The 144,179-nt window shown below is 40.9% G+C and overlaps 3 protein-coding genes across 4 annotated transcripts in view; 1 reads left to right on the forward strand and 2 right to left on the reverse strand.

The window, feature by feature from the left end:
* Window positions 1-6,930: 6,930 nt before the first annotated feature.
* Window positions 6,931-47,635, reverse strand: TRAPPC11 (trafficking protein particle complex subunit 11). The gene is made up of 30 exons (XM_060136424.1): window positions 47,470-47,635; window positions 44,831-45,055; window positions 42,827-42,996; window positions 42,101-42,171; window positions 41,187-41,301; window positions 40,105-40,204; window positions 39,661-39,734; window positions 37,747-37,843; window positions 35,935-36,068; window positions 35,133-35,280; window positions 33,157-33,250; window positions 31,902-31,981; window positions 31,725-31,803; window positions 31,588-31,642; window positions 31,094-31,239; window positions 30,375-30,436; window positions 30,153-30,285; window positions 29,441-29,571; window positions 25,890-26,045; window positions 23,961-24,148; window positions 23,709-23,857; window positions 23,405-23,526; window positions 22,769-22,888; window positions 19,587-19,652; window positions 19,321-19,477; window positions 18,398-18,509; window positions 14,716-14,807; window positions 14,427-14,560; window positions 12,383-12,550; window positions 6,931-7,884 (listed from the first exon to the last, which is right to left on the reverse strand). Exons 2-30 carry the CDS (start codon window positions 45,032-45,034, stop codon window positions 7,840-7,842), a joined length of 3,402 nt encoding a protein of 1,133 aa, XP_059992407.1. The 5' UTR covers window positions 45,035-45,055; window positions 47,470-47,635; the 3' UTR covers window positions 6,931-7,839.
* Window positions 47,636-47,852: 217 nt separating this feature from the next.
* Window positions 47,853-63,829, forward strand: RWDD4 (RWD domain containing 4). 2 transcript variants are annotated; one of them, XR_009538281.1, is made up of 8 exons: window positions 47,853-48,117; window positions 50,658-50,738; window positions 54,794-54,903; window positions 55,009-55,156; window positions 56,473-56,590; window positions 58,716-58,904; window positions 62,029-62,104; window positions 62,400-63,829. XR_009538281.1 is itself a non-coding variant. In XM_060136544.1 (7 exons), the coding sequence occupies exons 1-7, from the start codon at window positions 48,094-48,096 to the stop codon at window positions 62,046-62,048; spliced, it is 690 nt and encodes a 229-aa protein (XP_059992527.1). In that variant the 5' UTR covers window positions 47,853-48,093; the 3' UTR covers window positions 62,049-63,829. The 2 variants fall into 2 exon arrangements, 1 of the variants encoding a protein (XP_059992527.1); XM_060136544.1 differs by having other exon boundaries at window positions 62,029-63,829.
* A 74,873-nt stretch (window positions 63,830-138,702) lies between these two features.
* Window positions 138,703-144,179, reverse strand: part of ING2 (inhibitor of growth family member 2) — a 6,049-nt gene continuing 572 nt past the window's right edge. Inside the window, exons 1-2 of the mRNA XM_060136555.1 lie at window positions 144,101-144,179; window positions 138,703-139,524 (exon numbers count right to left, since the gene is read on the reverse strand). The exon at window positions 144,101-144,179 is cut by the window's right edge and continues 572 nt beyond it. Of these exons, the coding sequence (XP_059992538.1) occupies window positions 138,854-139,524; window positions 144,101-144,179 (750 nt within the window). The 3' untranslated portion in view covers window positions 138,703-138,853. The remainder of the gene's footprint in view (window positions 139,525-144,100) is intronic.

Genomic DNA, 144,179 nt, shown 5'->3' on the forward strand with positions numbered 1-144,179 from the left:
GGAGGAAGGGACTGTTCTACATTAAATGAAACTCAAAACAGACTTGAGACATAATTAAATATAATGATGGACCTTGTTTGATGCTGATTCAAACAAACCAGCTGTAAAAAGACTGCTGAGCCAATCGGGACAATTGAACATAGATCGTGTATCAGGCAACCTTGAAGGAATTACTGGTAATAATGAGATGTAATAAGGTATTGTGGTTATGTTTATAAAAAGTCCTTTTATTTATGGGTGAAATTACGTAAGGGGGGAATAGATGTGGGTGCAATATCATGTAGATGGTAGATGGCAAAGTATGAATGGCTACAGAGCTGAGTACAAGCATGAATGTGTGCTATCGTCTCTACTTTTGTGTATGTTTGAAAATTTTCACTATAAAAGTGAAATAAAATGAAGGGTAGCGATTAGAAGTAGAGAAAATATTGCAAACGTACTGTGAGCAACTGGTAAGCACTCACACCTCTGATAAACGCATGAACTATCACAGAGCTCCTCCCACGCTGTGTTTAAATGATTCAATATTCAAACACATCTTGAATGTAGGGCTTCTTTTTGTTTCCTGTTAAATCTGGCATTTGGGAGTCAGTCCTTTGCTGAGACAGTGGTTTTTGATTATCACCCAGGGTCAAAGATTTCTCAAGCTACAATTCTTCAATACTCTAATTAGCATTAGACAACTAACAAGAAGACGCGCTTCCTTCAAAAATCCTCGAATTCCACAGAAAAAGCCCTGCCCTCCAGAAGCGGCGGTGCTGACAGCAGCGAGCACTCTTTCAGTTGTAAGTGAGCTTCAGGCCTCCCCTAATTCTCTTATCACTGAATAGGAACCTCTCGGGTAGGAAAAGCAGAGCCAGCTTTACTCAGCGCTGGACGGGTCTGTCTACACTATGAACGCTTGGTGAGCCTGGGGGCCGTCTGGTGTGGACGCCAGCCAGCACCCCTTCATCACCTGCAAAGCTCTTCCCTGATATGTTTACTTTACAAATTTTATGTGCCCTCCAAACCCAGCTCGCATAACAGGATCTGTTCAAGGATGATGGGAACACATTCCCATACAAGAAAAACACAGAGTAATTTCATGACGATCATGAAAACAACTCCAGGGTCACTTCTGGAGGAAGCCATGCCTCTCTGCTGCTTCATCACTCAAACCCCATAATCACCTCCACTGGGGTTCCTTTCTACCTTGTATCTTTTATTTATTTATTTTTATCATGGAAAGTTACAGACATATCCAAAAGTAGAACCCCCAGGCACCCTTTACCCACTTTTAACAATGATTAACATTTAATAAGTCTTGTTTCATCCACTTCTCCCCAACCTGGTTTGTTTTTTGTTTTTGTCTTCTGGAGCATTTTAAAGCAATTCCCACACATCCCATCAGTTCACCAGTCCTGTGCCCACTTCTACTGCAGCAATCTCATGGCAGTGGAATGTGTTTGCATGCCACCGTCTCCTGCTGGACCACTGATCTTCAGGAAGAGGATTCCTTTATGTTTTAGCAAAACCAGCACAGAAACTGGCCCATGGCAGCCGCTCGATAAACACTTGGAATTCAATGTGTAATTTAATTGTCAACAGCTTTATTGCCATAGACTTAAGAACAGGTCTCTTTTCCCCTCTTTTTTTTTTCTGCTGCGCCGTGCAGCTTGTGGGATCTTAGTTCCCTGACCAGGGATCGAACCCACGTCCCCTGCACTGGAAGCATGAAGTCTTAACCACTGGACCACCAGGGAAGTCCCAAGAACAGGTCTTAATTCAGTCATCAAATCCATATTTAGCCCAAACTCATTTATTTAGGAGCAAACACTGGCAGCATTAGAGTGGTGGCTGTGTAGCATAGTGGTTAAGCACGTGGGCTCTGCAGGCAGTGCGTTGATTTGAATCCCAGCTCTTCCACCAGTTGCCGTGTCATTGGGTAGGACAGATTGTATTTTCCAAAGATGGCTGCAATGATCTCTCCTGTCCCCCCTGTTCTTCTAGGATGTGGCCATTTCCCCATCAGGAGGTAGGGTTTATATTCCCTCCTCTTAAATGTGAATGCGCCTGTGACCATAGTTGAAGTGATGTTATGGGATATACAAGGCCAGGTCATAGACGGCAGTGCATCTTCCACCTTGCTGGCTAGACCACCCACACTGGAGCTCTGTGCTGCCACGTAAGCATCCAACTGCCCTGAGACCGCCATGCTGTGAGGAAGCCCAAAGACCACATGGGAAGGTCCTGAGACTAAATGGAGGGATGCCTGGCTAGCCCCATGCTGCTTCAGCTCCCTCGTTCTCACAATCCCCACTATCCTAACTCCAGCTACTGTCAGATGAGCAACTGCCTGAGTGACCGCAAACCAGAACTACCCGGCCAAGCCCTTCCTGAATTCCTGACCCACTGAAACCATAAAAAATAATTGTTGCGTTAAGCTATCAAGTACTGGGATGATTTGTTTTGCAGTGATAACCAGAACATTGGGCAAGTTACTTACCTCTCTGTGCCTCAGTCTCCACATCTTTAAAATGGGGATAATAACAGTACCCACACCACGGTGGGCTTTTATGAGTATTAAATGAGGTAAGAACAAAGTTGCCCGGCACACTGTAGCCCTCAATAATATCAGTAATTATCATTTGGGAAATATACATGGTTTATAAATCCTGACCAACCTAATAAACATATTATTTGCCAGTTCTCATATGCCAAGCAGGCTGATACGTTCTGGGTAAGAGCGTATTCTATAAATGAAAAACTACTTCAAGGTGGCTGTGAGTTTTGCATCCTCTCAACGACTGGGGAGAAAACAGAATTTAAAACATGGCTCGACCTGTCACTTGCATGGTATATGTCACCTGAAATGCAGGGGTGCCTGGCAGGGTTGACTTTGGTTACATGTTCCCCTCTGGTAAAACACTCTTCAGAAAGCAGACACAAAAGGCCCAGTGATCACTTTCTCTTTTGTTCTCAGGCACAAGTAAATTGAGTGGAAGGGAAAGTTTCTCATAAATTTGACCTTCGAAGAGAACCTGAATATACTTAAACTACAAATTTCTTTTCTCATGCATGAAAACATGGGATCTCATACTCATTCGGTGAATTGTATGCAGTTCTTTAGTAGCTGTGTCTGAGAATGGCATCGTTGGCTAAAATAAAAGGAAGATGGCGATGGGGCTCACCACAGGATGGCTTGAGGAGCCCTTGGTAGAAATGTTTCAGAACAAATCCACAAGCAAGAGAAAGTGCACATTTCTGTTCGGTATCGTGTTCATTCAGCAATCTCTAATCACTACTGCTGCACCTAACTGCTTCTTGACAATTATAGTCATTACTATTTATTCACTCAACCGTTAAATAACACAACCCATCTCAAGTAGTTTTTTACACTAGGAGTTGGGACACTTTTAGTGCCTTTTCTGGGGTTTTAGGTCAAGAGGTAAGGTGTGTGCTGGGACTACACAGACCCTCCCCATTACAAGAGTAACCTTAACTTTTCCACTTGTTTTGTCCTTGAAAGCACCCCCTCTTTCACTGCAATGCCAATGTGGAAATCACAGCTCAGAATTTTTTTTTTTTTTGGCTGCGTTGGGTCTTTGTTGCTACGCATGGGCTTTCTCTAGTTGTGGTGAATGGGGGCTACTCTTCGTTGCGGTGTGTAGGCTTCTCATTGCAGTGGCTTCTCTTGTTGCAGAGCATGGGCTCTAGGCACACGGGCTTCAGTAGTTGTGATAGGTGGGCTTCAGTAGTTGTGGCTCGCGGGCTCTAGAGCGCAGGGTCAGTAGTTGTGGCGCACGGGTAAGTTCCTCTGTGGCATGTGGGATCTTCCGGGACCAGGGCTCGAACCCGTGTCCCCTGCATTGGCAGGCGGATTCTTTTTTTCTTTCTTTTTTTAGTGATGGATGTTAACTAGATTTATTGTGGTGGTCATTTTGCAATATATACAAATCTTGTATCATTATGTTGTACACCTGAAAACTAATATAATGTTGTATGTCAATTATACCTCCTCAATAAAAAAAATAAAACAGTGGCAATTATACTACCTTACATACTTTTTAAATATTTAAACCTCATAATTATAAAAAAAACAATAATTTGTAAAATCCAGTTTAAGAAGTGAAGATGACAGCCAGCATTTGTGTAGTGCAGAGAAAGCTGCCTATGAATTCACTGCTTTTCAAACTCCAAACCTTGCATATTTCCCACTCGCCATGCAATCTCCAACTAAGAAAATGAAATTAAATGAGAGTGGTTATTGGAATTATTTCATTTATTAACTATTGCAGTTGTTTGTTTAAATTGAATCCCGTCATCCCAGATTCCCTAAAGACCGTTCAAAGACTTTCCAAGAGCAAGTACAAGTTAGAGGCATCTTCTTCTGATGGTTGTAACACCAGCACCTCCACCACAACCAACTCACTGCGCTTCCTGAGAAAGGGTCCTCTTCTAAGAGCCTGATGTGTATCAACTCACTGCCTCCTCACGAGAACCCTATGAGGCACTGTGGTGGACACACTCTAAAGGTGACCCCAGGATCCCCATCTTCTGTGTTCATGCCTTTGTGTCATGACCCCACCCATACCTTTGAGTGAGTGGTGGGTGGGACTTGGGACTTGCGTTTACTCACTACAATACAGCAGAGGGGACATGATAACATGTGTGTGATTACAGTGCCTGGCTTGCTGGAGCCTCTCCCCCACCCCCCGGCTGGCTTTGAGAAAGCAAGTGGCCTTTGGTCACCAGCCAAGAAGAAAATGAGTCCCTTGGTCCTACGACCACAAGGTCACACATTTCGCTAACACCTTCGGTGAGCTTGAGAGTGGATCCTCCCCCAGTCAAGTCTCAGATGAGACCTCAGCCCTGCCAGACCCATTGACTTCAGTCTTGCTGACGACCTGGCTGAGCTGTGCCTGGAATCCTGACCCACGGAAACTGCAGACAATAAATACGTGTTGTTTCAAGCCGCTGTGTGTGTAGTAGCATCGCTCTTCAGCAACAGATAACTAATACAGTGGTGTGGATATCTGCATCCTTGCTTTACAGGGGGAAGGTTAAATAAACAGTTCGCGTTCACGGAGCGAGCAGGAGGCAAGAGGAAAAACCAGAAAGTCTGGGGCCTGGGAGATCAGCGTTAACCACCACGCGTTACTGCCTCTGCTGACATCTTATAGCCCACCTGTCTCACTCCCTCTTCTGAGGGTGGGGACCCCTGTCCTGAAGCCATGGGCCCCGTTAGGGCACCAAATCCAATCCCTTGCAGCCCCGGTGCCAAGGCCGTGGCATGGCATTTGTGCCGGCACAAAGGAGAGAGCAGGGGTAAGGGGCCATGACGTCCCTCCCACGGCCCTGGCAACTGGAAAGGAGCAAAGCTTGGTCGCACACCAAAGGCTCCGACTGCCAGGTGGATTCTTAACCACTGTGCCACCAGGGAAGCCCTACAGCTCAGATTCCTTAACACGTATTGTTAAGAACGGTATCAAGAAAGAGGCTTTTAATATTCTGGGTGGAGTTATTAATGGGCCATGAAAAGAAATGACTGAATGAAAATGAACGTAAAGAATCTTTTTTTTTCAAGTAATGTGAAGACATTTTAAAAAAATTCAATGTAAGAGCCGTGCTTGGAAAGCCTCTTAATAAAAAGAAGTCAAGGATAAAGAATCTAAGACTTTCTGAGGAAAACTGAGTTGAAGTTGCACTTTTAGGATCACAGATATATAAAATTAAGCAAATTGGAAAATTAATTTTATGCCAAAATCAATACCATCCTCATCCTCTTGGTAACACGCAACATTGATTATCCACCGGCTCTTACCTTCAAGAATCAGGGGTCAAACTTTAATACACAGCTCCCCCAAATTCCAAATTTTAAATGCTTTATTTACAAATTTATACCCCTGAGTGGTGCATAATACTGGTAAGGAGTAATACTGAGAATCAAATGGCAACACGGTACTAAGACAGAAGACAGGGTCCTCTCATGAGGGACAGATGACTGTGGCTGGTGCACAGAGGCAGGAAGGGAAAGACTCCGAGTTCCTTCTGGACACTTGTAACCTCAGTGAGTCAACAACTCCTGCAATACTGTGACAGTTTTGTTTTGGGGACCCAGGAAGATCATGATTTCATGTATTTCTGAATTAAGACTTGCAATTTAAAAACAAGTGAATAGAATACATTCACAGTAAAATGAACGACAAGGGAGAATTCCTGGCTGAGAAAGGATTAGGCTATTGAGGGAAAGCGCAGACCTGTTATATGGTGTATTTACACTCACACAAATCACACTGACATCAAGGCTAACAATTTTAAAGTGGACGCCAATGATCCATCCATTCTAACACGCACTGAGTACTCTGTGTTTGACGATGGCCGTGTTAACACATGAGGCCTTTATTACATAAGCACGGCATGAGATGGACCTTTGAATTTTTCAAACATCAGGTTACATCCCCTTAGTGAGTCATGAAATCAATTCAGCAGGTTAAACCAGGAATATTTTTGTAGGATATAAAATATAAGAGCATATAGAAAGTATTATTTCATGAAATTTTTGTTTACAGTTCCTCTTGTGTATTTAATTTTTATCATTCTCATACCAAGTCTATGGGATAGTATTATCATCATCCACATCTTACAGGTAAGAACAGAGACAAACAAAGGGCAACATGAACAGTCACCGGGGCTGGGATTTGGCCCTAGACAATCCGACAAACTCCTGTGGCCTCCACCTGTAAAGCTGTGATAACAGGGAATTCACGTCCTCCCAGCCCGTCACCGCCCCAGTCTCCCCGCAGATGCGCCGCGCCGGCTCTAGAAGGCGGCTCTATTTCCAGTCCTACGCGCCCCACCATCCCTCTGCAACCGTGTTCTTAGTAAAAGCTGCTCCACGAAGCTGAAATCAAACAAGCGCAAAATGAATAAAAGATACAGACAAGCATGTCTGGAAGAGAACATATTTATTCGCATTATTCTTTTCCTTTTTGAAACTCCTACACTTTTAAACAATAAAAATCTCTGGGAAATGGGGTAGTTTTAAATTAAGATATTTTAACAAAGAGGATTTTCACAATATGATTTTTATTTACATGAATTTTCAGAAGTTTTAAATAGTTCTTTTCAAATCGCACAACATCACTAAAATCTCTTATTTAGACCTTGCACCTTTCTCAAAAACTTATAGTTTAGGGAATTATGCTTAGAATCTTGTTAACATACTCATAAATACAAACCTGCTTCATAAATGATCCGCCTTTTGGCTGCAAGCTGAACCTATCTGACACGTTTTGATGGTAAGCAAAGACATTTTTTAGACATCTTAAATTGCTCTGATTAAAACTTTCTGGAAGTTTTAATCAGTCACGTGGCTGCTTTCCGGTTCCTGTGGATGTATCCTGAGCACAGACCAGATTCACGAGGATGGATTTACCGCTGGTTTAGCCAACTCTGAGAGAGATACTCAGGGATTCAGAACTTTCCTGGGGCAGACACTGGCGCGTGTTCCCCTTGTCCAGTCATATTTCAGATGCTTATCTTTCCTCGGCCACTGCATGTGCAAATCCCTTACCTTGAAAAGACGTTACTACCCATAAAATGACTTTCAACAGTAACAAAGGACTGACATCCTTTCACGTCACACTGACAGAGTTCAAATATTTATTAGTGAAAACTGTAAGAGAGGATAGATTTTCCTAATATTTTAAGCATGAGTTCCTCTGAAGAGTTGCTATAACATCCATTAACAAACAGCAAAGATTAACTTGCACCACGATCAAGCTACAGTTCACCATGGAAAACACATACGTTTCTGTCCGGCATCTCCGTAAGAACAGCCGAGGCCCGTCCTGAACATCACGCGGCAGCAATGGAGGCGTCGTCCATGAGTCTGCCCTGGGGCTGCCGAGTGGAAAACAAAACGGGTTTACAAAATGATAATGGCAACAGTAGCGCTATTAATTGAAGAGATTTTGAAGTTCTTGCAACTGTTTCACGAAAACAGAATAGACGTGTGCAAGTACCCAAACAAAATGTGTTGCTTTCCTCCTTTCCCCCCACCCTCTTTCTTCACGTGAGCCGGGGATGGTGACGGCACAGCCTCCGTGCTGCCACACTCCCTCTGTGCCCAGTGGCAGACATCACCAGCCGATCACACCCACCCGCGGAATCTACCTCGTCACTACTTTTCTCTTAACCCGGTGTTCTGGCAGCTACCACCAATCTATCAATGCACCGCGCGTGAAAGGGAACCTGGCCACCATTCCTGCTCAAGCGGTAACGCTCTATCCTCTCTCTCCCTTGCTCGGCCTGTGTCCCGAGCTTTAAGCCGGCCACAAACCTGAGCTGACAGCAAGCTCTTTGGGATTCAAGGTTTCCCAGTCTCCTGTTTGAGAAAAAGTGATTCACAATGAACTCTAGGGTATTAACAACGAAGATTGCAAGGACTGAAGCAGCAGATAAAAACAAAATTTCCCTTTCTCGAAGTTCAGTGATTGAAAAAATTTAAAACATCACATCAGAAGAAGAAAAACTGAGAGTGATTAAAAGGTATCATGACTGTTTTTAGGGTAAAATTTCTGACAGGTCAGCAACACCCCAGAGAGTCATCGAGTAGCTAAAAGAATGAAATTCTTGCAAATGACTACTTTACTGCTGTACGTTAGCAGACCTCTGTGGGAAAAGCATGAGACGGTGTCTGGGACATGAACTAGATTAGCATTGCAACCTCAGCACCACAGCCCACTGCTGTGTTTCAAGCAGCTGATTCCTGTGGGTTCCCTGGAGCAGCGAAGGGGGCGCCCCGCTCTGATCTGTTGCTGGGCAGCTTTATGTACGTATGTACGTATGTACGCATGTGTGCGTGTGTGTGTGAGTCAACAGGCATCTGAATGGGATGAACGAAAGAACAGGTCGCTGGTCTTTCATACTTCATGTAATTTGTAGGACTCATGGAGGACGTTTAGCTTTAGAAACAGAATAAATGGCTCCACCAGGTCAAATCCTTAACGAACACAGCTTTACAAACAGGGACAGAGAACAATGAATCTGTTTTCTTATCATGCAATAAGAAAACAAATCTATTTTGCGAAGGAAGAAAAATATGGATCCAAGCTTGCTCTAGGCGGCACTGTCCAACAAGACTCTCTGTGAAGAGGAAATGCTCCACATCAGTGCTGTTAGCTGCACGCCTACTGAGCGCTTGAGATACGGCTAGTGCAACTGGTAACTAAGCTTTAAATTAAGTTTTAATTAATTTGAATCTCAATAGGCACATGTGCTCATGGCTACCATACTGGAATAGCACAGGTCTAAAGTTTAATAAAGGTATGACGGGATGTAAAATTTTAGTCAGTGATTGTTCATGAAGTGGAAAAAGGGTAATCCTCATTCACTGCCCTTTGTGTGACAGGTAAAACAATTTTAATTATTGAGTTTTCCCAGATGATAAAGGAGCTGGCTCTGAATAATGCAGTCAATGATTTCAGCAGCAGTCAAGTTACTAGAAGATGGTTCTTAAATTTAGAGAAAAGGTCATGGCAGTTAGAAAAGGGTGTGCTGATTAGGTTAGAACTTATGAATGTTTACTTTTCTGGAACCTTTCCTTATGGACTTAAAACACCACCACCCAGAAGAGGTTTACTGTGAAAGAAAATAGAAGACGGAACTAGATTTATCTGGGATTAGTTTGGGTGTTCTGAGCACTTCAGGGAAAGGAATGAAAGAGATTAATTGATGGGAACAAAATGCTGGTTCCTCAACATGACCAACTCTCACATCTCAAACAAGCTCTGTTTGTTCGGCTAGAATACGATCAGGTCTGTACATCGATAAATACTTTCAGGCTGATGAAAGCCATACTTCTGAGTTTAGGAAGAGCAAACTTTGGAGGGTCAAACAGCTAAAAGGACATCAGAGACCACCCATCCCACCGCCACTCCCCAACCCAGTCATGACTTCTCCCCTGCAGGGTAACCTCAGACATGACAGTGAGGAACAGCAAGGGAAATGGCTTTAGAGTATGATGAGGTGGAAATGTTAAAAAAAGCCACTGCTGTGTGCAGGCGGGCGGTATATGGGAAATCTCTGTACCTCCCTCTCAATTTTGCTGTGAACCTGAAACTGCTCTAAAAAAAATAAAGTCTTAAAAAAACAAAAAGGCCACTGTTTAAACACAGGAGATCCAAAATTATGAGATTTAAAAAATGATAATTTAAAAGTATGGTATAAAAGGGAACCCTTTTGCACTCTTGGTGGGAATGTAAATTGATACAGCCACTATGGAGAACAGTATGGAGGTTCCTTAAAAAACTAAAAATAGAGCTACCATACGACCCAGCAATCCCACTACTCGGCATATACCCTGAGAAAACCATCATTCAAAAAGAGTTATGTGCCACGATGTTCATTGCAGCTCTGTTTACAATAGCCAGGACATGGAAACAACCTAAGTGTCCATCGACAGACGAATGGATAAAGATGTGGCACATATATACAATGGAATATTACTCAGCCATAAAAAGAAACGAAATTGAGTTATTTGTAGTGAGGTGGATGGACCTAGAGACTGTCATACAGAGTGAAGTAAGTCAGAAAGAGAAAAACAAATACCGTATGCTAACACATATATATGGAATCTAAAAAAAAAAAGGTTCTGAAGAAACTAGGGGCAGGACAGGAATAAAGACGCAGACGTAGAGAATGGACTTGAGGACATGGGGAGGGGGAAGGGTAAGCTGGGACGAAGTGAGAGAGTGGCATGGACTTATATACACTACCAAATGTAAAACAGATAGCTAGTGGGAAGCAGCCGCATAGCACAGGGAGATCAGCTCGGTGCTCTGTGTCCACCTAGAGGGGTGGGATAGGGAGGGTGGGAGGGAGACACAAGAGAGAGGGGATATGTGGATATACGTATATGTATAGCTGATTCACTTTGTTGTAAAGCAGAAACTAACACACCATTGTAAAATAATTATACTCCAATAAAGATGTTAAAAAAATAAAAAAATAAAAGTTTGGTATAGAATAGAAGCTTAGAGGGTTAATAAAAATGATTTGTTTTGCAGATGCAAAAGAAAAACACAACAAAACTGTGTAAGTCTAGAAAGGTAACAGGTGGGATGATTATGACACATACATGAACACAGGCTAACTTACAATTTACCAAATCCTAGATTATATAAACAAGGCTTCCCCAAAGCCTGACAGATATAAAAACGGAAATTGTAACTTGTCATCCAAAAAGGGGGTATAAACTTAAAAAGAGAACATACAAGGGACTTCCCTGGTGGCACAGTGGTTAAGAACCCACCTGCCAATGCAGGGGACACGGGTGCAAGCCCTGGTCTGGGAAGATCCCACGTGCACGGAGCAACTAAGCCCATGCGCCACAACTACTGAGTCTGCGCTCTAGAGCCAGCGAGCCACAACTACTGAGAACGCATGCCACACTACTGAAGCCCACACGCCTAGAGCCCGTGCTCCACAACAAGAGAAGCCACCACAATGAGAAGCCCACGCACTGCAACGAAGAGTAGCCCCCGCTGGCCACAACTAGAGAAAGCCCGCACACAGCGGCGAAGACCCAGTGCAGCCAAAAATAAAAAAACAAAACAAAACAAAAAATAGTGTGATCCTCTATCAATTATTTAAAAAAAAACACAACAACAACAACAATAAAAAAAGAGAACACACAGGATTCATATATATTCATGTATCTCTGGTTACCAAGGGAAACCAGAACTATCTGGAGAAACAGCCTTAATTTAGGCATCAAGAGTGGCTTAACCCGAGGCAAAGCGATGACAATCCTACAGGGTCCTTTACTGAAGGAACCTGGAAATCGTATCACTGTTAAAAAATCAAAATATTAAACCAGAGTATAGTTTCTGACTGGTGATCGTTTTCAGAAAAGACCCAAATCCAGTAGTATTACATAGTTAGAATCAGAAAAGTTCAGGGACTGTATTCAGAAAGTTAATCCATTTTGATTAAAAAATAGTTACAAATTAACTACAATTTTAAAACATACTTTTAAAAAGTAAACAAAAAATTAAAATAAAGAAATTAAAAAAAGAAAAACAAAAACAGAAATACACTTTACTAAACGCCAAAGAAAAACCATGTTTAAGGATGCCAGAAAGATAAACCTTTACCCAAGGGAATAAAAATCTTTGAAATTACATCTAGAAATATCTATAAAATAGAAATCTAAAAAAAATCTATAAAATAATAACTTTACAGAAATGAATAGCAATATTGCCAAATTTATACAGTAACAGTCAAAGTCCTATCCTGCTAGTCTCCAAATACTTAGTGAAGTTTACATGAAAAGACATCTTCTTTTGTTTGTTTTCAAGACAGTGAATTTAAAAAGCAGAAAATGTCTAAGCCTCACCTTTACAAAAATCCTGGTGGGTATAAAACGCCTGAGCAGTTGATTTGTGAAGTTGGGGAACCTGAGCAAGTTGATGTTGAGAGACGGTAGCTGCTGATACCCGGCCATCAGAGGGTAGAAATTATATAACATTTCCTGTTCGGTGCCAGGGAGGATACGTAATCGAATCTAAATCACAAAAGTTATAGAGAAAGATGATCAAATATAGATATCAAATACACTTGTGACATCTATACAACGTTACCCATACATTACTAGCAAATGATAGGACACCTAAATCTTTCTGGTGAAATATTCACACGCTCTCCTATCCCTTCTTCCAGACAGATACCAAAATATACAGCGAATTAATGAGGTCAGGATCATGCAGTTAACAAACATAACAAAAACATGTGCATGATTTCTCAGTTTCTACCAACATCTAAAAGGCAACCTGTACCTGCTTAACAATGGGACCACAGGGTGGATCAGCATTTCCTGTGCCTTAGACCAGGCAGGCTTTATAGGCACAGGGCGCTATGGGATAACGTGCGGAAAAGCATCTTTGTAAACATTATGTCAACATGAGACAAACAGATTGTTTTCTGTGTTTTGTGTTAGGGACTCTACCTTTGAGGTAACGTAAGTAACTTCAGGGGAAGAAAAGATGTTTGTACTTTAGGAAAGAACACCAACAGGTAAGGTTTTTGGTATCTTACATTATCTAATTATTTTTAAGTCAATATGTGAAAGAGATCAAAACAATCAAGAAAAGCTTACTCATTTGCAAATGAGTACATATAGGTGCGTGTTGCGTCAGAGATAATACATGTGTGTGTGTAACCAACATATTACAGCTAATATTATATTTGGTATACACTATAAATTTAAATTACTGTACAGATTTACAGTATACTTCATGTGTAATTCTACTTTCATTTAACTGCAAACACAGCACTCAGGACATGCCCAGCCATGGCATGGCTGGTGAGTCAGGGTGGATGCTACTAGGTGTTAAGACAAGCTTGTGCTCTAATTACATCCTTATCTTACTGACCACTGAGGTGTGTCCCTGTTGCCACTCTTTTTTGTTTTGTTTTTGTTTTTGTTTTTGTTTTGGCCACACTGCACAGCTTGCAGGACTTCAGTTCCCTGACCAGGGATTGAGCCCAGGCCCTGGCAGAAAGCCCAGAATCCTAACCACTAGGCCACCAGGGAGCTCCCCTTTGTGGCCACTTTGAAGAGGAGGACAGTATTCTCACTGCAACATGGTTTTGCCTGAGAGTGTACGTCCCACTCAAAAATCTGATGAACTTTTCTACCCCTGATTTGAATAGATGAATCAAAACATCTTAATCACTTATTTTTGTTTTTTTTTTTTTTGCTGTACGCGGGCCTCTCACCGTCGTGGCCTCTCCCGTTGCGGAGCACAGGCTCCGGACGCGCAGGCTCAGCGGCCATGGCTCACGGGCCCAGCCGCTCCGCGGCATGTGGGATCCTCCCGGACCGGGGCACGAACCCGTGTCCCCTGCATCAGCAGGCAGACTCCCAACCACTGCGCCACCAGGGAAGCCCTTAATCACTTATTTTTATGTATAGATACAAAATTGTGCCTACACGAAACAAAGATAAGTAAATTCTATGCAAGATCAAAATCTCTTAAAAACTGTACTGATAGTTCAGAAGGGAATTAAGCTTTGATCTGTGTGGTCATGCCTCAAGGCCTCAAATTAAAAGACACACACACACACAAACTCATTAGTAATAAAAGGGATATTTTTAAAATTTCAGGAATTCTATTGTAGTCCAAGAATTTGTGAACTCCTGTTTTATACGGAGAAAGAACCTATATGTGTGATCTCAAAGCAAAAAGGGTTGCCCATTTAACTCAGTTCTATAGCAAGTTGTAATTAACCTTCAAAAGTGACTGAAGATTCCCCACTATCAAAACAACAGGGACCACAGTCAGCCTTATCAATTCATTTGTACACAAAATGTACAGCTTTCCACTTCCTGGCCATACTTTTGTGTCTTCATAAACAACCCAAAGAGATATGACCTGTACCTGTTTAAGACCTGAGAACATGAAGGCGTCACTGGGCTCCACAGAAATCTCCACATCTTGAACTAAGTCAGTCTTATTCTGGAGGTGATACTTGACTGGTAACGACTCTCTAACACGCCCGAATGATGGCAGATCTGCAGAGAAAGATGACACATTACTCTTGGTTTAAAAAAAAAAAAAAGCTCACCATTTATGGGTTCTTTTTTTTTTTTTGCGGTACGTGGGCCTCTCAATAAAATAAATATTCTTACTGGATTTTTTTGATCAAATAAAATGTGAGTGCCGTTACCTGCGTTCACATGGAGAGGGATATTTTCTACAATCACGTGTGGCAGAGTGATGACAGTGCTGATGACAGGGATGTCGTCCATGGCTGAAGTCCTACAGCAGAAAAAGGTACCTTTTAAATCCACATTTCATGTGAGAAGTTAATAAATCAAAACCAGGGAACACGTATATTCACCAACTAATTACGAAGGAAATATAAATTATCCCTTTTCTAAAAGTTCATTAATGGAAGGAGTTTTGTGAAGAGCTTTTACCATCCCATTTTTGTTTTGAGGATTTCCGATTAACAAATGCTGTAACTCAAGGCTGCTGTTTGGTCCCAGTGATGAAGTAAGGAGTTGCGTCGGAATGTAAGTCAACTGCACCACGAGCACGCCACGTAACGTAGTGTTCTGGCAGCAAAGTGTTCTCAATGTCAGCAGCAGTGCGGTGTTTTACATTACGACACAAACACCTTCTCACACCAAGGACCATCTCCAGACGAGCACCAGACCACTGGACATGCCCTGCTGAAACTGCACTGTGGGCACACAGGAGAAACTGAAGACTAAAAACATTTTACTATCAGTAGACACAGTGGCATTCCAATATTCCTGAGATAAAGTGAGTTACATTATGAGACTGTCAGATATTTTCCCCTGTAGTACAGTCAGGGTGGGAACTCCAGGGGCAGCTGGCAACTATCTGACTGCTGAGCATGTACGTAGAGGTGGAACAGCTGTGACACTATTACAGTAGTGCCAACCACTGACGGGCAAAAGCACCCAACCTCTCACCATTAAGAAATACATGTCTTTTTTTTTTTTGCGGTACGCGGGCCTCTCACTGTTGTGGCCTCTCCCGTTGCGGAGCACAGGCTCTGGATGCGCAGGCTCAGCGGCCATGGCTCACGGACCCAGCCGCTCCGCGGCATGTGGGATCCTCCCGGATCGGGGCACAAACCCGTGTCCTCTGCATCGGCAGGCGGACTCTCAACCACTGCACCACCAGGGAAGCCCCAATGTCTTTATAATAACACAGCAGAGTAATTAAGCAGCACCTTCAAAATGCTGTTTTAATTCCTATAAACATGTGAATTAAACTAAACATCAATATGGTAAATTCAAGGGGGGGGGAAGAAAGACAAGTCAATTTTTTAAAAATAAAATTACCTATTTTTCCTTTCTCATTTTTATTATCTTAATTACTGTTTCAAAACTTATAAAATAATTGAGCCATGCCAAGAAAATAACACATGAAATACCATGCATCTACCTCCTGGCCTAAGAGAACATAAGAACATAGCTGAATCTTCCTGTGTACCCCTTCCCACTTGCATCCCCCCAACCTCCACTCTAGAAGTAACTACTAGCCTGAATTTGGCTTCTATCATTCCTATGTGTTTCTTTATGCTTTTCCAAATTATACGTATAGCCCTAAGAAACATGTTTTACATGTTTTCTAATACTATATATATGCAATTTGTTCATATTCTGCAGTTGCTTTGTTTCATTTAGTATTAATAGGCTGATAGGTGTAGCTCTGGTTCCCTCATTTTCACTGCTATATAATATTCCACTGTACGAATGTGCCACAATTTATCCAATTTCCTGTTGGTGGACATTTATTTCTAACTTTTAACTATCATAAGTAGTGCCGCTATGAACATTCTCAGACATGTCCCCTTTGTGTATGTTTTTGAATCTTTTCTAGGACTGCAGGGTATAGCCATCAGCTTTATCTGGTACTGCCAAATATATTTCCAGAGCAATTGTTCTAATTTATACTCCTCCTCTTGACAAATTTTGCACTGTTTAACCTTTTTATTTTTTCAAAGTAGTGGGAGTACAGCTGAATCTCAGATAAACTTATAAGGCTGACCTTCTCTCCCCCTATGTTTACTGGCCATCCAGCTTCTTCTGATCACTGTACTGCCTACTCAAGTATTTTTCTCAACTCTCAGTTAAGAGACTTGTGTTTTTCTTATGATCTGAAGAAGTTCTTGATCTGAATTCGAATCCTTTGTCAGTTTTAGATGTTGCAAATAGCTTCCCCCAGTTTGTATTTTCACTTTCTTCATGCTGTTTTCTAATGAACTGAGAAACAATTTTGAGAAATCAAATTTATCCATTTTAGTGGCTTGTACTTTTAGGGTCTTATTTAAAGAAATTCTTTCCTATGCCAAAGTCATAAAATGATTCTCTTATTTTTCTACTAAAAGTAATAAAGTTTTGCTTTTTACTATTAAACTTTAATAAACCTGGAATTTTTATATACAGTATACAGTGGTACAGCAGATATCCCATTTTTTTCCCAAGTCAATATCCAACTCTTTACCACCAATTATAAAGCAGTTGCTCCTTCCCCTACTGATCTATAATGCTACCTCTGTGAAATGTAATTTCCATGTGTGGATCTGTGGAACTATGTCTAGACTCTCTCTTCTGTTCCATTGGTTTATTTACATCTCCCAGAGCCAATACCATAGTGATGACTACCTACAATAAGTCTTAGAATCTGGAAGAGCAAGTACCCTTGCCTAGTTGTACTTCTTCTGGAATATTTTGACTATTACTGCCTCTTTGCCTTTCCATACAAATTTTAGAATCAAGAGTGTCAAGTTCCACAAAAACAAAAACAAAACAAAACAAGCTGTTGAGATCCTGAAGGACACTGCATTGAATCTACAGAACAATTTACAATATTAAATCTTATCCAAACCCTATCAGAGATTATTTTGTATCTCTCCCATTTATTTAGGTCTTCCTTTAATGCTTTAAATTTTTATAATTTTCTCCATAAAGGTAATGCACATCTTCTACTAGATGTATTCCTGTGTATCTTACCATTTTGTTGTTATGTAAATGACACCTATTTAAAAAATATTTTCCCTAGACGTTTATTACTGATATATAGAAATTCAGCTGATTTTTGTATGTTGATGTTATATCCAGCAACCTTGCTGAGACTCTTTATAATTCCAATAACTTGTTGATCCCCTTGGGTTTTCTATGCGAACAATCCTATTCACTGTAAATAAGGGCAGTTTCTCCTAATGTTTTTAATGGTTGGTTCTATCATCAGAATTAATTTGGCTAAAATTGCATCTGTAATAGTTCACAAATTGTAACAAACACAAACGAAAGTTTATCCTTTTAAATCTTTGTGTTTTTGACAGAAGGTCAATGACAGCATGTGACTTCTAGTTTGTTCTCCAGGCTGACAGAAGCTCTCAACTATTAAATGACAATGAGAAGGACTTCCCTGGTGGCGCAGTGGTTAAGAATCCACCTGCCAATGCAGGGGACACGGGTTCGAGCCCTGATCCGGGAATGTCCCACATGCCTCAGAGCAACTAAGCCCGTGTGCCACAACTACTGAGCCTGTGCTCTAGAGTCCGCGAGCCACAACTACTGACCGCACGTGCCGCAACTACTGAAGCCAGCGTGCCTAGAGCCCGCGCTCCACAACAAGAGAAGCCACCGCGATGAGAAACCCGTGCACCACAACGAAGAGTAGCCCCTGCTTGCCACAACTAGAGAAAGCCCATGTGCAGCAACGAAGACCCAACGCAGCCAAAACTAAATATAAATAAATTTATTAAAAATAAATAAATGAATAAATAAATAAATGACAATGACACATAATAAAGTCATTAGAATAACACAAATAATGAAGAAAAGGTAGGGCTGATACAATTTTACCTCTTCCAGGAGATAATATAATGCCCAGTTGCTACTCCACCTTCAACATTTCCAACAGATGGGCAACGAAGACAAAAGCATTCACTGGCACTCTCTGCAGTCCGTAAGACAACTACAAGAAAGAGACTCATAATCCTCATGTAGTGATTTTATCTATAAAAAGAGAGCTTTACATCCAAGTAATACAACAAAAAAGAATACTTTATCAATTATACATTATTTGTAGAGACTTGGAAACTAAGGCTTAGAGATGTTAAATGACTTTTTCAAGGAGACAGGTAAACAGAGCAAGTGAAATGACTCACTTAAACAGAGCAAATAAAATGACTCACTTATATTTGGTCTTAAGAATACATCATGATTTTTTCCCCTCACAATATCTGCCCTTATAACCGAGTTGAGCACAAGTTTGCTTGGGTTAACATTCAAACTAATTTTTATTCTAACAGCTCGAGAAATATACAAAAGCCCAAAGTACCCTGAACCAGAAAGGTAATATCGCCTCTATAAACTGTTTTTAGTTGGATAATTTAGAAAACTTATCGTCTGCTTTTCTGTATTTTCCAAAGTTTCTTTGGTTAACATCTTTTCCCATTTCAAATTATAAACAACAGTAAACATCAATTAAAAATTATAAAAAACAATCTATAAAAAATCCAAATATGAAAAAACACTTTATCTTCAATTACATTTTTCAGTCACTTTCTTACAGTATCAAGAATCTGATTTTTTAAAAAATAAGGTATACTCAAGCAAATTGTAAATGATGCTAATTCTAACTTAATTCTAAATGCACCTGCTTTTTGTGAGTGTAAGTCTCAAATTCCCTTCCTTAGCAAAAAGCTAACTCTTACACCACCAGCCTACACACGCACACACACTACTGTCTTCTGCTAGTTAAGGGGGATGATCCACATTCTCACCGTTGTCCACCTGGGACTCCAGCTGGTCCACGGGTGTCATGGAAGGAGCAAGCTGCAGCTCACTGGAGACGATGGTGAGGGCCCAGGGCGAGGCACTCAACAGGTCCGTCATCAGCAGGAAGGGGATGTCGGCATAAACCCTTTCCAGGTGCTCAAACTGTCACGGATGGAGACAAAGGTCTGTCAGGAAGTAAGTTAATCCATTTTCTCTTTTCTGTTAATTTCTACAACCTCAATGATTTCCAGTATGCTTCACAGGAACGTACCTTTGTAGAAACAAATTTAACTGCAACGTCAAATGGAAAGACGGTTTCTATTGTTACAGTTTCATCCTGCAAGGAAATGTAAAGGGCACAATCAATGGCTTTTCTAAATCTTAACAACAAATGAAGTTTTAAAAACAGAAGGCATACAAAACACAATCGATTACTGATCAATAAATAATTCCAATTTAAAAATTAAGGGGCTTCCCTGGTGGCGCAGTGGTTGAGAGTCCGCCTGCCGATGCAGAGGACACAGGTTCGTGCCCCGGTCCGGGAGGATCCCACATGCCGCGGAGCGGCTGGGCCCGTGAGCCATGGCCGCTGAGCCTGCGCATCCGGAGCCTGTGCTCCGCAACGGGAGAGGCCACAACAGTGAGCGGCCCGCATACCACAAAAAAAAAAATAAATAAATAAAAATTAAGAAGCTAGGATCTTTCCCTTAGGTAGTATTTGTAAGAATCTATGTAGAGAGCAGACTAATAGTTCTAATTCTCTGTGGTTCTGTAACAGTTCACACTGCAAAGTGCTTTCTCATACATTATCTATCTCAGGATCTAGCAACAGTGGGCAGGGCAGGCACTGTCACCATTTTACAGAAGAAGAACCAGAAGTTAAGGAAGGTTAAGTGATTGGCCTTAAGCCACAAAACTAGTGGTGCAAAGCCTAGAATCTGGGTCTTCTTTTTGTCTAAGTCCTTCACCTCACCTTGACTCAAGACAACTAAAACAATGATAATGATAATAATAATAATGTAATATGACATAGCATTATAATCACTGCACACATATTAGGAAATGCTCACAGTAACTCAAGGAAACAGACACCAGTATCACTGCCATTTTAAGATGAAGTGGTCACACAGCTAGTAGGTGACAAAGGCAGAAACTGAACCAAATCTGACCCTGGAGCCTGGACTCAACCATCCTGCTCCCTCTCCTCTGCACAGGGCTGTTCAAAAACCAGTGGGCTTATAAAGCAGAAACTAACACACCATTGTAAGCAACTACACTCCAATAAAGATGTTAAAGAAAACCCAACAGAGAACGAACAGTGGGCTTACTACATCTTTTTAAAAAACAACCCACACTGTTGGTGAGAAACCTTTAAAAAAGACCACGTTGGGTTAAGACTCCGGCTGTAAGGCCAAATAGATCTGGACTTTATTCCTGGCTGGATACGTACTTACTAGCCAGGTAGACCTTGGACACAGTGATGTGACCTTGGGAAGGGTATATGGTCTCTTTAAGTCTCAGTCCTCCCAAGGTTGTTGTGATAATTAAATGAGATAATGCACACAAAACACTCAGTGAAATGCCAACATCATCATTATTATTATTATATGCTTCAAATTATTTCCTCTCTCAATTATTATCAAGCTATCCCACCCCTCTAGGTGGTCACCAAGCACCGAGCTGATCTCCCTGTGCTATGCGGCTGCTTCCCACTAGCCATCTATTTTACATTTGGTAGTGTATATACGTCCTTGCCACTCTCTCACTTTGTCCCAGCTCACCCTTCCCCCTCCCGGGTAAAATAATTTTGAAAAATAATCATTACAGCCTTTTGCGAAGCTTCACAATACACACTAGCAAATTTAAATGCTGTGCTAAGTCCTGAAGTAAAAATATCAGTTTAACACCCTTTAACCCAGTATTTTCCAAACATATTTGACCAATTAATTCTTTTCTTGTGTAATATTTATTTCTATTCCTCAGAATTAGCGTCCCTTACAAGCACATCTTGGTAATGTACTGGCTGATAGAAGAATAAATACATTCTTCTCTAAAAAAAGTGGGAAGCAGCCGCATAGCACAGGGAGATCAGCTCGGTGCTTTGTGACCGCCTGGAGGGGTGGGATAGGGAGGGTGGGAGGGAGGGAGACGCAAGCGGGAAGAGATATGGGAATATATGTATATATATAACTGATTCATTTTGTTGTGAAGCTGAAACTAACATACCATTGTAAAGCAATTATACTCCAATAAAGATGTTAAAAAAAAAAAAAAGTGGCATGTACCTCGATGATCTCATGTCTTGAGAACATTGCTTAAAGATGTAGCAGCACACTGGTTTAGCTCGAGTTCAGGATAGTTACGAGGTAGCAAACGGTTATTTCAAAGTACATTCCAAGTCTACCATCAGCTTCATTATCAGAAGTAGAAACAACATCCAAGGCTTAGGACTTTAAATGTGCACAGAACTTTAACGTTCTTATTTTCTAGATGAGGAGATGGAGGTCGAAAGGAGTTACCTGGCTGACCTGGGTTCAGGATTTAGGAGGCAGTGCTGAGACTGGCACCCTTATCTCCTAGTTCACCAGCAGGGTCTTTTAATTACATCAGGCTGGTGAAATTTTTGACAGTGTATTATATGCCTTCCTCCCTGCCACTTGGGGAATCCTCCTGAACTCTCTTAGGATGGTTTTGTTTCCCAGTGACTTATAAAACAGCCTGCGACCCAGCCCTGTGCAGTGACCAAACTACAAACCCCCAAATTCCTAGGGCTTCTCCTCTGCTGGACTGAGGACCCCGTTCCTAAGAAAAGGCTGCCAGGACTAAGAAGATACCAAATATCATCATTTTCCATTAATAAAAGGGGATACAAACATTATATACAATGTGGTTAAGTCTATATAAAAACACGTCCCCCTGCAATCTCTTGAAACAAAAAAGACCGATAAGAAATTCATCAAGGAGTTAATAGCAGCTGCCCCGGAGTTGCTGGACCCGATAGCCTTCTTATTTCTTCCTCATCAATGTGCACTCACCAAAAAGTGATGTTCAAAAGAAGCTTTTTTACTAACAGAAGAAATATTCCACAAAGGGAGACCTCCCTCCCACAAGATCTTCTTCATATTAGCCAACTTACAGATTTTATCTAATGTGTGATTTTATAAAGAAGCAGATAGATTTAGAGTCTCAAGACTTTTTTGCATGAGATCTTAAAGCTTTTGGTTCTCTGTACAAAAAAACCATATAGGCCAATTTTCTAATGTTTGAGCAATGAATACCATATCACATCATTTACAATAAACATAAATGATAAAAAAAATCAACAGATGTTTCATTAAAACTTGTAATGGACTGTAAGCACCTATGCTGTTTATTTTACAGGTTAACTAAGATAATACAAAATAGGAAACACTCCAAATATGGTATTTCTCGAAGTAGCTATGAAATAAATACCTTGTGACACTTGCAAACAATTTCTTTTTCTTCAATAGTTGTATTGATCAGGTAAGAAACATACACAAGAAACATTCTTGAGCCCACTGTTCCACAGCGAACATATAACATTTTTTCCAGCTGCAACAAAATAAAAGTATTTTAGTTTAATTACTATTACAGAGATTGCCTCCTGATATATATTCTAGGATAATGCTCCCACCTTTCAGAGTTTACTGTACCAACTGGCTAAATTCTTGAACACTTTAGCTGTTCCTGTCACAGCATGAGTGGGATCATTACTACTCCATCTTTTTTTTATTACCATTCTCAATTTCCCAAGAATTCTTTGTGTTTGGCTTGGAAATAAAAGTTGACCGAAAGGTTATTTAACTAAGCTACAAATTTCGTGTTATTTAGTTATTTTATCAGGCAATGAATTCTCCATATTAGCATCGTTTGTTCTAAAATTCCTTGTATAAAAACTGAATACATTTTACACATTAAATATGTGAAATGTGAATAAAACGTGCATTAGTTGAATCACTTTTTTAGTCTCGGGATATGCTGTTAAAATGCTCTAAAACTAAAACTCACTACATATTTAACACTACAGCCTAACCGATTTCCTCTCCAATCACAGTTGGCCAAGTTCACCTGCTCCCCGGGATGTAGGTCTCCAACAGGAATGTCAGTGAGTAGAGCTGGGTAGGACTCATCACACGGTTCTGTTCCATGAAGAGTCACATGAGTTTTCTGAGTTAAATTGGCATCCTGTCCTAAAAGTATGAATGTTGGCGTTTTAAAAATACAGGAAATTCAATCGTTATCTTGACAATTAATACTGCATAGAGAGCACTAGATCATAACCATTTTTTAAACAAACTTCCTGCAGTTGATATCACTGATGTTTATTTTATGTTGGATCAACACAGCTCAAATTTTAAAAAGGCAAGTTTACCGGGTTTTAAACCAGCAGTGAGCTTCACGTCTCTGATGCAGGTCTTCTCGTGGGATTGCACAGTCACAACCAAACGGTACATTTCGTTAGTCAGGGCAGGAGGGTCATGTCGCAGATGGACAGAAATGTTTGGAACTCTGGAAATGATCCTTCGGGAAAAAATGTTACCTAAGTCACTGAGTTTTTAAAAGAAACAAAGTATTCAAAAGAAGTGAGGTGACCTTCTCCCATCTGCCCACCAGGCCGACTCACATGGTGCTCGCCTGGATCACTATGCTGTCCCAGTGAAGCTCGCTGTCGGGGAGCCTGGGCCTTCTTTTGAAAGAACGGGCGGCCTGTAAGGCTTCCTGGGTGGAAGCGGCATCTCCTCCTCCCCCCTGCCAATTCAAGACCACGCATCTTCCTGCCTCGCTGCCCAGAACCAGATCCAAGGATGTGATCTAGAAGGAGGAGGTCCGTCAGAAACGCCATCTCATACCAGTTCATCACCATCCCCTCCCAACAAATTACAGGGTGGGCTGCTGGGCTGTGGCGTTCCTCGGACCCACGACGTGACACAGGTTGGAACACCTGCTGTGGGAGTCCAATCCCAGACCCTTCTCAGCTGTGACACTGGCTAGCCGTGTGTGGAGTTTCAACCTCTTCACCTTTAAACAAGGATAATGAGCTGACTCCCCAGCTCGGACACGACGGTGAGGTGCTGCTATCCCAGTGCTCGGCGTGGTGCCTGAAGGAGCAGACACTGCAGTAGTGGCTGCTGAGTGAAATCAATGAATGTTCTGCTAACCGTTAACATACTCACAAGCTAACTCCTAGTGGCCACACATATTCTTCCCGACGACATCAACAGTATTAGCTATGAAATTCTTTATTAATTGAATAAATGTCCTTTCCACTAAATCCATTAACAAATATACTCAAAATAGTATTATTAATTATGATTTACACCTGGTAGGCTTCCTTAGGTACCTTGTAAAAAATTAAAACATGTCACGAGGGATTTAGCCAAAATCATGCAAAATTTTTTTTTTAATGAATAAGCAAAAACTCTGGATATTGGTAAATAATAAAATCAACAGATTCACAGAAATTGTTATGAGAACATAGGGGTACAGCCTTAAGTTTCTGTCTTGGAAATGGTCTCTAGTTCACGTTAGCCGACCATTCCCGTTCCAGCCATGGGAGAGCAGCACTTCATGAGTGCTCACCTCGTCCTAGTCCCTATCCCAGGAGATTTACGTTAACTAACTGATTTAATTCTCATGAAACACTGAGAAGTAGGTAATGTTACTATCCCCACTTTACAGATGAAGAAACGGAGACGCAAAGAGGTCAAGTGGCCCAGGGCCACAAGCAGGTGAGCCAGAGAGCTGGCATTGAAACCCACGTAGCTTGGCTCAGAGTTTATGCTCAATAAAAATATGACTTCCATCACGTATTTCTGAAAGCCATTTTAAATTATCTACATTAAATGAATCCTTTGAAGTATATATCTTCATTTTTTCTTTAAAAATATGCAATCAGCAATGTTTAAAGGTCAAAATGATATAGCTCTTTAGTGTGAATTATGTCATATTTTACAAAATATAATTACTACATTATAATTATTAAATATAATTACTACATATATATATATATATATATATATACAGTTTAAAATTCCTTAGCTGATTATGCAGCCTTAAAAATGAGGTTGGTCTTATGTACTAACAGGAAATGATGTCTAATATATCACTATCAAGCGAAAAAAGCCAACTACTGAATATTACGTATAACATATTCTCACTGGGCTTCCCTGGTGGCGCAGTGGTTGGGAGTCCGCCTGCCGATGCAGGGGACACGGGTTCGTGCCCCACTCCGGGAAGATCCCACATGCCGCGGAGCAGATGGGCCCGTGAGCCATGGCCGCTGAGCCTGCGTGTCCAGAGCCTGTGCTCCGCAACGGGAGAGGCCACAACAGTGAGAGGCCCGTGTACCGCAAGAAAAAAAAACAAAAAAACATATTCTCACTGAGGGGAAACCTACCAAAAAACTATAATGAATGGGTTCCCTTGCGAAGTCCAAGTGGAAGATTTTCATTTTTTACTTAATAAACTTCTGTATTATTTTTATTATAATTTTTTCTGACATACACATTATTTCATCACTTAAAATATTTTTTAAACACATTTCATAACTAACCTCAATTTTCTTTCCCACATCTTCAGTTTTTGCCACAAACTTAAATAAAAACTTCCTTGTTTTACCAGGAACTAAGCACATCTTTCCCTGAGTCAAATTTTCTAAAACGTCACTCGCTTTGGATGCTTCTTCGATTACACAGAACTGGTTGTATTCCTGAAAAAGAGGTGAGCAAGGGTCACGGTTTATGAACTTAAATGTCATATGTTTTGCTAACACTAAACACCGAATTACTTGGAGCTTGTTAAGGTTAACTGCACTGATACTGAAGCATTATGAATTTTCTATTAATAAAAGAAAAAGTATTTTTATGCCCGATGGTAGCAGTTAACCACTCACTGCTGCCACAAGATAAAGACGGTTCACACAGAAGCTGACCTCTGAAAACATTTATTTAGCCTTCCCTTTCCTGGAGACAGAAACAAAGACTTACTCTTTGTTTTGCATCGGATGCTACTGTCTATCATCTTTTCTTAAAGAGCTTCCTTTTTACCTGGCTTCTGTGACACTATAATAGCTCCTGTTTCTCACTCTCCTGCTTTTCCCTCAAAGGTCTTTTTTCCCTCTTGTTCCCCTAATTCAGAGGTTCCAAAAGTTTCAGTCCTTAGCTTTTGGTTTTGCTTTTCTCTTTATGTTTACTTCACTGCAAAGTCTATCCATGTCTACGTATTCGGCACCTCTGTGCTAATATCTCCCACATAAAAACTTCTAATTCTGACCTATTCCTTAACTAAAAGCTTATATCCACAATTGTCTCAGGGATAATTCCACTATCACTTCAAGCTACCTTCCCAGAAAAGCACACTCCTTACAGATGAATAAACAGAGACATCTTTCATATACATATCTAAGGGATCACCATTCTCATCCTTTCAATAAATACTGAGAACTTTCCAAGAGCCATCTTCTATCCCAGCAGGTGAATTATCTTCACAGAAGATTCTAATACAGTTAAGTTTTATACCTTCCTTCTAATTTTCATTTCTATTCCAGGCTTATGAAGCCTCGTACCCGCTACTTTTTTCCTTGTGATTTGCATCCTGCATTTCAAATAACATATATTCAGAATACAACTTTAAAAACAAATTGCTTTATATTTTATTTTAATATTTTTATTAGTTTAATTATAGATGTGGTCTGTGTTGCTAAAAGGGAAAAAGAAGGAAGGAAAGGAAATGCAATAGTAGGCTATGATGTGAAAGGTAAAATGAGAGTGCCTTCCTTGACCCTCTAAATTCCAGATTTAGAATATTTCACAGTGAGTGAAAAAAAAATGTCTGTCCTCTTGGAGCTTACATTCTAGTAAGAAAAACAAGCAATTTACCAAATAATCACATGACAAGAGTGAAACCACAGCTGTGACAAGTACTATGAAGGGTTATGTGAGCCTGGCTAAGTCAATCAGTCATGTAGGCCAGGCGAGGTGTCCCTGAGGAAGTGAGGCTTTTAAGGGGATAAAACATGAGGAGGAACTAAGCAAATAAAAGAGGAGGGAAGACCAATCCAAGCATAAGAAACAGCACATACAAAGCTCCTGTCCTAATACTGTATGACCTTACTTATATGTGGAATCTACAACTTATAGAAACGGAACTCATAGAAACAGAGAGTAGAATGAGGATTGCCATATGCTTGGCGTTGGCAGAAATGGGAAGATGTCGGTCAAAGGGTATAAACTTCCAGTTATCAGACAAATAAGTTTTGGGGATCTAATGTATGGCATGGGGACTATAATTACTGTATTATTTACTTGCACGTTGCTAAAAGAGTAGATCCTAAATGTTCTCACAAAGACAACAACAAAAAGGTGATTATGTCAGGTGATGCATGTGTTAACTAACCTTACTATGGTAATCATTTTGCAAAGTATGTGTATCAAATCATCATGTACACTTTAAACTTATACAATTTTATATGCCATATCTCAATAAAGCTGGAAAAATAAACAAACTGTTTTGGGCCTGCAAAAACCAAATAGCCCATCCTTTATCCATCCTATCCCCATTTTGTATCCTCTGTATGCACTCAGCAATCCAAACTTACCTATTTTTAAATGCCTCTTATCCCTTTATCTCCATTCCCATCACTAGCATCCTAATCCAAATCCTCGTACTTTTGTATCTGGGTTCATACAAAGAGCCTCTGGTTTCTAAAATATCATTTCTTTCCCTCTATTTTGCTACTGGAATAAAGTTTCTTAAACATAAATTTCATGCTTTTGCTTTAAAATTCTCAAAATAATTGAAATCCTTGGGTAATGGTTTGAAGTTGAATAAAACATACTAATCTTCAAGTGACCCAGGTTCATTTAACCAATTCTATTACAGGGACATTGCTCAGTTCTTTTGAGTCAAAAAAAAAACTATTTAAACCGATAACATTCTTTCTTTACCACCATTCAATAAATAAACAGATAGATAACGAATAAATGAATGAATAAATCAATCTTAAAAGGCTTCTACTGATACTTCCCAGACTGACTGCTTAACTCTCCAGGTTCCTCTAAGCCACCCAGCCTGACTCCCACTCACCCCACCTATGATCCCTCTGCTCTCGTGAGGCTGCTGTCTTCACTTGCCCAAAAACACAGAACATTCACTCCTGTTTCCATTCAGCGTTTCCTCATTGCCAAACACATCCTTTCCCTCTCATCTTTTTAAACCTATCTTAATTGCATCTTCAATTTTGAAACTTCCTCTTTTCTCCAGCATGCCTGCCATAACAGTATTTCTAGCCTACACACACATTTAGGCCATCTGTGAGTCAGTCCTGGCCTTGCTCCCAAAACGCTTATATTTTAGTGGGGTTGATATATGCTAAACTTTTTCAGGTTCACCATGATGCTAAGAATATTGTAACTCTCAATAAATGCTTGCTGGTTACAGCTCAGTACACTTTCTGTGTAACCAGAAAATTAGAAGTGAGCTTATAACTGAAACAGAATGTAATCAAGCACTTGACTACATCACACTATAAAAATGTTCAAATGTAGGAAATATAGTACGATCCCAATTCTGGAGAAAAAGTTGCTTATATATGCGTGCACATAAGATGTCTAGACTATTCACGAAGTTAATTGTGACGCCCCCTAAGGAATGGAATTGGAGGAACACACATTTACTTTCTACTTTATATCCATCTATTCCACTTTCATTGCTTTAACATCAAACATATAACAGTTTTATAATATAAAGCTAATACCAATGTTAGAATAAAACAAATGGTTTTGAAAATTATATTCATTCTGAATATATCTTATTTGAAATTCAAGATACATGTTACAAAACTTTTTGTCTATGTGTAGACAAAGTTCTTCCGTTTCCTAAGCAGGGAGTGAAAACAAAAATTAGAATAGAAAAGTGTAAAACTTGAATTGTGGATACAGAAGCTGAGAACTATAAATACAATTATTCTTAAATAGACTCTATCAAAATACATTTGTTAATATGAAACCATTAAGACCTAAAATTCACTAAGCACATTTTACCTCATTTAATGCAAGCCACAATAAGATACACACATGGTAAAAACACCTTAAAAGGTGCCATTACCTGATTATTAAAGCTGACACAGAGCTTAGAAAACCTAATGGGATGTGGGCAGTCAGCCTTCAGATAAATATCGAACTGCACGGGAACGTCAACATGAAAACTTGGGGCGTGGAACTTGGCTTTGCATTGCACTAGAAATAAAACAAAAAGGGCCGAGTCAGACACCACCAGACACGCTAGACACACACACATTATTCTCTGGTCCACATCTGCTCTTCAGAAAGAAAAAAGCTGCACTGGATATTCTTACTGACTTCTGTACCTGAAGCATTTCAAAAGACATAAATCAAGCCAAATTTAAATAAACTCTAGCTCCAAAACCTCTCTAATTTTAAAAACATGGTTCCCCCTAAAATGTAACTGACATAGGATTTTAAAGAAAAAAGAACCGTTATTTTTAACTTATTTCAAAATACCTGCCTAGACAATAAAGCATAAACTTTTTAAATAACTGTCTTTCCAAATGCATTTCAAATAACATCTGAACTACAAATGAACAGAGTAAACGTTAAGACCTCAACTAAGTATTTAAAATTTTGACCATCTTTAAAGTCGATGGGCAGAAAATTAAAAAAAAAAAAAAAAACCACACAGTTCATCTACAAAGTGACCGTACTTGGAAAATTCTTTGACTTTATTATTCTGTGTCTATTTATTTTGTAGAAATAAGGACGATTTCTCTAAAATAACACTGTAGACGTTGGTTACCCACCAAATGGCACAAAGTCCTGTACGCCTATTGTGAAAAGATTGCTGCCGGCCAGAGAAATTCGGTCCGCCCACAGCTTCTGAGCAGTTTTCACAGCTAATATGTCACAGTCAGGTTCAGGAGCAGGACTTTCATTCTGTGCCAACATGGAGTTAAACATCTGTTCAGCTAGTTTTATAATATACACACATCGATACAGATGTTATATAAAGAATTCCAGCCTACCATTAAAACGTTTATGAGGTTCTTTTCTATCCGAGATTTCTGGTCATCTTTCAGAGTTGAAGCTAATAGGAAGGAAGAAGGAAGAAAATTAGAACTATAAGACAGGCAAGTAAGCCCACTACCCCCATTTCAGGTATTAAAACCCTGCAGATAAATCTCTCTTCTTTTTTGTTTTCTTTTTTTTTGCGGTACACGGGCCTCTCACTGTTGTGGCCTCTCCCGTTGCAGAGCACAGGCTCCGGACGCGCAGGCTCAGTGGCCATGGCTCACGGGCCCAGCCGCTCCACGGCATGTGGGATCTTCCCGGACCGGGGCACGAACCCGCGTCCCCTCCATCGGCAGGCGGACTCTCAACCACCGCGCCACCAGGGAAGCCCGATAAATCTCTCTTCTAAGATGGCTAAGCACAACTCTGGAAAACTGACAGCACAGCTTTCTAAACGTCAGCCCCAATGCTTTATGTATGTGCGTTTGAACTCTATGTGAAAAATTATTTTATGCCATATTTTAAAAAGGCAGATTCTTCTCAACTACAATAAGACCTTCAACTCTAATAAGTTCCAATAAAATATAAAACCTCTTCACTCCGCAAAGTGACTTGCATGTGATAACAGTACTACCAGATATTTGATACTGAATTATTCTTCCAATTTAAAGAAGCTTAAAGATGCTATGTAATTGTAAAGATTCAGAATTTTACTGAAAGAACATCGAGTTACCTCTTCCAAGGAGCTCTAGGGAATAAGTGATGTAATCTTTCAGTTGGGCCATGAGGTAGGAACACTTCAGAGCTGTGGTCAGTATAGACGTGAGCAGGGTCCACCATCCTTCACTCCGATAATCACACATCACATAATCCAGCAACCTGACAGAGGACAAAATGTCAGACAGGCCGAGACAGCTTCACGAGGAAGGGTTTGAATAGTTCATGGAGAAACTAAAATAAAAGTGCTTTACTCATTTTATATAAACTTCAGAAAATCTTACTGAAATAGTTTAACAGGTATTTTCACATTAGGTAAATGTGAGGTTTCCTTAGACTCTGATAATGACTGTACCTGCAGACAATACTTGAAAAAATATCATGGAAATGGTGTTTAATAGAAGTAGGAATAAATATGGAAATAATAAATCCTTCAATACAGATTTCCATGCTAATTCTGCTGCAAGAGAATCAGAATACTTGTAAAAATAAATAGTGAACAGAACTCACTTCAAAGCTTTGGTATAATCCTTTGCATAATAATATTCCTCTCCCATTTGAACCACTATAAAGGAAAAAAGACTGTATGAACATAATTTAAAATTACTCAAAGTTGCACAAAGTTGTGGCATGTTACGGATACCTACTCAGATGACTTTTCATTCTTGGACACTTATATTTCTTAAATTGCGCAACAGCATTGCTCAGAAGAGTTATTATTATTTCCTGTTAGAAAAGATAAAATGTGAAACATTCCAATAAAAATAATCTCATGTTTTCCTGGAATACTGTAAAAAATAGTTTATACTGGAAAAAAGACTTACAGAGTGAACAACACTTCTCTCCTTCAGCTGAATGGCAAGAATCCCCACCTTCTCTTTTTCAGGATCAGAAAGATCAAAACCTGTATAAGATAGGACACAACCCATTTTAGATAGCTCATTTAACACAAATCCTTCACACGAACACTGGACGTGTACACTCCCTGAATCCTTCGTATACAATACACTTAAGATTCTTAAACATTCTAGAATTCTAAAGATTCTAACAGACAGCTTTATTAGCATGGAATCTTCTCTGTGGTCTCTGTTCTGAAGGGTACGTTACTGAGCTCTGTACTCTTTTGCCCAGTGGAATCAACCACCTCAAAAGTAATACCGGGCTTCCCTGGTGGCACAGTGGTTGAGAATCCGCCTGCCGATACAGGGGACACATGTTCGTGTCCCGGTCCGGGAAGATCCCACATGCCACGGAGCGGCTGGGCCCGTGAGCCATGGCCGCTGAGCCTGCGCGTCCGGAGCCTGTGCTCCGCAGTGGGAGAGGCCACAACAGTGAGAGGCCCGCGTACCGCAAAAAAAAAAAAAAAAAAAAAAGTAATACCAATATCATTTTCTAGACAAAATACATTTCCTGTAGATTAAAGTAAATAATTTCTTAACAAAAAGTTTAACGGCCACAGAAATTGCTCAAATTAAATGTGTATAAAACAAAAAAGATAGAGAAATCATTTTTAAGGTGGTTCAGGTAATGATGTTCTAAAATGTCAAACATAAAAAAATCGTTAAACTTAACTGGAATTAAAATATTTAAATAGACCAGAGTGGCTTACTAACTGTGTCATTTAAGACAACAGATGTCCAAATATTTTAGTCACATCTACATCTTTAATTATAAGTCATTCTAAGATGTAGTGATAAAAACAACACATTTTTAAAGTAAGTCTTAAAAAGTGTTTAAAAAGCACATATTTTTACCTCAACATTTTTTTTTTTTTTTTTTTTATGGTACGCGGGCCTCTCACTGTTGTGGCCTCTCCCATTGCGGAGCACAGGCTCCGGACGTGCAGGCTCAGCGGCCATGGCTCACGGGCCCAGCCACTCCGTGGCATGTGGGATCTTCCCAGACCGGGGCATGAACCTGTGTCCCCTGCATCGGCAGGCAGACTCTCAACCACGGCGCCACCAGGGAAGCCCTACCTCAACATAATTTGTTATTATGTTGTGCAGCCATGGAAAAATTATGATAGCAACCTTGTGCTTTTGAGGTTGAGAGGAAGGGAAAGAGGAAAAAATTATTTACTTAGGATTCCTTGTCGCCATGGTCGCTGTCCATAGAAGTCAAGAACTCCTGTTTGTGTTTCTAGGGGATCAGGACTGGGGTGCGCTACAGAAGCCTGTAAATCAAAACACAGCCCATCAAGACCAACTCTCCCTTGATCTTTGTTAGAATAAAAAAGCTTTCATAAATATGAATAACACATTCAAATATCAAAGTTGTGAATATTTTAACATAAATTAAATTTGCATAAAATTAAACAAGAAATGTTTCATTTAATATTAGGTAGTCTTATAAAAATTAAATTGAATAAATCAACCTGATTCTGACAAATGATTTCATAGTAACTAGCTGCTCTACATTTTCTTTTAATTTATAAACCAGTAAAACTACATTACAAATTAAATTTGATGGTTATTCCATATGTATAAGTGTTTTTTGTGCAAATAAAAATGTTATAGGAGTTTTCAAAAGAAGACACTATTTTCCTTTTTTATTGCATGTGTATTAAGTCTTGGTATTGATGGGGGGAGGATACTTTTGGCACCAGAATTTACAAATTTATACCGCTTTTCTTTTTTATAACTTTTCCCTCTAAAACCAAAATGTAATACAAGTAATTGTTAAAAAAATGCAGAAAACATCCAAAAGGAAAATGATAAAAATTTAAATTACCTATAGAGCTACTACCACGGTTAACAATGTATATACATTATTCTTCCAGATTTTGTATGCAAACGTTTATTCGTCATCAGCTGAAATAATTTTTCAACCTGCTTTTTTCTTTTAAATACATTCTGTATATCTCACCATATCATTAAAGATTCTTCCAAAATGTTATTTTTCTTGGCTGCCTGCTGTTCCACATTGTAACAGATTCCCTATAGCTGTTCACACTGTTATTTTTATTTTACATTACAATTAATAAATCTGTCAGAACAACTCTATAAATAAATTTTAATACTTATCTCTTAGGATCTCTTACCTGTCTTAGGCTTCCTGAATATGAAATTCTGGGTCAAAAGAAAGGCATGATTTTGAGGCTTCTTAATTTATTACTTGACAGAATATTATTTTACATTCCAGCCAATATTTGCTAATGCCCATTTTCTCATAGCCATACAAGACCCAGTTTTAATCACCTTTTAAAATACTGTGCTCAAATATAATATGCCAAACTTTTAAAATATAATACATGCAATGAAATTATACATCATATACAAATAACATGGTAGAAAATAGTCTAGGTATATCATGATTTAAGGGGAAAAAAATCCAAGCATTTAAAGTACTAATATGCAAACTGTTTTTTTTTTTTGAAGTTTTTTAAGTAGCACTGTTGTTAAAATTCACCTATCTTCAGAGAAGAAATCTGAGGTTTTAAGTGAAAATAAACTGATATAACTATGTGAATGTAAATATCTCTATCTATATACACACACCATGTTCTTATTTTAAAGGTGCTTATGGGGAAACTGGTATTTAAATATAATCATCCAAGAGAAAGGCAAAATGAAATGTCAAGTTTAAGAAAATATGCAGTTAACATTCTCAAATAGATTCTTTAGAGTTTTCCATGGAGAACCCCAGGAAGAGAAAGAAGGCCAATGTTATGCTCTCCAGTGGGTCAACATAAAGCACATTTCTCAGTGTCCTTCAAACTCTAGCAGTGATCACAGAAACAAAACAATGGATTTACAGTATGGCATGGACTAAGCTGTGGCTTTTATTTTAAAGTAACTTTCTCTCCTCTAAATCACTGACTTATCGCTAATCATAAATCAGTTCTTCAAAGAAAAACTTCTGCTTAATTCACAGGTGAAAATAGAGTACTCAGGCTAAAACTGAAAATAATCCTAATTCCTGAAAATATAAAAGATAAAAACTTGTTACATGCAAAGGCTTGGAAAAAATTATCAACACCAATCAGCATTATCTTCTTTCAAGAGAAGGTTAATAGATTTCCTAAATGCCAGCTAATACAGGAGTCAGTGACTTACTTCATGGTTACAGAGGGTTTTCGTAAGCTGTTTCCGCTCCTGGGCATAGTATGCTGCCTGCTGGTAATAGAAACCAGGATTCTGAGTTTGAATAGCTGTCAACCCCAACTTGATAGCTTCATCAAATAAATCTCCAAAGGCCTGGAATCTTAAAGAAAAAAAAAAAATCAAGAAATAAAAAAATGGAATGAAAAAGAAAAAGGAAAGAAAAAGCAGCTTACTTCTAGTAGTTATTCATCCAGGAACCATAACCTCAGCAGACTGTATCAAAATAATGCTACTGCTGAACTATTAATTGTGGGGATTTCATTGTAAATACTAACACACTAATCGTAGGTTACAGAAAAATTCTTTAAGTCAACTCCTCTGTGTTAGCAGGTCTTTATAAATATACCATCAAGCCAGATGTCAACATAGTTCCCACCACTCAAATACATCCATGTTTCTGGGAAAATTTTCATTTTAGCAATTTTTAGTCATCAGTCTCAGAGGGCAAGTTCCATGTCAGTAGGGATACTGTCTATTCACTGCTATATTCTCGGTGTCTAGACACATGGTGGAAACTTGATATATATATATATTGAATGAAAGAGATGGTCCCAGGAACTAGCTAATTTCCATTAAGAAACTGTATGAATCAGTATCTACCATTACTGGGAACATACTTACGGTGGATCATTAAAAACCTACTTACTGACAAAAATCTTAGTTCGATTTAGAACCAAAGTCCATGCTTACTCCATTCCTCCAAACCCCAAGTATTTGTTTAAAAAACATTCTGAAAATATAATTTAAAACATACTGTTTAGACATCCATGCAGCATGCTCAAAAGACAACTCTGCACTTCCGATTTTTTTCTTACATAAGTCGATGTGCTTTCGGAACTGAGCAATTGCGTCCAGTGGGGTGTTGTGCTGAAAACACAGCCTACAGATCTGGAAGATGTAAAATCAACCCCAAAGTAAAGAAGAAAACCAAAGTCAAAAGGCGTATTCATTTAAAAATATATAAAAATTGAGACTAACTTTAAAAAGAGTATGGAATTTCCTTCTCTGAAGTTCAGTAGAACTGAAGTGCAACAGAACTGATTTTCTCTATTACAAAGGTTATGCTAAAAACAGAGGATGTCCCTTTGATTCATGAATAAAATTATTCACTATTTGTGATGAATCTATTCTATACCTTACAAAGTTTTTTAAAGTATAGAATAAAGAAATATTAAACCCAATGAAGAGCATAAAGACGGGCAAAAATGAAGTATTTGCAACAGGTAACTGAGAAAGGACAGATTAACTTTCTAGTGTTAGAACTGTCAGAAAGCAAAAGATTTTTTGTAGAACAATTAGAGCACAGTAGACTCCATATCAAACAAGGATTACAGAAATTCTTGAAAAATTATCTGGGATGTTATTTCAAAGTAATAATCTATATGTATGTAGGGTAAATGAAAAAAAAAGAAGAAACAAAGCCTAAATTTATTTCCACATGCTTATTACCACTTTTAATTTTATTTTTTTAGGTATAAGGGAATACATGAAAAGTTAAATCTCTCATCCATCCCTGTCCCTCAGCCATCCAATTCCCCTCTCTAGAGGCAACAAGCTCCCAGCATACATTTGGTGATATATTCTGTCCACAGACAAGTATGTGCATTTACAAATAAACTATTATTTTTATACAAATAGCATCACACTAAATATGCTGCTTTGTGCCTTACTTTTGTCACCTAACAATATACCTTGGATATCATTCCATTTCAATGCACGGAGCTGCTTCATTCTCAATAGTTGTATAATATTTCGTTGTTTGGAGTTATAATTTATATTGACCAGTCAGTTATTGTGGGGTTGTTTCCAACCTTTTCCTATTACAAGAGGCAATAAATATCCTTACATATGTGATTTGCAAGTCTTAGCACATATGTGGGATAAATTTCCCAAAATGGAATTGCTAGGTCAAAAGGAATATCCACTTTAAATCTGCACTGTCATTGCAAAAATAGCCTCTATAGAAGCTGTACCAATTTACACTTACACATGCAGTGAACAAAGTGTCCCTCTACCCTTACATCACTAACCCAGTGCCAGCCTCTTGAAAAGATGAGTGTGGAAAGATGAAAAGCAAAAGACAAAGCCTCATCTGCCTTCTGGGGGTGTCTATTTCTACCATATACAACTTTAAAATGCTCACATAACAGATATAAAAGTTTTCTCTAAGGGGAATAGGTACACCTTTTCTATGGCTGGCCATTAAACCAAGGAAGGCTTACCCAGTTCTAATAAGTTGCAGCTTATAAAATTCAATACTGTAGGCAGCTTTCTTCTCACTCCCTCCTGCACCCACTTAAAAACAAACAAAAGACCCTCCTCAAGGAGTTTTACCAAGATAAAACTCCTCTAAATGAGAACTCTGGGACCATAGCTCAAAACCAAGCATTACAATTAGGCTGCTAAGAACCAGGGTGCTCCTGGAGATAAAGGACATAAAATAGCATAGCATAATTCATCAAATACTCACTTTTCAGAGCAAGTGAGTCATCTGGATTTCCAAACTTTAAAAAGATACTCCAATATTTAAAGCCAAATTTTGTTTATTTGGAAGTAGAACTATTACCTTGTAGTTTATAAATCCTGCCATGGTCTTAATTTCCAGAATATTAGTTTCATGGGCTCTCAATTCATGTACAAGATTATAGGCAGTCCTGTAATTCCTAATATAGACATGGGGAAGGTAGTTAATTATGATATAAATTAATTTTAAGAAAAGATTCCTAAGAGCAAAATTATTAGAAATAACAGAAACAATATTTACTCAACATTTCTTAGCACTCAACAGCTCAATAATAACATATACATAACAATCTCTGATGTCCTGAAAAATGATATAGATTCACTATGTGTGGGAGGAATCAATGACTTTTCTCTAAGAACAGAACCACTGTACACTGCTGTCATTAACATCTGCCTATAACTGATAGGAGTTCAGCTGCAAAATGAAAGTGGAAAAGTGTCCAGAGTTACATGACAAAATTAACATTGTTAAAAACAATTAGTATTTTTTAGAAGTACCATGTTGAGCTTCTCAAATAGAAATTGTATTAGCGAAGAAGGTGCTATCAAGACAGAGATGGGTCAACAGCTTTAAACCCAAGTATCTCCACAACTGAAACGGGTGTCACTGGTCTCGGGTACGGGCTGCAGTGCGGATACCCTCAGGGCAGCTAGCGCTGAAGGAAAGAATAGTGTGAGAAAGGCAAGTCTGATAGAAGATGCAAGGTGATGAGAAAATCTCAGTCTTCTCCAAAGAAAAGTGTTTGCTCCTAACTTCTCCACGTAACATTTTTTCTTTCCAGAACTGTGTTTGAACAGAATTGGAATTGAGGGTGTTTCACTAATACCACAGATAAAAAATGAACTACATTAAAACCAACTAAAACTATATGAAGTTTGAGATTTATAGAACACAATTTGGTGCTTAGCACCTCATTAGCAACAAAAGAGAGGAGGTTTCTGCAATATTCCTCTGAATGACAGACTTATTTGTTTCTCTGTTCCACCCTCCCATGTATATTTAGCCTCTCCCCACTTTTAGGATATATAGCTGGTTTTTATCCTTTTGCTACACTGGCACTGTTAATCTTAAAAAACTGAGTTAAAGCTAGAAAGAGATGTTTTATTAAATTGTGTTTAGTAAATTAAAAGCAAAGGGATAAAATGCCTAACCACCGCCAACACATCTGCAACTACTCTTCAAAGCTCTAAGCAGAGCCTTAGAATGAAAAATGGGACTTCCCTGGTGGCGCAGTGGTTAAGAATCTGCCTGCCAATGCAGAGGACACAGGTTCGAGCCCTGGTCAGGGAAGATCCAACATGCTGTGGAGCAACTAAGCCTGTGTGCCACAACTACTGAGCCTGTGTGCCGCAACTACTGAAGCCTGCATGCCTAGAGCCCATGCTCCGCAACAAGAGGAGCCCACTGCAATGAGAAGCCCGCACACCGTAACAAAGAATAGCCCCCGCTCGCCGCAACTAGAGAAAAGTCTGTGTGCAGCAACGAAGACCCAATGCAGCCAAAAATAAATAAATTTTAAAAAGAATGAAAAATGATGCTACTGGCAGGTATTATAAACTGAAAAAAAATTAAGAAATTCAGTCTGATTCAGATAATGTTTAATACACATGAAACTTTGAAAATCAGTCTTAACACAAGGATTTTACTGAGTATACAAAGAAGAAGTAGGTAACAGAATGGGAAAAATTTTAATATGTTTCTTTAGATCATGAAATTTAATTAAATTATACCAGAAAGCTTTCAGACACTATAAAATTTACTTCTGATAATAAAATGGATATATTTTTTTAAAAGCTCAAATATATTCCATTTAACTAGAAAAATTAAAGTGAATATTACAAACCTGACTCTAACCAACATAAACATTTTAAAGTTTGGTTGAGATTCAGAAATTGCCACTACTATGTTATTGTTAACATAAAGAAAAAATTAGTTTGACAACTGTTAGAAACTTACTTCAGAGCATTTTGTGTATCTTGTTTCAACTCACTGAAGAAAGCTATTTTGAACTGATGTCTAACAAATAAAAGCTGAAAAGAAGAATGGAAAAAAATATCATTATTACATATATTCTCTTAAAAATGTAAAAATTACAATAATGTTTAAGAGGAGACCTAAAAGTATGAAGGCAAATATCCAAAATTAAAGTTCAAGAATTATTCCAGTAAACAAGTGTAGTTAAGAAGGCTACCAAAATCTGTCTTCAAGAGCTTTAAAGGCAAAGAGGACAAAAGACAAAATAGTTTTTAAACGCTTTAAAAAAAAACTTCAAAAGCACAGAAGCCATTTAAAGACATCAAAGTATTAAAGACATTAAATCATCTCCTCAAAAATAATCAACGATGAATAATCTACTCTAGAATGCTGCTATTATTTCCTTCTTTAGGAAAAGACACGTACCTGGTGTGTTGTTTTATTCAAAAATTCTTTATGAGATTTCACTCTTCTAATCTCAGTGTAGTAATAAGTCTGTGCATGTTCATAAAAGGCGTTTTCTAATCTGTTAAAAAAGACCAACATTCAGTGGGCTTCCCTGGTGGTGCAGTGGTTGAGAGTCCGCCTGCCGATGCAGGGGACACGGGTTCGTGCCCCGGTCCGGGAAGATCCCACGTGCCGCGGAGGGGCTGGGCCCGTAAGCCATGGCCGCTGAGCCTGTGCGTCCAGAGCCTGTGCTCCGCAACGGGAGAGGCCACAGCAGTGAGAGGCCCGCATACCGCAAAAAAAAAAAAGACCAACATTCAAACACTGAAGTTATTTTAAACCAAAGTGTTTCAAGAATCATATTTATAAGACCTGAAAATAAAATCCTGACAGAGATAATGTCTGCTTTACTTCATGATTAAGATAAAAAGTAAAGCAAAATATAAGCTAAATTTTTAGATTAAAAAATCTAAAAAGAAGACCCACCAAAAGCCATTTAAAATTTTACAATCTAAGAAATAACTGATAAAAATAACTTTCTTGTAATTTGTAAAACTTAGGTAATCACTAATAATCTCCTATTATTTTATAATTTTATAAGTATGAAAGAAACAAATATCTAATACTCAACTAGATTCAATTACCTTTTGTGACTCTGACATTTAGGGTTTAAAGATTAAGGAAAATAATGGGAAAAGGACCAAAAATGAGAACTGGCAAATGAGGTGAAAATAACATTTGTATAAATTAAATCCTGCTTCATTCTATAACTATGAGACTACAGAGGAACCAAGAAAATTTGCCCAGAGATGGATAAACAACTCAAAGTTCTGTTTGTGAAAATAAGTACATATCAGAAGTATCTTCCTAGGGCATGAAAGAAAGCTGAATTCAAAGTCAGATAAGGATTGAACTTCAAGGTTCTTCCTCCTCAGAATAAAACAGAGTTCTGAAGCTGCATTCAAAGGGTTTAAATACATCTAAGAAAAATATGTAAAAAAATGAAATACAATGGAATAGTCAAAACTTAAAAGATTCAGTATATATTCTAGGTTATTTACCTTATAATATAGCCCACAAGGTGGTCCGTATGGGGCAGTACAAACAAAGACTTCCCCGAGAGTTCACACGCATTGCACAAGGCTGCAGCCCTTTCTGAAGCAATGACATCTTCTCCTGTTGACAACAAGTGCCATAAAGAGAGAAAATAATTAATGCATTTTTTCTAAATGGACATTTCCCCAAATCAGGACAATGTAATTAAGAAAAAAAACCCAAACCACTTTTCACCACGTCTATAAGACCCCTGGAATCCTTGAGAGCTCTGTGGGGTGCTTAGAAGTTACACAGTACATATATGTTAGGAGAAAACTGGAATTTTCTACTAGGCCAAGACAGGCCGAGTAATGCCAACAGATATACCGCATAACTGTAACTAAAAATGGAAGCAACAGTTCATGAAAGTTGTTTCCAAAACTATTTAAGATGCTTCAAGTTTCAAGATAGAAACAAAAATAGTATTTTGGCTTCTAAAGTCTGAGATGGTAGAAGAAATACGCATTTGAAACCAGGACATTTTCTTATAGGAAACTAGAAATCCTGCAGCATTTTTCTTTGCTCTATTGCAAATTAAGAAAAAAATATTACGTAAGGAATATAATTTCAAATAGATCTCAGATAAGCAAAAAACCTTCTTTTTTAAAAATCAAGTGAATAACTCTTTTGTCAATTGACATGTGCCTCCCTGGAGGGAAGGGGAACCAGGCAGCAGGACTTGAGAAGATCTACACTCTTTAATGTTTTTAATTTTTAAAATAAGCATTTACTCATGCATTACTGGTACTTTTTAAAGTTAACACACCATATTTCCCATAACTGAATGCATGAAAGATTTCAACATTAAAAACTATGCCTCCTGGTAATAAGAATTGGGGGGATACACAAATCAATTAGTTATTAATTAACCTTTTGCTACCTGGGGGCAAAGGGGTTTTCTTCTGAATCAGAACCACTGCAACTTTTGTGTTTCTCCCTTGTAAACTCTGCCTGCAGTGGAAAAATAACAATAAAATTAATTAAGTAATTAAACTGTTTTAACTTAAAAAATGTATTCAAGACTACATAAAATACAAGCTTGACAATTCAAAGAAAAACAAACTGCAACTTAAAAACCCCAAGATTGGGGGAACTCTTTTCCTACATACAAAGAAACACACATGCCACAATGATTTAAAATTTAAAAGTATAATCTCAGATCAAGCTTCTGTTCCTTACAAAAACCTGCTTTAAAGGCAAAAGTTTAACATATACCTCAATGTAAAAGTTACACTGCAACTTATTTCTTTATAGTGATATATTAGTCATCCAAAAGAATTACTTTGAAATAAATGGTGATAAAGCAAAAAGTGTTTTATGAGACTAAACAGCAAATCACTATATCTCCCCCCCAAAAAAAATTATAAATGCAAGAAAAAGCATTTGGAACTTCAGGTCAATTTGTCTTAGAAATTTCTTCACATTGCTTACCATTCCTTAAGTTAATATTAATGCTACCTGTTGGAAGTGAACAGGTTTCATTGGAGGCCAGTGATCCCCAAATGACCACTGCAGACTTAACGGCACTCAGCTGCCTTCGATAAATGTCAGTAAACTCCAGATGTGAGTTTGACCCAACACAGTCAACCTGACAAACGGGACATACCTAACTATTTCCACTCTGGTCGCGCACTCAGACTGCTTTTCTTTCCACTGGGGCTCATCCCAGTCTAGTTCGTAGAACACAACCACCAGGGCTGGCACCAGATTCAGATGTTTATTCATCCAGCCTGTCTTTAGGATCCCTTTGGGAATGTACCATTCATACGAAGTTCTCTGCAAACATTAGCCAAAGTTGAAAAGAGGTATTCTGACAACAAGAGCAGCAGAAATCACCTGTTATGGAGGGCAGGCACTTTCTCTGTATTCATCTCATTCAGTATACACACGCCGCATTTCTAAGATGAGGACGTTCAGGCTTACAGAGATCAGGTAAGAGCCAGCAAGTACTGGAGGTAGAATCTCAACCCTAGAGCCAGTACCGTTTCCATTTAAAGACTGACCAAAGCCAAAGCATTTCTAATGATGTCAAGGCTTTCAAATACCCTGGAAGTAAACAGCCTTCTTCCCAATAAATTCTACTTATATTCCTCCCCATCCCAGATTCCATTCTTGTAAAAGCTGCTCAAATATTCTCTAAAACCCAATATGGCTTCATCTGCTTCAGAGTCGTGTCACCAGGATGGCATTACACCTCACTTGTGAGTGAAAGAAAAAAATGAAGGACAATTCTTAAATACAGAAGCGTAAGGGCAGTCACTGGGGGTCAGCGCTAAGTGCCACGTCGTGGGGAGGGGATGCCCTGAAGAAGCCGGGTGAAATCTCAAACTACCCCCAAAGCACCCACACTGGCCAGACTACTCCAGTTCACGCTGGTCCAACGGTTATTCCACGTGAGGAAAGAGAGGACAGGAAGGAAGTCTGACACAAAACACCTTGGGAACTCAAGAGAGAACCAGGAGGAAAATGAGGATTCTGAAGAATGAATCCAGGAGGAAAGGGGTGAGTCCTGCTGGGTCGCTGGGCTTCCTTGACACAAACACCGCATTAAAAGTAGTGTGTAAGAGCCAGGGGTGCTATTGCTCCCACAGTTTCAGAGAAAGCTCATAGTTCCTGGCGCTGGATATATGAAACTGTGTCTGTGGTGTGTGAGTCTCAAACACATGCAAAAGAATCAGCAGGTGACCAAATCTACAGGTCCTATGCTCCCCCGAGTTTAACTGAGGACAGCCAGTATTGACATGCTTAATAAACACCCCAGGTGATGATATACTTGGTCCAAAGACCAGTCTGTCAGAAACATTGCTCTAGGGGGAAAAAAAAGTAGGCAGTTTATTTTAATCAATGTGTCTTATTAACTGACTTTCAGACCAACCTGAAAAGATTACAATAAATGACAAATCAGTCAATGTACACAACTTTCTTAAAAAGCAAATTGACATAATAAGCAATACACGTGTATGAGCTGCTATTATTAATTCATACTATCATCATTCTAAGTATTTTTTTCTAAGTAAATCAGAGTCTCTACCATGATGTTCATTCTAAAAGTCAGTTTTGAACTTAATACCCCTCCTATTCCACACTGAATAAACTGTTTTAGTTTATGTAGAACTCATCAAGGACAGAGAGTATGTATTATTTAAATTTCTATCACCAGCCTGTTGCATAGTTCCAGGTACTCTAAACCAAAGCAAGTGCTCAAAATATGTCTGTGAAATCAAACCAAGCTGCAGAGACTATGGATTTTATAATGACACTGGCAATGGTGAGACCTTCCTTTTAGAGAGGCCTTTGTTAAAATTATGGAGCCTTGGGGTCTCTTTTTAACAACAAATAAAAAATGGAAAACCTAGGCTCATAGGATAGAAAGCTTAATAATTATAAAGTAATTATTCTTCTGGAGTAAAAAAAAAAGGGATTATTAGATACATCTGTAGCATATTACATACAGGAAAACGTCTGGAGTTTTCTTCATGCACCACTATAACCATACCCTTGATAAACTCAGGGGTTTTCCTGCACAGATATAGGAACAGAAAAGATACACACATGCAAAGAAAGAGACAGACGGAGAAGGAGAGTCCCCTTGCAATCATAATGTCATTACCTTGGGTCTACATTTGGGATACTCATGGTCACCTGGGAGCACCTTGAAAGAAATCGGTACCCGATCAGCCCTCCGATTGGCACAGAAAGCATCCCAGACAGCTCGATGGACAGCATTATAAACCACATCCAGGCCTGTGAGAGTAACAAAAGCCATAGGCCGACAACATAATTCCACAGGGAAGTCCCATTGTGTGGGGCTCATGTTCAAGGTGTCAGGAAAATTCTGAAATACAAATGTTAATACGTTAATAATTAATTTCTTAAAAGCCCACATCCACATCTAACATATGAACCTCCACCATTTGTAAAACATTACAAAAAGACGAAAGTCTTTGAGTGTCTACAAACTGTCAAGCAAATCCAAAAGAAGAGAGCAAAAGGGCAAACTTTAATTCTTGAATTGGACCTATTAAAATTTAATAACTATTGGTATAATATTTTTAAAAATCTTTCATATACAAGGGTTCCAGTCAACTTTAAGACAAATCACTATTTCCAGTAACATCTCAAAACCACACAAAACTTTGGGATAAACAGACCAGGAAAGCAGGAGGGTGATCAAACTTCTGATTTCAGTTATAAAGAAAAACAACGATTGATTTACATATATAATAAAGTGCAACTATCTCTAATTTCTCTGTAATTGCTAACATCTAATTTCTGATTTCCTGAGATATCATTAAAATAATATGCTAATTATCTAAGTAGCTATGTTTTCTCATTTCTCCACAATTAATACAAATGTACTACTTAAAGGAAAATCTACAAGGGAAAAGCTAATAATGAATGGAAACCTCTAGGAGGACATGTTTCTACTGTGCCCTTTAGCTGAGAAGCGGTCTATATCAATCCAAGATGCACTACGTTTTGAAAAGCAATTATATAAAAGTGTTTATTGCGAACAAAATTATTATATTTTAAGAATAATTTCTCATTTTCAAAAACATGTATCACATGGTTGGTTTAAAAGGTGATCTCCACCAGTATATCATAAAGGACTCAAATACAACTTCTGTGAGAAGTTAGGAGCACTTAGGCCACCACTTGATTGGCAAAACAGTATTTTTAACTGAAAAGTTAGTTTAGTAAAGACTATTAGGCTTCTCACACTTAAGTACTGACGGAACAATGGGTACTAGATAATTGGTTTGCAAAGTCTATCAGAAACGACAAATGTCCACAATAGACAGAAGTTTTAGAAATGCTTAAACAGATACTCTGAGGACAGGATTAAGGTACGAGGGCAAAGGACTGCATGTTCAGAAACAGATTCTAGATCTAGTGAATTTGGGGTGAAAATAAAAAAGAGATGGGTCAAAACACAATTTAGGTACCACTGCTTGATCCCAAAGAGTCTAGATTAGAGCCCTAAATACCCACTTCCTTTAATAACCCCAGAGGCGCAAGAGAATTCGCCGTGAATATGGAGTGGAAATAAGGGGAGACAGAAATTACGTTTAAATCACTTAAAATCACAATCCTGTCCAAGAGAAATATAATATAAACTACATAAATAATTAAAAATTTTCCAGTAGTCACATTAAAAAAGTAAAGGGATGAAATTCATTTTAATAATATTCTACTTAACCAATATGTCCAAAATATTATCATCAATTCAACATTACTATAAAAGTTATTAGTAAGATGTTTTACGTTTTTTAATACTATGTCTCCAAAGTCTGGTGTGTATTGTACACTCAGAGCACATCTAGCCTATTTCAAATGCTCAGTAGCTACCTATGGCGACTGGCTACTATACCAGACAGTGCAGCTCTAAATTACGGTAACTCTGTCCCAAAATAACTGTACGAAAACTGTATCAGAAATTCTTGCCACATTGTACCTTAAAAGCTTTGGCATTTGAAATGGTTGTGCCTATTCGGTGGCAAAAAATGGGAAGAATATCAGCAAAGGACAAGTGCAGAGGTTGTATGGATCTCGATGACAGCCTATAGGAGAAATTTCCAGATCTCCTGGAAAAAAAACAATGAAGCAACTAACCAAACCATGACCTGGAAGGAGGTGCAGAAGTAGGAAGCGAACACTCTGGATGGGAGATCGTGTAGTGCAATGGAAGTCGTCTGGAAGCTGGCGTGGTCATAAAATTATAAGGAAGACTCTTAGAAATAATGACGGACTGCAAAGAAAGGTGACCTAATGAAAGTGACAGGTTAAAAAAAATAATGCAGTCACTATTTTTTAATTAACGGAGGTTCGGGATGCAGGACACAAGGCCAGTAAGGATGGGATTCAAAGATGTCCAACTACAAAACAATCAAAAGAGGAAAGACAGTTTGGGGCCGGGATGGCGAAACAAAAGCTGATGCTGAGGATGCGAAGCAACTGCCCAACTTAGGAAAGGATACCGCCCCAGGGTCGCAGAATCCTGCTCCGGTAGCTCCAATGAAGAAACGCTGCAGCTCTAAAGGCAGACGCTATCTTCCTCCACTCCTCCCCTACCCCCCCTTAAACCTGGAGTCCCTAGAAATAGGTGTGTCTTTTCTTTAGAAGCTAAAAGAGAAATGCATTCGCTGATGCTGTACGAAATCACAGGCCCCCCAAACCAGCATCGTTACGCGCTAGCAATCTCTCTCGGCGGTCTCGCCCGGCCCCACTGGTCTCCCGACCCGGACTCACCCAGGCCGCACGCCCCGAGCCCGCTGCAGCTGTGGCCGGTCGCCGCCAGCCGGGGGAGAACCAGGGGAAGCAGGCGGGGGGGTGTGGGTGTCACAAAACGCCGGAGGCCGTCCCTACCACCACCACCACCACCGCCCCTGATCCGGTGCCCACAAGCGAGACTTCCCAGGGCCCATCCGCGCAGGCACAGGAAGCACTTTCTGGGCTTGACCGACAGCGCCCTAGGCCAATCGCCGTCCCGGAACTCTACGCTGCTCCACGAAACGTAAGGAAGATGCTCCGCTTCCTAGAGGAGCAGGAGCTGGGGGCGGGGAGAGAAGGAGCCAATAGGAGAAGCGAGAGGGAGGAGGCGGGGTCTCTGCTGTTAACGCCTTTCTCCCTCTCCTGCGACTCGCTGGCTCGCCTGTTGCGGAGGCCGCTGGCTCCTCGCTTGCAATCCTCCGCCGACGGCTTCGCGCTGCCCGGGGATCGGGAACCTGCGAGACTCTCGTCTGCGGTGCTAAGGGTGTGCCTCAGCAGCCCAAGGCGCAGAAGAGGGACGCCCCGGCCTTGGGGCCACTGCCCTCGCATTATTTTCGTTGTCGCGAACGCCGTCCGCCCGGGAGGCGCCCCGTGACCGGCGCGATGAGTGCCAACGAGGACCAGGAGGTGAGTCCGGGTGGACGCTCCTTTCCCGCGCAGGCGGGGTGCCCCTCTCCGGCCCCGCACGTGCCCTCGCCTCTACGGCGGCAGCCTCGCTGAGGTGCCCTATGTTTGCGGGTGTCCTGCGCGGAGAGGCCCTGCGCGCCTACCTGGGTAGGGGACCACCTCTGCCCTTCCTCCCCCGCACTGCAGTTTTGAGTTTTGCAAACCCTGGGGTTCCCCCCAGGTCTCCTGATAACGAGGGCGAGTGTCCTTGGCCCGCGACCCGGTGCACTTGGCTCGCCTTAAATCCCGTGTGTTGTTCAGCGCCTGTGTTCTGAGTTAGGCTCTTTGGGAATCTAATCACCTTTATATTTTAAAATCTGTTGGCTGGTAGAGAAAGTTAATTGAGTTAGTTAAATTTCTGGTGCAGGGAAATAATGACACTAGTGTCTTCTGGCTATATTGCGTGGTGGAAGGAATCATTTAATATATCCATCTGATAGTTGTCCAGTGGATACAAAGTCTGTTTTGACCATCCATGTACTACCGGAATTGTATGGTTTACACTCAGATATTTTCTCGTGAAATGCCACTTTGACATTGAATCATATGATATTAGAGTTGTAAGTAGGTGTTCACTTTTCATTTAGAGTATACTGCTTGAAAGTTAGTACTTTTACATGACACATGTCATGGAATCGCGGTATTGGAAGTTACCTTTAAAGAAGACCCAAAGTTCAATAAGCTGTGATGTCTGAATCCTTCTAAAATATTCTTGCCAGTTGAGTTTCTAAGCTAAGGCGTGAACAGTTATTACTGTGTAGCATGAAGCGTATAGTGTAAGGTTTCTCAAAGTTTTCTCAAAGTTTGGCCCATGGACCACCGCCTAGAACCGTTTGGGTGGTTGTTAGAAAAACAATTACCTGCACTCTAGCTCAGATTTACTGAATTGAAATTCCTGCGGTGAGAACCAGCCATCTCCATTTAACAGTAAAATAGCATCTTCTTCCACAGGACAGTTTTTCAGATGTTTGAAGACCGTTTTCCTGCCCAGTTTTTCAGACCTCCTCCTCTCATGCCAACTGGTTCCTTTTAGCTCTTCTCCATTTGTTCATTCTTTTTAGTTCCTTCACCCTTCTGGAATTGTGTATCTGTGGACACATTATAAGTTTATTTATGTTCTTTTTTTAAAATTGGGGCATTGCAGTTTTCTACAGATTTACTGTCAACAAAAACCCTTAAAGTGCTTTATGCAGAGCAGTTTGTCTTTCATCTTCTGCTCTGTATGTTTAGGTACCTAAGGACAAGTTCTTCTTATCCTGTAAAGTTTCATCTTGTTAGATTGTTTTTAAAGGGCTTTTAAAATTCTTCTGCTGCTCCAGCATGATTCACTATCCCATCAAATTGTCATCCACAAATTTGATAAGCCTGCCTCCAACTTTTGTTCCTGTCCAAGCCATTTAATTGAAATATAGGGAAGGATTAAGGACAGAAGGAGTAGCACTACATTTTGAGTAATGTTGTTTTTCTAATCCCATCTCAGTTATTCCTCGATCCAGTTTGAATTCTTATATTTTTTTTTCCTGTGAAGGTAGCAAGAGAAACCCATGGGGCCTTGCTGAAATCCAGGGAGACTGTTTTGTCTCTTTCCCTAATGTACCAATCCAGTCACTCTCCCTAAGAAGGGTTGTGAACATATACCTTGTTTTTCATATTCTTGCCAAGACGTAGGGGCTACTCCTTAACTCTGCTGGGTCCTCACAAACTCTTTCTTTAGTGATCTGTCTTAAAATGTTGTCCACGTAGGTCAAACTCACCATCCTGTAGTTTGTAGAATTCTCAACATGCATCTTTTTGAAAACTAAAATATCTGCGGAAGTGCAGTCTTTCTTTTCTTTACCTCTTCTGAGGTCTTTGTCAGTAAACACGACAGTGATTGGGTCTTCTCATTTGTAAGCCCACAGCATTCTAAGAAGTATTTCCAGCCAAGGATTGCTAGTTACATTTTCTCTTGCAGTCCTTTTTCCCATCTTGGATAGATACTTGTCAACCTCTTTCTAACTACCATTTTTTTAAAGTTCTTTTTATTGTCCGTAAGTGTTTTTTCAAGTTTTGTGTCCTTCTGTGGTAGGGATTACAAATATAAATAGTATGTGTAAATCATGGGGAATGACTGTGTTTCATCTCGTCCGCAAGTTTAATGTTCTTTCTACCCCAGGCTAGCCTTTAGCAGAGTGAGAAAGCACAGGCTCTGGAGTTGCTTTAAACTGAATCTTATTTTCCTCCCTAGTAGGAAGGAGAAAACAGTAAGATCTTCATAGGATTGATGTGAGAATTAAGTGAGATAATCCACTGCAAAATGCTTAGCGGTGCCTGGCGCATAGTGTTAAAGAAAGGATTAGGGTTGTGATGTGTTAGTATAGCACCTGGGTCATAAACGTCGAACGCCATGTAAGTCAGCCAAGTTTTACGCTGTTGAGTGGACTTGAACCAGAAACAAAAGATCCTCTATTTCTAATCCGTTTATATGACTAAACAATGCTCCTGTGATTCATTTCTTTCAGATGGAACTGGAGGCATTGCGTTCTATTTATGAAGGAGATGAAAGTTTCCGGGAATTAAGTCCGGTTTCATTTCAATATAGGGTAAGACCTGGCATGAATAGAAGCACTTACTACTTTGTGGGAAAAGACGAAAGTTGCTTTTTAAAATGCTGGGGGTTTTTTTTTGTTTTTTTTTAATTTAGTGGTTTATATTTATTATGTCTTTGGATTTGCTGAAGCATTTAAATGAAAACTCATCACTATGACATGAGTTATTTTCAACTTTTGAAAACTTAATTCAGAAACTTTTAAAAACTAAGATAAACGTTTTTATTGTAAGAGAATTTTAGAATGTTCGAAACAGAAGAAACATTAGAAATTATGTGGTTTTACCTTCTAATCTTAAAGATAACTTCTCAGTCCTTACTTCCCAAGCTCCCACAGCTGATATTGATAAATGTTAGGGTTAAAATCCAGGTCTCTAGTCCAAGTCTAGCATTCTTTTTACTAGCCTATAATTTAGTCAAGAAAAGTTGATATTTTCTTAATTCTGTATTACCAATGTGCATGAATATTTTATGAGTATGTGAAATGTCAATTTTTCTTTAAAATAAAGGTTGCTTATAACTCTTTTTCAACGTGGAACAGTACCAGTATTTTATTTTATAAATAAATAACATAAACCGTTTATCTGAATGATTTTAAGTAGTAGTGGGTGGTATGGAGAACATTTTTTATAAAAGACTTATGCAAGATTTATGGTTGTTAACATTGTCACCATTCAAAATAAATTGTTTGATGGGCTTCCCTGGTGGCGCAGTGGTTGAGAGTCCGTCTGCCGATGCAGGGGACGCGGGTTCGTGCCCCGGTCCAGGAGGATCCCACATGCTGCGGAGCGTCTGGGCCTGTGAGCCATGGCCGCTGAGCCTGCGCGTCCGGAGCCTGTGCTCCGCAACGGGAGAGGCCGCAACAGTGAGAGGCCCGCGAACCCAAAAAAAAAAAGGTTTCTCCATTCCTATAGAATGAGGACTAAACTCCTCAGCTTGACACCCAGTGCCTTCTGTCTGCTTTGGACTGTGTCTCCGGACTTTCCCGGCACTGGCATCTGTTAGACGTGATACCTTGTTAAATGTTTCCCTGCACTGTCGCTACTACTCTGTCTTGGGACACGTTGTTTGCTCCTGCCCTCGCCTCTCCTCCATCATGCATCCTACCCTTCCGTTAATGCTTACCCCAAGCCTCCTCTGTGGCGTACGTGGGCCATGTCTCCTCTCTGTCCCCTGACTTCAAAGTAGGATCGACTAGTCCCCATTTCCTCATGCTATGTTCTGTCGCTTTGGAACTTTTCCTAGTGCTGCAGTTTAGTGAGTTGTCTGAAGGTCTGTCTCCCTTGAAGACAGTAGTGCTCTTGTCTCTTGGGTGACGCACAGTGTGAGGCGTGTGACAGTTTGTTTCTACTTATACTTGGAGTAAGGGTTTAGTGACTGCATAAAGCAAGTAACTTTTATTACTTTTTTTTTCCTACTGTACAGCAAAGTGGAGTTCCCTGTGCTATACAGCAGCTTCTTATTAGTTATCTATTTAAACATGTTAGTGTGTATATGTCAATCCCAATCTCCCAATTCATCCCACCCACCACTTTTATTACTTTTTAATTATCTCTACTTAAAACACAAGCATAAACCGATGACGTCCATTATGCAGGTAATCAACTTGTGTAAGTGTAGCAACAGATCCCGAAGTTTATTTGACATAATTTCTAAGCCTCACCTTATACTGATGTGGGGTATGATTGAGGGTTAGGAGATGTGAACAAAAACATTAGTGGTCAGAAAATAAAAGTGAGTCAAGTAACAGTTTAGGGTGAAAATTTTTTAAGTCTTTTGACTGAAGTTTAATATTAAGTATTTAAAAACCCACAAAGCAGCACATATACTAAAAATACTACAGAAGAGATTAGCATTGCCCTGTGCAAGAATGAGATGCCGATTCATGAATCATTCCATAGTTTTATTCGAAAATCATCATTCTGCAACAACTAATGTGATAATTGTTTCAGGCAAGGATCCTTAATGGATACTGAAACCTTTGGGTGAAAAGTTGTTGAGAAACAAGCTATGCGCATGGTTTTGTAGTACCACCCACAGATTTCTTCGTAATTACAAGATGAAAAAGATACCTTCCCATTGAAGAGGTCTGGAGAATATCACCCTAACCAAGTGATCAAACTTGGTATCACCACTAATGATTCTGGAAGGTCTTACGTGCCTCATTATTTGGTGCTGGGGGAGTGCACCACATCGCCTCCCCAGTATCTTTATCAAAGCCATTTACCAAAGCCGTTTAGTCTGAATCTGAACAGAGGAAACAGTCAGTCCTGATCTGGGGACTTATACAAGAAAACTGGCCTAGGTTCTTTTTGTCATGAAAGACATTTAGGAGGTGGGGTGGGTACTGGGGACTGTTCTAAATTAAAACAGAATAAAGAGATCTGACAACCAGATGTAATCCATGATCCTCAACGGGTTATGGATTTGGGGGTTGAGGGAGCGCTTTGTTAAAGGACACTTTAGATACGATTGGTGACTTTTAATATAAGTTATGAATTAGATAATATTTTTGTATCAATGTTGAATTTCTTGGGTGTGTTAATGGTTTTGTGGTTATAAAGGAGAAGGTCCTTATTCTTAGGATACTTTAGTTTAAGGACATTTCATGATGTGTGCAGTTTACTTTCAAATGGTTCAACAAATGCCAAAGGAAAACAATCACATACATTGGGGAAAGGGAGTTGGTCCTATAGTGGAAGAAAGAGAAGGCAAGTGGAATAATAGGTATGTGGTGAATAAGATACGTGTCAGTGAATGTTCATTGTTCTAGGTTTTCTGTAAAAGCTTTCAAAATAAAAAGCTGGGGAGAGCAAAAGACATCTTAAATTCAGGTCAAATAGGTGATCAAAACATACAAACTTCCAACTATAAAGTAAATAAGTTGTGGGGATGTAATGTACAACATGGCGACTGCAGTTGATAGTACCCTATTGTGTACTTTGAAAGTTGCTAAGAGAGTAGATCTTAAAAGTTCTCATCACAAGAAAAAGAAAATTGTAACCATGTGTGGTGATGGATGTTAACTAGATTCATTGTGGTGATCATTTTGCAATATATACAAATATTGAATCATGTTGTATACCTGAATAATATAATGTATGTCAATTATACCTCAATTAAAAAAATTTTTTTAAGTAAATTTACTTATTTATTTTTGGCTGCATTGGGTGTTTGTTGCTGCACGCTGACTTTCTCTAGTTGCGGCGAGCGGGGGCTACTCTTCGTTGCAGTGCGTGGGCTTCTCACTGCGGTGGCTTCTCGTTGCGGAGCATGGGCTCTAGGTGTGTGGGCTCCAGTAGTTGTGGCTCACGGGCTCTAGAGCACAGGCTCAGTAGTTGTGGCACATGGTCTTAGTTGCTCCGCGGAATGTGGGTTCTTCCTGGACCAGGGCTGGACCCCGTGTCCCCTGCATTGGCAGGTGGATTCTTAACCACTGCACCACCGGGGAAGTCCCTAAAATTTTTTAAAACTTTTTCAGGAGTTTCTGTCCAGCCTAAGGCACTCCTTTTCCTTATCTCTCTACCCTTTCCTTTTTTCTATAAATTTTACATTTCATTTTCTACTTTCTTGGGATCGTGCTAATGCATATCAGTTTACCTGTTCTTAAAGCCTCTTATGATTTAGCAATTGGAAAACTTAAGACAAAAATGAGGTGTTTCAAGTTTGTGGATTTTCATTTTTGTCCATTCTCTTGTTCCCATAGTTGATGTCTTATCTTTGTCCTTAGAAAGCTTTGATGAAACAAAAAAATACATGTGTCAGACATAATCTTGGGGCTCGAAAAGATTGGAGGGCTGATGAGAGAGACAGGCCATGGACATCAGCTAAAGCTGTTTAAAACAGCCTAGGAGTGAGTTAAAAGACAGATTAATCAAAGACTGAGCCCTCACCCTCTGCTGGGTCTTAGCCCATACCCCGAACTTTTCAAGATATGACATGACTGATCTGATCACGAGCATTGGAAAGAAGTCAGCATTTTAAAGGTCATCATTTAATATTCTGCCTTTGTAGCACTTTTTACAAGCCTAAGATTTCCCTTTTCTTCAGATAGGTGAAAACGGTGATCCCAAAGCCTTCCTAATAGAGATTTCCTGGACAGAAACCTATCCCCAGACACCTCCAATCATATCTATGAACGCCTTTTTTAACAACACCATGTGAGTAGTGTTCCGTTTTCATGAGGTGTTTTCTGTTGGGGGGCGGGGGCAGGGTAACTGTCTCTCTTACTTTTCTCTTAGCGATGTATATCTTGTGCATTGCAGATCATCAGCTGTAAAGCAGAGCATATTAGCCAAGTTACAGGAAGCAGTGGAAGTCAATCTCGGGACGGCCATGACCTACACATTGTTTGAATATGCCAAGGACAGCAAAGAGCAGCTCATGGAGAATCACCATCCTGTCCATTCGGCTGTGAGCAGGGCATTCAGTTTCACCATACTTTGTTTGTTTTGGTTTCACTCTGCTAGTAATTCATTTTTGCTAGCTATTATTTTTTAAAAATTGGAGGGAGACTTTGTGTTAGATTTAAAATGATAGTCACATCTGAGTTAAATAAGAACAGTGAAGTTTAGATTTCTCAGTGTCTGCTTGTCTTTAAAAATGAAATGATACTCTCTAGATTTTGCCCTTCGCACAAGCCTGGAACACTTGTGGGTGTGCCAGAACTGAGCTGTGCACAATCAAATACTGTTTCAAGTGTGTTTAGCATCTTCGTAAAGCTCAGAGAAGATTTCTTACCTAGTGCTGAAACACATATGAAATTACGTACTTTCTCCACGAGGCTTATTTAGTTGGAAGTAGTCCTGCCACAGTTCAATTGGAAAGTGTTGCAGCTTAAGGAGACTTCATTAAATAGGAAAAAATTATTTGTAGAATTATTTTAGGAAATAATCATCTTTTATGACCTTAAGCAGGTATGTGTTAGACCCCTCTGCGCCAAGTCACGCACTCCAAGACTTTCAGTGGTCAGTATCAGTTGAGTTTTGTCTTGTAAACCAAAGGCCACGAGCAGTTCTGGGTTCCATGTTCCCCATGAACACAAGTGGACGCTGACAGGCAGCTGGAGACGAAGTGGAGGGCGAGAGCTCCTGGACCGGGGGCCAGACCGCATGGCCCTGAGCAGGCACTCCTTTGCTGTGTGATTTCGGGCAGTTTCTTAGTCTCTCTGTGCTCTGTTTTTTCATTTGTAAAATGGGGATTGTAATAGTATCTACCTCGTGAGATTGTACTAAGGATCAAATGAGTGATGCTGTACAGCATTTACGGCAATGCTTGGCACGTAGTGAGCATTTTAGGTTTTGTCTATCTGACTACATGACCCCAGATATTTTAAAAATTTCCTTCATTTCCTCTGGGAACCAGGAGGTTCTAAGTAGGCATATGTGATTTTTCTAAAGACATATTTAACTTTCAAATACTAGCGCATTAACTGAACTGTAAAATTACCTTGGCACTTCAGAGCTTCAGCATAATCCTGGGATCAGATCTTGTTTCTCAGGGACCTGGTTATAACAGTATAACTAATATTATGGCCTTCAATGCGAACTTTTAGGCGAGTGAAACCAATAATGTGCTAAGGTTCCCGATCTAATAAACGAATACAATAATAAAGGATTCTTTTACTTCACAAACCTAAAAATTGTCAACTCATTTCAGGATATAGCCATATTTAATGTAATTCAGTAAGTTTTCAGGCTTGAGTCTAAGAATTTGTTCTTTTTTTCTAGGCGTCCATAAGCAATATCATCTCAGTTGAAACTCCTAACACAGCCCCATCAAGTAAGAAAAAAGACAAAAAAGAACAACTCTCAAAAGCCCAGAAACGTAAGCTGGCAGATAAAACAGGTTTGTGTTATTTTTTTTCTTTGATAACACACGTAACTGGGTTGCTTTTTGGTATGATATGAATGCTTAATAAGTATATTTAGATTTAGAAGATTAGTTCTCTATACTCTTCATTCTTGGAACATTGGGATCAGAGACTGTTTTAGGTCACAGACATATATTGAAAATATTTACTACTACTTTACCACAAGAGATAAACATTTGAGAAGAAGGTCAAGTGGCAAAGTAACTATAAATGAGTCTGAAGATTGTAGACCATTAGAATAGTGTACAGATGTGTGTCCTACTGGTACCCTCTCTGACATGTTTGGAATTTTCCTGTTTGTTTACCTTTATGACAGATAAGTGTATTTTTGAAATTTTTTTGAAATATAGCTTTTATCTGAAATGAAGTCTGGTATACCATCAAATCTTAACACAATAAATAATTTAATGTTTTCGTCTGTAGTTGACTTACTTATACAACAAGATTTAAGAATATATATTTGGTCCTTTTTCTTTATTTAACCTAAAACTTTGCAAATTGACATCCATTTATAAACTTTTTTCCCAGTTAAGGAAAATGAGGACATTATCATGTGTGCATATAGATATTTCTATCCACGTACACAAGTGTGTAACTATACTTACGTCTGTATGTGTGTGTTATTGCTGTATGGTTACAAGCTGCCCTTTATTAAAAGAAGTGACCCTTTTACTTTGATGAAGAGGTTTAAAATAACACCCTTTCTTTTATAAAGTTACGGTAGTTTTTGGTTGTTTATGTTTTGTTTAATGTCATTTGTGGCAAAATAAAAAGAAAGCAGCTGTGTTGGCCCTCAAAATACATTTTTTGAGATCGTATTGGTTTATGAAATAGAAAATCTGGGACTCCATTATACCTACTGTCAAAGCAGCATTAAAGTATAAACAACTGAAGCAGTAAATTGTTAGCCATTATAATCTGTTTTTTAGAATTTTGGTTCATCTCTTTCCAGAATGTTTTAGCATATATGTCAGTTAGTTTGTTACTGTTGCTTTCATACATAATGACCTACACTTGTTCCCTTCCATTACTATCTCCCTACCTCCCTCTCCTTGGTGATGCCCACCTAAAGTCCGTATTTTCCTATCAGTGTGGTGCAAGAGCTTGTGACTTGAAACTTGCATTCTAAATAAAAATTTAATGGGACAGTCGTGGCATTGTGGGTGAGTTTTGGTTACCAGAATTGGTGATCTGTCCCCATTCCCCCTTATAACCAGTGAGATAAGATTCTTATTGGCATGAAGGAGAAAAGAGCCATTAGCATCTAAAATTGAGCTCCAGTGATACAGCTTTTCTCCTGTAAGAATCACAGGGTTAGTTTCTGTTTCTCTTACTATACAATTAGTGTCCTTGATTTGAATGCAGATTTTGAAGGTTTCATAAAATGAGACATATATAGGGCTTCCCTGGTGGCGCAGTGGTTGAGAGTCCGCCTGCCGATGCAGGGGACATGGGTTCGTACCCTGGTCTGGGAAGATCCCACATGGTGCGGAGCAGCTGGGCCCGCGAGCCATGGCCGCTGAGCCTGTGCATCCGGAGCCTGTGCTCCGCAACGGGAGAGGCCACAACAGTGAGAGGCCCACGTACCATAAAAAAAAAAAAAAAAGAAACATATATAGATACATGAAGCAAAGAGGAAATCAGGACAGTTTAGATTGAAAATTTTTAGACCACATTTATTAAACTATTTTTCAAATTTGAATAAAAGAGTGAAATTACTTCATAAACTATAAATTCTTATAAAAGGGTTGAGCTTGCTTTTAAGCGCTCGCAACAGATTAAAGCCCTGATTAAAGAATGTCAGGTTAAGTAACGGATATTTTATCAGAGCACAGCAGTTAATAAATAAGTTGGCCCGGCCTCCTCTTAGGTTTGCAGGCAGACGTGTTGAGAAGCCCTCTTGTCTTGAGCCTGCTTCCTGGTATGAACACTAACTCACAAAAGAGCAAACTGACCCAACTTCTCACTTCAGTAAGCAAGGACCTTTTATTATTTAAATTTTTAATAACATTTGTTGTGTAGCGTAGTATATAAACTCTTATTTAAATTTAAATATTACTGATTGGTCTTAGATATAAAGTTACTGTTTTCATCCTTTAGATCACAAAGGAGAACTTCCTCGAGGTTGGAACTGGGTCGATGTGGTGAAGGTATGTAATATTTATATTTCAGTCTTCAAAAAATTGTTACAGTTATTGCCATCAAGTAATGAAATTTATATCTTCCATTTTCTCCCCTTCAACCTTTGGATTTTACTGGGATGTCTGTTTCCTTTTTCACGTTCAGCATGTAAGTATCTTTGAAATATCTTTCACATTTTTCTCTTCCCTACACCCTCAGTTTTAGGTTTTCTTTTTTTAATAATGGAAAATCTGTAGAAATGAGTTATAACTACAGTAAAGTGTGCCTCTTTATGTAAGTACATCTTAAGAATAGATGTACTAAAATATGACTCTAAATTATAGATAATATGGAATTTGAAACAAGTCATGAAAAGGAGTGCTTTGATTTCTTAGTAGAAGTTAAGTATTTTTTTTACGGCAGACCCTAAATGAAATTTCCCACCATCGTCAAGAAAGATTTTCTGTTTTTGTTGTTGAAAATTGTTTACTTTCCACTTGGAACTTTTTTTTTTTTTTTTGTGGTCGCGGGCCTCTCACTGTTGTGGCCTCTCCCGCTGTGGAGCACAGGCTCCGGACGTGCAGGCTCAGCGGCCATGGCTTATGGGCCCAGTCGCTCCACGGCATGTGGGATCTTCCCGGACCAGGGCACGAACCCACGTCCCCTGCATCAGCAGGCGGACTCTCAACCACTGCACCACCAGGGAAGCCGCAAAGCAGTGTATTCTTAAAGTTTATTTTGAAGCCAGCTGTTTGGGCCATAGGATGCCTTTTCTGTAGAACCTATTTGAAGTAATTTTTGTGCTTCTAAAATCTAGTACAAAAATATTACCTGAGAGTAGGGAGCCATGAGCCACAACTGGAATAAAGAAACACAGTACACGCAGACCTTGTTTTATTTCAGTTCACTTTATCTTGCTTCGTAGATACTGTTTTGTACAAATTGAAGGTTTGTGGCAATCCTGCATTGTCAGACGATGGTTTGCATTTTTTAGCAATACAGTATTTTTTTATTAAGGTATGTGCATCTTTTTTTAGACATCGTGCTATTGCACACTTAATAAACTACAGTATAGTGTAAACATTTATATGCACTGGGAAACCAAAAAATTTGTGTGTCTCGCGATGTTTGCTTTATTGCGGTCATCTGGAACCCAACCTGCAAAATTTTGAGGTCGGCCATTACTACTTCTTGCCTTCCTGGGAAGAGGCTGACCCTATACAAGCGATCTGTGTGGGTGAAGCTTCTCTGGCGTTCTCTCATTGACTTGGGCCCCCGCCACTGATCCTTCATAGATACTTACCATTGTCCCAGGTGCACCTGTATTTATCTCACCAGCTAAGTCTGCTCTCCCCTTAAAATGCCGCCTGCTCCAGAAGGAGCTGTCTCCCAAATCAGAGTAAGGATCCATCTTTCTGGTGTGGCCCATCGCAGCCAAGCATGAGAAGGAGAAGAATATGCATCATCTTAAGTGATCATGCACCTCTTTCCCGAGAGCCAGAAGTGTCGTTTTCAGGTTTTTTTGTTTTTGTTTTTGATGTGGACTATTTTTTAAAATCTTACTGAATTTGTTACAACATTGCTTTTGTTTTTTGGTTTTTTGGCTGTGAGGCCTGTGGGATTTTAGTTCCCCAACCAGGGATCGAGCCCACACCCCCTGCATTGTAAGGCAAAGTCTTAACCACTGCACTGCCAGGGAAGCCCCCAGTTTGTTTTTAAGAGAGACTTTCTTAATATAAGTTAGAATTTTAAGCCAAAAAATAAAGTAAAATTCAAATAATCCAGTAATCTTGGGAGATGGGAGAGAGATTTTTAAGAAGGAGCTTACCACCTAGACACGGTTTGGACTCAGAATCCAGTACTCTAAGCTAGTGGTTTCCACATGTGGTCTTTGGAGGCCCTCTTGGAGGGACTGTCAGGTTCAGACTATTGGCATCAAAATAGTAAGGTGTTTTTGCCTTTTTTACACTTCCTCTCGCACATGTACAGTGGCATTTACGAGAGGCTGCATGAAGTGTGATGATGCCATCACTACGTTCTCTATTAGAGCAGTAATGGAATGTGTGCTTTTATATTCTTGCGTTTTCCAGAATTTTCTAAGATAGTAAGTGGGTTTAGGATCTAAGTACGTTCATTTCTGTGTTCACTCCGTTTGTTCCTAGTACTTGGACTGTGTTTTTGATGGCCATTTTCCATTATATCTGCCTTACTATAGAAGCAGATTTGTGAGCACCCAGCTATCTTCTGTTGAGCTCGATAATAAAGAGATTTGCAAAAATGTAAAACAACACTACTCGTCACTTTAAGTTTTGGTTTTTTGTTTTAGAAAATGCAGTTTTTCATTTTTAAAATGTGACTGGGTTATCATTATTGTTATTTTTATTTATTTATTTTAAAATTTATTTTATTTATTTTTTTTTCTGGCTGCGTTGGGTCTTCGTTGCTGCACATGGGCTTTCTCTAGTTGTGGCGAGTGGGGGCTACTCTTTGTTGTGGTGCGTGGGCTTCTCATTGCGGTGGCTTCTCTTGTTGAAGAGCATGGGCTCTAGGCATGCGGGTTTCAGTAGTTGTGGCACATGGGCTCAGTAGTTGTGGTGCATGGGTTTAGTTGCTCTGCGGCATGTGGGATCTTCCAGGACCAGGGCTCGAACCCATGTCCCCTGCATTGGCAGGCGGGTTCTTAACCACTGCACCACCAGGGAAGCCCCTGTTATTTTTATATGAATTAAATTTCTCATTTTTCAAATGCAGGTGGGTATAATGTACATTTTAAAAAACAAAAAATCTCTTTAGGATCCTCAATTTTTAAGAGAGGGAAGAGGTCCCGGAGCCAAAATGTTTGAGGCGCACAGTTTGAGACTTATGTCACGTTTTCAAAACTGTAAGAATTATGTAGTTAAGATGATAAGTCTTAAGTGTTTTATACATTGTTAAAATTTTAGAATTTATTGTTTGTAAAAAAAACAAAAATAGAAGAATATCATTCATTTTATAAATGGTACCTTTTGTATACTCTTGGTTCCAATTTATTTCTTGGAAAGCTTCAAGGGATTTTTTTACCCCTCTTGTTCTGTTGAGGTTATGTTTTCAAAGAATCCTGTTTAAAGTAGCTGAGGCTAAAGTTGAAAAGTATTTCCATATGGTGGAAGCTGTAGATGGTGCAAGTTACTTGAACCTTGTTGCCTGTTGTTCTATTAACTGTAAATGTTGACTTGATATGATGTGGAAATAGTGAACTCAAATAATATGAAAGCTTAAGTTTGTTGAATATTTCTTTCATCTTTTTTTATAGTTAAGCAAAACTGGCTCTAAAGATGATGAATAGCACTTGGAATTTGAGACGAGGGAGGAACAGCATCCTTTAAAAAGTAAACTGGGTTCAAAATCTTTCATTACTCTTTTCTGGTATTGAGGTGGCTTTCTATAAAACAATTTTTTTTGTATGTTTCTTATGTAAAAAAATGTTTTAAGCTGAAAGTTCATGAAGAGATCTGGTTGTATTAAATTACTTTCACAAACTTGCCTTAATAAAAGGTGAAAATGTTACTGTTTAGTATACTTTATGAAGCCAATTGGCCTTTATAAATGGACAAATATGGAGAATTATAAATCATCAGTGTTAATTTATGTGATCTTATTCTGGTGGATGTGATTTTTTTTAAGGAGTGTGAAGCGCTTTTCAAATTCTCATCCCAATGGAGCAGAAGACTGAGTGAACAGTGAGTTCACAGCGTGATCCATATTAATAGGCTTCTCGTCTTTACATCTTCATCCCTTCTTTCTCTTAATTACTGAAGCATAAATTGCTTCAGAGAAATTTAAATACTAGTATTTGAACTTTATACATAATATTCTTTGTAGTTCCTTTTTATTTTTCAAGGGTGAACTGCTTTTTAATAAATGAATATCTGTTTATACTTTCCTCCTGGTTTGGGTTATGTTTGATCATGAGAGCTTTCAATGGTATGTGGAATAGGAGAAAGAAAGAAAAAAAAAAAACCAAATCTGCCAAATACATTAGAAAGCATTTGACTAGAAGTGCTGGTTCCTATTTAAAACCGTTCCCTTTGCTGCATATACCAAAATGGGAGTAAAAGATGCCTTAATATTTAATTTTTATATTGTTAGAGACAGTGGTTTTCATAAATTCCTATTTATCTGTTGTTGTGTATTTTTAGTTGTTTGATAACTGAGTTCTTCTAAGTGGTTTCACATAAAACCACATTTCAAGCATTGTTTCTTTTCAAGTATCCAAATGTACGTCTGAGCCCACTCACCTTTGTAAAAATAGACATAGAAGTCTTTCAAATGCTGTTTTAGCAGGAAGTTACTGATGTGTATGTGCGATTTACAGTGACTCTGTATATACTCCCCAGCTTGAAAAGCACTTAGAACTACTGCTGTGGTTTCTGGAAGAGTCAGTTGTTGGTTCCTCAGTTACACCTGTGCAGCTCGGGTCTGAGTTTTTAAAGAATAGTTAACTTTTAAAGAAATTTCTTTATCAAAAGAGCAGTTTGAGTTATATCCATGGTTTTTGCTGGGTTAACATTGGCTTCAGTTAAATCGTTTCAATTACAAAGTAAGTATAACTATGGTGAAGAAGCTTGTCTCATTTTTAAATGCTGAGTCACATTTTATTTCTTGAATTAATACGATAGAAACGTCGAAATTCAGGGCCACTGGAATATGCCAACTTTCTTGTTTTGGGGTTGTGTGTATAGTTTTGTTGTGCTGATTTGTTTGCTTGTTTTTTAAAGAAACTGAAACTGCTATGTCTGCTAGTGGAAGAAAATGCTTTGTTTTGCTCTGAAGATTCTGAAATTATTCAGGCATATTGTGGTTCATAGATTACAAAGAATAATGCTAGTTAAATGCCAATGAACTATTTTTACTCTTTTTATACGAAATGTACAAATTTCGGGGCGGGGGGTGATGGTGGCGGCGGTGCCTCTTACTACCTTATGTAAAACACTTGAACATTCTCATCAATATTGCCATCATCTGTTTAATACTCCCAGTATATTTTCTCAACGTCTGTTTACCTAAAGTTGTATGGAATGACATAATAAGCAATAAAATCTGAATTACACTCAGTGATGTTTCTACATGTTTTATTTCACATCACTTGGAGAGAGAATTGTTGGTTCTGTAACTGCACGGACTTATGGTACAAGATGTACCATCCAGCTAGAAACTGTTCCAAATGTTGGACTAAAAAAGGTTTCTTAAATGAACTGATGAGGGTAAGATATACCCAGAGTCTACAAAATTAAATGAAAGTTGGAGGTTAAGGGCAGCTTCAGTTTTCACAGCCTCAGGGGGCCCAGAGACAGGAGATGAAGTCCAGGGTCACCCCAGGGTAGGGAGACATAACACACGCACACGTGCACAGCATGCGTGAGGCTGAGACCTGTCCCCCGTGGGGGCCCTGAGGAAGAGTTCTGGTCTTGAACTTTGGTTCTGGGTGTAGCAGAAAATGTCAGTATACATACATGTACTCTCCTGCACCCATAACAAGTTATCTCATACTTGGGTTTCAGCCCAAATTCCTCCCCCATGTGGGCAATCTCAAAAAAACCCTCAAGCCAGGATGGTACCAGGTGGGTAGAACCTCTGGACAACTGGTAGAAATGACCACAAATCCACTCTGAAATGTTGAGCCCACCTTCAATCCAGACCTCCAGAGAAGCCCCATGGAGTGAAAACAGAACAGGAGGTGTTACCTGGTAGGAATTACCTGGTAATCTATGATTCTGAATTTCAGTGTTTTTGATGATTTGACCAAATCAGGAAGTGATGTATGGTCTGAAGTGTTTTTCAAACTGCAGTTTGTGATCCATTAGTGAAGAAATTAATTGAGTGTCTTTACCAGCAGTTTTTCTAATGGAATGGACTAGAATAGGATTAAACAGAAAATACCAGTATATACTACATGTTGTAAGGGTATTTTGGGGTGTGTATGTGTAAGTATTATGTAAAATTTATTTCTTAAAGTGAGTAGTGGTGAAAAAAAGTTTGAAAGCCGCTGATGAAAGCATACAAAAGATGGAACAAATTTTATATGAAAACCGTTAATTTTTAGAAAGACAAAATATGCCTTTCAGAGTGCTAATAACATTTGTCATTAATTTTGCATTATTACCGAAGATCAGTTAAAGCCACATTGCATAGTATAATGGGAAAGGAGCAAAACGTTGGATTTGGAGTAGGACTTTTTTAATGACTTTGTCCTGCAAGAATTTTCATTATTACAGATTTACAGTTTTTGCTTATATGAAGAACTGAAGAGAACACCTAAGAGCTAATACCTGAGTAAATAAATAAATAATTTTAATAGCTTTAATTTCATACTGAAAAGAACCCAAAATAAGAAAATTAGTTCAATTTTCCCACCATTTCTAGAGGTGTGAGCCTTTTCTTTCTGGGTTTCCTGTATCAATCCAGTTTCCAAAATAAATTATATCCTGCTTATGGTGCTGATAAGATAGACAGGAAACACTCCCACCCCTGCCCATTTTCCCCTATTTGTTACTGCTGGCAGCTGGGAAGTTCGAAGTGACCTTGCTCGTTTCTCTGCAGCCTTCTGGTGCTATAAGAGGTCTTTTTAGATTTGGCCTGTTGGGACACTGTTCTTGATGCTTTAAACAGCAAACCGTCTCTATGATCAGTTCTTTCTTATTTCATTCATAAAAGAGAATGCAAATTATAAAAGGAGGAAACTGTCCCCAGGGTTGGGGAGGATGCAGGTGAAATCATTTTGCTTCATAATTAAGTGGTTAGAAATTAGCCTTGAAAGTTTTAATCTATGACAGTGTTTAGAATGCAGAAGGAGATAAGAGGTTTTCATGTGTGGAATTACAGAGGACAAGCTTCAGCAGCCTCACTGTGTGTAGACCGAAGAATCCTTTGCCCTTACATGCTCCAGAGTTTCATTCTGCGGCTGCCGCAGGGTGACACTGCATGTGTTTCTACGGAGGGCAGTAGGTGTTCTGGATCACCGCCCACCTCATTTGCGAAGGAACATACTAAGACATGGACCCTTGTATCCTCGGAAAATCTGAGTCCCTCTGAGGTTTCAGTGGATGCAAACACTTTATTAATTCCTACATTCTCTTCACTGTCTGTTTTGAATTCTTAAAATCACACCTTTTTCAAGTTCTACCCAATAGTGTGATTTTTTTTTAACACAAATGTGAAAAATTAAAAGTGAAAACTTTTCCTCCTTTTTCTGTCCTATTTCTCTGAAGATTGCTAAATCTAGGATTTGTCAGTTGGCCGTTTCATTCGATAAATGCAGACTACACTAAATGTTCCTCACCTTCCAGGGGCTGCTCAAAGATAAAATTTTAATTGGTAGATGCTATTTATTTAAAATTCTCATGATAACGGAGAAATCATGGAGTGGTTACAAGAATGGCCATCCATCTGCTAAGAGAAAAACTTCACTCCCACTGCATGCTGACAAATGCCATCTGTTAAGTTTTTCCCTTAGTATCTTTTTCTCCAAGTCTTTTTTTTTTACTCTGAGTAAGGTGGACAGCCTCTAGAGGGGTTTTTTCCCCCAGCTTTATTGAGCTGTAATTGACATATAACGTTGTGTAAGCACAATGTGATGATTTGATACACTTAATCACACTACGATTATTTAACACCTCCATCTCTTCATATAATTATTTTTGCGTGTGGTGAGAACAGTTAGGATATCTATTTGCCTTGCTAAGTATAAACTACAGTATTTTTAACTATAGTCACCATGCTGGACGTTAGATCCCCAGAACTTATTCATCTTATAGCTGGAATTTTGTACCCTTTGACCAGCATCTCCCAACCCTCCAGCCCCTGGCAGCCACCATCCACATTGTTTCTACGCGTTGAGCTTCTTTCGGATTCCACATACACATCATACAGTGTTTGTCTTCCTCTGTCTGGCTTATTTCACTTAGCACAAGGCCCTCAAGTTCCATCCATGTTGTCACAAATGGCGGGAGTTCCTCTTTCTCATGATTGAATAATATTCCATCCTATAGAGGGCTTTGAGCAGAGGAGTGAGGCGATCTGACTTTTGTTTCAACAGTTTATTGTGGCTTCTGTGTTGGGGATGGACTGAAGCGCAAGGGACGGCAGGGAGAGACCAGTGGGGAAGCTGTCGCAGAAATGCGGGTGAAAATAATGATGGCTTGAACTAGGATGGGAGGTGGAGGTGGGTGAGCAGTGATCAGCTTCTGGATGTGTGTTGAGAGAACTGCTCATGGGATTTGCTGACAGATCACATGAAGGATGTGGGAGAAATAAATAGATGTGTATCAACAATGATTCCTAGGGAATTCCCTGGCGGTCCAGTGGTTAGGAGTCTGCGCTTTCACTGCTGAGGGCCCGGTCGGGGAGCTAAGATCCCACAAGCCCTGTGGCGCCAGCCAGAAGTCATATAATAATGACTCCTAAGCTTTTGACCTGAGCAATTGCAAAAAGTCGGTTTTGTCCGAGACATTAATTCTCCCTAAATTATCCTAAAAATTTAAGGTAATCTCAGTGAACTCGCAACTTGATTTTTTATTTTTTTGCAACTTGATTTTTAAAAGAAAAAAAAAAAGCTTATTCTGAAGTTCTTAAGGAAAACCAAGCACACTAAAACAGCCAGAAAAAAATATTGAAAAGAGTAATAAAGCAAGATTAGTTCTACCCATTAGTAAAACATACTTCAAGCAACAGGAATTAAAGTGATAAGGTACTGGCACCTTCTGTGTTCAATGAAATAAAATAGAATCCAGAAATAGACCTAAATATATACAGTAATTTATGATATCTCTGTAGAAAATACAGTTTCTTCAATAACTGGTATTAGAACAACTGGATAGCCACCTGGGGGGAGGAAAGGAAAGGCATTCCTGTCTCACTATTTACATCATAGTAATTTCCATAGGTCAAGGAAAAAAAATGATTCTTAAGTATATAATTTCAGAATGAGACGACCTTCCTTATGTTGGACACAAAACCCTGAAGCCATAAAGAAAATGCTAAGTTGGATGATGTAAAAATGAAAAAGCTCTGCATAGAAATAATTTCCATAAATAAGACAACAAACTTTATTTTTCTTTTTGAAAAAAAATTATTTTTTGAAAGAAAAATTACTTTCAATATATATACATAGAACCAACTTTTAGAAATGATCAAGAGAAGAAATTATCAATAGAAAAATGAGCAAAGAATGTGACAGTTTTAGAAAAGGAAATGTAAATGACTTAAAGAAAAAGTGTTCACTCATAATAAGAGAAATGAAATCTGCAGTGAGATTCCATTTTTCTCCTATGAGGTTGGCAAAGCCTGAAAAGTTTGGTAATACCATTTTGGAAGGTGTGAGGAAACAGGCTTTCTCCTACAAAGTTTTTTGAGCGTAAATTATACAACCTTTATGAAAGACAATTCAGCAATGCCTGTCAAAATCACAAATACCAGAAATTCCAGAAATTCCACTTCTAGGAATTGTTCCCACTTCTATGCTTGTCTATGTGTGAAATGATCCGTGTGCATGGATAAGGTCCTTTACTATTACTCATCCATAATCAGTAACAGTATCTTTAGGTATATCCTGAATGAAAGGCACCAGATTGGATTTGGGATCAAATCCAATGTGGTAGAGTGACTCTTAAGCTTTTGACCTTAGCAACTGCAAAGAATCAATTCTTAGAGATATTAATTCTCCTTAAATTATCCTATAAATTTAAGGTAAACTCAAGGGTAGAGTGAAAAGGGCATTTGCATCAGAATCAAGCAGATGTATTAAAGGTATGCCCTTCTGCATTATTCGTGTGAATTTAAGTAAATGATGTCTCTCAGCCTCAAGTACTTCAACTGTAAGATGGGGACTTACTGGGAGAAGCAGACCACCATGAGGCCCGAGGACCCCACGTGTCTTTGCTGAGATGCCAACCTACAAGGCCTTCCCATCCTCCATCCCGAGCCCTTTGTGTAGCTGAGTCACACGGGCAACCACAGCATGACTGCAGTGCACCCTGCTCGCCCTGCTGGTCGTGGGACTGGCTTGTCCACTCTTGCTGTAAAGGGTGCTGGGCCCTTGGCCCTGGACCTCAGCTACAGCACAACCCACAGCTGCCGTCGGGCCCATCCCATGGGATGTAGGGTCAGGGACACTGGTTCCATCACGCTGAGCTGCTGTCACTTGCTGTGCTGAGGGTAACAAACTACCTCACTCTGGTCCACGGAGTCTTGTTTACTTCCCAAACTATGGGAAGTAAACTATGGCGTTATGGCCAGTCGATCAGCTGGCTTGCTTTGTCACTCCTTTGGAGGCTCGTTACTTCTTGCCGTCCTCTATGAGGCTGGGGTTCTTCCCTTGACAGGAGTAATAAATAGTACCTTGAACTGAAAAGTTGTTATGAAGATGAGAGGAAACATTTGTGAAGAGCCTAAAATCGTAATGGGTACAGAGTAAGCAACAAGTGGTAGTTATTATTTTATTTTATTTATTTATTTTTTGTTTGTTTGTTTTTGTTATTTTAAAAACAAATACTTTGTCAACTTGGTTCTTCAATTCAGATGTCCTTGAAGATCAATATCAAATGTTTTCTAGTTTATAATCTTGGCTATCTATCATTGCCCTATATAGATAAATGAAGTAGAGAAAAATGCATTTTTTAAATTTATTTTTTATCGAGGTGACATTGGTTTATGTTTCATGCGTCCAACATTAAAGTTCTACTTCTCTATACCCTACAGCCTGCTCATCACCAAAAATGTGGTTTCCATCCATCACCATACAGTAGACCCCCTTTACCCATTTTGCCCTCCCCACCCTGGCCCCTGCCCCTCTGGTAACCACTACTCTGATCTCAATATCTGTGTGTTTGGTTTGGTTTAGTTTGACAAATACATTTTCCAAACCTGTGTTTTCCTAACTGGTTCACAACCCAACGCATGAGTGGGTATAAATTCAACTGTGGGCTTCCAACAGCAAGTTTTTTTAAATGAACAGAATAGAGTAGAATAGAATAGATCAGAATACAATATACATGTAAGAGTAGATAAAGTTCTGTGAAACATTTCCAGCTTGTTTTAGAAACAGTGTGTGTTTATATTCTGGGCTGTGGTGGAAGATGTACTGTGAGTTCTGTTTTCTAGAAATCGAAAACCACTTTTCTAAATCCTAAATTGCTGCTTGCCTTAAACGCCTGTGAGGATTTCCATGGAATTCGATCAGATAATCCTGTGTTTAACCAGAACACTGCTTAGTTGGGACCAAAGATGGCAGAAAGTCTGCAGGAGTGAATTCTAACAAACCAGCTGACCAGAGCGTGTCTGGGGTGCTTTATTCTGATACCAGTCCGTCTAACAGAGTCCTGAGAGTTCAGTTTAAGAGATCGCAAGAAACATTCTACCACTTTCATTGTCAGCAAATGGATCCTTGCTTTGAATTTTTAGTTTCCTTCAAATTTATAGCAGAATCATGCGTTTTATTTAAGCTTCCTGTGTCCTTCATAAGCTGCAGAATTAGCTAGTGTCCCACGGTTTCCCACCTGAGCTGTCCCTCTGAGTCATTCTAACCACATCATGCTTTATGGCAGAACCGTTACTTTACTACTGGGTTGAGTCAGTGATTAAAAAACAAAAATATACTCCGTTCTGCCACCCACACTGTGATTCCGCAAGCAGAAGGAGAATGTCGTTCCGAAGCAACCTGATAAGCAGTTTAACATTTCTTTCTCCGTCTTTCTAAATCTCACCCTTCAACAGTGTGCTTTTTCCATACTCACTGGTTTTATTGATTAGTGAAAGGAATGCTGAGTGACAGTGTTTTAGTAGGAAAGGACTGTCGGGCATCTCCACTCAGACAGCTGTCCCAGGCCTGTCTGCAAAGGAAGCGCTTGAATCTGTGTCAATACATGGTGACATGGACTCTGGTCCCTCCTCCTTGGGCCATTGGGCTGAGGCATGTTCCCCAGCTCTTGTCTTATCTTCTCTCCCCCGAGAGGACTATACTTTCTTGACCTTGTTGATTAACTCAGTAGAATTTGGTTTCTGCAAGGATTCACAATTTAGATCAGGAAAAAGCAGTCTGTGGGCATTTAGGTCAAAGATGCTGGCGAATATTCATTAGCTCAGCCCTAGCATAGGCAGCCCAAGTAAAACCACAGAGAGAGAACTGTACTTCCCCCCGGGGTCCCCCCTTCCCTGTCTCCCTCCTCTGTTCCATAGACAGCGCCCACATGCTACTGGGGAACCCCAACGTTCCCACTTCCCGTCCCCCTCCTCATACCTGCCCATATCCTAAGTTCCGTGTCAACATTCCCCATGAAAACTCACATTAACGCCTCTGATTAAATGCCACTCCTCAGTTTGGGGGAAAACCACTTGCTTAAAGTAACTCATCTTCCCACCATCACACTACCCCCTGGGCTGCGAGTATACTCAGGTTCACCTATGTTCACTGAGTAAAAGACCTCCGTTCTAGCCGAGGCCCACCTCCCCACGTGGGTTCTAAATCCTGTTGCCTCTCACGGTCTCCAGGACTTCGCTGTCACCCCTTGCTTGCTGCGTCATCAGTTGCTATCTACCAGATCCTTCCCTTGGGCCATTTCACTGGGTGCCCACTGCACCATGCTGACCAGCAAACATCTTCTTTGATTCAAAAAGAGACACATTTGCCTACACAGTGGCTCCTGGAAGGCTTGTGCTCTGCTGAGAGCACTGGAATACTGGGGAGCCTGACCTCACTGGCTTCTGGATATCCCCTGAAGGCCAGGGAGTGTTAAAGCCCATAGGGGGTCCAAGTCAGGTCTTCCTTCTCTAGAATAAATTCATTTTCTTGTTTCGTCTTGTGCGGGAGATCCCTAGAACTTGGCATTCAGCCATCGGGACAGATGGCCTTTATTTCGGCAAATATTTCTGACTGAGGCTTACAGAAGATGTGCATCACAAACAGCTTCAGTCTCCGTAGAGGGAGGGAGAAAGGCATCGCCAGGAAAGCCTTCAGGAGTGCCGGGCGCTTGCTCTCCTTCCCCACCCTGTGCACAGATTGTGCTTCCCTGTCCCAGCCCCTCGGTCTGAAATAATCATCCAGCTCCTAGGTTCCTTCACCTTCGCCTAAATACAGCTCAGGAACAATGCCCTCCTGGAAACTTTACTCTGCCTGAAACCTAAACACAGTGTAAATCCATTATCCTGCCTTTAAGCCACCATCCCTTAAAGATATGAAAAATGTGAGATTGCAAACAAATGGAAGTACAGAAATGCAACATTCAAGACATTCACGTGCTGTTGTAAGGTTTGGTCTGGCCCTACTAAGAGCCAATAGCATGCAGCGAGATACGGCAGGACTCAGAGATGCTCTTGCTTTTTAGCCTAAAACCAAGAGCCTGTAAGGTTCGAACTTGCTGCTGTGTGTCACCTTGTGATCAGAGAGACAGATTGTAACACGGACGGGATGCTTAAAAGCCTACGGGGGCTAGGCAGTCACAATATGAAGGAAGCTGGTTGGGTTTAGGGAAAACAATACAAAGCATTAAGGAAGGACGCTTTCTACTTGGCCTTTGAGTCTTCTACAACTGGGCTGATGGGAAGCACGGAGGTCTGCAGAGCAACACATTAGCAGCACGGCTTGACTCCAGCCTGTTTTTGCCATGGGAGAAGGAAGGTGCAGTATTACTAGATCTTTAAAGAAAAGCAAAAGTCTGTATTTTTACATAGGGTCTCCTGAATTTCGAACATTAGTAAGTAAAATATATTTAAAACAGGCCAAATAAACCTAGCCATGGGTTAGGGCCTGGGCCATGAGTTTGTGATCCCAGCAAAGCAGAGCCATCCTGTGTGTTTGTGCTTTTCACAGGGCCTCAAGTGGGGTTCAAATCCGTGTCACACACTAATCGCCAAGCTGCATGCCCAGGCTTGAGACTGCCTTCCCTTCCGCCAGCGCGGGAGAAGGAGGACGCTTTTCTGGTCGGTCTGCCAAAAGGAGGGATCCTCTTTTCCTAATTTGCACAAAGGTGCCTGTATGTACCAGCAGTGATCCTGCAGCAAAGATAAACAACAGAATAGTAAAGCTACTTGGGGACACAGGACTTTCAGTGATACAACTGGAAAATTCACAGACTGGTTACCCTATGTACAGCTGTGGCCAGCCTCTGTTCCTGGTGTTAATTTCTTTGGTGCTGAGCATAGCTTAGTTTATATCTGCACAAGCTTTTATGTTGGAAATGAATAGAAGTGCTTTTGCTTATAATTATAACTTACAGTAAATTTTAGAGGAAGAATCAGGGTTTTATGAGCTAGATTGACCGGAAGGTCCCGCTCTTGTTAGGCGATGGCCAGGTGGCAGGGTAACTGCACTCCAGGAAGAGAGAAATAGGTGCTTTGCCCAGCCCTTGGATTACCCATCTTTACACCGGGAAGGCAGCCTCTTCTGTGGGTCCCTGGGACTCCAGATGTGCCAGCCTGGGTGCTGGGGGAGACATCCAGAGCTGATGGACTAGTAAATGCATCGGCTGTTTCGATTGTCAATTGTAGGTTCCAACGGTTGACCCCAAAACCACATTTCTCTACTCAGTCTCTTGGCTTTAAGTTTGCAGTTTGTATCAGTCTTTTTTCCCCAAAGGACAATGAGGGGGGAAAAAAAATCACCACTCATTCTACCACTTTGACATCTGTACAGCATTTGTAACTCCCTAAAAATTTTTTCCAGCCTGACCCAGTTCTTCTCCAATATGATACATGAGTGCATCATCCGTGAATGTAATTGGTTGGAACTATTTATATAAAACTTTCAGGGAAAATACTCTTTATTTTGCTAAAGTTCCCTCTCTCTTATGATGTATTTCCACATGCTAATTTTATATTTATTTCCCAGACGGTTTAACTCTTGCCTGAGAACAAACTCTGTGCGGAGAGGACCTTCGTGCATAAATGAAATGACTTCCCTCCCTCTGATTCTCACCTTTCAAGAAGCAATACAGTTCCACTTTGCTAACAGTTGCAGCCGAGGGGACCAACTGCCTAGGTTCAACCCGCGGTCCCCCCGCTTCCTAAACTCGTGAGCCGGTGTTCTCCTTAATACCTCCGGGCTTCAGTCTCCCCATCTGCAAAATGGGGAGAGAAGTATTAGCAGCCACCTGGTGGGGTTGTGTGTACATTAAATAAGACAGAGGGTGGGCAGTATGGAGAGCAGGGCCTAGAATCTAGTGACGCTGAAATTGAAGTTGTCATGTACCTGCTGCTTCGGTCCACAGAGGATTCATGGCAGATGAATAAACACACAGACAACCAAAAAGACATCAAGATGAGGGAAATATAAAAAGCACAGCACCAACAGGGATAAATAGAACACAGAGAATTTCCTATAGGGTCTTATGTCGTGGCTACCGTTGGCCAGAAATTTAGCTCTGAGCTTTCTGCAGCTCAAACTGAAGAGGAAAACAGGTACACTTTTAATAGGCAACAAGAGAAACGAAAAAGTCTTTGGGAGGACGCAAAGCTTTTCTAGCTTTTAACTCTAGAAGAATTTTCTCATATTAAGTTTCACAGCAGAGATGCAGAGAAGCTTAAACCTCCCACAACAAAAATAGTAATGGATTTTCATGAGGTCATTTTTTTGTTTATTTCCATTTTGACATAATTTCAGACCTAGAGAAAAATGGCAAAAACAGTACAAAGTCCTTTACACTTTCACCCAGACTCTCCGAATGTCGCATGTGTTATACTTTACCATATATACTTCATCATTCTCTCTCCCCACTCCTCCCTCCCTCCTCACCCCAATTTCTCTACTTCTCTCTATATATGCATACATATATACAAATATACATATTTCTAAACCATTGGAGACATTATGCCCCTTTACTCCTAAACACTTCAGTGTGTATTTTCAAGGACAAGGATGTTCTCTTTTTTTTTTTTTTGCGGTACGCGGGCCTGTCACTGTTGTGGCCTCTCCCGTTGCGGAGCCGCAGGCTCAGTGGCCATGGCTCACGGGCCCAGCCGCTCCGCGGCATGTGGGATCCTCCCAGACCAGGGCACGAACCCATGTCCCCTGCATCGGCAGGCGGACTCTCAACCACTGCGCCACCAGGGAAGCCCGACCTTGACATTTTTGAACAGTACGGGCCAGATAGTTGTAAAATGGCCCTTGAGTCACTATTTCTTTTCTTTCCTTTTTTTTTTTTTTTTTGGCTGCGCCGTGTGGCCTGTGGTTCTGAGTTCCCTGACCAGGGATCGAACCCGTGCCCCCTGCAGTGGAAGCGCAGAGTCTTAAACACTGGACCGCCGGGGAAGTCCCTGAAGTCACTGTTTCTTATAATTGAGAAATATTTTGTAAATAGATACCTTGAAATTAAGCAAATATTTTGTTCCAACTTTCCCCCTCTAGTTTTTATTGCTGATTCTTGCTTGAAACAGCTATGACCATGGAGGGTGTCAAGTGGTGATGTTCTAATTCCATCATTCCTTCTGCATTTATTTGTTGGCATTCTATGGTCCAGCATTTTCCCCCACACATCAGTGTGGACTCATTTCCATGCTGGATTTATTCTTTAATCCATTTCATCCTATTTAATTTACTGCTCAGTTTCTCCCGGATTTGGCTGGTGAATGCCCCCAAGCTGGTACTCATCACACCTGAGTGATCCTTCACTTTCTGGCACAGCAATACACGCGGTTGTAGCTTAATGAGTTCTTGGACAAAATCCCAAAACGTGGCTCAATGCAAGCAGCTCTGTAGAGAGCCAGGACGATGGGATCCAAAAATGCTGTTGACGGTCTTGCTCGATTCAAGGCTAAAGCTCAAAGAAACCATAGGAATGGGGCTTCCCTGGTGGCGCAGTGGTTGAGAGTCCGCCTGCCGATGCAGGGGACACCGGTTCGTGCCTTGGTCCGGGAAGATCCCACATGCCGCGGAGCAGCTGGGCCCGTGAGCCATGGCCGCTGAGCCTGCGCGTCCGGAGCCTGTGCTCCGCAACGGGAGGGGCCACAACAGTGAGAGGCCCGCGTACCGCAAAAAAAAAAAAGAAACCATAGGAATGAACCCTCTTCCACCAACCTTCTGTAAACATTGCTTCTCTAAACAGGCTTTTGATAAGATCTGGACATTGGACAATTCAAGGTTTTGTTTCCTGGCAAAGGTCAGTAGCGCTATCTAACATAACTTTCTGATGATGGAAATGTTCTATAGCCACGTTATCCAGTGAGGTAGCCACTAGAGACAGGTGACTATTGAGCGCTTGAAATGTGACTCGTGTGACTGAGAAACTAAATTCTTAATTTAAATGAGTTCATTGTAACTTTAACGTATAGAACCGTATGTGGCTAGTGGCTACCATATTGGACACACAGGTCTAGAGGGAAGGTTTCCTATGGCATTGATAGAGGATGGATTTAAATATGTTCCAGACAAAATGATGAAACGCGGCCCTAAATGATTAAATAGTTAATTTTGCGAAGTTTTTCAACTCAAACCACTTGAGTAGTTCTATTTATGCATCCTATAAGTAGTAGATAGTGAAATCACCATGCTCCACTGAGGCAACTCCTAATTTGGGACCATATCTTCACAGCATAGGCTCAGGGGGTCCATTTTTTTTTTTTTTTTTTTTTTTTTTTAGAATTTCTAACAATGATAAAGTTCTGGTTTAATTCCTCCTTTTGCATTTAGGTAAGACTGTTTCCCATACCAGTTTTACACCTTCTAGTATAGCTTCAAAAACTATAAACACACTAAAATTAAAACATGAACTATTAGGAATCAAAAATACCACAAGGGCCAAAGACCATGGTATGAGGCAGTCAGTAGTGTAGCCTATATGCGCATCACCCCACCCCCGTGGTCTCTCTTGAAGTGACTGTGTGTGCAGATCATCTAAAAGTTCTTTCAAATCTGTAACCTCTGCGAGCAGTAATGGAAGGGAGAGAGGCCCAAAAAAAGTCCTATATAATGTTCCCTCAACAATCTAAACTTTACTTAAGATAGGCTTTCTTTACGAATTGTCTATATACTTTGCGGAACGACAAACAGGATTGTCTGACCCTGAAGACTCAGGTTGCCTGACAACAGTCCGAATGGGTCCAGAGCCTCCCCTTCCCCCAGCAGGAGGGGCTGTGCCCAAAGGCAACTTCCCACAGGTCAACAGGTGCTGGCAGCAGGCGCTACAGACAACTAACTTCCTGAACAGCTGCCATCTAACTTCAGACTGCCCGATGCCCAGGCAGACACTGCATCCCAGTTGGCAAGGCCACTCCCATGCCTGCTCTATAAAAAGGGAACGCAACTGAGTGGGGGGTGGGAGACTTGAGTCCTTCTTCTGGGGTCCCAGCCCAAGCAGCCCTCCACAGAGCACTGAGATCACAGACCGTGCATCTGCCCCACATTTACCCATACATTCCCACTTGTTCCGAAAAACTCTCACCTTGTTTGCTCAAGGACAATGTGAAGGACACATTTTTAATAAAAATAATCTGTATTTTCTCCCAAGTAGCTGACATCAAGGAAAATCGTCAATGAAAATTCAATATACGAATCATAGAGAAAAGAATGCACTTGAATGAGATCCGTGGAGTAGATGGTATGAAGATTTCACTGTTAATTTCCTGGTTTTGATGGTGGTCATTTCGCTTAGGTAGGAGAATGTCCTTGTTTGTAGGAATTACAAACTAAAGAATTCAGGGGTGATGGGGTATCGTAACAGCATCTTACTCTCAAGTGGTTCAGGAAAGTTTCTTCTATTCTTGAAACTTTTCTGTATGTTTGACATTATTTTTAAATCAGCAGCAAAAGAAGTGTGTCAAATAAAAGGGAAATCTGTACCCCTCCCCAGGGAAAGCCCTCTGCCTGGTCACACGCTTCCACTTCCTTTCTGCAGGAAGCATGTTTGTGTATCCCCATATTTGTTCCCTTCTCTTCCTTTCCAAAAGAACCTTGGTTGGGTTTAGAGTGGAGACCTGCGTGCAGTCTGGGTTCCTTTGCGGCAGGGACTGGGCATGGGCCTCAATTCTGGGAAATGAGATGTAACCTGAGGCTTTGTGGAAAAGCTTTTGTTTTCTTGATACAGGTGACACCTCGAACTGTTACCCTTACCTTTCTTCCTTCATAAAAGGTGGAAATGAGGTTGGCCGTGTAGCCCTTATCTCTGCATTTCCCCCTAGTCTCTTGGGTCATGGTCAAGAGCACATTTTGAAGTCGTGTAGTAAAGTAACGGAGTGTTACCCCCAGAAGGAAAGTAGTTCAAATACCAAGAAGAGCTAATTTGTGGATTTTTCAGAAAAGAGGGAAGATAAAAGTCATTTCATCCTAAAGGCTACTATATGCTCAAGTGGTTAATAATAGACTAATACATTATTAAATAAATGTCTTCTCCGGTTGTTTTTAATTAAATGTGAACATCCCTGGGATACGAATAGTGGGTCAGATGTTAAAATTTCCAAATGATGGTCAACTTGACAACAAGATTAGAATATCAAAAATTAAAACTAAGGTACATGACTGAAAGTCTGTACAAGAGTTCAGGAAATAACTTGAGGAGAACGAAAATTCACACTATGAAGTCTTTATATCTGTGCCTTAGAAAGAGAATTTATTTGAACATAAAAATGTACTGATTTTTTCCAAAAGGTGGTCTTTATGATAACTCTGAAGGTGATTAGAAACAACGGCTTCCCTTAGGAATGTGTTCCAAAGCCTGGGGAGAGGACGTAAGACTGATGCTAACAGCCCTGAAAGACGAAGCGCAGGTCAGCACTGCTGGATGGTGTTTAGGACAAGGTCCAGGTAGCAGAAGGTATGGAAGCAGGGGACAGAGAGACGTGAGAGAGTGACAGCACACGTGAGAATGACCTGTGTATGCACAGGACCGGCCCTCACTGAGGTGGAGAAGATACAGCAGACCCCATACTCCGGTGGTGGCCGGGGAAACAAAGGTACTCATGAGAGGAGGGTGGGGGACATGTAGGTGTCACATGGCAGCCAGAAGAGTGCGTGCACGTATGTGCTGTAGGAAACGGGGCCACCCAACCCCTCCCATATTAGTCGGTTTCTCCAGAGAAATAGAACCAACCAGATATATAGAGGGACAAATTTATTTCAGGGAATTGGTTCACACCATTGTGAAGCCTGGCAAGTCCAAAATCCGCAGGGCAGGCCAGCAGACTGAAGGCCCAGGGAAGAGTTAATGTTGCAGCTCAAGTCCAAAGGCAGTCTGCTGGCAGAATTCCTTCTTCTTCAGGGGACCTCATTCTGTTGACTCTTAAAGCCTTCAACTGATTGGACGAGGCCCACCCACGTTATGGAGGTTAATGTTCTCTACTCAAAATCTACTGAGTTAAATGTTAATCTCATATAAAAAATACCTTCACAGCAACATTTAGACTCGTGTTTGAACAAATATCTGGATACCGTGGTCTGGCCAAGTTGACACATAAAATTAACCATCACCAGATTTAGGGAGGCCCTAAATCCAGGGACTGGTGTCCGAATAAGAAGAGGTTAGGCACAGAGAAGAAGGTAATGTAACGATGGAAGCAAAGATCGGGAAGCTGCATCTACATGCCAAGGAACGCCAAGGATTGCTGGCGAAGCTGGGAGAGACACAAGGAAGGGTTTCTTGCTCGGAAGCTCCGGAAAGAACCAATCCTGCCAACACCCTGATTTCAGGCTTCTGGCCTCCAGAGCTGTGTGACGATACATTTCTATTGTTTTAAGCTGCTCAGTTGGTAGGAAACTAATGCAGAGTATTTTGCAGAATTCAAGGAAAAGTTGAACAGAATGGGCGTCAGGAAAGGTGGGAACCAGGGTCACCTCAGCAGGGCCCCTGTAGCAGGCACGTGGACCCTCGGGACCGTGCTCCTCTGTGTCTTCTGCTCCAGCTCTTTCAGCCTCCGTGACTCAAGTTAAATAAAATGAGAGAAGGAAATATGGCCCAAGTTATGCCACAGTCCTTCCCTTGGTCAAATCACCATGGCCTAGAAGAAAGTCCAGTACTGAAACTATACTAGTCAAGACCCACCCCTTGTGGATAAGGGAAGAGTCCTCAGTAAAGGGGGTCTCAGGAAGGCTGGATATTCCTAGACCTCACCTGCTACACTTTTGTCAGGTAACAGGTCATGGAGAAAGACCAGTGGCTTCTAATTCTGCCTGATCATAATCCCCTGAGAAACTCTAAAAATTATGAATGACTGGGCTCCACCCCAATATCTCCTTATGGGAGTCTCAACAAGTATGGCCTGGGATTTTTTTTCCTCCCAAACTCATTTGGTGATTATCATGATGAGCCTGTAGGAACAGTGGGCTAGGGCTAAATTAGGTTGTTGAAGAAGATTTGTTTTTAAAATAAATTTATTTATTTTTGGCTGTGTTGGGTCTAGTTGCGGCGAGTGGAGGCTACTCTTCATTGCGGTGCGCAGGCTTCTCGTTGCCGTGGCTTCTCTTGCTGCGGAGCACGGGCTCTAGGCGCGCGGGCTTCAGTAGTTGTGGCATGCGGGCTCAGTAGTTGTGGCTCTCGGGCTCTAGAGAGCAGGCTTAGTAGTTGTGGCGCACGGGCTTAGCTGCTCCGCGGCATGTGAGATCTTCCCGGACCAGGGCTCGAACCCGTGTCCCCTGCATTGGCAGGCAGATTCTTAACCACTGCGCCCAGGGAAGTCCCAGAAGATTCTTGATAAGTGTGACTTGAACTTCCTTAGAGGAAGCGTAGGATGCCTGAAGGATGGAATTCCACACACATCCTTAAAAAGATTCTCTGGGTCCTCATAAATTAAACTGCTGTATGGACCCAAAAATAGCTTCACAGGAAAGACACATGGGCGTGCAAGACATATTCGTGTTTACAACCTGACTTTCCTGCATGGGTTCGTCTTTGGATTTATTGCGTGCTGTCATACTGAAATGGAGCAGGACCCTGTGGTCCTTGCCTCTCCGTGTCCTCAGCCCGCCTTTTGTCTGTGGAAAAACTTTAGCCAAAGTTTAATCAGAGAAGTGAGAAAATGCAGAAACAGAGGAACGCAGTCAAAGGGAACCAAATAAGAATAGTTTAGTCATTAAGCATAGTCAAGGACCTCTAGTTTCTCCTCCAGGGCTATAGATAATATTCTGGGCCATATCCTATGAGCTGTCTTGTAGATACTGAAACCCACACCAGGTGGAAGAAGTTAACTACATGATGACCAGGCTGTAGCCATGACCTAAGCTGCCACAATTCCAAGAATCGGCTTCAAAGAAATGGAAACAAACCAACCCTGGAACTGAAGATTAACTGTACCTAAAACAATGGAGATGATGCTGGTTAGACCGCCAATGACCAATTTCAAGATGACTGTCAGAGCTGACTGTGCTGTTTCTGCACGTAGCCCCTCCCTCGGTCTATAAAAGCTCCTGTCCCCTGATTGTGGGGGGGTGGGGGAGGGAGTTGGCCTTTGGACAGGGATCTGCCCTCCGTCAACCCCCCACCCAAATATAATTTTTTTTTTTTGCGTCCAAAGTAAAACAAACTTTCCTTTCCACCAAACTGGCCTCTTTATTTGCTTTTGAGCAGCGAGCAGCCAGACCCCACTTTCGGTTACAATATCATCATGAGTTTAATGAATCAACCGATTTTATCCCTGTTTCAATGAGAATTGTGTCACACCCTGGGAGAAATCAAGGTACATGTACCCTTGAATTCAAAGGCATTAATGGAACACAGTGATCTCTACCCTATATCATCTGGATTTGATAACATCTTCTAATGGAAATACTGACATTCTGCCAGCAACCAGGAACATAATTCACTTAAATATCTTGGCCAAAAAATCATTCATCAATTTCTGATTTGGAAAGATATTTTTTCTTCATGCTTATCGAAAGCAAGGGTTTAGAACTTATCTGTACATATTACTGTACTGATAGTAATAACTGAAAGCCTAGATATACTCTTTCTAAATATTGGCATAATGGAGGGTGGAGTTCTCTAAATGTCACTCACGCACTTGCACACACACACACATGCACACACACACACACCCCCTACGCTATGCAATTTCCCCATTTAGAAGAAAGGACACGCTAACCAAACTCACCTCTATCTAACACTTATTAAACTACTTGCTGTGAATAATATGAAATTGAGGCTTTTACAGAAGCCCTTTGGAATTTACTCTGTAGGCAACAGAGGGGTTAGAATTTTATCTTACGATGGGGTAAACCAGGGAGTGTGAATAGCAATTCAGCACTTTCAGATTGCTTCCTGTGCAGCACGCACTGTTCCAAGTGCTTTTGTTAACCCATTTAAACCTCACAACAAACCTGTTAGGTTGGTTCTATTATTATTACCACCACTTAACAGATGAGGAAACCGGGGTACATAGAAATGACTTAATGCTCCGGAGTCACTCAGTTCATAAATCGTGGTGCCTGGATTCAAACTCAGGCAGTCTGGTTTGGAGACTGTGGTATAATAAGAAATACGTTTGGTCTCTGTCCCTGGTCCTTGGAATTTCCTGAATGATAGGGATGTCTTTTGTTATTTGTAATGAACCCTCTGCCACCTTATCTAAGTTTATGTTGCTGAGGTGATATAGGGTGGAGCCCCTACATAGCCTCAGGATGGGGCTGGTCACCAGAAAGACCAAGTTATTAGAAGGTTGGAACTTGCATCCCACCCACCAACCTCTGGGAAGGGGAATGGTGGCTGGGGGTTAAGCTCAGTACAAGCTCTGGAATAACAAGATTTGGTGAGTTTTCCAGTTGGTAAACATACTGAGGCATCGGAAGGGTGACACCCCAGGGAGGGCAAGGGCGCTCTGGATCCCCCATCTCGCCACCTTGCCCTGTGCATTTCTTCCATCAGGCGGCTTCTGAGTTGTAGCCTTTATAATAAACCAGTAAACCTAAGGAAAGTGTTCCCCTGGGTTCTGCTGTTCTACCAAATGCTTAAACCTGAAGAGAGGGTCATAGGAAACCCTGAATTATAGCTGGTCAGTCAGAAGTACAGGTGGGTAGGACTTCCAACTAGCGTCTGAAGTGAGAGTAGTCTTGTGGGACTGAGTCCCTAAATCTGTGGAATCTGATGCTAACTCCAGGTAACTCCGGACGCTCAGGCCCAGCGGCCATGGCTCACGGGCCCAGCCGCTCCGCGGCATGTGGGATCCTCCCAGACCGGGGCACGAACCCGTGTCCCCTGCATCGGCAGGCGGACTCTCAACCACTGTGCCACCAGGGAAGCCCCTATTTTTTTTGAAGATGTTGGGGGTAGGAGTTTATTAATTAATTTATTTATTTTTGTTGTGTTGGGTCTTCGTTTCTGTGCAAGGGCTTTCTCTAGTGGTGGCAAGCGGGGGCCACTCTTCATCGCGGTGCGCAGGCCTCTCTCTTTGCGGAGCACAGGCTCCAGACGCGCAGGCTCAGTAGTTGTGGCTCACGGGTCCAGTTGCTCCGCGGCATGTGGGATCCTCCCAGACCAGGGCTCGAACACGTGTCCCCTGCATTAGCAGGCAGATTCTCAACCACTGCACCACCAGGGAAGCCAAGAAGGTCTTATTTTAAAAAATAAATCCACAGTAAATTGCATTAATCTTCATTCATGATTTAATCTATTACCCAGGAAAGGGGTATGATCAAGAGAAGCGTTAGGGAGAAAGCCTTGCAGATTTATAAGATAAAAGAGCATTATTTTAAAAAAAAACTCTCTTCTGCACCGCTGTGTCCTCAGCACTCAGCACCCTGTGCAAAGTGAGCATTCCAGAGATACTTGCTGAAGAATAAATGAGTAACTCCAAGGCATAGATTATTATAATCTGCTTGGTAATGTTTATTGATGCTGACATACTTTTTAGTCGTGATGAAAAGGAAGAAGTCGTGAAAGAGAAAAGTAGCCTTTTTTTTTTTTTTTTTTTTTTTTTTGTGGTACGCGGGCCTCTCACTGCTGTGGCCTCTCCCGTTGTGGAGCACAGGCTCCGGACGCGCAGGCTCAGCGGCCGTGGCTCACGGGCCCAGCCGCTCCACGGCATGTGGGATCCTCCCGGACCAGGGCACGAACCCATGTCCCCTGCATCGGCAGGCAGACTCGCAACCACTGCGCCACCAGGGAAGCCCAGAGTAGCCATTTTTCAAAAGTACCTTCCATAACTTCTTGTTTCATTTTTCATACGAAGATTACTTCTTTAAAACATCTAAATCTAAGGGATATTCCCCACTGTCCCAGTCTTAGTCCGTTCGGGCTGCTGCGACAGACACCATAGACTGACTGGCTTGTAAGCAACAGGAGTTTATTCCTCGCAGCTCTGGAGGCTGCGAGTGCAAGCTCGTGGTGCCGGCACATTTGGTGTCTGGTGAGAACCCGCTTCCTCATCCGTGGCACCTTCTCACTGTGTATTAACGTGGAAGAGGTGAGGGGTCTTGCTTAAGTCTCTTTTCTAACCACTAATCCCATTCATGAGGGCTCTGCCCTCCGAATTAATCACGTCCAGAGGCCCCACCTCCAATACCATCACCTTTGTTAGGATTTAAACACATGAATTTGGGGGGACATGTTCAGACCATGGCAATCTCCGGTTAGTTTCTGGTTTTTTCCTCCCCTTAAGTGTTACTTGCTGTGTGTGTCTGTGTATGCATGGTGTGTTTTTTTTGGTTTTGGGGTTTTGTTTTTGTTTTTGTTTTTTCCCTAAATGATCTATGTTGCTGAAACAGCAGAGGGAGCTAAAATTAATGAATTGAGGTTGCTGCTATCATCCAATGCTTCCAAGCACAAAATTTTTCAAAACCAGTCCATTCCACTAGAAATGAGGTTTGAACAGGGAGTAGGGGAAGTGTGGCAGCCAAAATAAGGTGCTAGAGTTGAAGTATTGCTTTCCTGGGTTGAGAAAGCCTAACTCATCCAGCAATACCTTCCAGAGGGGACCTGAGGGAACAGTACTCTGACTTCTAGACCTGCGAATCCACACACTAAACTTCACGCATGTGGGAGAGAAGTTAGGCCCGGAGGCCTCTGTAGTAGGCTAGCTCACCTCCAAAGGATATAGTGGTCAAGTTGGGCAAAGAGTTCTGGGCCACAGAAGTCCTTTAACTATAACAGATAGTCCACTTAAGTGTAATGTAATGACAACATATTTGGGTTTAAATCTACCTTTCTATTTGTCCCACCAATTCGTATATTTTTGTGATGGTTAATTTTATTTGCCAGTTTGACTGGGCTGCAGGATGCCCAGGTATCTGGTCAAATATTATTCTGGGAAGGTTTCTGGGAGGGTGCTTTTGGGTGAGATTAACATCTTAATCCACAGAGTAAAGCAGGTCATCCTCTGTAATGTAGGATGGGCTCACCCAACCAGGTGAAGGGCTGGATAGATCAAAAGACCAACCCTCTCCCAGTGACAGAGAATTAGCAGGTAGACTGTCTTTGGATTTCATCTACACTGTCGCTCGCCTGGGTCTCCAGGCCGCTGATCCACACTGCAGATGTGGACCCGCCCGTCTTCATAATCTTGTGAGCCAGTTCCTCATAATAAATTTCTTATCTCTTTCTCTGTATATCCACATCTTCTTGGTTCTGTTTCTCTGGAAAACCTGAATAAGAATATATATACATATATCTGAATCACTTTGCTGCTGTGCACCTGAAACCAACACAGCATCATAAATCAAATATACCTCAGAATAAATAAATGAAAGCAGTTACCTATGTGATGTTTTAGAGAAATTTCCTTCAAACTGATAAAATTAACGTTTCGGAGCTTACAGAAATAAGCTTCAGATATTGGGAAATCATAGCCCGTTTGTGATGCTGACTGCATGAGCTGTTAGTACCTGCTTATTAGCCTATTGATTGGTCCATAGCCCTGTCTCACTCCAGGAGGAACATAGCTGAGAATTATGAGGTCACATCATAAGTCTCTGGTGGAGTAGGGGGTATTGCTTCAATCTTTTGATTTTCCATTTACTGATCCAGGCACTAAACTAACTGAAGACAGTGAATGAGCCTATTTTTTCTTGCTCTATCTGAGAGAGTTCTCAGCATTTTTTATCAGTGCCATCCCTGCTATTACAGAAAGGGCCAGTGCATTGCTCTTATTAATATGCTGAAAATATTTGCTTCTGACATCTGCCATTTTGCAAAACTATGAATACAAACCGTAGACACCATCTGGGATGTCAGAACAAGGGGGAATGTGACTGCTTGAAATTCCCTTCCAATTTAATTTCACAGTTTTTGAAACTCTTGTTTTTCTTCTGTGATAATCATAGGGGAAGATAATTAACAGTTATTCTCTGAGTGATAAAATTACTACAAATTAAGAAACTGTTATGAGTATAATTTACAAATAATTATGTGACAGGAGCATGAAAAATGCAGAACTAATGAAACAAAATTAATTAAAGCTACTACGAGATCATTTTGTTTTTTATTTATTTGTTTTGGTCCCTTGAGGACAGACTGTCCCAAGGTGCTTTACAACAGTGAGAACTACAGTGCAAAAAGAAATCTGAGGAACTTCCCTGGCAGTCCGGTGGTTAGGACTCCGAGATTCCACTGCAGGGGGCACAGGTTCGATCCCTGGTAGGGGAACTAAGATCCCGCATGTTGCGCGGCATAGCTAAATAAATAAATAAGAAATCCGAACAGCTTGCTCAGAAATGTATGTGGCAAATGTGTTGGGCTGTATTGCCCGTGGTGCATGGTATAGGTCTCATCAGAACCTTCAGGAAAACAGAGGTATCATCATGCAAAATGTTAAATTTATTGACATGAACATGAGATGGGGGTGAATGTGTTGATATCTAAACCAGTGCTTTCTTATTGGGGGTTGACATCAGGAAAATAAAGTAAGACCTCTGAAAATTACTTCCTCTATAAAAGCAATGAGAAAACTGTTAAAAATTTGTCAGAATATAGTCTTTTCAACAAACGGTGCTGGAACAATTGGATATCCACATGCAAAACAATGAATCTAGACACAGACTTCATACCCTTCACAAAAACTGAAAATGGTTCATAGACCGAAATGTAAAATGAAAAACTATAAACTTCTAGATGATAACATAAGAGAAAACCTAGATGACCTTGGGTATGGCTGTGACATTTTAGATACAACAGCAAAGGCACCATCCATGAAAGAAATGATAAGCTGGTTTTCATTAAAATAAAATAAAATAAAATTTAAAACTTCTGCTATGTGTAAGATAGTATCAAGAGAATGAGAAGACAAGCCACATTCTGGGAGAAAATATTTGCAAAAGACACATTTTATAAATGACTGTTTCTGAAATATACCAAATATTCTTAAATATTCTTAAAACTCAACAATAAGAATACAATAACAGACACCTCACCAAAGAAGATACACAGATGGCAAATAAGCATATAAAAAATTGCTTTACATCATGTGTCATCAGGGGAATGCAAATTAAAACAATAACAAAATAGTTTGTTTTATTTTTCCTCCAGCCACCTTCGGGATTTTATCTTTCTCCTGGTTTTTAGCCATTTGACCACGAAGTGCCTGGGTGACCTTTTTTCTTTCTCCAGCTTGGAGTTCTCTGAGTTTCTTGAATCTGAGATTTGTTGTCTTGCATTAATTTTGAAAAATTCTCAACAATTATTTCTTCAAGTATTTTGTTGTTGTTGTTGTTATTCTCTTTCTTTTCCTTCTGGGACTCCAACGTCACATGTATTAAGTTGTTTGATATTGTCCAACAGCTCTTGTTACTCTAGGCTTAAAAAAAAAAGTTTTCTGGGCTTCCCTGGTGGCGCAGTGGTTGAGAGTCCGCCTGCCGATGCAGGGGACGCGGGTTCGTGCCCCGGTCCGGGAAGATCCCACATGCCGCGGAGCGTCTGGGCCTGTGAGCCATGGCCGCTGAGCCTGCGCGTCCGGAGCCTGTGCTCCGCAACGGGAGAGGCCACAACAGTGAGAGGCCCGCGTACCGCAAAAAAAAAAAAAAAAAAAAAAAAGTTTTCTCTTTATGTTTCAGTTTGGATAATTTTTGTGAAACTCTCTTCACATTTCTTGATCCTTTCCTCAGCTCTTCCCAATCTGCTGATAAGCCCATTATAGGAATTCTTCATCTCTAATATCATGGTTTTTATTTCTCGCATTTCCATTTTACTCTTTTTTTTTAATTTATTTATTTTATTTAATTATTTTTGGCTGCGTTGGGTCTTCGTTGCTGCACACAGGCTTTCTCTAGTTGAGGCGAGTGGGAGCTATTCTTCATTGTGGTGCACAGGCTTCTCATTGCGGTGGCTTCTCATTGCGGAGCATGGGCTCTAGGCACGCAGGCTTCAGTAGTTGTGGGCACAAGGGCTCAGTAGTTGTGGCTCACAGGCTCTAGAGTGCAGGCTCAGTAGTTGTGGTGCACGGACTTAGTTGCTTTGTGGCATGTGGGATCTTCCTGGACCAGGACTTGAACCCGAGTCCACTGCATTGGCAGGCAGATTCTTAACCACTGCACCACAAGGTAAGTCCCCCATTTCACTCTTTTTTTACAGTTTCTATCTCTCTGCAAAAATTTCCCTCTTGTTTATGCATGCTGTCCACATTTTCCTCTAGTTCCTTTCCTTTAACATATTAATCATAATTATTTTAAAGACCTGTTTGATAGTTCCAACCTCAGGGCTATATCTGGATCTGGTTTTTCTGATAACTTTACCTCTTAACATATTGCTTCTTCTTGCTTTTTTGTGTATCTCATAGTTTGTCATTGTTAACCAGCTTTTTAAAAATAGACTATTTAGGGCTTCCCTGGTGGCGCAGTGGTTGGGAGTCTGCCTGCCGGTGCGGGGGCGTGGGTTCGTGCCCCGGTCCGGGAGGATCCCGCATGCCGCGGAGCGGCTGGGCCTGTGAACCATGGCCGCTGGGCCTGCGCGTCCGGAGCCTCTGCTCTGCAACGGGAGAGGCCCGCGTACCGCAAAAAAAAAAAAAAAAAAAAAAAAAAAAGACTATTTAAAAAATTTTTTTTAATTTTACTTATTTGGTTGCACCGCATCTTAGTTGCAGCTCACCAGCTCCTTAGTTGAGGCACACGGGCTCCTTAGTTGTGGCATGAGAACTCTTAGTTGCGGCATGCACGTGGGATCTAGTTCCTTGACCAGGGATTGAATCCGCGCCCCCTACACTGGGAGCGCGGAGTCTTATCCACTGCGCCACCAGGGAAGTCCCAAAAATAGGCTATTTTTTTTAAAGAGAAGTTTTAGGTTTACAGAAGTAAAGAGAGTTCCCACATACCCCCAGCCGCCCCAACACATACACAGCTTTCCCCACTATCAGCATGCCCCACCGGAGTGGTGCATTTGTTATAACTGAGGAACCTACACTGACACACCAGTATCACCCAAAACCCGTGGTTTGCATTAGGGTTCACTCTTGGTGTTGTACATTCTGTGAGTTTTGCCAGATGTAAAATGATATGTATCCACCATTATAGCGTCCTACTCTGAAGATCCTCTAATAATCTCTCCCTCCCTACAACCCCTGGCAACCGCTGATCCCTTTATGTTTTTATGTTAAACTTCTATGGTTTTGCTTTTTCCAGAATGTCGTATAGTTAGAATCATACTGTATGTAGCCTTTCGGATTAGCTTCTTTCACTTAGTAATATACGTTTAAGATTCCTTTATGTCTTTTCATGGCTTGATAGCTCATTTCTTTTTTGTGCTAAATAATATCCCATTGTCTGTCTGTACCACAATTTATTTATCCACTGACTTACTGAAGGACATCTTGGTTGCTTCCAAGTTTGGGCAATTATGAATAAAACTACATAAACATCCATGTGCAGATTTGTGCGTGAACATAAATTTTCAAATCCTTTGAGTTAATACCAAGGAACATGATCGTGTGTTGAGTATCATACGTTAAGCGTATGTTTAGCTTTGTAAGAAACTGCCGAGCTGTCTTCCAAAGTTTCTGGACCGTTTTGCATTCCCACCAGCAATGAATGAGAGATCCTGTTTCTCCACACCTTCATTAATAGCTGGTGTCATCAGTGTTTTGGATTTTTACCATTCTAACGGATGTGCGGTGGTCTCTAATGCCGTTTTAATTTGCAATTCCCTAATGCCGTCTGATGCTGAGTATCTTTTCATATGCTTATTTGCCATCTGTACGTCGTCTTCTTTGATGAGGAGTTCAGATCTTTTTCCCACTTTTCCCCCTTTTAAATAGACTTTATTTTTTAGAGCAGTTTTAAATTCACAGTATGTATGTAGCCCTTTCAGATTGGCTTCGTTCACTTGGTAAAAATACATTTAAGTTTTCCTCCATGTCTTCTCATGGCTTAATAACTCATTTCTTTTTAGCCCTGAGTAATATTCCGTCGTCATAATTTTATATAGTATGGTAAATAATGATACTTTTAAAATGTGATACGTTGACTTAAGATTTTTCTGGCTTGCTTTTCTGTAAATTCATTGATTAGATCATCAAAAACTATCCTTTTAGCAATTTCACTTTCAATCAATATAATCGAAAGCAACATCAGTCACTACTACCAGATGCAAGATCACTAATAATTTTTGATGATTTTTTATTTTGAGAAAGAAGAAACTATTTCCGGAGCTGTTAAGAGAATTTGCAATCTGTAACAACATGATAAATTTCTGATACATTATTTTGGAATTTAAAGTTTAGCACATCTAGAGATTATTTTCACAGGATAATTTTTCTAAAAAAGATTTTACTCAATACAAAATCAATTTTGTGTAAGTCTGAATTCTATTAAGTTTTAAATTTCCCACTGGCATTTTAAGGTTTTCCCTGGTATTTCCTCTAACTTGTGGAGGTTTTTGAAATTGCCTTCATGATTCTTATATAACTTAAAGCACTTATTTATGCATTCTATACTTATATCTTCAATTACAATGAAAATTTAAGAATTTCTCCCTTATTGATAATTGGTTTACTTGAAGCTTCTTATGAAAGCGGTGTTCTTTTCTGCTGAACGCAATGACCTTTAAATTTAATTTTCAAGCCTGCGGATGTTTGCTTTGCTTTGCAATGTTCCAGCAGTTTTAAAAACTGGAGATCCTAAACTCTGAGACTTCTAATAACTTCCTGATATGCTTTGCTGCAGTTCCCATGTCTATGATTTCCTTTTGTAATAATTTGCTGACAAGCTTTACTGCTCCCCGCCCCAGGTGTTGGCACTGGCTGCATACCGAGCCACTATTTTCTCCCCACGGCTGCAGCTGGTACCGCTGCCATCACTGCTTCTGCCACAACTGTTCATCACCACCGATCAGGGCCAGGTCTTGGCCTGGCCACCTTAGGACCCCATGGAGCCCAACTACCCACAAGGCATACGTATGTGTGCTTGGCCGTGAGGCTCAGAGCCTGGCCCCCGGCATATCTCTGCTGCTGACACGCGTATTCCATTGTCCTGCAGGACTTCCTCGCAAAACACAAGCTCAAAGAGGCAATTATCAAAAATTTCAAGGTGGCAACAGCAGAGCATAAACCCCACACCCTAAGTGAAAGACGGCGTATCATGTGAAACCAAGTCGCAAACTCAGGAAGGCAGCAGTGGCTTTTGCTTGACCGTTTCCCAATGTGGTACCACCTCCCATCAATAGCACCGGAGGGCCACGGGGTTGCTGGCAGGCATCCTTTACCCTGTGTAAACTTCTGCTGTCCCCCAGGGCAGTCACCCTGTCTCCTCCATAGGCTCCACATGTCAGGCAGTCCTCCACAGTTCTCGTGCCCAATCTTCCCCACGGGCTTTCAAGACTATGACTCCATGGTGCCAAAGGGCCCCTCCAGTACGACGGCCCTTCCGATCAATGTTCTCTCGTGCCTGCAATCCACACCCTGCCGGTTTTGCCAGATAAAGGACTGACATTCCTGGCATGAACTGGTCAGCTCTTCTCTTCCTGCCCACGGCCCCTCCCTGCTGATGGCAGTGTCTGGAAGGTAGGGGTGCAGACGACATTCAAAGAGATCATATTCTAACAATGCAGGGATTACAGTGTAAGGAGTGCAAGAGAAGACCTGTTCAGATGATGAGTTGTTCCATGTTTAAGCTGTAACATTCCAAACAGAAAAGCCGACCTGGCCAGAGAACACATCACTGTTCATATTTTCCTGCAAATTCTCGATCAGACTTGCATTTGTGGTCACCATCAATGAAGCACAGTGACAACCTTTAAGGTGGTCATTGGAAGCCCAGTGGAGTAGGCAGCCTCATGAGCAATGACGTAGCCAGCGTTCACTGTGGGGACGAGCAGAGACTGAAGATCTATGCTGTTTCAGTGCATCCCGGTTCTGAAGAGCCGTGCGTCGTGAATGAGAACAGTGCTGTTACCTTTTTCTCACGATGAGAGATGTGAACGTAGTCAGGAAGGGGGCATCTGGCAATAAAGAACACAAAAGATGATTCCTGGACATGAACAGAAAGAGATGGTGCTTGGACGCTAAGAAGAATTTTTATGTGCACTGAATGGGCAATAAGCAAATACTTTAATATCTCTCCTCCAACTATGATTCTGAATCTTCACCAATAAATCACTGTAGCTCATATGGGTCCATAAATTTTCTAATACATTTTTTTTTTTTTTTTTTGGCAGTACGCGGGCCTCTCACCGCTGCAGCCTCTCCCGCCGCGGAGCACAGGCTCCGGACGCGCAGGCTCAGCGGCCATGGCTCACGGGCCCAGCCGCTCCATGGCACGTGGGATCTTCCCGGACCGGGGCACGAACCCGTATCCCCTGCATCGGCAGGCGGACTCCCAACCACTGCGCCACCAGGGAAGCCCATCTAATACATTTTTAAAATCAAATTGTTTATATAGACAAGGAGCTTGGAAAAATGTATTTGCCCAGAATGTGCACATGGTAGGAATAACCTTGACTTTCTGTGAGACTATAAGCTTCTTGAGAACAGGATTTTTGTCTGCTTTGTTTACTGTGAACTGACTGTTTATACTAATCAACTTCTAGTGAAATTCATGGGTGTCTCTAAATGATGTGTTATGTTGTGTAGGAATTGTTTTGCTGGAAACTGTTGCAATAATCAGGATTTAGAAATTATTTTGTAAAACAGAGATTGCTATATTGGTCTTTGCATAAGCCCAACTGGAATCATGTAGCTCTTCTCCGATTCAGTTAATGGTTTACAGAACGCTTGCCAGATTTCAGGCACTTTTATATCTATAATTTCAGTTCCCACTCTGACAATCAGTACACCATCCGAGTGTACAGTGGAGTAAACAGACATGACAGCTTGGTGTCACCATGTCATTAACAGAACAGGCATGAAAGCAGAGCACTCGAGTTTCTAGGGCATTCATTGCCTGTGAGCTGCTGGGCAGCCCCCTGTGCTTGCCTCTATAGCCTAGGCTACAATATTTTATTCATAAGTCTTTCAAATTAATCCAAGAAGCCTCTAACTGCTTTGAGGGTGTCATTTCGTTCATACAGCAGGTGATGCCATTCACTCGGGGATTGTAATGATGGCTATTCATCTGCTCCTGCTGCCGCTACAGCCAGTGCCATAGGTACTAATCTTCAGTCAATGAAGTAGCATCATTTGTGAAAATGATTATTGGCAGGTAGGCTACACCTCTCTGCAAAAATTGTTTGAGGTTATGTTTGCAAATGAGTCCCAAAGTGCCCTTTATAGACAGTGAGTCATCACTTCTGGAAGGGCCCCATTCAGACCCTGCATCTCTCTGCAGCCTAAGATTGCACGCAAATCTTCCCTCACCAGGGTCAGAGCAGGGCAGCCATTTGAAAGGCTTGAATCTAGAGAATGGGTTTAGTTTTGGAGAGTCTGGAAGTTCCTGGCTACTTAGAACAATCTTGATGAAGCATGGACTTAGCTTGTAAACTAGAACCAGAGACTTGTTGAAAGTGAAGTGTGCAAATGTCAGAGGAAGGACTCTACTAATTCAGAAATGCCTGAATAAAACCCCACACATTCTACAACGCATTTTCTGTATCCTAATTCATAACCAGCCTTCCAGGTAAGTTACACTTCAACTAGGATTTAGAAGTTCTTGCAGAACATGTGCAACAGACAACCAAGATAAATTTCATGATTACATATGCGCCACTATTTTTCTTATATGAATTTTTTTATTGACTGTCCACTAGCTGATGAATGTAGAAATAAAATGTGTGTACCCACAAAACAGAACAGTTATTATTTTGGCAATAAAAATAAATGAAATACCGACACATGCTACAACATGGATGAACCTTGAAAACATTATGCTCAGTGAAAGAAGTCAGTCACGAAAGACCACATATTGTATGGTTCCATTTCTGTGAAATGTCCAGAATGGGCAAATCTGTACAGACAGAAAGTAGGTTCATGGTTGCTTGGGGCTTGTGTATGCGGGCGGCAGATGGGGGAGTGGAGGGAGTGGAGAATGACATCGAATCGGTACAGGGTTCCTTTTAGGAGGGGCGAAAATATTCGAAAATCCGATAGTGGTGATGGTTGCCCAATCTGGTGAAGGTACAAAAAAAACATTGCGTTGTAGACTTTAAATGGATGGATTGTATGATATGTGAATCATATCGCAATAAAGCTATACAACTTTTTGTATTTGGGTTTTAAAGGGTTCATGGTTTATTACAAATTACAGGCAGCCCTCATCTGATTGCCCTTTGGAGACGTTGCAATGTTTACAGATTGGAGTTTCATGGCACAAGCCTATGGGCACCACTCTTCCAACAGCATTTGCTCACTTTGTGTCTCTGTCTCACATTTTGGTAATTCTCACAATACTTCAAACTTTTTCATTATTCTCATAGGTGTGATGGTGATCTGTGATCAGTCCTCTGATGGTACTATATAATTGTTTTGGGGTCCCATGAACCGAACCCGTATAAGACAGCAAACTCAATTGATAAATATTGTGTGTGTTCTCACTGCTCCACTAACTGGCAGTCCCCCATTTTTCTCCTTCTCTTTGGGCCTCCCTATTCCCTGAGACACAGCCCTATTGAAATTCGGCCAATTAATAACCCTACTGTGGCCTCTGAGTGTTCAAGTGAAAGGAAGAGTCAATCAATGGGACAAACTTCATTGTTGTCTTATTTTAAGAAATTGTCACAGTTACCCCAGCGTTCAGCACCACCACCCTGACCAGCCAGCAGCCACCAACGCCGAGGCAAGACCCTCCACCAGCAAAAAATTATGACTCGCTGAAGGCTCAGATGATGGTGAGCGTTTATAAGCAATAAAGTATTTTTAAATGAAAGTATGCACATTTTTAAAAAATTAATTTATTTATTTTGGCTGTGCTGGGTCTTAGTTGTGGCATGCATGTAGGATCTAGTTCCCCCACCAGGGATAGAACCCAGGCCCCCTGCACTGGGAGCATGGAGTCTTACCCACTGGACCACCAGGGAAGTCCCCTGTACATTGTTTTTTTAGACATAATGCTATTGCACACCTGATAGACTACATTATAGTGTAAACATAACTTTTATATGCACTGGAAAGCCAAAAAATTTGTGTGCCTCACTTTATTGCCATATTGGCTTTATTGCGATGGTCTGGAAGTAAACCTGCCATATCTCCGAGGTCTGCTTGTATAGCTCTAAATATTAGAAGACTCTCACTTCAGAACTGGGTTCTTTAGACCAATAACTTAGGTTAAGGCCATGTTCATAGTACAGAACATGACCAAAAAAAAAGGGCAAAGTTATAAATAGGCTGGTTCTCAGGCTCCTCCCTCTCTGGAACTTTACTACTGTTCTTCCCTGACGTCTTGTCAAATTCCAGCGTGAGGATCTCGTGAAAGCTGTGGGGACACTGGGGAAGGCGGACTGGTGTAGTGTGGCGTGTGCCTGGCAACTGCAGCTTATAAATCAAGCTGAGAGCTGGTGGATCCACAAGATTTATAGCTCATGTGAAAATATGCTAACTCAACTGCAAATTGATACCACACCAAACTGGGCTCCATCTTCTTACGTAACACCGCTCAAACTGTCAGGCGGTCTTTGGGAGAATTTATTGCAGCATGTTCAACAGAAATGGAGTGTCTGGAGACTTGACTGAGCCTTTCAGATGCAGCTCAAAATGATCTCCAACCGGCTTGCAGAAGAGATGGACAGAGCCTCCAACACATGCCTTCAGCCAAAACAGCAGAAGGGATTTGAAAAACTTAATGCATGGAATCCATAAAAAAGCGATGGGAAATTTTGGCCTTAAATTTAACTTCATTTAACCCTTTAGGACAAGTGTAAAGGCACCCTATGCCTTTACTTATGAAAGCACAACTTGGCTTTAAAATCTTTTGAGCATGATGCGAAAGGATCACAAATTAGGACGGTTGAACAAATTAGGAATCATGAATGTCTTTCTCTATCACTCTTTTTTTCCCCTTCTGTTTCTCTAATGGAAATTACAGCGTTTGAAGTTCCTTCTTGAAATAGCTGGAGTTCCAGCCATCTTTCCGGAATCCCCATTTTCTGAGCAGATTTTGTCTCCTAATCCTAGGTCAAGAGGGCGTGAACTCTCTCTGTGATGAGCCATTCAGAACTGGCTAAGAGCCCACATCCTCTGGTCTTTGTTTGTTTCTGGCTCACTTTTGGGGGGACTTCTGTTCCATCCATAGAGTGCCTTTGTGTCTCTTGGTGACGCCCGGCCTCCCCTCATGATAGTCAAGGGTCATATGAGCAGCAGCTCCGCTTAAATCAGAAAGGGCCTCCACGGAAACTTCTGCCTCTGAATCTTCTGGTATTTTGAATAATGACCTCAGATCTAATCTTGTTCATGCAGTCCTTCTGCATCCTGAATTCATGGCATAGGTCTTAGGATTTGATAGCCTGCATTTCAAATGCTCACTTTCTGTAGTTTAAACTAGTTTATGGTCTTATGCTATCAATCACGAGGTTGAGTTATTTAGTAGGACAGTCTGCTTTCTTTATATACTATCTCTGACAAGAAATTTGAGAGCTGTTTTTCACAGATTCATGTTCCTTCCGCCCTGACTTGGTTATATTTTAAGCTGTGTTTTCACGTCTGATGAACACTGGGATTCCAAGATTCCGACGATCCTCTTCTTCCCTCTGTCTCCCTATCTCCTATACGTACAGCTCTCATTCTCTTCCTCTGCCTCTTTTTTTAAAACTGGTCATAAAATTTAAAATATAGCTCACTATTTTATATATGCCCTAGGAGATTTTGTGTTCCCTATTCTTTTTTTTTAATTTATTTATGGCTGTGTTGTGTCTTCATTGCTGCACATGGGCTTTCTCTAGTTGCGGCGAGCAGGGGCTACTCTTTGTTGCGGTGCACAGGCTTCTCATTGCTGTGGCTTTTCTTGTCACGGAGCACGGTCTCTAGGCGTGTGGGCTTCAGTAGTTGTGGCATGCAGGCTCAGCAGTTGTGGTGCACGGGCTTAGTTGCTCCGCGGCATGTGGGATCTTCCCGGACCAGGGCTTGAACCCGTGTCCCCTGCATTGGCAGGCGGATTCTTAACCACTGCACCACCAGGGAAGCCCATGTTCCCTATTCTTCATTCAGGAAATGGGTTGATTAAACACTGTTTACTCCAAACCTTCATTTATTAAACAAACTTCTAATCTACTTCGATCTTCTGAGTGGGTTTAATCACACCATCACATTAGACTTATCTTTCATTGTTAGTTAATACATGGGGAGTCTTGTTAATTAAACTTTAGAACGTGGAGAAAGAAGATGTGAAGGACAATAAAGAGATAAAAAGACCAGTTGACTAAAAAATCCGGTCTAACCTTGACATTCTCTAATCCCTAAGAGTGGACGAGTGGAACGTTTCGTGTCTTTAAAGCAATGCTTATTCAAAAGGCTTGTAGTTATTTGTTTCTTACAATAGCATTATCAAGATGCATTTCACATACCACATAATTCACCCACTTAAAGTGTATAATGTAGTGGTTTTTAATACAGGCACAGAGTTGTACAACCATCACTAAGTACGTTAAGAACTTTTCCTCACCGCAAAAGAATCCCCGTGTATATTAGCAGTCAGTTCCCATCTCCTGGCCTCGTCTCCCAGAACCGTCCCACTGGCCCCCCGCCCAGCTCTAGGCAACTACCAACTTACTTTGTACCGCTATGGATTTGCTATTCTGTGCATTTCATATAAATGAAGCCATACTATACGTGATCCTTTGTGACTGGCTTCTTTCACAGAGCATAATGTTTTTAAGGTTCATCCATGGTGCAGTATGTGTCAGTACTTCATTACTTTTTGCTATTGAATAATATTCCATTGTATGGCTATACCTCATCTTATTAATTCATTCATCAGTTGATGGACACTGGGTTGTTAAATCTTCTGGGCTATCATTATAATGCTGCTGTGAACATTTGTGTACAAGTTTTTGTGTTCACATATGTTTTCAGTTTTCTTAGGTATATACATCGGAATGGAATACTGGGTGATAGGGCAACTCTATGTTTATAACCTTTAAGGAACTGCAAGACTATTTTCCAAAGTCTGCACCATTTTACATTCCTACCACCAGTGGTTGAGTGTTCCCGTTTCTCCACATCATTGCCACCACTTGTTATTATTTCTTTTTCATTGTAGCCATCCTAGTGGGTATGACATTGTGACGATTTTTAATGGGTTGATAAAAATAAGCAGAACAAAGCAAGTAAAAAGAAAAGAGACTTTGCTGATTATGATCACCTTTGTCATCTGGTAGAGTTTATGTTCTCTGTGCTGATTCCATCGTCTTTTAGACTAGCGTTTCTCAATCTTTTTTTCTTTTTCCTAACCTATGCCCCCTTGGAAAAATATAAAAGCTCATGACACCACAAGGTTCTCATATACCTCCTAGGTTGAGGATCATCTTAATCTGATATCTGAGACTTTCTGATTTCAAAGATCAGGAAAACAAATTTGCCAACTTTGTATTTGGCCAATTATCAAATACAGTAAACATAATTTCATCAATTAAAGGACAATTTAACCCTCAAAACAGTAGAAGAAATACTTCAGGCTAAAAGATAGTCTTTGCAATTTTACCTGCACACACACACACACACACACACACACACACACACACACACACACACCCCACCCTACTGTCCTTAATTTCCAGCGCTAAAATGCTAGTTTCCCATATGGATTCCTATGAAACCCCTGGTGAGGACTTACATTAGAATAATGCTGTTGCTACTCTAACAGGCCGGTGCCTTTTTTGACAAGTACACCCATCTGGAGGCAGGCAAAGGGGTGAGGGAACAGAGAGGCCGTGGAGAAAGAGATTTTTCCTACACCCAAGCAAAGACTACTCCTACAGCCATGTCCACACTACCTGACACAGCTCTGCGCTGAAAACACTGGCCCTGCTTATCCTCGTAATCTGAGTACAAAATGGTCCTTTGTTGACAGAGGCCAAAACCATTAGATGAAATGTTGGTAGGAAACTTCATAATGGAGGGATCAGTCTGACAATCTGGCCCATAATGATCAGTCTTGGCCTTTCTAAAAGTGGAACAATAAGCCATTATGTACCACATAATGTGATGCCAAAAGAAGTACACAGCACCTCGAATAAAGGATTCTTGACCGTAAAATTGAACCTAAGTTCATGTACAGGAAATACACGAGTTTGCAGAGCAAATCAAATGACGCCATGAGGAAACAGTCAGCCAGTCAGATTGTAGGAGAGTCTATAGTCAAATGACGCATTGTCTTTTACGTACCATACACAGCATGTAGAAAAGAGTCGGCTATAGAATAAAAGAGAGACAGCGACCAAACGTAATGTGTGATACTCGTTTGGATCCTGATTCAAAAAATAACCTGTAAAAAAAGGCATTTTTAAGATAAAGTGGGGCATTTCCAGTATGCTCTGAATTTAGATTATCTTAAGGAATGGTTAATTGAGGTATAGTTGCCGTACATCATTATATTAGTTTCAGGTATACAACATAGTGGTTTGACATTTGCATATATTGTGAAATGGTCACCACAATAGATCTAGTTAACATCTGTCACCGTACATAATTACAGATTTTTTTTCCTAAGGAATGGTTATTAATAAATGTGGTAAATGTGAGAGTGGTTATGTTTTTTTAAAATTCCTTTTAAATGATCACTTAGACATGCACATTGAAGTATTTATAAAAGGACACATTGTTTGAGATCTGTTTCAAAATGCTCAAAAAAAAAGAAAAAGAGAAATATATGGGGAAATAGATGATGTAAGATTGGGAATGTTGTGACAATAGTTGGAACTGCATCATGACAGATATATGGGGACTCATTATACTATTCTCTTTTCTGTTGTGTATGTTTGAAAGATTTCATAATAAAAAGTTAAATAATAAAATAAAATAAGCTTTCCTCCTAGGAAATAGATGTAGATTCAAATTTTAAAGTACATGGTTTATTAGGGAAACAAGTGAACACTGAGTGGGGAATAAATTTCTCTATGCATTATTCTTTTTTTTTTTTTTTTTTGTGGTACGCGGGCCTCTCATTGTTGTGGCCTCTCCCGTTGCGGAGCACAGGCCCCGGACGCGCAGGCCCAGTGGCCATGGCCCATGGGTCCAGCTGCTCCGCGGCATGTGGGATCCTCCCGGACTGGGGCACGAACCCGCGTCCCCTACATCGGTAGGCAGGCTCTCAACCACTGCGCCACCAGGGAAGCCCACTCTATGCATTATTCTTTTGCATTGTTACAGGGAGGTAATTCGGTGTTAACTCACTGATTTAAATATTATAAGAACTCATAACTCTACAAGTCACTGCAAGATTAAAGTAAAACAAAAGTCCCTCCGACTAAATGGAAGGTAAAGTATAGAAAAACTCCCAATGATCAAGCCATGAAAAGGAGGTGTTGTGACTGAAAGCCCAAGAAATCCAACTGTGTAGCCAAACGGAGACAGGGGAAATAGCGTTTTTACCCTGGAATTATAAAATTAAACGGTTTTTAGTTGATGTTTTTCACACTGATCCCCTAATCCTGTTACTTCTGACAATGAAGCTTTCTGCTCTAGGCTAGAGTTATACTTTCAGGTGAGTAGAATGAATGCCTTGGACTCCAGCACACACAAGCCCTGGAATTTAATTTTGTTCCCCTGGTAGTTGCATAACTTACAACATGTCCAGTAACCTCTTATGCAACTGGCATCTCATGCCAGGTAGGCTGGAACCAGAAGCTAGTCATGGGCTCTAATCTCTACTAACACCCAGTTGCTTGCTTGGACAATGTTTGACAGAGGTGATTAAGCCACAGGAAAGAACTCACACCAGTGTGGACGAGATCAAGTGTTCTGACTGAGGTAAGCGGGCAAGGAATTGATGCCAGGACACCCAAAGCCAGCTTCTAGATCAGTGTCGTCTACAAGAAATACGGGAGCCACAAAAGTAATTCTAAATTTTCTAGTAGGCATACTTGAAAAAGTAAAAAGGAATAGGTAAGATTAATTATAATAATATACTTTATTTAATCCAATATATCCAAGATGTTACCTCTTGTACAAGTAATGAATATAAAAACCATTATGAGATATTTTACACTCTTTTTTATACTAAATCTTCGCAATCTGGTGCGTACCTTATGCTCTAAGCACATCTCAGTTTGGACCAGCCACGTTACACGTGCTCAGTGGCCACATGAGGATATTGGCTACCATATTAGACACGTTTTTAAATGACTGATGGTGGAATTGTATAGATAAAACCCAGAAAACTTTCAGCAATCCATCAGTACAAATTAAATATTTTTATTAGCAAGGAAAAACATTCAATATTAAATACACATTCACTTCTGTCTTGTGGATAGTGAGATGAGGAAGGAAACTCTAGTCAGTGTTAGACACGAGCTAAGCCTTCTCCTCTTAGGTCAGAGGACTGTGCACTGGATATAAATAACCTCAGGAATGACAAAACTTGTTCATACAGGCTTATAAACGTGGGTCCTGCTGAAAATATAATTTGTAAGTCCTAGGAGGAAAAAGAATTGGTAATAGCTAGGGAATTACTAAGAGAGAATCAGACGGAAACTTTTCCCAAGCTTTATGGTTTAATAACATTTACAGAGCCTGACCTCTGGCTAAGAACCAAGTTCTACCTGGAAAGTTACAATACCCAGATATACTCTCACAAGGGTCAGCTCATCCTTGTTATTTTAGTTTTATTAAATTCACAACCGTGCCCTCCTCCCACTGGCCCACTGAGCACATCTGCGACACTGTGTGTACACTGCTAGTTTCAAAAGAGTGTGTTTTACAAGATGTACTCTCATGCCTGGCATCCTATTTATTGAGATTCAGGAAAAGACATCTACCTCTCCTGCAGGAGTAGTGGGGTACCATGTCAGCCCATTGCCGGACAGTCTGAAAAGACCAGGCAATTCCAAGTTGTGGTCAAGAAAGTATCTGCACCACTTAAATTAAACCTAATGAAGTTGCCAACAGTGCCCCTCTGAGGGCCACAGCCTACCAAGCTACGAAAACTCTAAGTAATGACACTTTTTTTTTGGCTGAAGAAAATTAGCATGTATCAGAATACAATGCTTAGGTAAAATTCCTGAGGACCGGACGTGTCATCTTTGGACTCAATGAACTATGGCAAATTGGGAGCTAATTTAGTTTGAAAACCATTTTTATCAAGATCCAACAGAACTAGAACAATCTTACCCAGTGTTATGTTAAAATTTAATACAAACATCTGCTTTACATTTGTGAATAGTGGCTTGCTGGGCGCTATTGTCATTAGCGGATTGAGTGTCATTATTTTACTAGTCCTATGATGTTGCTGAGACAAAAAGACACAAGCCTCCTTCTTTCTTTTTCTCGTGGGAAATGCCAAGTACAAGAACTGGCCATATCTTAAGAGAATTGCACCCAAATAGTCCCATTGCATGGGAAATAGTGAAGGTAGTATATGGCCGGGGAACCCAAGGAAAAGCCCTTTTAGGGACTCCTAAGCCTTTTGCCCTCTGTGACTCTCTCCTTCATCAGGGAAAACCTTGGCTTGATAAAGTGTTGCTAAAGTCCCGAGAACAAGATGTTGCCAGGCCTGGGCTGTACCACTTCCCAAAGATGATTAACAGAATTTTTAACGAAGGAAGGTATACAAAGTATTCGAGGTTCTGCAAAACTTTTTTTTTAATTCTAAAGAACTTAGATTTATTTCCTGAAGTATAGTTGATTTATAATGTTGTGTTAATTTCTGCTGTACAGCAAAGTGATTCAGTTACTTATATATATGTATATATATACATACACACATTCATTTTTTATGCATATATTCTTTTCCATTATGGTTTATCTCTATAAAACTTTTTCACCTAGCCATGCCCAAGTACTACTTTGTAAGCACAAGTAAGCATGTCTTACTTACTACCTCTATTAGAAAATAGAGTGGGCCCTCCTCCCAGTGTTCCAAACGAGAGGAAAAGTTCTAAGTGGATGTCGTCACTGTCATTGACCCCAGCTATTTATTTTTAAGGGTCAGGGACTCACCCAGAAAGGCAGGGACCAATTCATAGCCTCTAAGCTTGACCGTGGATGACTTCTTTTTGCTGGTTCTACTCCTGAGACAGAAGGAGCCTTCAGTATTTAGACTTTTAAGACAGAAAGAACCTAGCAGAGGGCTGAGCAATTGGTGTGTGTGGCAGAATATTGCATAGAAAATGAAAGGGATCTATGAAGAAAAATGAAATTGGGTTCTAACCTTAGACCATATACTAAGGTAGACTCCATATGGAAAGAAGTCCTAGGTGTAAATGATAAAAGCTATACAGTTAACAGAAAACAATATAGGGGAATATCTTTGTGACTTCGAGATGAGAAAGAATTTCTTAAGCAAATCCCCAAGAGCTTAAGCCATAAGGCAAAAAAATTGATGGAATTGGGGACATCAAAATTAAAGGTTTCGGTTCAACAAAGAACACCAAAAATAAAACTCACAGACAGATCACGAATTAGAAGAAAATGTGTACAATATTAATATTAATATCTTAACTATTTTAGAAAGTCCTGCAAATCAACAAGGAGGCTGGGGACCTCTTTCACACCATCTGTCGCTGGTGTGAAGCACCATCTCAAACCAGGAGAATTTTCTCCTTTCTGATCTTGCTAAACACAAGCCTTTTGCTTAAAAACCCATCCCGGCCTTCAGCAGGCTCACTGGTGAGTTCATAACTGCAACGGGCTCGGAGGGACGTCACATAAAGAGTAAAATAAACCCTGCTGTGTTGCAGAAGCACAGGCTGGTCCCACATTCTGATGAGGTGGGAGGTGGAGCAGGACAGCCTGGGGAATTCCCTGGGAATGGCAGTCACTGGGGAAGACTGTGTGGGGAGAAAGGATTTCAGTCGAAAGTCTGTGCAATGTCCCGGAAGGGAAAAAATGTAGGACGTGGAGAGAAGGCAAGGGATGGGATTCTAAATTATGAGAGGGTAAAGAGCAGAGCCAGACCGGCTTTCAAACCCGTGTCAAGGAATTTGGACTTTATCCTGAGAGCAGTGTGGTGCGGCTGAAGGATTTTAAGCAGGGAGAGATTTATTTGTATCTCAGAATGTTGACTCTGGCGAACGTGAACCGCAATGATCTTTAAAGTGCAGCAGAAGCAGCCTACGAGGTGTGCAGAGCAGTCTACTGAAGAGTGGGAAGAAAATATGAGATCTCCTTTTTCTAAAAAAGGAAACCGTTAAGCTTCCCTGAAGTTTAATACATACAGGTTTCAGCATATAATTGTATGCATAATTTAGAAATAAATACATTTAATCCTTGAACAACTCAGGGTTAGAAGTGCCCACCCTCTGCTCAGTCAGAAATCTCTGGGTAACTTCACAGTCGCTATTCTGCATCCAGGGGTTCCACCATAGATCAGGTAGGTAGTGCGTATTTGTTGAAAAGATTCCGCATATAAGTGGACCCTCACAGTTCAAACCTATTTGTTCAAGTATACATCGGGGGTACATGCTCAAAACACTTTCGCTGATAAGGATGTAGCATCAAATATATTTAGAGACCACGGATACAGAAGATGACCTGGAAGGATCCACGGGACGTTGTTCCTTTTCAGTTCCTAGTAGACTTGATCCTACCTTTGGGAAGAAGGGCCGTAACCAGGGCCTTGTTCACAGCTGAGGCCCGCACCAGATGCCACCAGGCCCCAGGATGGAGGGATGAAATGAAGGGGTTTCACGGCTGCCATCCCAGCAGTGGCCGCAACAGAGAACTTTCCAGGGAATGGAGGAACCCCGCTGATGCAAGATAGAAAGGACAGACACAGGCAGTCCTGGTGGGACCCACGGAAGGAAGCTAGCAGGGGCATTTGGCTGACACTCCCAAGGTTGAGGGAGTCTCAAACTTTAACAGCTGTTCAATGACAACTTTGTGCGAGGACCAGGGTAAGGCTTCTTCACAAACGTAGAGTTTGACCTTGAAGTATATTTTTTTCTAAGAGGCGCACTGCTAACCTTTACAGAGGCTGTTGTCATGGTTACTCATGGCTGGTCATTCAGTGCAATAGTGAAGAGCTTTTGGTGGCCAGGCTGTACGGCAGGGAGAGAGAGGGTTTTTTCATGTGAAAAACACTCCCTCACATTCGATAACCTATCTCCAAGAGAGCGCTCTGAGATATGAAAAGACTGATTTAATTGTCTGCGCTACTGTAGATTGTGATAGCATTGCTTGATGAGGCCCCTTGGAAAACACGTATTTTTCTCATTTGAGCCTGCTTTGTATTAGGTTTTTCACTTACTATTTACTTTTCTCTTAGCTTTAAATTGAGGACTTGGAAAATAGGACATTGCACTCAAGTTCGTTTATTGGTGGCTTCCCATTTTTAAAAATCTGCTCTGTGTACGACTTTCAGCCTATTTAAGCTTTATAATCCTTATCACTTGCCACCTAATAATTAATTGTTGTCAATCAAACACTAGTTTTTTCAAATGTCAGCCTTATTCAGAATATAATTTAAGTAAAATGTAACCAATGAATAATGCAAGGATTTAGTTATTGCAGATTTATCATTTTCAATTTGTTCATAATATAAAGTCATTGTGCAATGACTTTATTGTTTTCCCAGGGTTCATTATTAGATCCTATGGAAACCCATGACCATTAGTACTAGCTAAATGTGAGGGTAGAAGGATAGTTTTGAGAGAGCGGGACCTCAAAAAAACCTGTATGCTACCTGGTTTCATTGAAGTTCCTTAGAAGTTGTTTAGACTAGCATGTGACAGTCATGCTAGAGGAAAAACAGAGGAAAAATCCACTATTTAGGAGGTTAAATCAGCAGAATTCTGTTATATTACATTTGGAAGATAAAGATAAGTGACAGGTTGGGCATGACACCTAGGTTCTCGCTTGTATACCTGCCTGGTGGTTCCAATCACCAGCTTTCAGCAGGAAGATAAACTCAGTCTTGAACATGTTGAACTTGAGAAACTTTCGAGATATTCAAGTAGAGAAGTAAAGTAGGCAAGATCTAGAGTTGAGAAGAGAAGCTTGAAGACGTCAATTTGGGAGTCATTAGCATAGACAGTGATTGAAGATATTGGCAGAGCTGAGATTTACCCAGAAGAGTAGAGAAGGGGAACAGCGCTTAGGACAAAGCCTTAAGGAGTCCTGAGATTTAATGACCAAAAGATGAAAGTGTTAAAAGAAATAGCTATTGTGTTAAATGCTGTTCAAAATGAGGTAAAATGAGCATGGAATGATATCAAGGGCACTGCAGACCCTGACGTAAGCTGCATGGATGTGACGGCAGCGGGTCTATACACATCTGTCTAGAAATCTAGCTATAAAGGCAAGAAGAGAAACACGGTGGTTGTTGGAAAGGGTGCAAATCAATTGGAAAGAGAGCAAATCAAAGCAGAGATTTTTGGTTTGGCTTTGCTTTGTTTTAAGATGGCAGAGCACGTCGTGGAAAGACTGCAGTTGAAAGCGAGAGGCTGAACCAACAGAAGGGCAAAGGGATCCTTGCAAAAGGGATAGGGATGGAGGTCTCCAGGTCAGGAAGAAAGAACGCCTCCTAACGGAGAGCAGGAGAGGCTAGATATGGGGGCAGGTGATTAATTCACAGCGTGTCAAGAGAGTTCTTGGCTGATGACTTCAATTGACTCTAAGAAGCTGAAGAAGGAAGGTGAAAAGATTAGAGGCTGGAGGAAAGTGGGAAAGTTTCAAATCAGTCACTGAATAGACAGGGAAGATGAGTAAAGCAGAGAAACGTATTAGGACGTCCAGGCAGCACTGAGAGTCCATTTGAATTCGGTGATGATTAATTTATAAACGCCCCTTTTCACAGCCCTTGTGAAAAGACTGCCAGAAACTCATTAAATAAGTTAATATCAGGAATTCCCTGGCAGTCCAGTGGTTAGGACTCCGCGCTTCCATTGCAGGGAGCACGGGTTCAATCCCTGGTCGGGGAACTAAGATCCTGCATGCCACTTGGTATGGCCAAAAAAAAAAGAAGTTAGTATCTTTCTTGATGATTACTCTTAATAAGGACACCATACTGTTTTCTTCCACACCTATTCTATTGTCTATATTTGTCTTTTGTCATTCTTTAACATCAACTTCAAATCCATGAGAAAGAGTTAAGGTACCTGAATCTCATTCTTTTTTTCTTTCCAATTAAAAAAAAAATTACATACCAGAGTGGCTGAAAAGCTAATCCTTGAAACCTCCAAAAATATCAATCTTAGAATTCGTTTTTAGAAGGTGGATGAGGCTTCACAGATAAAACCATAGCAGAACAACAGCAAGACGGGCTGCCAGAGGAATTAGCTAAAAGTGTGCAGAATTCAATAATTCATGAGGAATAACAAAAGTCATTAAGATGCAATTAAGGATATAGTATGGAAAAGCAAACCCAGAAAATTAAATAAACCTAAGAATTTGAGTGTGTGAAAGCAAAGAAGCTATGTGGCCTTGAAAAGGACCTTACGAGACAAGCAGTAAGGGGCAGCATGAGAGCGACCGAAGGCTGATAGGGTGAGAAAGGCAATGGAATCCACAAGGAGGGGAGATGGTGAACAATGAAGGCAAACATTCTGGGAGGGGTATGAATACAAAATGAAACAAAGTCAGGAAGTACAGAGAACATTTTAAATGTACCAACACTTATTGTATCGCTTGGTCTCTCACTATTAGGATGTTCCTGGGGTCCTGGGCAGAGAAACAGTGAGGGATCTTCTACCCAGGGTTTCCATTCTAACCTTCACTGTTGACGTCTAGGCAATATCCAACACGAGCTGGCCATTTTCATGTTGAGCTCTGCTCCCTCCTCTGTGTCCTCTGCTGGGAGATGACCCTTCCCTTCACATGTGCACATCTTCCTCCTTTTGGGTATGTTCAAGAAAAGTCTAAATAAGAGATCAGCGTCTAGGTCAGGAAGTTCCCTGGCCACCCACTCGGCTGCCCCTGACAGCAGCCTGCTGCTCTCAACTCTACTATCTCCCCACCACTTGCCCAGATTTCATCCATCTACATGCCCTCTCTCATCTCAGCCACAAGTTCTACCTCTGAAATGTCTTTCCAATCCCTACGCCTCTCCCTCAATCCCACTGTTTCTACCTTGGACCGCCATCGCTTCTCACACAAATTACAGCCGTTACCTCCAGATCGGCTTCCCTGCCCAGGTTTCGTCCATTTTCACCCTCTCTCTTTTCTAGTTCGGTTTCTTTGTGGCCAGAGAATTTCCCCAAATGCAAATCCAATCATGCTAATTTACTGCTAAGTCATGCAGCGTCTCCCTATTGCCCGAAGGATAAAGCCCTACATCCCCAAACCTTGATCTCTCGCCCTCTGCAAGCATCTGTTGAGCCTCCCGCAAGCATCGAAAATTCCAGCCTAGGTAAGTTCATTTGAATCATATTTTAGATTCCACATATAACTGCTATCATATGGTACTTGTTTTTCTCTTTCTGGCTTACTTCGCTTACTATGATGATCTCTAGGTCAATTCATGGAGCTGCAAATTTCACTCGCTTTGCTGTGCACCAGAAATTAACACATTTTAAATCAACTATACTTCAATAAAAAAAGTTAAAATTAAAAAATCAAAAAATAAAAGGCCATCCTAACTGAACTCTCTGTTGACTTCACCGTGCTTCTCCTTCACCTGATTTCCTCTGCTGTCTTCTACCTCTTCCTGCCCCATTCACTGCACTAACTCCTAATTCTCGTCTCTATTTAGGTACTGTTTACCCCAGAAAGACTTCCTGAACCTAATCATTTCTTCTAGACTCAAAATTTTTCTTTTTTTTTTAATTTTTCTTTTTTTAAAACATTGATGCCAAGAAACCCTTGTCATATGTTATTATAACTATTGTCTTGAAAGCTCTCTGTCAGGATCACATCTATTTTGCTCAATGCTATATTCCTAAGCAAAGTAGTTGGGCTTTAAGACGCTTCCAAAATATTCAACTGAATGAAGAAATGATCAAATGAATTCCCAAGGCAGTCCACAACTTTTTGGAACTCAGAAACTAGATTGAGTCAATGTTCTGGGTTTGATCAGATTTGGGGAAATGCCTGACAAGTCATTGAATGATATTAATCAAAATTCCAATGTATTCATTTCAATAAGAAATAACACTGACAAGTACGCCCAGAGTTCATGTAGTTCTTATTTTCTCTGTGGATTTGAGAAACCAAATTACAGAACAGTTTTTGATTAACATAGATTCAGAGAAAGGGAAGTGATGATTCAAATGTTTATGACATAAGGCTTTAATTGCCTGAGTCCCTCACTTTTATAACTGAAGGGCACACCTGCCAAGTAAAGACTCTGGATCTTTTTTTTTTTTTGAATTTTATTTTATTTATTTTTTATACAGCAGGTTCTTATTAGTTATCTATTTTATACATATTAGTGTATATATGTCAATTCCAATCTCCCAATTCATCCCACCACCACCACCCCACCACTTTCCCCCCTTGGTGTCCATATGTTGGTTCTCTACATCTGTGTCTCTATTTCTGCCCTGCAAACCGATTCATCTGTACCATTTTTCTAGGTTCCACATACATGCATTAATATACGATATTTGTTTATGTCTTTCTGACTTACTTCACTCTGTATGACAGTCTCTAGATCCATCCACGTCTCTACAAATGACCCAATTTTGTTCCTTTTTATGTCTAAGTAATATTCCATTGTATATATGTACCACATCTTCTTTATCCATTCGTCTGTCGATGGGCATTTAGGTTGCTTCCATGACCTGGCTATTGTAAATAGTACTGCAATGAACATTGGGGTGCATGTGTCTTTTTGAATTATGGTTTTCTCTGGGTATATGCCCAGGAGTGGGATTGCTGGGTCATACAGTAATTCTATTTTTAGTTTTTTTAAGGAATCTCCATACTGTTCTCCATAGAGGCTGTATCAATTTACATTCCCACCAACAGTTCAAGACGATTCCCTTTTCTCCACACCCTCTCCAGCATTTGTTGTTTGCAGATTTTCTGATGATGCCCATTCTAACTGGTGTGAGGTGATACCTCATTGTAGTTTTGATTTGCATTTCTCTAATAATTTGTGTTGTTGAGCACTTTTTTTTTCTTTTTCTTTTTTTGCGGTACGTGGGCCTCTCACTGTTGTGGCTTCTTCCGTTGCGGAGCACAGGCTCCGGACGCGCAGGCTCAGCGGCCATGGCTCACGGGCCTAGCTGCTCCGCGGCATGTGGGATCTTCCCGGACCGGGGCACGAACCCGTGTCCCCTGCATCGGCAGGCGGACTCTCAACCACTGCGCCACCAGGGAAGCCCACATCTCATAGGTTTTGGATCATCGTGTTTTCATTGTAATTTGTCTCTATGTATTTTCCAATTTCCTTTTTGATTTCTTCAGTGATCTCTTGGTCACTTAGTAATATATGGTTTAGCCTCCATGTCTTTGTGTTTTTTACATTTTTTCCCTGTAATTGATTTCTAATCTCATAGCGTTGTGGTTGGAAAAGATGCTTGATATGATTTCAATTTTCTTAAATTTACCGAAGCTTGATTTGTGACCTAAGATGTGATGTATCCTGAAGAATGTTCCATGTGCACTTGAGAAGAAAGTGTAAGCTGCTGTTTTTGGATGGAATGTCCTATAAATATCAATTAAATCTATGTGGTCTATTGTGTCATTTAAAGCTTGTGTTTCCTTATTAATTTTCTGTTTGAATGATCTGTCCACTGGTGTAAGTGAGGTGTTAAAGTCCCCCACTATGATTGTGTTACTGTCGATTTCCTCTTTTATAGTTGTTAGCAGTTGCCTTATGTATTGAAGTGCTCCTGTGTTGGGTGCATATATATTTATAATCGTTATATCTTCTTGGATTGATTCCTTAATCATTACGTAGTGTCCGTCCTTGTCTCTTGTAACATGCTTTATTTTAAAGTCTATTTTATCTGATATGAGTATAGCTACTCCAGCTTTCTTTTGATTTCCGTTTGTATGGAATATCTTTTTCCATCCCCTCATTTCAGTCCGTATGTGTCCCTAGGTCTGAAGTGGGTCTCTTGTAGGCAGCATATATACGGGTCTTGTTTTTGTGTCCATTCAGTAAGCCTGTCTTTTGGTTGGAGAATTTAATCTATTCATGTTTAAACCCCCATATTACAATGACATATTGTTCAGATAAGCAAACATCTTCTATGTATTACTAGGGTCCTTAACGAGCCTGAGAGTCATCAAAGAGATTTGCCTATCTCTCTTCGGATCCCTTGGAAATTTTGATACTTCCCTCATTTCTAAGTCCTCGGTGGTAACCTGCCTCAGGTAACATTTTCCACTTGGGTATTCCAAGATTGTACCAGTGATCGCTGGAGCTACAGTCTGCATTAGGTAATTTACTGGGTCACTGACTTGTTTGAGGGCTTCTTGGCAATGATATTTGAAAAGAGAAAAATGTTGAGTCTAGGAGACAAGACAAGCATTAGAATAGCTTTTGAGGGATAAAGCAGCACGGTGGCTGAGGCTGAAGAGAAGACAGGCTGGTGGCAAAGTACCAACTCTTTGGAGCTAGAGGATGGTTATTTCAAAATAAAAACCCTGGGGTTGGGGGAGATAAATTAGGATTTGGGGATTAACACATACACACTACTCTACATAAAACAGATAACCAACAAGGACCTACTGTATAGCACAGAGAACTTTATTCAATATTTTGTAATAACCTGTAAGGGAAAATAATCTGAAAAAAATATATATATACGTATATATGTATAACTGAATCACTGCTATATACCTGAAACTAACACAACATTGTATATGAACTATATTTCAATTAAAAAAATAATAAAATAAGATTAAGAGCCTACGCTTTGTAAAATGCATAGGTAAATACCTTGTTACTTGCACTCCTATCATTATTTCTTCTTATTCTCCCTTAATGTGTGCCAGGTCTTCTTGCCAACCCTGAGTGGTCTTTCGGTTGTACTTATGACTAACAATAACAGCTTTGCTATTTAAGTGTTCACTGTATACTCTCCCACTAAAATGACAGCTCCATTAGGGAAAGAATCTAGGAGTCCGCCTTACTCACCTCTGCTGTTCAGGACCTGGAAGAGAATCCAGCACAGCGAAGATGCTGAATTAACTATGATCAAGTGAATGAATGAATGAATGAACACCCAGGGGAGCCAGAGAAAGATCGTTTTGGTCAAGCTTGGGGTAGAGTCTGCAAGTGGAATGGCGGCACTTCTTTTGGCCCAGATTGGGAGGTGGTAGAGGCAGCAGTGCGATTCAGAGAGTCCCCTAGGAAAGTGAAGCCCCCAGAAGGAAAGAGAAGACAGGTTACAGAAACAATTCAGCCCAGATTGAAGATCATCTCCCAGGATCCCCTGAGCTGAAGCCTGTGCTTTGTGTTAACATAGAGGGGGCTCCCTTACAAGTGCCACTGGGGCCAAATATAGTGTAGGATGGACACCTTACCTACACCCAGCAGCAAACACCACAGGAGCGTTCTGTATTTGAAAAACTTTTTACTTATTTACGGTAACAAAATGTTACATAAATAATTTACTTTTTAATCCACAAGTAAACCAAAATAGAACAAAGGGAAAGAAAACTGGAAAAAGTGATAAGGTAGGTAATGGCTTTGCTGACTTGACCTCTTGAAACTCAGTTTTGAATCACTTTTTGACCCTATTTTCATCTTGAGAAAAGAAAACCAAACAACCCATGAAGTCCTCTTCATGACCGCCTCTTCATATTGCTGTACCAGAAGGTTCTATAGATTAAATCACTTGAATTCCCTGTCAAAATAATGTACAGAATTATCTTGGCACATTGTCTTGTGTCTTGACAAGAAAGGCCATATATTTCTGAAATTTCTAGTGAAGACCCTGCCTTAGCTGTTCAGTGTCCCAGGACCAGCTTCTCTCACAGTTTGACAGTGGAAAGAAGTTCAGATCCAAAGAAGTGGTGATTTTTTTCAAAGTCAAAGAACAAAAGACACATAAATCAGCATCTTTCCCTGGCTGCCATGGAGCTCAGAGCTAAATACTGGGCTCAATTGAAGTTACCTTTAGCGTAGTCCCTGACTCAGGAATCCCTGCATTAGATGTATTCAGACCACAAGTTTGCACGTCGTTAACTTTTACACTGTAAAATCATAGAAGTGTATGAACAATGAATATTTTTTTCATGCCACTTGCTTTTGTCCCACAGTGAGCTCCAGGAAGATTCCAGTTCACAACTATTTTGTTTTCTTTAGTCTGTTATGGATATTCATATTCTCTTATGAATATCCACACTCATCCACTTATACAAGTCAGCATTCAGAAGAGGGTATGCCATACGATACTGTGCTTTATAATTATATTAAAAATAACCTATCTAGCATATTTACACTTATAATGATACATGCTTTTTTAAGATATGAGGGACAATGGTAGTGGTTACAAAAAAAAATCTTGGTTGGACGTTACTCTCTTATCTTGTGCAAGATGTGTATTCATATGGACAGTTATGTTATGTTCCGAAAGACAAAAGGTCACATATCAGGAAAGTAACCCTTCAACAATCTGTAGACTAAGCTCTAGATACAATCATCTCCCTCCTTCACTACATGATTCTTATTAATCTATCCACATTTTTTAAAAAATTTATGTAGCTTTGATTGCAAACTCTCAGAATCTTCTTGAGTAGGCTGGCTTTTCAAAATGCATGAATTTTAAAACAAAATTAACCCTACATATACTATATATCAATTAAGCAAAAGTTTCTTCACAGACTTGAGTTGAAATCTTTGGGTGTTCAAGAAGTTTTTGTGGTGGAGAGTCCCATGGCTTACTGATCATTATAATGGTGATTTACTCCTGTACTTATTAAGTACCTACTGTTTCCACTAGGTCTGATTAGGCTCAGAGGTAGAGAGAAACATTAAAGTTATCGAATATAATTTCCTTTTCTTTGTAGGATTATAATCTGTAGTGGCTGAGGAGACGTAACCTGGAAAAAAACAATTTTTGAAGCAAAATAAATATTAATTATATAGTTTTGAAGTTTAGTTAGTTTTGGAAGGTTCTGTGGACTTCAAATTTGACCTTAAAGCAAGTGTAGGATTTAGGTGAAGGAAGGTAAGGAAAGAATTCTTGTTCAAGCAGAAGAAATGCATAAACCAAGTTTACATAAAGGAAATCAGTAATGAGATATGGGTGTGTCCATGTCCAGAAGTGGGCAGGATGGAGAGAGGTCTCAGGCGCAGTTAGAAACAGAAGGCAGACTCTCCTAATAAAACATTGGTTGGAGGGCTGCCTATGGGGCTGGGGAGTTGGGGGTTAATCCCTCAATCTGATATAGACTGGAGAGCCATTATAAACTCTTGATGAGAGCAGAGAGATAATGGAAAGGGTGCTTCAGAAAGAATCCAGTTGTGAAGGTGAGAGGTTTCATAATTACAAGATACGAAGAGGATATAATGGTTTTCATCAGCATCGAGAGCTCTCTGGGCTACAGAAAATCTCTAGCTTGCATAGAAAATGAAGGCTTAGGTAAAGAAGCAGAGAGGAGAAGAAAAAGTATTTAATGAGAATTTGTATTCAGAAGAGCATACTTCACAAGAGACTAAAGTTTCTAGCATAGTGCTAGTGACAGAGTAGAAATTAACTATGACATTATTGTTAACATCATTGTAAGATTAGTTTGCATTATGTTTTCATACAGATAGGAAGTGAGGGAACCTGACATTTGTTGGGTACCAGCTGGATTAGAATCGTATTTCTTTTGATCCCCACAATAACCCTGAGATCTAGATATTAATATTCCTATTTTTTTAATAGTTGAAGATATAAGCTCAGAATGGCTAAGAACCATACAGCCAGTAAATGGTAGAGCCTAGATTAGGACCCGGGTCTGCCTGGCTCTGACAGCCATGCTTTTTCTACTCTGTCTCTGAATTGGGAATCAGAAGATCTGCCGGGAGATAGAAGAGCAGATGTATAATTGAAAATTGATTAATACCACACACATACCTAGAGACTAGTGTCAGTGAGAGGGAGGATGTTCAACAATGGAGCAGAGAAAGGGCGTCTGAGAGGCAGAATTGGGAGTAGATTTAGCTCTTCATAGCAGAAAGATGGACGGCCCTGACTAATACACACAGTCCAGTGGTTTCCTTAACACTGTTGGTGCTCTACCTTTACGAGACTGGGAAGCTATTTCCCTCAACCTTTTACATCTACCCAGTGATTTCATCATTGGTTTGCCAGATACTTTGTTAACAAGTACATGCTCTTTGTACTGTAGAAACACTGCCCAACCGTTTCCCCAAACTTCGCTGCTACTTGTGCTACCAACATTTTCTTAAAACACCAAGCCTGCCGGTGACAGCGTTCATTAGGACAGACTAAGGATTGCTGTGTTGGGACTTCCAAAATGTGTAAGCCCTGATCTCACCATCCAGAGGCATGTAGCCTGGTGGAGGAGTAAACACCCAACATATGGAACAATTAAGAAACAATATAGAAACATAATTAAGTGTTAATTGTTTGGGAAGGGCTGCATATTTTCCGAAGGGGGATAATGAACTCAGCCATATAATTGGTGCATAATTTGTAACACGCTGTGCACACCACCAGCGAATTTAGTGCAGCAGCAAAATAACTTGTGATACAACAAAGAAGGCTTTGCCCGCCCTATCATGGAGAGGGGTCAGAGCTGTGGAAAAACAGACCTGTTCATCTGCTCCTAATGTGAAAGGGGCCTCTCTCGTGATGGTATGTGAAAAGAAACAAAAAAAATTCTATAGATTGGGAGTTTGGGATTGACATATACACACTGCTGTACTTAAAATAGATAACCAACAAGCACCTACCGTATAGCACAGGGAACTCTGCTCAATATTTTATAATAACCTAAACGGGAAAAGAACTTGGAAGAAGAATAGATACATGTATATGTATACTGAGTTACTTTGCTGTACACCTGAAACTAACACAACATTGTTAATCAACTATACTCCAACATAAAATAAAAATTAAAAAAAGAAAAAAAAACAGAAATAGAAAAAGTACTGCCCAAATCCCGATTTCTGGAGTCCCTTCCACAGAGCATGGAGTCCCCAGGGATGGAAAGAACTGGAATTTTATTTATTTATTCATGTATTTATTTAACTTATTTACTTATTCCTAGGGGAGAAATTTGAGAACAGTTCGGGGGTTCATCCAGGGTCCCAAGGTCCTCACTGCCTCCAAGAAGCTCTCATTGTCAAGGGCAGTAAGAAAACACCAGCCATAGTCTGAGTCTTTGTATTCTCATATAAATGTTTTTCCCTTTGAACATCCCTTTCCCAGACCCCTATTGTCGCTGCTCCCAAACCTTCGTAAGCCCCAAGCCCGGTGTGTAGCTCCGATAGGAACCAGCACAGCGCTCAGACTTTCTTTCCATCCCCACCCTCCCAAGGGGCCAGCTTGGCTCTTCCTGTGGGTTGCGGGCCAGGTCAGGAGACTGGGTTCCAATTCCCAAAGTTGTCTGCAACAAATCCAGCCTCTCGGAAATCCCCTCATTGGGTTATCCAGAGGTTTATTCTGAGGAGCTCAACCTCTACCAGAGCGAATCGTCCTTACCTTTTTCCTTCACACCATACCTTCCCCCAGGGAGTTTAACTGCCTCGGACAAACCAACCTGGTGCAGCACAGACAACACAGGGACCGTTGCTTAAACATGTTAACTACATTTGTGGGACTATTAGGCCTTGGGCACCAAGAAACAGAAAAATTAGATGTGATTTCATAGGCATAAAGTGTCTATATTCAAATGCCTTAAAAGATCATTGGAAAGACCTTCTTTTATCAAGACTCTCTGTCACGTCCATCCCACATTACTGTAAACAAGAGCAATTAAGAATTTATGAGAGGTTGTATCGAGTCAAAAATGTAGACACAGGGACTTCCCTGGTGGCACAGTGGTTAAGAATCGGCCTGCCAATGCAGGGGACACGGGTTCGAGCCCTGGTCTGGGAAGATCCCACATGCCGCAGAGCAACTAAGCCCATGCGCCACAACTACTGAGCCTGCGCTCTAGAGCCCGCGAGCCACAACTATTGAGCCTGCATGTCACAACTACTGAAGCCCGCAAGCCACAACGACTGAGCCTGCACGCCACAACTACTGAAGCCCGCGTGCCTAGAGCCCGTGCTCCGCAACCAGAGAAGCCACTGCAATGAGAAGCCCGCGCACCGCAACGAAGGCCCAATGCAGCCAAAAAAAAAAAAAAAGTAAACACAAAATCTCTGAGACCAAGAAGGGCAGATTCTCATGGTAACCCGGGTCCAGGTTCAACACTTGCAATTAAAGTACTGAAAGGTTCTAGAAGGCTTACAGTGAAGAGTCCAAGACTGAGTTCAGCCCAGCAGGCTCTGCAAGGAAATAACACTGGAATCCCGCTGACATCAGCGGGCTTGGATTTAAGGATCTGTTAGGACTAAAGACTTGTCGCTGCTGAAGGAAAAAATTTGACTCGATTTTTATTCTTCTCTTAAATAAACACTTTTTCCCCCATTTACTTCTGATATTACGATGACTCAATGAACATTTGCAAACATGATTATTTTTCTCTTGTAGCACAATAACTAGAATCTTCTCTAAAAATCTTTCTTCCAAAAAGAAAAAAAAAAAGACTTGCATTTGAAGGAAGCATTAATATTTCCCATCCGTGTTGGCTCCTGAGGGTGGGAACTCATATCATATTCAGATTCAACCCATGTGGATTGGCATGTGCAGGCCTGTAAGTCCCCAGCAAGTTCCAGATGCGGGAGTCTTTAGCTACTCAGCAAATCCACCAAGTTCAAGGGTGTGAAGTGCTGATGAGAATTAGCGGCTTAGCTCTGAAATCAAGCCTTCAGCCTGTCTTCAAGTTGAAATTTCACAGGCGATGCTGATTGAAACACCTCCTCTGATAGAAAGGTCGAAAGATGCGTTTTCACTTTGTGAAATGAATAGACATAAGCATTCATGGAATGTCCAAGCTGAGAGGGGTTAAGGAGATCATCCACGTTCCAACATTGGACAGAGGATGGGGGTGAAACTCACCAGAGCCCCAGGATCTGCCCAAGTCTGGGCAGAACCAAGGGCGTCCATCACCAACCTCAGTTCTAGGGCCCCCACCTCTACGTCCAGGACCACGAACACATTCCACCATCTGCAAAATATTTGCCCATTTTGAGAAAAAAAATATTTTAAAATTTGCATATTAAATTGCAGTAAGCGTAAAGAAATAGATGTAATTTTTCTGGCCGTTTCAAGCTGTCATTTTACAACAATTAGTTCTGTATGAGTAGACAGCACGTAAACACATAGAAGATTCAAAATATATAAACGGATGTAGAGTAAAAATACCTCTCCCTCCCACTCCTGACCTCCAGGCCTTTGGTCCTCTTCCCCAGAGGCAAGCATGAGTTTCCTGTGTATCCTTTTGGACAAAACACTAACGGCAACCTTTTAAAAGTATTTAAAATGCATTTTTGTACTTTTCCCTTGTGATCAGAAACGCCTTACGGATACTCTGGCCAAATAATACATAGTTGTTGCCAGGTAATTTCTCAGGAAGGCTAAAGAGCGACAACCTAGAGGATTTGAACGTTAGAGGGGGAAGATTGTTGCCTAAGTGCTGCATTCTCTCCATATTTTGTCCCTAACATCTGTATTTTCCTCCTAGAGTTCCTGTGTCCGTCAACAAGTGAACACACAGGATGAACAGCTCACAACAAGGCTGTTCAGAGTTTGTGGCTGTCAGTGACCACCTGCCTAGATTTAGAATATTCAACAGAAAGCCAGTCCTTTACTTCTGAGAGACGAAACTTCACAACATTGCCTTTCCAGATAATTCGTCATTATCTGTGATCTAAACTCAAGGTCCACAAAGAATTAAAGGCAGAAATCAAGGACAATCCCTATTGCATCTCCTTTTGAAATTTCTATAATATTTGCGCACATGAGCATCTCCTCCCTACCCCCAATCCCAGACCCACTGCTCCAGGTCAAGCCCTCTTTCTTTGCTGGGATTATTAATGTAGACTCCCTTTTGTTATTCCAGCATAATCCAGTCACTGGAGCTGAATCCTGAAAGCCAGCAGGAACAGGCTGCAAAGCAAAGTCAGAGGTTAACAGGGGCCACACATCATAAAGAGTTTAGCTTTCATGGTACCGACACTGATGTTGAGATGCAGGATTTGAAGCAGAGGATACACACACACACATATCACATACATATAGCATATATTTAGATCATTCAGGCTGCCACGTGAAGAATGGCTTTCCGGAAGTTTAGCTGGAGGGGGTCTTGGGGAAGAACAGAGGACTGGATGGTTGTGGGTGAGAGGTAGAGTTATTTTCAGAGATGTGTGCGATCATACTGGTTGTAGACTGAGAAGAATGGTCCAGCAGAGATAAAGTGATGAGGTAGGGATGAGAGCAGCCTCCTGGAAGAAGCAAGTCATTAATAAGGCAAGCGAGGGGATGGGACACAGGTGGAGAGGTTGGCTTAGGATAAGAGCAAACAGGAAGCAGAACAGAGGGTGTAGCTGAAGGCACAGGTGGTGGGGGGTTTGGGTGATGGGGCGATGAGGACCCCATCCCTGATTACTTCCCTACAGTTGTGTGTGTGTCCATCCCTCCTATTAGGTTATAAGCTGTGAAAGGACACTTTTCTCGGTCACCCTTCTCCCTGCTCCCCCTCAGAACTAACGTGATGTGAACACAGAGAAGACTCACGGGGTGAGGGGTTATTTGATTGAAGGGTGACATTTTGGCAGAATGATCATCTTAAGTTAAAAGCATTTGAGATTTTTTTTTTCTCTCTTTTGGCCGCACCGATCAGCTTGCGGGATCTTAGTTCCCCGACCAGGGATCGAACCCTCGCCCTCGGCAGTGAAAGCACCAAGTCCTAACCACTGGACCACCTAACCATATGCCTTAAGTTAAAGGCATATGAAAAACAGCAGATGTAAGAAGGTTGCTCCAACCTTTCTCTCCCTGAAATCAGGAGATGAAGCTCCCACATGAAAGATGACCTCCCTACCCCAGGAGGAAAAGAACATTCTAATCGCCAGAGATGGGACTCAAGGCCAAGGGGAATCTGTACAAACAAAGCTTGTTAAACTAACCCTTATCTTCCTAGTCAGTTCTCCACGATGGGCTGCCTTGACAAAGTCCCTTTGTCTTGTCATGTTTGCACAATTTTACTACTCTTTGTCCAACTTTTCATATAAGTATTTGGTTCTAAGTACTTCTGTGGGTCTTCATTTTCCTATGGGGGCTCCCACGCACATATGAAAATCTGTCTGCTTTTCTCCTGTTAATGTTTTTTTTTTTTTTTTTTTTTTGCGGTACACGGGCCTCTCACTGCTGCGGCCTCTCCCGTTGCGGAGCACAGGCTCCGGACGCACAGGCTCAGCGGCCATGGCTCACGGGCCCAGCCGCTCCGTGGCATGTGGGATCCTCCCGGACCGTGTCCCCTGCATTGGCAGGCAGACTCTCAACCACTGCGCCACCAGGGAAGCCCTCCTGTTAATGTTTTATGTCAACTTAATTCTCAGGCCCAACTGGAGACCCTAATAGGGTAGAGGTAAAGTTTTGCCTCCTGTATATCACTTCTGCTAGCAATGTTCCACCTAGCAGCCCTATCTGGAAACAACTCCAGCTCACACACCAAAAAATCTCCTGGAAAAAAAACAGGGTGGATGGAAAAAAACACAAACTGGCCCTACTCTAGCCTGGAACTGCACTTAGAATGGCCAAGCTTCTTTTTTTTTCCCCCCGTTATTTTTAGTTTGCTTGCTTTTTTGGTTTTGTTTTGTTTCTTTGTTTTTGGCCACGCCGCACCCTGACCAGAGATGGAACCCGTGCCCCCTGACGTGGAAGCATGGAGTCCTAACCACTGAACCACCAGGGAAGTCCCAGCCAAGCATTTATTAACTGGAAATAAATACAGTGCGAGACCTGAAATGTCAGCGGCAGCATGAGGGATGAGACATGATTAAACCAAGCAGTGGGTACAAAGAAATTGGGAGCATGACTGTCCTCCCTGCTGAAGCCAAGCTGCTTGGTTGAATCCCCCCGTCTCTCTGCTCCATTATACACTCTAACAATACATGAATTGTCTACATACTACATGAATTGTCTCTAAGCAGAATATGCTAGACTAATTAGCTCTGTCCCACTGCTGACAACCTGCTCTTCCCAGAGTTCTGTTCAGTCTCTAGTGGTTGCAGCCTGTTTGGAGCAGAGCCTGAGGAGGAAACACAAATCATGACCCCCCTCCGGAATTCTCCTCCTTACGGGCCCCCTCCTCTGGGGTGGGCGTGTGACTGACACCAAAACAGAAACTCATCTGCCCACAGGGAGGACACTTCAGAGAGTTGTCCAGCTAGCTCCCACGAGGATTAAGACATCTGGTTTTCTCCAGCTGAGTAATTGCTAGGTTTCCTCATTAGACAGGTTCCTTTACCGCAGGGCTTTTTCAGCATGGTACCATAGCAAAGGAGTCCCGGTTTCTGGTTAGGCTTAGGGTCAGCGTCTGGGCACCTCATACAGAATCATCTGGAAGGAATTCTCCAGGCCCAGCCAGTGAGAATGCCAGGTGTCCAAAAGCAGACTCCTCACCCTGGATGGAAAGAGCGAGGCTCTGACCGGGCTGAAGGGGATCGTCCACTAATCTCAAGTGTCTTTCACAGGCTTTCAGAAATCAGGAGGTTTCTGAGCCAGGAAGCTGAAATAAAGTAACGCAAACAGTAGGCTGGAAAGCAGAATGGAGGTTGTTCTAGAGCAATCTCTGTAATAAAGCAAAACAACTCTCTCTTCCAAAGGTTTGAAACCTCTTGCAACATTTCCAAAAGTAACGAACTTATTAATCACATTCTTATAGAACAAAGAACATCATACAACTCATAACCATGTATCAGTCCTTATTATTCCTGCCTCGATTGAGAGAGGCCCTTTGGCTCCATAAAATGAATATATTTCCACAGTTCAGGGTCTTGGAATCCTATTAGTGGTGTGTGTGCAAGACTAGGCTGTTTCTGTGGTCCAGTGTGGAGAAGATCTCATGCAAAAACAGATACACGAAGTCTGCAGCACGACTTGACTATGCTGGGAAAGGCAATTGTTATCTTTTGGAAAGCATCCCTGCTTTTTGGTTTTGTTTTATAAACTCTTCTCCCCCAACTTTTTTTTTTTTTTTTTTTTTTGGCGGTACGCGGGCCTCTCACTGTTGTGGCCTCTCCCGTTGCGGAGCACAGGCTCTGGACGTGCAGGCTCAGCGGCCATGGCTCACGGGCCCAGCAGCTCAGCGGCATGTGGGATCTTCCCAGACCGGGGCACGAACCCGTGTCCCCTGCATCGGCAGGCGGACTTTCAACCACTGCGCCACCAGGGAAGCCCTTCCCCAACTTTTTATTACACACTATTGTAATAGTTATATGTATGTGTATACTATTTTTGTTGTTTTTGAACCATTTGAAAATAAGTTGCAAACATTATGAAATTTCATACCTAAGTACTTCAGCATGCATCTCCCAAGAGTAAGGACAGTCTCCTACATAATCGTGATCACAACTAAGACAATTAACAATAATTTTGTGATATCTAATATCCAGTTGTGGTCAAATTTCCCCAAGAGTGTCTTTTGTAGCTTTTTTTTTTCAAGCTAGGATCCAATCAAGGTTCACACATTGCATTTGTGTAGGTCTCTATTACCCAGAATGACTCTCCACCCCCTTGTTTTCTAAAACATTAACTTTTTGAAATGTCCATGCCAGTTATCTCACATTCTGGAATTTTCTGATTGTTTTCTTATGTTGTAATTGAACTTGTTCTATCCCCTCTAGATGTTAGATCTAGATACATTTGATTTGATTTAGATTCAACATGTTGATAAAAGTCTTCATAGGTGTTGGGTATTTCAGATTACATCGTGTCACAAGGTACATAACAGGGAACTGTCTCCCTGTTAGTCATGATGTGTTTGGCTAAAGTGCTGACAGCCAACTCTTTCCACTGACTTGGTACATTTCCTTTTTTTTTGGTCCATGCCACGTGGGATGCAGGATATTAGCTCCCCGACCAGGGATTGAACCCGTGCCCCTTTCAGTGGAAGCACGGAGTCCTGACCACTGGACCACCAGGGAAGTCCCGGTACATCTCCTTTTGAAGTGAGTCAATAATGTGTGGGGTTTTACTTTGGCACCATGTAAATATCCTCTTCTTATGAGGATCGTCTTGGTTGGGTGGATAAAAATTCCAAACCCTTTCAACTTGACTTATTTAGTGATCCCCGAGTTGTGGGTCTCCATGTCTGTATTTCAGCAAAGACCATGTGGTGACCTCAAAATTCCATCTTGAGAACTTTACATTCCTGGGGAACTGAGAATCCAAGAAGCAGAACTGTTATTATTGGCTGGAGGCAGTGAGCTGATGACTCCAAATTTAGGAAGAAGACAGAGGTAGGAGGGATACAATAAATACAGCACTGCTGCGAAGTCGAGGATCAGGTTAGAATGACCATCCTCCGTCACTAGGTGCAGATGCATATCAAGTTAGTTGTTTATATTGAGGGTCCTCAAGAGTGGGCCTGATACAGCTGACAGCAGTTTTGAGATAAAGGAGTTAGAGGCATCCTTCCTATTCCTGGGTGGGCAGAAGAGATGTTAAATTAGCTGACTGTATCAATCCCTGTGCTGCTGTAGGCCTCTTCTGGAAACTCCAGGCTTGTGTAGATGGGCCACTTAAGTGGAGGGGCCTCTTTAAATCACTCTCTTTTATCCCCTGTATTGTTTCAGCTTTTTTGGACTCCTTGGGACAGGAAAACTGAAAACAAGGCAACTAGAAAATGAGCTGAAATAGAAAATGGAAAATTTTCGATAAGTATTGAATGAAGGCAAAATCAGACAGCTTAGAGAAATGACAACACTGTCAATCATGACAAAAGTCAGGGAGACTATGGAGTATTTTGAAAGGAAGCAGGAAAGATGCCAACTCATTTAGAATTCCTTACCACTACCACCAAGTCTTTAGAGCACTCTTAACAAGGGCAGAATAATGACTAAGCCTTGCACATCCCACTCTTTGCAATCTGTTGATGATGAGCCTGTGTTTGACCTGGGATCTAATCTAGAAGCATGGATCTCTGCTTCCCCAACTCGATGTAGCCCGAAAATTTCCAAGTACTTCACTCCATACTAAGAAAGTGGGGAAAACCAGCTTTGGAACCCAGCAAACAGAAAGGCAAATTCTCTTTGTAGATCCTTTTTAACCCAGTCTGTGATGAGTTGACCAGCAATAACTTGTTTTGATCTTGTGCAAAATTATCTGCATAGAATAACAATCAGAAAGCCAGACGCCTGTCTGTGAAGAATGTCTAAGTTCCATTAGAACTGCAGTAGCAAATGGGTTTGATCTTCAGCACTACCGCTAATCAACTGATGAGGGATCCTTCAAACTGATTGGGAAGACTTTTGGAGGTCACTGTAGCTCAGCAGTAAAGAATCTATGAAACACTTAACTCTTGTCTGGCATGGGAAAGTAACTGCAGCACTTTTGCCAGATATTTTGTTACTATTCCTCCCTTTCCCCAAAACAAAAGACTGGTGTCAGTACCTTCCTGGAACATAGCATTTTGTACATTTCTTCTAACCTACTGTGACCTTGCACATTTGCTCTTTGATCTTCGGCTTCTTTATGTGGAGAACAATACTCTGGAAAAGAAAGCATTTGTACACTGACAGAGGCCACCCCTGGGAAAGGGCCTCCCTGATCACAGTAATACAGTTGTGATGTCTGCATAGCAGAGGATGGTTTCCTACATCTTGACACAGGAAATCAAAAGCCCTAAGCTGACCCTTCAACTTTCCCAGCGGACAAGCAGCAAGCCTGGTGTGTGTGGCTTGATCATTACAGAATCTGACAAATTTTGTTTCTGAGGTCATAGTAGGTTCAAGTAAAATTTCAGAGAGCCCCGCCTTCCTTTATTCAGACCAGACTTCCAGTAGGCAATTCGTATTTTGTAATACTGACTGTCCATTTAATGCCTCCATAACAGGGGTTTGTGTTATAGAAATACGCTTCATTAAAATTGATTTCTCATTTCCTCTACTCAACATAAAAGTTTACTTCTTGCTTTGGAACCAAATGCATTCCTGTGTTTTTCTCCAAAACATGTTTTCTCCCCAAACTTGAACTAAATGCATCAGCCTTTAAATTTAGAGAAAGAAGGCATGAACTAAATGCTCCCATCATGCCCTGACAAGCAGATCCCCCAACAGAATCACTCAGCATTACTTAGTGACATGTACACACACCTGGGCCACTCAGCATCTTCATCCTAATAGGCCTACTGAGAAGGAATGATATGTTTAAAAACCAAAGACACTGGACTAGATTAACAAAAGTTTCATGACATTCATTCAAAAAATATTTATCAACGAGTTTCACATGTTAGCACTGTTTTAGCACTGAAAATACAGCTGTGAAAAATCAGACATAGTTCCTGCTCCCAAAGGAGCTACATTCTAGTGGTAGGAGACAACCAACCAACCATATGTTATGAAGAAACATTAAATGTAATAGGAGGATAACACGTCATTGGAACATTTTCTCTCTTCATTGGTGTTTTCTCCTATTCTGAATCGTCTTTATTTATGATCTCAAATTTCCACAGATGCAAGTTTCGCTTGGATTAATGTCACATTAGCAGAACTAACAATATAACAATAGTAAAGTTCTCTGACAAGGTGAAGCTCTGATAACCCTCCTTTAGTTAGAGTTTCACAGAGTGTGGTCTTCCTCCTAACCTAGACGGCATTGGGTAAGAGCTTTGATGGGTCAGAGGAACATTGGACATTGCAAAGTATAAAACAGGTATCTGTGGAGAAGTTGGGTGGCAGAGGCAGCCAGTGAAATGGACATCTGAGAGCGCCACCTTGCAGCGGAGGGTAGAGGATGTGCAAAGACCTGTGGTCAGACAGCGGTGAATGTGCTCAGGACACAGCAGTGGCCGATGTGGCTGTAACAGAATGAGCAGAAGAAGAATTGCCAGGAGAAGTTGGAACTCGAGCCAGATTAAGTGGGGTCTTTGAGGCTATCTTTAGGACTTGGATTTTACTGTAAGATGGGAAGCCACTGAAAGAATGACTTGCTAAATCTCTTTAGCTGCTCTGTGGAAAAGAAACATAAGGCAACAGTGGAAACGGGAAGATGGGTTAGGAGGCTGTTACAATGGTCCTGGAGGCCGTGACTGACCCTTGTCTGGAGGAGGCGAGGACCAGGGAGCAGCAAGCTGTCCACTACATTTTGAAGGTCAAACTGAGAATTTACAGGGACTTCCCTGGTGATCCAGTGGTCAAGACTCTGCACTTCTCAGGGGACATGTGTTCGAGCCCTGGTCCAGGAAGATCCCACATGCCACGGAGCAACTAAGCCCGTGCGCCACAACTACTGAACCTGTGCTCTAGAGTCTGCGCGCCACAACTACTGAAGCCCGCATGCCGCAACTACTGAGCCTGTGCTCTAGAGACCGTGCTCCGCAACAAGAGAGGCCACCGCCATGAGAAGTCCGCACACCGCAACAAAGATTAGCCCCCGCTCGGAGCAACGAAGACCCAGCGCAGCCAAAAATAAATAAATAAATAATTTAAAAAGAAAAAAAAGAAACTCCAGGGCAGTCACACATACACACACACACACACACACACATACACACACACACACACAGACTCTGTACCTCCACTGCAGGGGGTGCGAGTTCAATCCGCTGTTGGGGAACTAAGACCCTGCGTGTCATGTGGCCAAAAAAAAAAAGTCCTGAGAATTTACAAACTTGTTTTGGAGTAAAAGAGAACAAAAGGAATCAAGTCGGCCTCAGCAGCTAGAAGATGGAATTGCCCTTTACAGTGAGGAAGAAGACTGGGAAAGGGTAAGTTGGTGGCTGGGAGGGCATATGGAAATCAGGAGCTAACACGTCAAGGTCTGAGATGTCCATTAGACAAACAGCAGAGAGTGTTGAGAAGGCAGGCAGATGTGGAAGGCTGGATGTGAGGGCTGGGTTGCTCATTACAGCTGGGAGTCATCAGAGTATAAAGGGTGTTTAAAGCCACCGTACGGGACAAGATTCCCTAGGAAGTGAGAGCAGATGGAAAAGACCTCTGAAGCCTTTGCCTAGGACACTCTGGTATTTGGAGGACAGGAACCGGGGGCCTATCCAGCAAAGCAGGATGAAAAGGAACAGTCTGTGAGGTTGGAGGAGATTCCAGAGCAAGTATACTTTGTACCCTGGTGGCCAAGAGGAAAACAAAAAAAGTGTTTTAAGAAAAAGTGATCGTTTGTGTTAAATGCTGGCAGGAAACGATAATGACAGAGGACTGACTTGAATTTGGTACCGTGAAGGCAGTTTCGTTGGAACGCTGGAGACAAAGCCATTAGGGAAAGAATGGAAGGAAAGGGAGACAAACATAGACAACACTTTTGAGGAGTTTCTCCATAATGGGGAGCAAAGAAAATGGGACACCTAGTTGGCAGGGAATGTGGGCTGTTTATTGTCACTGTTTTTGTGGTTATTGTTTTCAGGATTGGAAGTATAACAACATTACATGGCAATCAAAACGTCCAGCAAAAGGGGGAGCATGGATAACTGAGACAGAAGGGACTTCCTGTGCACCAGCAGAGGGGTTGACCTAGAGAACAGACTGTCATCCATCATGGGGACACGGAAGCAGGGAGGCCAACGGTTCCGGGAGAATTGGCAGGTGGGGATCTCTGATTAACTTGGTTGTTGTTGTTTTTAGTGAAATAAGAAACGAGTTAATCACCTTGTGAGTGTGGAGGGAGGACGGGTACTGGAGGTTTGAGAAAAGGAGAAAAAGTAGAGTAGGGGTCTCAGAGAGTGAAAGAGCAAAGTGACTCAGAAAATGTAGCAGGGTTGCTTGGGCTTTGTCATGACCGGAAGGAACGAATGGTCAGCACAGTTGTGTATTAATCTAGCTTCTCTCTAGAGCCACCCAGCTGCAGAAGCCAAGTGGGGTGAGTTGGATTTAATCAGGGTTGAGGGAGGGAAAGAAGCAAAGGAGCTGAGAAGGTATGCAGGCAGGTGATGGGCACGATGGGTCATGGAATCTGAGTCAGGTAAAGCGCAAAAGGCAACCTGAGAAGCTGAAAGGGTGGGAAGATTTGGTGGGAATATTTTGGAGGTCCTGGTGGTGCTGAAGAATCGCTCAGGTCACGGTGGAGCTGGGAGTGAGTTAGAATGACGGGAGGTGGTGGTCAGAGGGTAGGAGGCTAGAAACTGAGAATTTATTTGGGGTAGTAGGTAGATTTTGGTAGTCACAAAGTCTGAGATAACACCATGCAAGTGCGTGGCTGAGGTGGGCTAGATCATTTGAGGTGAAGCGATCAAGGCTCTTGTATCCCCTACATTTTTGGGAAAGACCGTGTATATTCTCACACACATGAGTTGACCTCTAAGATGTTTCATCATAAGCTTACATGAGTGCAAAGAACATCATTTCTGGCATATTATCTATACTGGCATTTTAAAATAAAACCGTTACATCACTCAAATATAGTCAATGGAATATAAACCCCACACCATACATTTAAAAAAATACCAACAAATAGAAGTTTAATATTTTTCCCTGAAATTTTATTTCCATTCCGCTTCCCCCACAAGATAGTATCCTAATGATGTATTTTTATTCTTAAGAGTCGTTTGATTACCCTATTATACTTCTTTGCAATAAAAATAGATATTCCTCTCAGTTTAAAACTTTCTTCTGAACTGAGTATTGCAATCATTCATTCACAATTGATTAAAATATTATCAAGGTGATGTTATTAAAAATAAGCTTAAATTATATTAAACATGACAAAGAGTTGGGAGTGAATTTTATGATACTTTGAGAAAAGGAGGTTTCTCAATATCAGTATTTCAAATGTTCCCTATGGTGCCCCAGAAGCTTTAAAAATTTGAGGCAACCAAATGGGTTACTCTCCAATCTCACACGGTGCCCAAGACTATAACAAAAAGTTACAGTAAAAAGTGGGTTATTTCTCATTGTTTTAGAATATATGGCAGCCCAGAAGCTATAAAACTGGAGGTCGTGCATCACAGGAAGATGGCGGTAGGTGGAGAATTTTGCCTTTTTTTCTGTTGTTGTAAAATGAACACGACTGTGAAAGGGGAGAAGGAAATTTTCCCATTGCACATCATCCTCTCCTGGACTTGATACTTTATTCCCTTCAGAATAAACATTAAACTATTCTCAAACTAGCTTTATCAAACACATTTATAGGGACTAACTGGGAGCCAGTTACCTCTCAGTATATGGACATCAGCACATTCAATATGGCTGTAACTTAGTCTTCTGGTTCCAGGAATAATTTAGTTATCTTATCCTTCATGGCTATTGATCTTCCTGAAGACCCCAGCTAATGACAAGGTGAAACAGACTAAAAGATTTCCCTCTCTCCCACTGATCTGTGCTAGAAGTGGTACATTTGGAACTTTGTCAGTGACAGTGTCTGGAGTTGTGGCTCTCGGGCCATCGGCGACCCCTTTCTCTAGAGGCCGTGTGCCTCATGCACAATCCAGGGTTTGTTCTATCTATGGGAGATATTTCCCTACCTCTCATAGACATTGCTTGACCATGACATTGGTTAAGCAATTCTGCCTTTTCAGTAAATGCATTTTACAGAAACAAATTATATTACTTTGAGATAACAATGAAAATCTCCAAGGAAAACAGTTTAGTTGATCTTTACAGGTTCTAGAAGCACCACGACGTTAATTCTAATAAACTTTAGAACCCACAGGGAGCAGAGGTCAGCTCTCCCAGCTACCTGACCCATATGGTAATAATAAAATGTGGCTTCACTTCAGATGCTCATTATTACTTGCCTTTTGTAGTCCATGTTTTCCCAGAAACGGGTACAGAATTATTAATAGTGGTCTCTTCTAGGGTTTCTCTGATCAAAATATGAAGGTTACAGTCCCTGTGTACCTTAGAAATCTAGGCCAATTCTACCAATCGAGAAACTGAACAAGTTAAATTATTTTCAAGATTGAGCTAATAGGCTACATAACCCAGTTACATTTGACAGACAATTCGTATTTGGACAGTATTGTTATTTGTTGCATCAGATTCATCAAGGAAGGCTTAAAACACGTACACTTCCTCAACCCAACTGAGTATTACTGTCTAACAAACAGAAAGGTGTAAGTCCCTATTCCTGACAGATACCTCCTAAACAATGGTATGAATGGTATCAATACTGAGGATATAGGAAGGGGAGGGGCTGGGGTGTAACTCCCTCTACAGTGCGATTACCCAGAATATTTGAATACGATCCATCTTCCCCTAGTATATGGTTTAGGGCAATATTCCCCCAAAATGTGAAAGGCCTCCTACTGCCTCGGGATAGGAGTGGGTATTCTGGGGGAAGTAGGTATTATGAGTTTGAACAGGCATTATAGTGGCAAGATTTCTCAGAACCTCTAATATGTACCTTCTGAATCTCTAAGAGGTGGGGTATAACATGCAAAGTACCCCAGCTTTCTTGGGCAGATTAGCACTCTGGGACCCATGGAACACTTTGGGAAACTCTGGTTTGGAGCATAATCCCACCCCAAGATGGAAGATGTTGCCTAGTTACCACAGGAATGCTCTTCTAGTTCTATGTTCTATGTGGTACACTTTTGCAAATTACTTTTTCAGGTTACTTAAATTATCTTTGAACTGTCTTATTAATGGCAAGAGTCAGGATGAGGTAGGTCTGAAATGGGAAAATATGTCAAGGAAATAAATGACACTCAGTTTATGCCTGGGGATTATTTATAAATGACTGTAATATCCTCTTTTAGTGCATAACATTTGCATCCTTGCCCCCTCAGAAGGACAGAACTCAGTGGAGCGTCACAAGTAAAACAAAGATTCAAGAATCTGGTAAAAACAAATAAACCAAAAAACCCAGCAAATCGTCTACCGTAACCCTACATGTAAAGTAGTAAAAAAATCTACCGTTAGCTACTATTTTGCAACTCACTGGATTAACAAACGACTTGCTGAGGTACTGCAACTCTCTCACACATAAAGTACTTCTTCACAAAGGCACCTTCCCACAATCTTAAATGTACTCTTGTTAGCTCAAAAGGAGCCACGTCTTGTTTCAGATCTTCAAATGGTGCGAACGTGACATTTTAAAAAGAGTTTTAAAATCTCTCAGTTCCAGATCATTCAGAATTTAATCTACTACTGGAAAGAGAAATCTAATTAATTTAAGATGAATTTTAATAAAGACTTAAATAGAAAGAAAATAATCTAGATTCTTCTGTCTTTTTTCCTTCTCTTAACCAGCCATTGGAAGTGTCTGCTTTTCATGGTGCAATTAGAAAAGTTCCACTAAATTACACCTTAAATTTAGTCAGAATTATCCTGAAGCAACACTAAACTGATGTAGATGTAGAAAATATTCAATGCAATACTTAAGCACCATAAATTCAGGGCCAAACCTACTACAAACTTTTTGTGGTCAAAACTGAGTAACTTTTCAGTCATTATTTTGCTACAGTTTGTAGTCATTTAATCTGTGAGAATTTGCCTTTTTCAAATTGATAGGAAATATAAATTTATAAAAGCCAAAAGGCAAACGTGCTCTAAAGATCACAGAAGAAATTTTCTGCCATTTGGAGCATGTTATGTCTCAAGAAGGCACAAAAGTACAATAAAAGTCTGTCTAAAGGCTTGGGATTCTTATGTGCTACCATGTTACATCCTTGGTAAGTAAGATGGCAAGTTATCCTCTCGGTACCAAAACCATTACTTCCCACTGAGGCCACGATCCCACATTACTCATCCAGAACCTGAGGCCCTGGGGAGAAAACTAGCCAGTTGGTCCAGCAGCATTGTTTATATGTGGGTAGTTTCTAAGATTAGTGTCCTATATAAATAAGTTAAGGGCCCTGGTCAAATAATTAGATCTTGCTGTTCAAAGCAAGTATATAGCAAAAGACTGCTATCTGAACACAATTGAGAACAGCAAAGAAAAAAAATTCACATATTTGAAAAAAAAATCCATACATTGATGCCCAGGCACTAGATCCTCTCTTCGAATCTATTTATTTTTAAGCTAGACACAAATTTGACCAAATGCTTTTCCAACACACAATAAACTGAAAGAGGGACACAAGCTACCAGGCAGAGTCAAAGGATGAAAGCATCAAATCTTTATGTCCTACCATATGCCAGAAAGGATTGAAGGACATACTTAAGAAGGCAAGACATTTTTTTATCCAATACAATTCACATGTGAAAGACTACCTCAGTGCTTATAGGTACACAGCTACCCAATATACCAAAATATACTGCTACACCAAACATCTTATTCCTTCCGTGTTGATGGCAGGCACGGACATAGTGGTGTTATCCGATTCATAAGGAAAATGGAATTTTTTTAAAATAACGGAGACTTCTAAATCAAGAATCCACTAGCAAGGGGGTGACTGAGGAAATTATCTGGAAAATTCTAGGGATTTCTTTGGGTCTACAGGTCCAGCAGTGACCGTGGACAAGGCTGCCCAGAAATCTCTCTCAACTCCCAAAGAGCGACATTGGAGGGGCTGCAGTGTTTTATCCTCAGGTTAGAAAACAGATGAAAATAAAACTTCTGTGGAGTCAGGATCACATCAGTTACTCTTAATAATAATACAGATAAGGCTGGTCAATACCTCATGGTGTTTACAGAGACCTTTAGCAAGAGGCACGTTGCATCTGCATGTAGCTAGATAAAGGCCTTTAAATTAAGACATGCTAACATTTCTGTTTTCTACTGATAGACAAGACTGAAACTGCAGTGGTTAATCTTCGGTTGATTTAGGTGTTTCCCAGAGTAGAACGGTAAAGAAGTGCTCAAGATCCTCTTTAAATCCTTTCAATTACATCATGCAGAAAGACTCAATTTGGTGCTTATTATGTTTTTTTACCCTTACCTAATATTATTTACTAATCACACCTTTTCAAAGAGAGGTGATTTTGGCCTCTGCTTTCACAGGCAATACTACAGAGGTGGAATTTAATAACACTGCTTTGTTTTCATTATATTTTAGTCTTTAAAAAAATAAATTAAAAAAATAAAATAAAAATAATTTATTTTATTTATTTATTTTTGGCTACGTTGGGTCTTCGTTGCAGCGAGCAGGGGCTACTCTTAGTTGCGGTGTGCCGGCTTCTCATTACGGTGGCTTCTCTTGTTGCAGAGCACGAGCTCTAGGCACGCAGGCTTCAGTAGTTGTGACACATGGGCTCAGTAGTTGTGGCTCACGGGCTCTAGAGCGCAGGCTCAGTAGTTGTGGCACATGGGCTTAGTTGCTCCGTGGCATGTGGGATCTTCCCGGACCAGGGCTCGAACCCGTGTCCCCTGCATCGGCAGGTGGATTCTTAACCACTGCGTCACCAGGGAAGTCCTACAGTCTTTTACTCACAGAAAGTGATACTAATTTTCCATTTACCAAAGTGATATGCTCCCTTTTAAAAATAAATTGACATCACAAAGTGAGTCGCTTTTTAAAGAAAAGTATCGAGTAAAGACTTTTAAATATAAAATTAGAATGGTTTATGGAAAAGGCAAAAACCCATCAGGCTCATTCTGCGTCTGGAGTTTAGAAATGCTGCTTAAAAGTCTAGTTACCACATACACGAATTAAAAGCTGTTATTTTAGGGACTTCCCTGGCGGTCCAGTGGTTAGGACTCTGCGCTTCCACTGCAGAGGGCATGGGTTCCATCTCTGGTCGGGGAACTAAGATTCTGCACGTGATGCAGCCAAAAAAAAAAGCTGTTATTTTATAAGCTAGTTAGTGAACTAAACAGTTAGTGAACTTTGTGACCAGAACTGTTTCCTATGAGTAATGTTAAGGGGCATGAATAATAACCAAATTTTCAGGATAACCGTATCTGAAATCACTCGTTTTACAGCTGAACAAACTGCAGGCCAAGGACAGGTGAACTGTGAGACCGGAGGAGCCCACAGCTGCAATCCTGGTCCAGAGCCCTGCCTTCACATTTAGGACGTGATAAAGGAGGTTTGGTTTCTCAAATTGATATAGAGTTTAGGCAACATAGTAATTTCAAGATAACTTGTACTTTACTTAAAATAGATTTTGAATGACATCAAACCAGGACTTGATTCAAGGGCTGAAGAGCTGTCCAGCTTATTAATACCAATTGCTCCTGGAACACGGGCTCCTTTTATTTCAGGTGTGGGAGATGAGAACAGATTCCCTCAGAGGAAGCCACCTGCTGGGTATAGAAAAAGGATGGGGCAGCTGCCATTTTTCTGGCTTACTGTGCAGAGATTTTGAAATTTTAAGTTATTTTGTACACTTTTTTCACACCTGCAACCAGGCGACAGAAGGAGTCCATTTGAAGTTACGACCAAAGACTCCAGCTGCCCCTCAGCTCTGACTGGCACTCCGGGCCCATTCACTTGCCCCATCTCCCCAGTGAGAGTTTACACACACCTCCCACCAACGGCTGCAGACTTCCAACCCTTTTTCCGTCTCAGCCCTTCACTGGCAACGCGGAAGCTTTGGAAGAGAACGATCCCATTTTCCCAGTACAAAATCTAGCAAGCTATCTGTATTAACATCCATCCATGCACTCCAGAACCTATGCACCACTAAGTTAGAGACTTTTGTTTTGGTCACTGCTTTCTCCTCAGTACCTAAAATAGTGCCTTGTAAATAAGAGGTACAACAGGTCCGCAATACTTGAATAAAATACTTGAATAAATGAGCAGAAACACTGCCCTCCCTTCTGACACGGGAACTGGCGCTGTCCCTGGGCCTGTTGGAGGCTAACCTCGTCCTAGCTCTCGCTCTTTCTTGCCTGCCCACTCGAGTCCAATCGGCACGTAATATGTTTTTCTCCTTCCAAGTTAGAATCCTCCCTGAGCTCCCCTGCCCCTCAGCTGCATCCCACTCCTATTTCCCTTCACGTGAGAACTGGAGCCGCCCCGTTGCTGGCTCTGCTTCAGTCCCCTTCTGCTCCCACTCCCTTCTTGAAACACTTTCTTCACTTTTGTTTCCGGTGTGTCCCATTTTTCCGGTTTATCTCACCGAGAGATCTGGGAGTCTCCTTCGGCTGGCCCCTTTCAAATGTCGGGGTACCACAAGGCCCACGCCTCCCTCTCCTGGAACTCTGTGCTTGCTACTCAAAATGTGGTCCCTGAACCAGCAGCGTTGGCATCACTGAGGAGCTTGTTAGGAAGGTAGCGTCTCGGACCCCATGCCAGACCTACTGAATCAGAATCTGCATTTTTGGAAAATTAGGTGACTCACATGCTTATTAAAATTTGAGAAGCACTGATCTAGTTACATGAGTGATTTCAGTCACATGACTTTAAACTCCCTTCACAGGCTAACTCCCAAATATTTATCCCCTGTCCCTTCCCCTAACTTCAGCCCCCCAACTCCACACTGGAGTCTCACTAGAAATCTATCAGGCACCTCGAACCTAAGTGCAAAACAGAAATCTTGATCCCTCACGCCCAAAACCCAAGTCATCCTTGTCACCCCTTTGCTTTCCAATCTCTGGACCAAAGTCCTGCTGATGGCTGTACCTTTAAACACAGGCAGTCCTACCACCTACCACCACCTCCGCTGCTCCCACCCTAGTCTAAGCCAGCAATATTTTTCGTACAAAGACTTCTGACAGTCTCCTATACCTCCCTATCTTCACCAAGGCTCCCTATGATAAGTTTGCACAAATTTTCCATCATGGCTTCCAAGAAGCCCCTCCCACATTACATCAAATGCTCTAGTCAAACTGACAAGACTGTTCTGTTCCTCCCTCCTCTAAATCTTTGCCTGCCTCACTTCACTATTTCTTTCCGGTCTCAGCTCAAGGATCACTTCCTTAGAGAGACCTTCTTTAACCACATTAAGTAGAAGACTCACCTCCCTTTCTACTCATTTCCCCTCTCCTTACTCTGCTATCCTTCCCTTTTGGGATTTAACACCATTACCTGGAGATATATATATATATACACATAACTCTGCCCCTAGAATGTCTGGTTCATGAGCAGGGACTGTTTCCTGTTTTGAAACCATCCTACTTAGAACGGTGCCTAGCACATAAGAAGCACTCAAGTACTGAGTCCTCAAGTATTCTTGGTGGAACTTTTGGGGACAGGGGACAAACTCTCATGTACGTATCCACACTTATATAGGTTTCAGTCACACAAACCTGGATGTAGAGAATCCACTAGTGGTTTTCAATAAGTTCAAATTTTCATAATATGGCAGTGGTTCTGTAACTTTTCTGTACATTACAATCACCTAGGAATCTTTTAAAAATTCTAATATTAAAACTACATTCCAAATGAATTAGGTCACAACTGCTGGGTGGGACACAAGTATCAGTATTTTTTAAAGCTCCTGAGGTAATTCCAACGTGAGACCAGTTTGGGAAGCACTGGTATATAGTATGAGTTGGTAAGCATGGTATGAAATAGTATATGAAATCTATTATACTTAAAAAAAGAGGGCTTCCCTGGTGGCGCAGTGGTTGAGAATCTGCCTGCCAATGCAGGGGACACGGGTTCGGGCCCTGGTCTAGGAAGATCCCACATGCCACAGAGCAACTAGGCCCGTGAGCCACAACTACTGAGCCTGCACGTCTGGAGCCTATGCTCCGCAACAAGAGAGGCCGCGACAGTGAGAGGCCTGTGCACCATGATGAAGAGTAGCCCCCGCTCACTCCAACTGGAGAAAGCCCTCGCACAGAAACGAAGACCCAACACACCCAAAAATAAATAAATCAATAAATTTATAAAAAAAAATATATCAGTCATTCTCAAAGAGAACACATCTTCCAGGACTTTCCACGCTTGTTTTCCTGTCAAGCCTAATCCAAATTTTGGGACTTCTATTTGTAGGTTCATTTTTTCCCCATATGCTGATGCAAATTTATGTATGAAAGTGTTGACCTGTATGTAAGTCACATCTGGAAGCTCTGGGGGGCTTTGCACATACTGATATTTTTAATGGTGTCAGGTGAACAGCTCTATCCTGGTAAAAAGGATATAATCACTAAGACAGAATGCTATATTCTCAAGAGAGAAGAGGATTTCTTCACAACTCAGTATTTCTTGCTCAATATAATCAACTCCAGTCATCAATCAAAATATCCTTAGGACAGAAGCTAATAAAATACTGTGCATTTACCCATCTCTAAGCTCACCTTTAAACTGTCTTCACACCACAGAATGAAGGACAAAATTAATGAAAGAGAAAAACAAGTCCTTTGATTATTAAAATCCTCACTACAGTGCAAATACTGTAGATTTCAAAAGAAACTTGGAGATATTTAAGCCAACTGCATACTACTGATGAGTAGCCTGACACCCGGATGAGGTGAAATGATATGCCTAAAAGTCACACAGGAGAGCCAGAAGAGAAAAACACACTTTTTTTTTTCTTTTTCCAAACAAGCAAACAGGATTTTTCACATGTTAGTCAAAAAGAATCAAGATCATCAGATTAGGAAGAAATGAGGAATAAAAAGTATGTTACACATAGATTTTAAGGACTAGTCAATCCACTGCCCCCCACCCCTGAAAAACCAAAAAATTCTCCAAATATACGGACATATATCCATCAAGATGTTTACCCTTAAAATATCAGAATCTTGGAAAATTCAATTTTAGAATCTTGGAAAATTCAATTTACAAATACATTAAACGTGAAGACACCAAACAGCACCAATACCAGAAAGTTAAGAAAGTAAATACACTATTACTTAAAATAATATATAATTTCTGATTGGGACAGAAATGACCTATAGTTACTAGCAAAACTATTTCAACTACTGTCTGACATAAAGGCAATATTTAAAGACTAGTATATGCCATTTTCCCGCTGATAGGCCTGTGTCTAGGCATCCCAGCCATGGGTCAACATGAAAAATATTATTAAATGTCTTTTTAAAATTGCTCAACCTTGAACCATGATACTGCATAACCCAAATTTTGCCAATATAAGCCAATGGCAGCATTTTTGGTATCCTAACTGTCCCTACCTGTCCCAATTAAAACAAAACAACTCCCTTATTAAGCACTAGACTGAATGCAGCTATGAAGCAGCAGCAAGGTATTTATAAATGGGCTACTGACAGTGTATCAAAATGCTACTATGGAAAATAGAGCAGCAAATACTCTAATAAGAGCACATTATTCCACATGGAATCCCAAATTATTCTTATCTCTAGTTCCTTAAATTCTTGGAAGACTAGAGATGACCAAGTGTATGTATAAATGGGGCCAGGAAGAGAGAAGCTCTGAATGGTATAGTGTTCATATTTTAAATTATCCAAGATAATCTGAATGCTTACAGAGAACTCCAACTATATCTAAATTTTTTTAAGCACATAGACTAAAATGCTAGCAAAACTTTGGTGTTTACCCCAAAATTAGCATTGCATTTTCAGTGAAAAGGAAATAGGCATGGTTTGTGAAGTTATTATGTTCACACCACCCTTCCCTACTCCCTGCTCCTTTCATCAGGTGATCTGAAGATTACCTGGCTTAAAATATTTGGTAATTCAGTGCAGAAAATTAAGGTCACAGACAAAGTACAACAACTTTTAATACACCATTAATACTAATGATTAAAAATTATTGCATAGTCTTATGCATTTACCCTAAAACATTTTCTGAAAGTAAATTCTGAAAGAATTATATAAAAGACAAATAACCCTTTAAAATGCAGATGGCCTTTACTACCTCGATCTTCTCTCCTTCTTTGTCTTTTCAGTACTTTTGTCCATCGTTTTCTCATTATCTCCCCTGCACTTTGGGCAATACCATTTCCCCTTTGGTTTATAGGTAAGTGAAACACATGAAAAGTGAAACCATTCAATTGGACACTGTTCATTGTCACATCCGATCATTTCCCCATAAGACACTTGGTTACATAAACAATATGTAGGTTCGTTGGGATCTATTGCAAACTCAACAGGCGAAGCTTCCCTTTCCTGCTTGGCCTTGGAACGTTTCTTTTTCTTGGCTGACTTGGATTTCTTTTCTTTAGGTGGCTGATCATCACAGTCTTCAATCCCATTCGTCATGTGACACAGATCACGGCTTTCACTGGTTCGCTGTCGGCGGGGTCTTCTCGAAGATCGTTCTGGTTGGCTGGAATCCATCTTTGCTTTATCTGAGGCTCGCTCACTTTCAGCAGGATCTTGAAAACACTGTGAATGTAGCTCCATTTGCCTTGCCCGATTTTCCACCAATTCAAGCATCTGTGTGACAATCTGAATTTTTTCATCTCCCAATTCTTGACTATTGATTAATGCTCTCTGGAGATGCTGCTGGAGGCGTTTTTTCTGGTTTGAATCATCTTCTTTCTTATATTTTTCATAGACATCATCAATTTCCTTTAATGTTTCTAAAAGAGGAAAAGAAAATATATGGTAGCACATATAACATTTTTCAAGTTAGTTATTTTTCACAGAATTGGTACAGTTAGAATGAACTCAAACCATAAAGACCACACTCCTCCATAGTATGAATACATGAGAAACATTTCATTTCCCTTACAAAGACCACATATTATCCAACATGAAAGTACATTTAGAGATAAACTAATAAAAAGAATGAACACAAAACTCTCTTAATACTCATTAATCTATATTAGAAAGGATAAGAGATGTGTGGCTAATTATTAATCAAAAGTCTTTACTTGGGCAGAAACACTCTGTGCCACTTTAGAGTTCACCCAGTGCCGTATCACCCATACTTCAGGTAAACCTCAAAACTACCCTGTATATAAAATTTCCAGGCTGGACTCCAGCCGTAAAACTTAAAAAGGTTCCAGGACTACTCTAGATTACTGTCCAACTGTGTTTACAGGGTTTATGGTTCAATCGATGACTTGCCACAGAACTCTAGAGAGACGCTATACCTTGACTTTCATATCATCCCCTGGACATTCTTAACAAAGCAGACACAAGTAACTCTTAGCATCCCATCATATTAGCCTGAATGGCTCTTTTATTTCATCACATGGGAGAGTCTGAAAATCAAGCTATTTCCGGAGCAGGTTTAGGTTCAGGTTCTGGCATCAATTGACTAAGCTACTAACAAAATTATAGTAAAGTTGGCATTGGATCACTGTGCTTTTGTAGATAACTCAGCCGTTGGTTCTCAGCCTTTTGAACTGCTGATTTAGCATGAGGACCCACTTACATCAATTAAAAATGGCCGAGTCATTAGAAGGTATACAAATATCTGAAAATATAGTTCCAGATGTCACCAAAATTTACATAGATGTCTTATTCAAATCTGTTCTGTTTCTCATCCTTATGAGATACAATGCTATCTGAAAGAGTTCTGTCTTAGTAAAGGTGGAGAAACAAAAATTAACTGGAATTTATCACACCCGATGCCATATCACTGTTCTATCTTCTAATATCACTGCTCTAACGACAACAGAAATGTTAGACGACCAAATACATACACTGGGGGTGTCTGTGAGTAAGGTAACATAGAGCAAGTATTCAACACAACTTGTGAATTCCCGTCGCCCTGGAGAGTGTAGGTACTCACACTTGACGGACAACTATTTAACCCGGGATTCATGACAATGTGCTCCCACACATTTGAGGGTACTCATACCTGCAGAGCATATTTTTAAACAATGTTCACATCTAGCCCATTTCCCCAGCTAGGTATGTAAGTGGATTTCTTAAGAATCCAATTTTCCTCCAGGAAAAATAAGGAAATTATATATTTTCCCCTCAAACACACAAAATGTGAGGTTTAAAAAATAAAAGCAGGGCTTCTCTGGTGGTGCAGTGGTTGGGAGTCTGCCTGCCAATGCAAGGGACGCAGGTTCGTGCCCTGGTCTGGGAAGATCCCACATGCCGCGGAGCAACTGGGCCCGTGAGCCACAACTACTGAGCCTGCGCGTCTGGAGCCTGTGCTCCGCAACAAGGGAGGCCGCGATAGTGAGTGGCCCCCGCTTGCCACAACTAGAGAAAGCCCTCGCACAGAAACAAAGACCCAACACAGCGATAAATTAATTAATTAATTAATTAATTAATAAAAGCAAAACTTATTCCAAACACTCTGTATCGAATAATCAGGAATTAGAAGCTAAATATATTATTTAATAGCAGCACATTGATATTATACATGAAGTAAAAATTCACATTTTTAAGACACCTTAACTACCCGGTGAAATAACACTTACTGAGCCTCTTCCATGTGACTTTCTCAGTAATCCCCACAGCAATCCCATGAGGAAGCCACCACTTTTATATGTGAAGAAGATTAAGCTCAACAGGTATCAACCCCAGACTTTGAACTCTGCCATTATCTGTCAGTCTGGCTCTGCTCTTTAAGCACTTTCTACTCAGCTGCATGGAAGGCACTTAAAATTAAGTACGAAATTTTAGTTCAAAGGTTATTTACCTTTGAACTATGAAAGAGAAATACTGGACAAGAATACTGGAACAAAAATTGACGTTCTCTAATAACCATACCCCATAATAAATACTTCATTCAATTGTGAAATTGTTTTCTTCATTTCTCTCTGTTTTTAAGGCTACTTTTGAGGTTCTTCAGTAACTTCTGAAAGTGTCTCAAATAGGTAGGAGAGAAATTTCTTTGACTACCTATATAATTTATAACATCGAATTTTGCTGTAGGTATTAAATCTAAAACCAGGAAATACTTAAGAACTAGCAAAGAAACAAAAAACATGAAAAACCAAGAACACACAAGTATATAAAGCTAATAGAAAACTGAAAGTTGAGCTTAGTAAGCATGTGCAGAGTAAAAACTAGATCACTGTTTTTGTATTACTCTTCAAAAGAACTACAATTTTAATGGGGCTAAAATTTTTTTAAATCTCTCGATCTTTCAAGGCCTAATACTGTTTCTCATGTTACCAAAGCTACTTCTGTCAACTTTAGATGGTCAAGATGGCAGATTTCCCTGGAACAAATTGCCCCCCCAGCAATTCAAATGAAAAAAAAATAGCTTAACTTTCATGAAGGCAAACATGTCTTTAAAGAAATGTAAAAGCCTGCAAGGTTTACAAACTTCAGAGTTATGATTATTTGAAAAACTAAAAATGTTCAACATACAATTTTTAAGCACACATGTACAATATATAATATTTTAAGGTTACAATTCAGGTATGTGCTCCATGTCTATAGAAAATACCTTTGGAGAGCTTTTATTTAAAAAAACAAACAAAAAAAGATTTAAATAATTTAAAAACGAGCATGTGCACCTGCAGCAGCCAGGCTGTGGAGTCAAACATTCCCCAGTTAATTGGACAAGTTACTTAAACTCCTTGTAAATTTTAATTTGTCTGCAAAATGAATTTTTACTTCATTGAGTTGTGAAGATTAAATGAGATAATGTTCTGGACATGGTGCAGCAATTGACACACAGTAAGTAATCGTATTAATTCTCTTCCCCCCAACAGAGATCAGTCCTGTCAGTCATATGGGTTCAAAAGGCAGAAATAAATTATAGGTGAAAAAACAGAGACACTTAAACGTTCTATCAGGCTACAGGCCCGAAAATATCACCCCAGAAATGCGTTCCTTAGACACTAAATCATAAAACTAGCGACGTGTCGAAAAACAGAGAATGGGTCCAAGAAGTTATCTTTTTAAAGTCCGTATGGCTGATTCCACATTATGTCTAAGGTCTGTTCCTTGATTCAGACCTCCTTGTTCCTTAAACCAAACGGCTCCCCATTTAAACTCCTCCCCTTGTAGTTACAGGCGAAAGGGCCACCAATGGTAAATAGTAAATGTACTCTCTGTAAAAAAGCTGATTCCAGGGAATCAACCCTAGCTCCTTGGGTCTGACCACAAAGGGTGGCTTTTGCCTCCGTACTTAAACTTGGCGAAGTAGGGATCCAGGGGTTAAGAGACGCCAGGCGGTTGCCCAGTCAACTAACCCACATCCTCCAGAGGCCCGGAAGTGACGCAAGGCCCGGAACCTACGCGGTGCAGAGGCCAGCGACGATCACAGTAGCTGTGTCTTTGTCGTGATTGAGTGATTGGGAAAAAGTCGAAAAATCAAACAAACATGTCCCAAATCCCAACACTGACTCCGCTCAGGACGAGCTAATGTCCCGCACGGTCCCCGCCCGAACAGCCAGTGTCGCCCAAGCCTTCGTGCAACCAGCCATTTTCCAGACGGGAGGCAGCGCGCGCGTCCGCGCCCCGCCTATGTCCTTCGTCACGACCGCAGGCTCCGCCCCCAGAGCGGGCGGGGGGTCCAGCCCGCCACACACACCCCTCTCCCTTCCCCCGCAGGGACCCCTAGCCTTTTAACCATTTGGCTGAAAGAGCTGTGAAAAGCTGTGGCCCAGAACTTTCCCTGGGGTGGGAGAGGGAAAGCCTCCTCTATTCCCAAGCCGGGAGCCGGAGAGCCGAGGGAGGGACCTCCCCGGAGGCCGCCTTCGCAGCCCTCTCGCGCCCCCTCCCCCCTGCACGTTCCAATGCATCTGCTCTCAGGGGGTGGGAGCCCGAGGCGGGGGTGGGGAAAGCCAGGCCCCGGAGGCCAGCGGGAGTCCGGCCGCGGCCGGCCGCTCACTCCCCACAGTCCCCGCCCGGCTGCACGCTCCCGGCCGGGGCAGGAGGGTCTGCGACACCGAGCAGGCGAGGGCCGGAACAAATGCTTCTTAAAATGGCTGATTCCTCGCCACACCAGCTGCAGCCGCTGAGTCTGCAGCGGGGGCTGACAAGCGGCCACCACCCTCACCCTTGAGACCCCCGAGAAGTCCTCGCCGACCGCAGCGGGGGAAGGGAGGGCCGCGAACCCGGTCTCCAGTCCCGTTCCCCCGTCCCACACACCAGACCCCCTCTGTGCAGTCGGGGAGACTGTCACAGGAGAAATGGAAAGTGGCACTTCCCCGGGCAGGCTCCGAGCGACCGTGCCCGGCGGCCAGCGGACCCGAGTGGGGGAGGACTCACCGGCAGCCCCGCGGCCCCTACCTTGATATTTGTTGTCCAGCTCTCGCAGCACGGACACGTTCCTCTGCATGTCGTGGGGCAACGACTCCACGCACTCGAG

Source organism: Lagenorhynchus albirostris, chromosome 21 (genome assembly GCF_949774975.1).
Source record: "Lagenorhynchus albirostris chromosome 21, mLagAlb1.1, whole genome shotgun sequence".
NCBI classification, from domain to species: domain Eukaryota; kingdom Metazoa; phylum Chordata; class Mammalia; order Artiodactyla; family Delphinidae; genus Lagenorhynchus; species Lagenorhynchus albirostris.

Coding starts and splice junctions, on each gene's coding strand:
- TRAPPC11 (XM_060136424.1), bottom strand. CDS start 45,034: ATGAGCCCCACACAATGGGACTTCCCTGTGGAATTATGTTGTCGGCCT. Junction 42,997..44,830: donor ATCCCAAATGTAGACCCAAG/GTAATGACATTA, acceptor TAATGTTTGCAG/AGAACTTCGTATGAATGGTA. Junction 24,149..25,889: donor ATGTGGGAAAGAAAATTGAG/GTTAGTTATGAA, acceptor TCCTCCTTCTAG/ATCACATCCTTGGATCTGGT.
- RWDD4 (XM_060136544.1), top strand. CDS start 48,094: ATGAGTGCCAACGAGGACCAGGAG. Junction 56,591..58,715: donor TAAGCTGGCAGATAAAACAG/GTTTGTGTTATT, acceptor TTCATCCTTTAG/ATCACAAAGGAGAACTTCCT. Junction 58,905..62,028: donor TCCTTTTTCACGTTCAGCAT/GTAAGTATCTTT, acceptor CTTTTTTTATAG/TTAAGCAAAACTGGCTCTAA.